The 144179-nt window shown below is 40.6% G+C and overlaps 1 protein-coding gene across 3 annotated transcripts; it reads right to left on the reverse strand.

The window, feature by feature from the left end:
• Positions 1-11693: 11693 nt before the first annotated feature.
• PCDH19 (protocadherin 19) lies at positions 11694-119300 on the reverse strand. 3 transcript variants are annotated; one of them, XM_065900831.1, is made up of 6 exons: positions 117154-119300; positions 114244-114384; positions 113235-113562; positions 61783-61841; positions 54458-54630; positions 11694-12283 (listed from the first exon to the last, which is right to left on the reverse strand). In XM_065900831.1, the coding sequence occupies exons 1-6, from the start codon at positions 119298-119300 to the stop codon at positions 11694-11696; spliced, it is 3438 nt and encodes a 1145-aa protein (XP_065756903.1). The 3 variants fall into 3 exon arrangements, with proteins under 3 accessions (XP_065756903.1, XP_065756905.1, XP_065756904.1); XM_065900833.1 differs by lacking the exon at positions 114244-114384 and having other exon boundaries at positions 54458-54627; XM_065900832.1 differs by lacking the exon at positions 114244-114384.
• Between the last annotated feature and the right edge of the window lie 24879 nt (positions 119301-144179).

Genomic DNA, 144179 nt, shown 5'->3' on the forward strand with positions numbered 1-144179 from the left:
CTTCTTTGTTCTCACAGCTCACAGGAGCTCAGCTTTGGATTTGGCCCTGCCTCTGCGTGTAGGTCACTGGAGGGCGTCTGTTTTTTCACTCAGACAGGACGGGGTTAAAGGAGCCGCTGATTCGGGGGCTCCAGCTCACTCAGGCCGGGGGTTGGGGGATGGGGGAAGGAGGGGCACTGCGTGCGGGGCGTGCCTGCGGCGGCAGAGGCGGCGTGACGTTGCAGCAGAGGCCGGCGTGACGTTGCACCAGCCTGAGGCCCGCCGTGCGTTGTCCCGGGGAAGTTGTCCCTGGATCCCGGGAACCTGGCAGTGGCGGGCTGCACAGGCTCCGCGGAAGAGGGGTGTGGAGAGTGACCTGTGCTCGCACACAGGCCCCTTCGTGGCGGCAGCAGCAGCCTTAGCGTCTCCCGCCCGTCTCTGGTCGCGCCCGTCTCTGGGGTTTGCACTTTCAGCCGCGGCTCGCGCCCGTCTCTGGGGTTCGCGCTTTTAGCCGCAGCTCGCCCCCATCTCTGGGCTTCGCGCTTTTAGCCGCGGCTCGCGCCCGTCTCTAGAGGTCCTTTAAGCAGCGCTCTTAAACCCCTCTCCTCGCGCACCAGGAAACAAAGAGGGAAGAAAAAGTCTCTTGCCTCTTCGGCCGGTGCAGGCTTTTCCCCGAACTCCCTCCCAGCTAGTCGTGGTGCACTAACCCCTTCAGGCTATGTTCAAGCCGCCAACCCCAGTCCTCTCCCTGAGCTCCGTCCAAAACCGAAACCCGAGCCTCAGCTCGCAGCCCCGCCCGCCCCGGCGGGTGAGCAGACAAGTCTCTCGGGTTGGTGAGTGCCGGTTGGCACCGATCGTCTGTGCAGGAATCTCCCCGCTTTGCCCTCCGCACCCGTCGCTGTGCACTACTCCGCGGTCCTGAAACTCCCCCCTCCGCCTCCCGCAGTCTCCGCCCGCGGAGGGGCTTCCTAGTGTGTGGAAACTTTTCCTCCTTCACAGCTCCCTCCCACTGGTGCAGGTGCCGTCCTTATTCTCTTGTCTCTGTTTTTTCTTTTTTTCTTTTGCCCTACCCAGGTACGTGGGGAGTTTCTTGCCTTTTGGGAGGTCTGAGGTCTTCTGCCAGCCTTCAGTAGGTGTTCTGTAGGAGTTGTTCCACGTGTGGATGTATTTCTGGTGTATCCGTGGGGAGGAAGGCCTAGAATTTGTTTTGATTGGGGTTTTTTCTCTCTTTAGTGATCGTGAAAATTATTTTCTAGCTCATTGCTTGCTAATCGAGGTTAGATAAACACTTCACTTGTACTACAAGGGGAAGAAATATAGAAAATAAGAAGTATGACATATAAAGGGGACACTGGTATGGAGCTTCTCAAGATCTGGGCCTATGAGTAAGGCACTGTATGATATGGAAATATCTCTAGTTAGAGCGCTTACTACTCGGGATTGGGGATGAGTTGCTCTGCATGTGAAAACTGGGGGATCTTTGGGGAATGCACAAAGTCCTGGGAATTGTAAACAAAAGTACTTGTACACACCACTACAACAGTAAAGTTTAGTAGTTGCAACAGAGATCATCCAGCCTACGAAAGCTAAAATATATACCATATGTTCCTTTACAGAAGAAGTTTGCTGATCATTGGCATACAGAGTTGAATAGAAAATATCTGAGTGCATTGCAGGTAACAAGGATAATTGTTTGTGGAATGCTTGTTTTAGTTATGTGTGTGTGTGATACTGAGTCATCATGCAAAATGCATTTCTTACTATGGGGAGCAATCCCCCCAAATTGAAAAGCACTCTTGTCCATATTAAGGAGTTTGGACTTCATCTTAAGAAAATCATTGACAGGTTTTAAGCAGAGTTGTGACTTAACCAGCATTTTGTTTTAGCACTATCTTTCTGGCTACAGTGTGAAGAATGTGATAAATAGAGGCAGGGTGGATGAGAGGAGGCAAATTCGGAGACTATTTCAGCCATTCAGATGAGGGATGCTGTGGCCTGGATCACAGTGGTGGCAGAGGAAAGCTTATCAGATATTTGGGGAAAAGCTCCTCTGTATTAATTTGGGGACATAAAATGCCTCTGTCTTGGTCTCTGACACTCCATATTTTTCTGCTAAAAGGAAAAAAAATGAATGCTAGAACAGTGTTGGTAAAACATCTCCATGCATAGCATTCCCTGTAACTCAATTCTGACATCCAAAATCCTAAAGAACTATATCCCAGACTAAGTTCTGGACCACTGAGGGAAACTGGACAAGATCATTTCAATAACAGGAATTTTAAAATAGGTTTGTCTTTAAATTCTTTATATCAAGGCCTCCTTTTGGGGAACCTGGTATATTCATTACTAGAAACTTCATGCGTGTAATTGGGATCATTCCTCTCCTCCCTTCCCATTTTTCTTTGTCTGGCTTCACTTCCTAGTTTAGCTCCGTGTTAAGGCCCTTGCTGACTAAGAAGGACCAGATAAAGGGACTTTGGGGGCCTATCAACACCTCTTCCACCCCACTTGAACAATGAGGCAGGCATGGGAACAAATTCCTAGGCCTCTGGTGGCCAAGTGTTCACAACTAGTGCAGCCACTTTTCTCAGCTAATTTTTTTACACCTTGATATCTTTCTTTGCAATAGCCTGGGTTTCAATTTCTTTTCAAGCATGCCACCCATCCCCACCCTCACTACCACCCTGTTTTAGCCTTCAACCTACCTCACTTTCAATCAACTTTTTGGACCTAAAAAAGTCACCAAGGCCTGTTGTGAACATATATTGGGATCGACTCCAGCTGTGCTGACCTGTAACACACATGAATACATCCTTGACAGATTGCTTGAAACCCAGAGAGACAGATGAACATAGGGTTACCAGACCTTCATTTCATGGGCTGTTTACTAGCTCGTGTGCACAAACTCTAAAAGGAGCCATAGTTGTGTCGTGCATGACTAATGCAACTTGAAAGGCAGGTACTGGCTATAGAAGGAATAGGGAGTTGCCTATGAGGCTGATCAAAAGCCCCCAGCTTAAAAATCCCACTGCTGCAATCACTTCTTTGGACCATGACACTGAGTTCACAAAAATCTCAGTTAAAATGTCAATATGTTTTTCAGATGGATAAATGCCTTAAGATATTAGCATCCATTGTTATTACTCTAGTAAGGAAGAACTTACCAGGTTGATTATTTGTCCCTTAAGAGTAGTTGAGAAGAGTAATAACTTCTAAGTAGATAGACATGGTTTTGAATTGTAGCTCTGCTACTTAGTAATTGTGTGACCTTGGGCAAGTCTCCTAAGCTCTCTAAGCCTCAATTTATTTGTGTATAAAATGGAGATAGCATCATCTACTACATAAAGTTGCTGTGAGGATAAAATGAGATGATGTTTGTAAAACATCTGGTACATAATAGGTGCTCAATAAACATTTGACTCCCTTAAACCCTAGCAGAGAAAAACCATAGAAGAGATGGGATTCAGATAAATTTTAGAGATAAACTAGAGAGGGAAGTAGGGAGACCCTTACAAGAGAGATGAGACCTCTGGTTGGGGAGACGGGGTATACTTGAAAACCTAGAGAGCTAAAAGAAATTCAGGCTTTGGGCACCTGAGGAAAGTCAAGACGCAAAAACACACAGAAAAGGAGAGTAGGGAAGTGTTGGGACCATTAGCCCAGCTCCCGCCTCACTTCTGGGCAGAAACAGCAGGTGTTCCTAATAGGGCCCAATGGACTCCCTGCAGTGCACTGATCCTTGAGAGAGTGGGATGGGGTTATGGCCAGTGAGCCAGGAATTGCATGTAATGGTGAGAATCTTGTATCACTTCCCACCTATCCTCCTTCTCCACCTCAAAAACACATGAAAGAATGCTCAACATCATTAATCATTAGGGAAATGCAAATCAAAACTACAATGAGATATCATCTCACACCAGTCAGAATGGCCATCATCAAAAAATCTAGAAACAATAAATTCTGAAGAGGGTGTGGAAAAAAGGGAACACTCCTGCACTGCTGGTGGGAATGTGAATTGGTGCAGCCATTATGGAGAACAGTATGGAGGTTCCTTAAAAACCTACAAATAGAACTACCATATGACCCAGCAATCCCACTACTGGGCATATACCCTGAGAAAACCATAATTCAAAAAGAGTCATGTACCAAAATGTTCATTGCAGCTCTATATACAATAGCTCGGTGATGGAAACAACCTAAGTGTCCACCATTGGATGAATGGATAAAGAAGATGTGGCACATATATACAATGGAATATTACTCAGCCATAAAAAGAAACGAAATTGAGCTATTTGTAATGAGGTGGATAGACCTAGAGTCTGTCATACAGAGTGAAGTAAGTCAGAAAGAGACACACAAATACCGTATGCTAACACATATATATGGAATTTAAGAAAAAATATGTTATGAAGAACCTAGGGGTAAGACAGGAATAAAGACACAGACCTACTGGAGAATGGACTTGAGGATATGGGAAGGGGGAAGGGTGAGCTGTGACAAAGCGAGAGAGAGGCATGGACATATATACACTACCAAACGTAAGGTAAATAGCTAGTGGGAAGCAGCCGCATAGCACAGGTAGATCAGCTCGGTGCTTTGTGACTGCCTGGAGGGGTGGGATAGGGAGGATGGGAGGGAGGGAGACGCAAGAGGGAAGAGATATGGGAACATATGTATATGTATAACTGATTCACTTTGTTATAAAGCAGAAACTAACACACCATTGTAAAGCAATTATACCCCAATAAAGATGTTAAAAAAAAAAAAAAAGCAGTACAAGAATGCAGTGTCAGACATGTGCAACTAGGTCATTTGCCAACATGAAGGAAGTTTAAGGACCCAAAACTCTAAGAGGACACCTCTCTGCTTCCATCCTGGAGAATTTTGTTTTGGGGGTTAAGGGTCTGATCCCCTTACAAGCCATGGCAGTGCATCCAAGATGCTCCTCTCTCAGGCATATCTCTACCCCCAAACCAAAATAGTAAAAATGGTTAGTGCTATCTTTGTTCCTGGAGCAGCTGTCACCTCCTATCAGAAAACACCCTCTTAGGCATCAATTCCCAACATGGTTTCTTGACTCCCAACACAGCAAACCAGTGACACATTTGAGGTAAGTCAAAAGCACTCTGTTAACCAAAATGAAGAGGGGATTATTTTAATGATTTGTTTTATTGTGCTTTATAAATTTGAATAGTTTTGAGGTTACGCCTCTAATCTGGTCACTCTCCCATGTTAGGTAGAGGTACATAGTAGTGGTCCATGACCTTGGATATACCTATGTTGCATATGTGAATTCCCTTCATTACATGAGAATTTATTTACTTATTTGTTTATTGCTCATTCTTTGAAGGATCTAATTTTAAAGGAGGAGTTTCCATTTCTTTGGGGACCAAAAAACAAAAGGTAGATGGAAGAGAGTCAAAAAACTTTTCTTTGCCCTCTTAGTGTGGACTAACCCAGAAGCACTCATAATGGCCTTCTAAGACATAATGCCCTCCAAGCAAGTGACAGACCAGCCTCCCTCCAATACACGTTTATGAACATCTGTGAGTCTGTGTGAACATCTGCACCTATACCAGTGTATGTGACTTGCGTGTCCCCCCATGTCCATGTTTGCTTTCTGATGTAACACCTGCTAAACTGCAGCACCAAATAGCTGGCTATTGCAGCTTTAGGGCTAATTCTGGGAAATAAGATGCAATCTCAATTTAATACATGTTGGTAGCAATAACAGGAAGATGGAGATCCGGGGAAGCAGTGGATTTCCTTGAGATCATTTTTTCTTTTAATTGTCCAGAGAGAGTAGGTCATGCTGAAGCAGCTTAGCCTTTAACCACTAAAGGCAGTATTTGGAAATGGCCTGCCATGCTCCCTTTTTTTCCTCTACTCTGATTTTTTTTCCTGCCAGTTGCAGCCAGAATGAATACTTACAGCACAAGTGCTAAATCTCAGAGAATAATAGTTTGGATAAAGAAAGCTTGTCAGGGCTTTCACTGCAGACTTGTTATGTGCAAAGTCAGAGCCTCTCCTGTTGCTTCTTTCAAACCTGAAGGCATCAAAGGGGCAGCCAGGTCATCTTTGTTTTAAACTCTTTATTCCCCCCTGCTGTCAGCCTCTACTATTTCTCACCTTTTTAAAAATTAATTCTTCAGAGAAGACCCACTGTGGAGTTGGCCTGAAATGGTTTATTTTAAAGAAGAGTTTTAGTGCTCTTGTGTAAAGTACCACCCAGGAAAGTTGTTTACCACTCTGGATATGAATGGGTCTCCCTCCTCAGAAAAAGGTATTGACTGGGGTGGGAAGGAGAGAAGTACTAAGGAAATGACTGGAGCCTGGCTGAAGGAAGAATCTCCTCTTAGTTGGAGAGTTGGTGATCATGTGAAATGAAAAAGGCAAAAGAAATCCTTTGGGTCTGAACATCAGTGAGCCCACCAAGGGCTGGTTCCCTCCTGAGCCTTATAGTCACCCTCACACCCCAGCCAACCAACACCCTCCGAGACACATTTCACCAAACAATCATTTTTCCATAATAGCCTTTAATACTAAAATGCATTAAATTTTTGAAGCAGAGAAAACACATTAAGGGGAAAACAGAGAACCACCAGATAAAAGGAAACAATGTGGCAGATAACACCGTCTAAAACATAACTGTAATAATTTAATAAAGCTGCTTTATCATCTTCATAAAATAGAGTGGTGATTCTTTTTTGTCTTTTTTCTTTTTACAATGATTCAATCACTGTGAAAATGTACATAACATACAGATCAGCATATACAACAATTTCATCTTCATATAGTCAGCAACAGAGACTGCTTAATGAGACATACTGTACTTGCATCCCTCTAAATTTCCACCCTGGTTTGACACGTAAACAGTAATAGTGTCATCAGGCTCATTCCCCTCACTAGAGGAGCGAAGGCGTAAGCCTTTTGCAACTAATACCTTAGCATTCAAATAGCACAGGAGGTATTTGTTGCTGAATTTCTAGCTCGAGCTAGTCTGGCTCTTGGTCATTAAAGTCTGTATCCTAGCCTTCCTCAGATGAACGCCAGCCAGTGCCAGTAAAAATCTACTTAACCAGTGCTGTAATGGTGTTAGCTGGTTTGTTTGCTAAGGTTGACAGCAACTTTCAGTTAGTAACAAGGTCATCTTTAATTGCCAACACAGCTGGAGCAACAATCAGCATCATCAGTTTTCCCTAATGACCTACAGTGCTTTCCAATCAAGATCAAGTTTTTGTGGGTTGTTCTTTACCAAGAGCGCCTTACGATATATATTTCAGACAAGGTGGTTGATTTTCTTTGTTTTACAAAAGCAATATGAGTTCTATTGGAAATTAATTCACTTTGCACAACATGTGACCCACAGGCCAATTCCAGCCTCACAAGAAAACAAAGAGAGCTGCAATAACTTCATTAGGACAATGTGTTTTGCTCTGGAATATTTCATGTCAATATAAAGCCACCCAGTCCCAGCCCCACCCCCACACATCCCCTTTGAATATTACTTTGTTACATACTTAAACTAAAGAACAACATCTCAATACACTTCAGTGTCAGCAGATACAATTTGACTCATGAAATGACATCCTTAAATGTAATTTTACCAAGAAGGCAAACACTAGGACTGTATACAATGGACTTCTTAAGTTCATTTATGCCAGTTTTTCAAAGGCAGGTTCTTATTACCCTGGGTAAAGAGCCAAGTGGACCATACTTGTCAGGATGCTTTGGGGAACATTCAACATCAAAATGATCCCCATAAAGTGAATTGGAATCCCAGCCAGAACTTCTATTATGTACAATAATAATCCTTTTCCCACCCTGAATGCACAGTCAAGCTATCGCTACACCCTTGCCTCTCCCAGAACTGCGCTTTATCCTTGCTGCTTCAAGTGAACTGCTTTTGTTTTGCTTGTTAATACGATAGAGCTATACAAAAAGCTCAGCTGAATTCCCTTCAGACAATCAGCTGTATGCTGAAGTAACACTAGTGGGATGACACTGGGTGGTTCCAATTTTCAGAGTTCTAAGTTGTATTCCTTTAATATTTTTGATTAGTGGTGAGAGGGTCACCAACTAATCAATTTAAATGGGCACCTTAGGTGCAATTAGCTCTATTAGGCAGGTTCACACTGGAGCAGTGATACTCAAAGTGTGGTCCCTGGACCAGCTGCATCAGCATCACCTGGGAATTTTGAAATCAGCAAAGACTCAGGCCCCATTCCAGACCTACTGAACCAGAAACTCTAAGTGCGGGGCCCATCAACCCGTGCTTTAACTAGTCCTCAACCTTTAGTGGGCATCTGATCCATATGGATTGCTAGGTCCCACCTCCAGAAGTTCTGCTTCAGTTGGTTTGCATGAGAATGGAGAGTTACCATTTCTAACAAGTTCCCAAGTGATGTTGGTGCTGCTGGTCCAGGGACTACACTTTAAAAATCAGGAACTGCGGGGTCCCTTGGCCCATTACCTATTTGGGCAATAAGGTGGGCCATAATTTACTCTGCTGGCTTTAAGAGAATCAAAGGGATGGTAAGTTTCCTTCTGAACAGGTTCATAGATTAGTCAGTATAGGGAAAAGAAAAAAGAGACTCCATACAGCATGGCTCCCTTCTTCCTATTCCTTGTATGTAGTGTATTCCCATATTTGGGGAGAAGCAATCAATCAATGCAAACTAAAACTTTTATATTGTATGAAGATGTTCATCTACTCAGGGACGTGCCCAGAACAGTTATTAGTAAAGCAAGTCACGTCTCAACACCAACTCCTCCCCAAAAGGGACATCAGAATAAATGGAATAGAACTCCCTACGATTTAGGAACTGAAATTGCTGCCTCATATTTAAATGTGTAACATGTTTAGAGAGGAAAAGAAGAGAATATTTGGCCCTCTGGCCTTTGTGGCTTTTCTCAGACGTGCTCAAAAGAAGGGGAGAAAAACATGAGCCAAAAGAGAAATTTAGGATCCTTGCACAAAATTCCTATTTGCAGCCACAGCCTTCCTATAAAACCAGCTTACAAAGCCCTCCTAGGATGCACTTGTGCTTCTGGGAGGTTGTATACATCAAACAACTGTAGAGGAGAAAAAAAAAAGATATTTTCTTAATGAAAGGAATTCTCTGAACATGCTCAATAAAGGGTTTGGAAGCCAAAAAAATGTCTGACTGCCCATTGTGAACAAGTATTTTGAGAAGGAAAAAGGATTGGTCTATCGCTTAAAACTGAATTCTGGAAAAAAAATTGGAGGAAAATAAACACAAGAGAAAAGCAGAATCAATGTCACTCCTACACTAACATTTTAAACTTGGCTGGTTTAAAATGGTTAGTGTAGAGACATGGCAGCCAGTGGCCCCTCTGGCTCAATAGCCACATAACATTGAATGTTCCCACTTGCCACAATCTTTTCAGCTCCCTCTTTCTGACTGAGCATAATAAGAAATACACCTATACAAAAACTGTCAAATCTGACTTGAAAGCGACCTTGAGGTGGTAGCTAACAACATGATATCAGGATGGATCAGGTGAGGAACAGTCTAAATTCTACAGGCAGCCATCATAACTTAAATGGAAAAAAATTAATTTTTAATGTGTTAATCAAAGTCTATTCACATGCAAACAGAAATAAATACTTAATTCAAAATCTACTACTAAAATGAAATGAATCAAAGGGGAAAAAAGCAAGAGAATAAAATGAGCCAAAATGAAGATGCTATGGTAATTGATTTCTAATTGTGTCAGTTTCAGAGGGAAATTTGCAGCCACACCAATATTTTGCATGAGGTAGTATTCATCACTGAATAAGAAATAAGGATGAATTTGTAGCTTCATTATAACTTCTTTTTCAGAAATATTCTCCCCTACGTAACCCCATCCCCACTGCCTTACCCACCCTCCCCAAAACCATCCCTCCTGCAAAAGAAAATATTCCTAGTAATGTATAAAGCCAGGAACTCAGGCAAAAAATAACTAAAACATTTAAAAGATTAGACTTATCTACCTAAATTTAAGAAAATAAATCCTCTTTTGCATTCTTAGTGCTCTAACCTCTAAGCCTTTTTTTGCTGGATACTCTTGAATTTCAAAAAATGAAACAAATGAGAACATAACCACAAAACTTGTTTCTCTAGAAACAACTCTTTTAAGACCAAGGCAGAGCAAAGGTGACATATTTGTTTATTTTTAAATAATGAACTCAGGCTGCAAGAATACTATGTTGGCTAGTGAATATTAATAGACAGTAAATAAACGGGAGTTTGAGGAATGTTAAACAAACAAAAAAAGAATGTGTGTAACAAACTTGTTAATAAAAAAGATGTATTCCTAGCCTACAGCAAAGAGTTAGCTAAATGTAATGCATTTTTGATAGTTTCCTGTTCACATTTTTAATTTAAAAAAAGTGTTAGTCATAAAAAGACGAGTTCAAGTGTCCAAGTGTCTCCATTTAGAAGGCACAGTAATTGAATTAATGATGCTGTTACCTGTTACCTGTCTTTTCCTAAATGTACACTTTGTACTGCTTACTCTATCCCTATTTATAATCCTATGATACAGAGCAACATGGAGTTCTCAATTCCAGCCCATGACATGCTTTGCAGTCTAATTCTAATCATGACGGAGAAACACTGAATCAGGAAGTGTGTGTCTGAAAAGATGCTTATTTAGAACTCAAAATAGATTCAGTCTTTTTGAGTTTTAGATGATTGGAGATAAGGAATTTCTAAGCCTGGAAACTGATAACTTCAGGAGCAGCTTTCCTGTTCAGGGCCTGAAAATTAGAAAAATTGATCTCATAAAATTTTCAGCACAGTATTTCTGACAGCTGCAAATTAGATAGCAGAATATCCAGGAATGTCTTTCTGCAATGATCTATCATGGATCTGGGCAGAAGACTGAAAGTCAGGAAAAATACCCTGCAATGTGGTGAGCAACCACTCCGTGGGTAGACTCTGTGAGTGAGTATCCTCCAAGTACTCAATCTATATGTGTGGTGTTACTCATTCACTTGTTGTCTCAGTTGTTTGCACTTTGTTTTTATCTGTAGTTTTATTTTAGTTTTTTAAGAAAAAAACACCAACTTCTAAAAGCCTTTTGCCATCACCACACACATAGCAATTTGCAATATCAAATATGACAATAGCACAGCTAGCAAAAGGGTTCTTAAAGCAGGGATGTCCACAGCAAAGTAGTGGCATCGGAAAGTACTCGAGCTTCAGAAACAACCATTTAGGGGCTTGATTTCACATCACTGAATCAATGAATAGTACACAATAAATGACCATTAACTTGTCTACACTACAAAACAGTGGCGAGCCTATTAAAGGTGTCCAGAGCTTTTTTTTTTTTTTGCTTTTTTAAAATGTAATCCTCCACAAACAATGGTAATTTTTATTATAATTTTGACATACAAAAATATATAAATCCAAACACTTAATACATAATACTTTTCACAACTGAATTTGTCTCTGCTTCCCCAACATCAAGGCCCCATGAACAACTCAAGCCAAAGCTAATTTGCTCCAACGGAACACCCCTGCTGCCTGTTGAAATGAGAGGGATTGTCACAGAATGATAGTCACTTATAAACAATACATTTAGGGAAAGCTCTGAAATACAGCCACTCAAGAACCAACCATTGGTGAGCAATTAAAACGATCAGCTCCTGCTTCTTTGCTAGCCAGCATGGTTTCTCTCTCTTCTTCCCCAAGACTGATTTAGAGAATGATATCCTTCAGACGCTTCACGCCAGGAGACTCTTTGTCTCGACCTTCCTTCAGAATAGGGCTGACCTCATGCACAACTTTCTCGCCATCAGCTCCACGGGGTTCAGCTTCAGAGGGACGAGAAGGGCCATTGTTGACATACTGCTCCAGATCGCGGGCCGGGGGCGCCAGGGCAACGGTGTAAGACACAGAAGGCTTAGTAGGCAGAGGGCTCTTGAGGTGCAGAGGGGAGGTGACAGGGCTAATAGCCTCACAGCCATTGCCTGCCTCCCGGATAGCGCCGTTGACTTTGGGGCTGCAGACGGTCACATCAACAGTCCTCCTGCCTTTCAGGGTGGGCCTCTCCTCAGCTGGGTGGTCACTGACATCCTTTCCAAAGGTTGCAAAAGTCCGCTTGGTGGGGCCGCAGTCATCATAAGCTTCAACATCGGCAGCAGTAGCTTCAATGGACAGTGCAATGATGTTCCTCACATGCTCAGGGGACTTGGAGCGGGTGGGCATGGGGTTCCGGGGCATCCAGCACCTGTCAGAGTGGCCAAGAATCCGGCATTCTTCCCTGCAATGGAATCCTTCATTCTGATCTGTTTGGAGAAAATAAAATGTCAATTTCATCAGCTCTTCCCAGGAATCATTGTTAGTTCCCAGTGTTCTGGTTTCTTAGGTACCCACAGGCCCTTTTAGGAAATGATACTTTTAGATAGTCCTTTATTGCCTTTTGGGACAGGTGTGAAGAATTGGATTTTTAAAAAGCTGCAGATCTCCCCCTCAATACTCTCCCCTTCTTTTTTATTTTTATTTTTGTTGCTGTTCCCACTGCTGACAAAACTAAAAACCTAAAGGAAAATACAGTGTGATGAAAAAATATATTTTTAAGAAGTTTATCCTGACTGTAGAGGTGCTGAGAGTCAGCAATTTTATTAACAACTCCTGTTAAAAATCAACTGTGTTTGAAACTGGTTCCAGCAGAAGAGGGAGTGGAGGCAGAGCAGGGAATCCAACAGTCAGTATATCTGAGAAGTCTTGGTCATGTTTTTGAGCAGTAGCACTGTCAACCACATTCCCACCCTACCTGTTAATGATATGCAATGCTTAATTTTAGATTAGTAACATGCTTTCTTTGAAAACCCAATCACGTCACTTCATTTTGACCATCAGTCCCACCAGCCAATCTCCTCACTAAACCATTTACATAATTTCATTTCCCATCAGAAGGAATATATTGAGATCTCTTCCTTACATGTGACTCAGAAGGTTCATTGGCCTTATGCACACATCACTCATAGATTGAACATCATTTAATTATACCCAACTAGCCATCCCTCCTTATCTTTCTTATCTGCAGTTTTATTAGGGTCATATTGCTTAAAATAATTCTTTCATGGATTACTTTAACCCTATCATAGAAGATCTCAGCAAATAGAATTCATAATTATTGGCAAGACATGCTTTGCTCTTTTCATATCGGTTCATTTAGAATTAAGGTTTTAATTTGGCTCTCAGAAAGGCTTTCTACAGGGGCTTCACTAAAGCATGGACGCAGGGTTAACGTCTACCTGTCCACTGGAAAACTATTAATGTCTGGTTTACAGCTCTAGTTTTCCAGATCAATTTATATTTGTTACATTCTTGCATGAGGATGACCTAATGAAGATTTTCATAACATTGCACAATGCATCAAAATATTAGCAGCTTAACATTTATAGAAATCTTTGGGGCAGGATCAGAGGAGGTGGGGAGACCACAAGAGATCGCAAGGACAAAAAAGTACATGTCAAAAAAAAGTTATAAATATGCGCTGTGACTGCTTTTTTTTTTGCAGGAAGAAGTCTGAAATTCAGGGTCTTGCCTGATATTAGTCTATATATAACACACCTTCCTTATACAATTGTATTTCTGTGTTTTAGTCTGTTTCTTGATTTTTTTAAAGAGTAAATGATGGAGCAAAGAGGCACTGCTCTGCCTCAATCATCAAAAGTTATTTTGGTAAAGGTGCACTTGGGAGGGGGCTCAAGAAATAATGGTTGAATTGGGTGTATACTTCATCATTTGGAGAAAAAGTGTTAGAAGCAGCTAAACATCAAGGCCTAATCCAGGCTGAGTCTAGATTTCAACACAACTCTGGAAATGGCCTTTAACCTAGTCTAAAGTATGGAAAGGCCAACCAAAGGTAAGACCTCCTTCAATGCACCTGGACATAATTTGCCGACTTATCTTTAAGATGGCCATTTTAAGCCCCCTTTCAGTACTGAAGAATGAAACTTTCAGAATTTTGCAGAGGTGCAACCAAATAGCAAATGAGCATTATCACCAAGAGGATAAGTGCCTTCCCCATACACAGGACAATGCTTCTGCAATCTCCAGCACAGTTCCATGTCAGGGTTGCCTGGCCACCTCTGCAAAATGATGATTTGTCAAAAGCCCTTTCTCTGCCTCTTCCCTGAAAACTCTCAGTGTTGCCATCTGATAACTTACCATTATTCAAAACACATATGTTCTTAGAGAGTGAAGTAAGTCAGAAAGAGAAAAACAAGTATTGTATATTAATGCATATATGTGGAATCTGAAAAAATTGGTATAGACGATCTTATTTACAAAGCAGAAATAGAGCCACAGACGTAGAGAATAAATATATGGATACTAAAGGGGAAAGGAGGGGTGGGACAAATTGGGAGATTGGGACTGACATGTAAACATTATTGATACTATGTATAAAATAGATAACCTAATGAGAACCTACTGTGTAGCACAGAGAACTCTACTCAATGCTCTGTGGTGACCTAAATGGGAAGGAAATCTGAAAAAGAGGGGATATATGTATATGTATAGCTGATTCACTTTGCTGTACAGTAGAAACTAACACAACATTGTAAAGCAACTATACTCCAACAAATATTTTTTAAAAAATACACACAGGGATATTAGCTCGGTGCTTTGTGACAGCCTGGAGGGGTGGGATGGGGAGAGTGGGAGGGAGGGAGACGCAAGAGGGAAGACATATGGGAACATATGTATATGTATAGCTGATTCACTTTGTTATAAAGCAGAAACTAACACACCATTGTAAAGCAATTATACCCCAATAAAGATGTTTAAAAAAAAATACACATATGTTCCTGGGAGGCAGAAAGTATGAAAGTATGGGAAACATGTTGGGATATACTTGGGAAACACTTTGTGTAGACCCAAACATTATGAGTGGAAGAGTCTATAGCTGATCCACCCACATTCAATTTCATCCAAATCTAGTGGATGACCCCAGTATCCCTCCAGTAAGACAAAGTTTCACACCTTCAGAGTTTCTCCAAAAGATGCTTCTTCCTCAACATTTCCTCTGAGGCGTATCTCATAACTCTCTAAGTAATAGCTCTAAAGAATTAGTTTGAGTGTTTGTTTGGAGGTGGGGAGTAAGCAGGTGCAAGTGGGGGAACAGTTCAAAAACTAACTTCCATTTCTATAACTCTGAGTGAGCTCCCTGGAAGTCAGAAAAAAAGGTCTGGAAGGCTGTGGGATCCCTGTCCTTTTTGTCCACAATTTAGGGCACGGAGGCATAGAGGCCTTAACCTTTGAGCCATGGAACCACAGCCATATGACCAGCTATGAAGAGGAAATCCCAGCTGACCTTCAGACTGATATTACAGGCCACTTGCTCATACGCCCAGAGCAGAACAGTGATGAATGACAATCTAGTAGAATCTTCTCAATAGGCTCAACATAAAGCTCTCTTAAGTTTCTTTTAAGTTTTTAGTTTCAAGTAGCTATCTTAAAATTTGAAGAGGTACTTCTTTTCTCAACACAATTCATTAAGAGAACACCATTCATGTGTCACCCCAAATCCACATACAGTGCTCCTTCGCTATGGTAGGCTGCTTCAAATGAACAACATAAGGAGTCCTGGATCCCCAGCATACACAGAGGGCAGAGACCCCAGAGGTAGATACCTCTAAGATCTTATGAATTGACAAGGACCAGAGCAGGGAACTCAATCATCTCAGAAGCTTCTCTGCAAAGATAGTGCTTGCTTTCAGCTTACCCACTGCCTAAGTGAATAGATCACTCTCTGGGAAGAGAAAAAGGTAAACTCACTCAGCACCCCCAGGAACGCAATCGGTCTAAGCCTACACACCAATCTCACTAAGCCCACCTCAGCCCTTTGGAAGCTAGAATAATATGCAATTTTCTTCAGTTAATTATGTGTACATATTAGGTACACTGCTCTTACCCCATGCAAGTGAAGACTTCAATCTGAAAGACTCATTTACTCACAATGTCTCACTCCTGGTTTAGATCTGATCTCTTTATTTCCTTAAACCCTTACCAAGGGCAGTGACTTGCTGCTTATCATTTTAGTATCAAACAACACTCAGTGACATTTGTGTCCATACTATTGAAACAAAATCTAACCTAGCTTTAGTGTTTATAGACATATGAAATATGAAAGAAAATATGGAGAATATAGATGGACAGAAAGAATGTCTTCCCAGCCCAAGGTAACCTACATTCATAAATGCAATGCAGATGAATTACCTTTAAAAATCAAAACTTCAGTTTAGTAAGGAAATTAAGTGTGCTTTAAAAGTGAGAGGGGGGAACTTCAAGACAGCGGAGGACTAAGACATGGAGATCACCTTCCTCCACACAAATACATCAAAAATATATCTACATGTGGAACAACTCTTACAGAACACCTACTAAATGCTGGCAGAAGACCTCAGACTTCCCAAAATGCAAGAAACTCCCCACGTACCTGGTAGGGCAAAAGAAAAAAGGAAAAACAGGGCTTCCCTGGTGGCACAGTGGTTGGGTGTCCGCCTGCCGATGCAGGATACATGGGTTCATGCTCCGGTCTGGGAAGATCCCACATGCCGCGGAGTGGCTGGGCCCGTGAGCCATGGCCGCTGGGCCTGTGCATCCGGAGCCTGTGCTCCGCAACGGGAGAGGCCACAACAGTGAGAGGCCCACGTACCGCAAAAAAGGAAAAAAAAAAAAAAAAAGGAAAAACAGAGACAATAGAATAGGGATGGGACCTGCACCAGTGGGAGGGAGACAGCGGGGTGGGCAGATTCCCACACAGAAGATCCGTGCCCACCAGCACTCATCAGCCTGAGCAGGTTGTCTGTTCACCCGCTGGGGAAGGTGGGGGCTGTGAGCTGAGGCTCAGGTTTCAGAGGTCAAATCCCAGGGAGACGACCAGGGTTGGCTGTGTGAACACAGCCTGAAGGAGGCTAGAGCACCACAGCTAGCCGGGAGGGAGTCTGGGAAAAAGGCTGGACCTGACTAAGAAGCAAGATACCATTGTTTCAGGGTGTGTGAGGAGAGGGGATTCAGAGCACCACCTAAATGAGCTTCAGAGACAGGCGAGAGCCGCAGCTAACAGTGCGGACACCAGAGACAGGCATGAGGTGTTAAGGCTGCTGCTGCAACCACCAAGAAACCTGTGTACAAGCACAGATCACTATCCACACTCCCTTCCCAGGAGCCTGTGCAGCCTGCCACCGCCAGGGTCCCGTGATACAGGGACAACTTCCTCGGGAGAACACACGGCGCGCCTCAGGCTGGTGCAACGTCATGCTGGCCTCTGCCAACACAGGCACGCCCCACATTCCATACCCCTCCCTCCCCCCGGCCTGAGTGAGCCAGAGCCCCCTAATCAGATGCTCCTTTAACCCCGTCCTGTCTGGGCAAAGAACAGACGCCCTCAAGTGACCTACATGCAGAGGTGGGGCCAAATCCAAAGCTGAACCGCAGGAGCTGTGCGAACAAAGAAGAGAAAGGGAAATTTCTCCCAGCAGCCTCAGGAGCAGCGGATTAAATCCCCACAATCAACTTGATGTACCCTGCATCTGTGGAATACCTGAAGAGACAACAAATCATCCCAAAATTGATGTGGTGGACTTTGGGAACAACTGTAAACTAAGGTTTTGCATTCTGCATCTAATTTGTATCTGGTTTTATGTTTATCTTAATTTAGTATTTAGAGCTTATTATCATTGGTAGATTTGTTTATTGATTTGGTTGCTCTCTTCCTTTTTTTGATATATATATGTGTGTGTGTGTGTGTGTGTGTGTGTGTGTGTATGTTTTCCTTTTCCTCTTTTTGTGGGTGTTTATGTGTATGCTTCCTGGTGTGAATTTGTCTGTATAGCTTTGCTTTTACCAGTTGCCCTAGGGTTATCTCTGTCCAGATTTTGTTGGTTGGGTTTGTTTTGTTTTGGATTTTTTTTAGTATAGTTTTTAGCACTTGTTATCATGGGTGGAATTGTTTATTGGCTTGGTTGCTCTCTTCTTTCTTTTTTAATTACTTTTTTAAATTTTTTAATTTAATTTTTTATTATAATAACTTTATTGTATTTTCTTTCTTTCCTTCTTTCTCTCTCTCTCTCTCTTTCTTTCTATCTTTCTTTCTTTCTTCCTTTTTCTCCCTTTTCTTCTGAGTCATGTGGCTGACAATGTCTTGTTGCTCCAGCTGGCTGTCAGGCCTGAGCCTCTAAGATGGAAGAGCTGAGTTCAAGACATTGCTCTACCAGAGACCTCCCAGCCCCATGGAATATCAAATGGCAAAAGCTCTCCCAGAGATCTCCATCTCAACTTTACGACCCAGCTCCAATCAACGACCAGCAAGCTACAGTGCTGCACACCCTATGCCAAAAAACTAGCAAGACAGGAACACAACCCCACCCATAAGCAAAGAGGCTGCCGAAAATCATAAGGTCATAGACACCCCAAAATGCAACACCAGACATGGTCCTGCCCACCAGAAAGACAAGATCCAGCCTCATCCACCAGAACACAGGCACCAGTTCCCTCTGTCAGGAAGCCTACACAGCCCAATGAACCAAGCTTAGCCACTGTGGGCAGACAGCAAAAACAACAGGAACTATGAAGCTGAAGCCTATGAAAAGGAAACCACAAACACAGTAAGTTAAGCAAAAAGAGAAGACAGAGAAATTCACAGCAGATGATGGAGCAAGCTAAAAACCCAACAGACCAAAGAAATGAAGAGGAAACAGGCAGTTTACCTGAAAAAGAATTCAGAGGAATGATAGTACAGATGATACAAAATCTTGGAAATACAATGGATAAAATACAAGAAACATTTAACAAGGGCCTAGAAGAATGAAAGAGCAAGCAAAGAATGATGAACAACAAAATAAATAAAATTTAAAATTCTCTAGAAAGAATAAATAACAGAATAACTGAGCCAGAAGAACAGATAAGTGACCTGGAAGATAAAATAGTGGAAATAACTACCACAGAGCAGAATAAAGAAAAAAGAATGAAAAGAATTGAGGACAGGTTCAGAGACCTCTGGGACAATATTAAACACACCAACATTTGATACAAAAACAAGACCCGTATATATGCTATCTACAAGAGAACCACTTCAGACCTAGGGACACATACAGACTGAAAGTGAGGGGATGGAAAAAGATATTCCATGCAAATGGAAATCAAAAGCAAGCAGGAGTAGCAATTCTCATATCAGAAAAAATAGACTTTAAAATAAAGACTATTACAAGAAACAAAGAAGGACAATACATAATGATCAAGGGATCAATCCAAGAAGAAGATATACGGATTGTAAGTATTTATGCACCCAAAAAGGGAGCACCTCAATACATAAGGCAAATGCTAACAGCCATAAAATGGGAAATCGACAGTAACACACTCACAGTAGGGGACTATAACACTCCACATTCACCAATGGACAGATCATCCAAAATGAAAATAAAAAATGAAATACGAGCTTTAAATGACACATTAAACAAGATGGACTTTATTGATATTTATAGGACATTCCATTCAAAAACAACAGAATACACTTTATTCTCAAGTGTTAATGGAACACTCTCCAGGATAGTTCATATCTTGGGTCACAAATCAAGCCTTGGTAAATTTAAGAAAATTGAAATTGTATCAAGTATCTTTTCCGAACACAACGCTATGAGATTAGATATCAATTACAGGAAAAAATCTGTAAAAAATACAAACACATGGAGGCTAAACAATTCACTACTTAATAACCAAGAGATCACTAAAGAAGTCAAAGAGGAAATCATAAACTACGTTGAAATAAATGACAATGAAAACATAACAATCCAAAACTCATGGGATGCAGCAAAAGCAGTTCTAAGAGGGAAGTTTATAGCAATACAATCCTACCTCAAGAAACAAGAAACATCACAAATAAACAACCTAACATTACACCTAAAGCAATTAGAGAAAGAAGAACAAAAAAAACCCCAAAGTTAGCAGAAGGAAAGAAATCATAAAGATCAGATCAGAAATAAATGAAAAAGAAATGAAGGAAATGATAGCAAAGTTCAGTAAAGATAAAAGCTGATCCTTTGAGAAGATGAACAAAATTGATAAGCCATTAGCCAGACTCATCAAGAAAAAAAGGGAGAAGACTCAAATCAGTAGAATTAGAAATGAAAAAGAAGTAACAACTAACACTGCAGAAATACAAAGGATCATGAGAGATTACTACAAGCAACTATATGCCAATAAAATGGACAACCTGGAAGAAATGGACACATTCTTAGAAAATCACAAACTTATGAGTCTGAACCAGGAAGAAATAGAAAATATAAACAGAACAATCACAAGCACTAAATTTGAAACCGTGATTAAAAACCTTCCAACAAACAAAAGCCCAGGACCAGATGGCTTCACAGGAAAATTATACAAAACATTTAGAGAAAACCTAACACCTATCCTTCTCAAACTCCTCCAAAATATAGCAGAGGGAGGAACGCTCCCAAACTCATTCTACGAGGCCAACATCACCCTGATACTAAAACCAGAAAAAGATGTCACAAAGAAAGAAAAGTACAGGCCAATATCACGTATGAACATAGAAGCAAAAATCCTCAACAAAATACTAGCAAAGGAAATCCAACAGCACATGAAAAGGATCATACACCATGATCAAGTGGGGTGTATCCCAGGAATGCAGTGATTCTTCAATATATGAAAATCAATCAATGAGATACACCATATCAACAAATTGAAGGAGAAACCACATGATCATCTCAAAAATGCACAGAGAGCTTTCGACAAAATTCAACACCCATTTATGATAAAAAAAAAAACCCTCCAGAAAGTAGGCATAGAGGGAACTTTCTTCAACATAATAAAGGCCATATATGACAAACCCACAGCCAAAATCGTCCTCAATGGTGAAAAACTGAAACCATTGCCACGAAGATTAGGAACAAGACAAGTTTGCCCACTCTTACCACTATTTATTATTCAACACTGTTTTGGAAGTTTTAGCCACAGCAATCAGAGAAGAAAAAGAATGAAAAGGAATAAAGCTGTCACTGGTTGCAGATGACATGATACTATACATAGAATCCTAAAGATGCTACCAGAAAACTACTAGAGCTAATCAATGAATTTCGTAAAGTAGCAGGATACAAAATTAATGCACAGAAATCTCTGGCATTCCTATACACTAATGTTGAGAACTCTGAAAGTGAAGTTAAGAAAACACTCCTATTTACCACTGCAAGAAAAAGAATAAAATATCTAGGAAAAAACCTACCTAAGGAGACAAAAGACCTGTATGCAGAAAATTATGAGACACTGATGAAAGAAATTAAAGATGATACAAATAGATGGAGAGATATACCATGTTATTGGATTGGAAGAATCAACAATGTGAAAATTACTACACTACCCAAAGCAATCTACAGATTCAATGCAATCCCTATCAAACTACCACTGGCACTTTTCACAGAACTAGAGCAAAAAATCTCACAATTTGCATGGAAACACAAAAGACCCTGAATATCCAAAGAAATTTTGAGAAAGAAAAACGGAGCTGGAGGTATCAGTCTCCCTGATTTCAGACTATGCTTCAAAGCTACAGTAATCAAGACAGTATGAGACTGGCACAGAAACAGAAATATAGATCAATGGAACAGGATAGAAAGCCCAGAGATAAACCCATACACATATGGTCACCTTATCTTTGATAAAGGAGACAGGAATATACAATGGATAAAAGACAGCCTCTTCAATAAGTGTTTCTGGGAAAACTGGACAGCTAAATGTAAAAGAATGAAATTAGAACACTTCCTAAAACAACAAAGAGAAACTCAAAATGGATTAAAGACCTGAATGTAAGGCCAGAAACTATCAAACTCTTAGAGGAAAACATAGGCAGAACACTCTATGACATAAATCACAGAAAGATCCTTTTTGATCCACCTCCTAGAGAAATGGAAATAAAAACAAAAATAAACAAATGGGACCTAATGAAACCTAAAAGCTTTTGCACAGCAAAGGAAACCATAAACAAGACCAAAAGACAACCCTCAGAATGGGAGAAAATATTTGCAAATGAAGCAACTGACAAAGGATTAATATCCAAAACTGACAAGCAGCTCATGCAGCTAAATATCAAAAAACCCAATCCAAACATGGGCAGAAGACCTAAATAGACATTTCTCCAAAGAAGATACACAGATTGCCAACAAACACATGAAAGAATGCTCAACATCATTAATCATTAGAGAAATGCAAATCAAAACTACAATGAGATACCATCTCACAGCACTTAGAATGGCCATCATCAAAAAGTCTACAAACAATAAATGCTGGAAAGGATGTGGAGAAAAGGGAATCCTCTTGCACTGTTGGTAGAAATGTAAATTGATATAGCCACTATACAGAACAGTATGGAGGTTCCTTATAAAACTAAAAGTAGAACTACCGTATGACCCAGCAATCGCACTACTGGGCATATACCCTGAGAGAACCATAATTCAAAAAGAGTCATGTACCAAAATGTTCATTGCAGCTCTATTTACAATAGCCAGGTCATGGAAGCAACCTAAGTGTCCATCAACAGATGAATGGATAAAGAAGATGTGGCACATATATACAATGGAATATTACTCAGCCATAAAAGGAAATGAAATTGAGTTATTTGTAGTGAGGTGGAGGGACCTAGAGTCTGTCATACAGAGTGAAGTAAGTCAGAAAGAGAAAAGAAAATACCATATGCTAACACATATATATGGAATCTAAAAAAAAGGTCAGGAAGAACCTAGGTGCAGGACAGGAGTAAAGATGCAGAGCTACTAGAGAATGGTCTTGAGGATACGGGGAGGGGGAAGGGTAAGCTGGGACAAAGTGAGAGAGTGGCATGGACGTATATACACTACCAAACATAAATAGATAGCTAGTGGGAAGCAGCCACATAGCACAGGGAGATCAGCTTGGTGCTTTGTGACCACCTAGAGAGGTGAGATAGGGAGGGTGGGAGGGAGGGAGACACAAGAGGGAAGAGATATCGGGATATATGTATATGTATAACTGATTCACTTTGCTATAAAGCAGAAACTAACACACCATTGTAAAGCAATTATACTCTAATAAAGATGTTAAAAAAAAAGACATTGATGAAAGAAATTAAAGATGATGCAAACAGATGGAGAGATATACCATTTCTTGGATTGGAAGAATCAACATTGTGAAAATGACTATACTACCTAAAGCAATCTACAGATTCAATGCAATTGCTACCGAACTACCAACAGCATTTTTCACAGAAGTAGAACAAAACATTTCACAATTGTATGGAACACAAAAGACCCTGAATAGCCAAAGCAATCTTGAGAATAAAAAACGGAGCTGGAGGAATCAGGTTCCCTGACTTCAGACTATACTGCAAAGCTACAGTAATGAAGGCAGTATGGTACTGGCACAAAAAACAGAAATATTGATCAATGGAACAGGATAGAAAGCCCAGAGGTAAACCCACACACATATGGTCACCTTATTTTTGATAAAGGAGGCAAGAATATACAATGGAGAAAAGACAGCCTCTTCAATAAGTGGTGCTGGGAACACTGGAGAGCTACATGTAAAAGAATGAAATTAGAACACTCCCTAACACCATATACAAAAATAAACTCAAAATGGATTAAAGTTCTAAATATAAGGCCAGACACTATAAATCTCTTAGAGGAAAACATAGGCAGAACACTGTATGACATAAATCACAGCAAGATATTTCTTGACCCACCTCCTAGAGATAGGGAAATAAAAACAAATATAAACAAATGGGACCTAATGAAACTTCAAAGCTTTTGTACAACAAAGGAAACCATAAACAAGACCAAAAGACAACCCTCAGAATGGGAGAAAATATTTGCAAATGAAGCAACTGACAAAGGATTAATATCCAAAACTGACAAGCAGCTCATGCAGCTCAATATCAGAAAAACAAACAACCCAATCCAAAAATGGGCAGAAGACCTAAATCGACATTTCTCCAAAGAAGATAGATTGCCAACAAACACATGAAAGGATGCTCAACATCACTAATCATTAGAGAAATGCAAATCAAAACTACAATGAGGTATCACCTTACACAAGTCAGAATGGCCATCATCAAAAAATGTACAAACAATAAATTCTGGAGACGGTGTGGAGAAAAGGGAACCCTCTTGCACTGTTGGTGGGAATATAAATTGATACAGCCACTATGGAGAACAGTGTGGATGTTCCTTAAAAATCTAAAAATAGAACTAGCATACTATCCAGCAATCCCACGACTGGGCATATACCCTGAGAATACCATAATTCAAAAAGAGTCATGTACCCCAATATTCAGTGCTGCTCTATTTACAATAACCAGGAGATGGAAACAACCTAAGTCTCCATCGACAGGTGAATGGATAAAGTAGATGTGGCACATATGTACAATGGAATATCAGTCAGCCATAAAAAGAAAGAAGATTGAGTTATTTGTAGTGAGGTGGATGGACCTAGAGTCTGTCATACAGAGTGAAGTAAGTCAGAAAGAGAAAAACAAATACCGTATGCTAACACATATATATGAATCTAAAAAAGAAAACGGGTTCTGAAGAACCTAGGGGCAGGACGGGAATAAAGATGCAGACGTAGAGAATGGACTTGAGGATACGGGGAGGGGGAAGGGTAAGCTGGGACAAAGTGAGAGAGTGGCATGGACATATATACACTACCAAATGTAAAATAGATAGCTAGTAGGAAGCAGCTGCATAGCACAGGGAGATCAGCTCGGTGCTTTGTGACCACCTAGAGGGGTGGGATAGGGAGGCTGGGAGGGAGGTTCAAGGCGGAGGGTATATGGGGATATATGTGTACATAAAGCTGATTCACTTTGTTATACAGCAGAAACTAACACAACACTGTAAAGCAATTATACTCCAATAAAGATGTTAAAAAAAACAAATGTTAGAAAATCACAACACAAAGTCCCTTAAGAATAGCAATGATGACATACCAGATGTAAAAAAGTAGAGACGAGTTGTGGAATTGCCTAGAACTGTTAGAGATTATGTGCCTGCCATCATGTAGTTCTGTGGCTGGGGATGGAGCTATGCTACTAGACAGGAATCATTTTGTACTGTCACAAATTAACTGTCAAGATTCTGGCTCCAGCTGAAATAGAGGTAAGCTAACAATTCACTAATTCCCGGCTAAGATTCCTCTTATGAGCCTATCTGTGACTCTATACCTTGCTACATCTTTCTCTGAAAGTATTACCCTGAGACTAGGCAAAGCAAAATGTTAAGACTAAAATCCATACAAAGTTGTGGAAATTTAAACACACTAACATGTACAGATGAATAAAAGCAGGTGTCTTTAATTCAAATACACACATGATTAGGGGTGAATGATGAATTTGCAAATTGGTTTTCCCTGCTTCTGAACTTGTTCCTAGGATTTGCAAATAAATAAATAAATAAATGAAGAGAGTGCATAAGTTTGGAAGAGGACACAAATCTTGAGGCCATGGAACTCCTTAGTTCAAAACAGATCAGATTATTTTAGACAAAAAAATAAATAAAATATAGAGAAAAAATAAAGCTTCTTCAATCTAGGTAGTAATAAATATATTTTTGGTCACAATCTCTCATTAGGGACTTTTGTAAGAGACTCCCAAAACCTCTGGGCAAAAGAAAAAATAAATAAATCTTAATGCATCAGTCTTATGAGAACATGGGAGGCATAAGAGGCTGCAACGCCTAAGTCATGATGGATAAGGAAGTAATTAAAATAGAAAAAGAACAGAATATGTTACTTTGTGCAGATAAAGCAAAACTTTTTGCAGCAATTACTACCCTCCTCAGGACGTGAAACTGCTGTCTCTTCAGATGTGGGCAAACAATATGTTTCCACACACTAGAAAGAGCCTACCCAAGGTCCCAACCAAAGTAAAAAAAGAAAATGCTGAAAACACCATCTCAGGCTTTGCTAAAACTTTCAAAGTCTTGGTATAATAGAAGGGTTGAGAGGCTCTGTTGGGTTTGTATAGATGTTCAGCCACAATGGATGTGTTCAATAATGCTGGCAGTTCTTTACCATGATTCAGAGTTTGGTGTTAACTCAAAGATCCCAATGATCAGAGACAAAACTCCAACACTAAAATAGTTCAAGGTAAGAATTACAAGAGCAATGTGTTACCTCCTCAGAAGTGATCTGCAATCAATGAGGCAGAAAGGGAAAGTTAAAATGAGTTCCAGTTCCTGAGAGCTCAAGTAGTTAGCTACATCTAAGTAGCAGCAGTAACATAACTTAGATGCAAGTGATGTGTAAATCAGAAAAGCTTCCTGGATTGTACTCATATATATCCACTTAGCTTACCCTGCATCATCCCATAAACAAAATAATCTAAGACCAAAGTGGGGCCATTTTTTGTAAGATACAATAGAAGGGATTGTGGCAAAGATTATGAAGAGGTTAAATGCTGTTAAAATTGATCACATGCACCTAATCAATAAAACATAACTGTTGAGAAGTGTCCCATCTTGACTTAGCTAACTCCTACTCATCTGAAGCAGAAAAAACAAACTGCCTACCAAACATCCATATCTATTTTTTAACATCTTTATTGGAATATAATTGCTTTACAATGGTGTATTCGTTTCTGCTTTATAACAAAGTGAATCAATTAGAAACAGAACCCCACTTCTGTTAGGACTGGCCACGTGCCAGCTAAAAAACTACATTTTCTAGTCTTTATAGATAGGAGTGGCCATGTAACTAAGAGTGGGTCAATGTTATGGAGGTAGGATGTCAAGAAGTCTCCTTAAAAGAGGTGAGCTGACTTAACTGGGGGACCTTTGTCCTTATTTCTCCCTGCTTTGTCCTGTCTGGAATGGAGACATAATAGATGGAGCCACAGCATCCATCTTACTACCATGAGGCAACTCTGAGGATGGAAGCCATGTGCCTATGAATAGCAGAGTAAAAAATATAAGGACTTTGGGGTACTGAAGATATTGTAAACCTACCTCACTAGACATGAACTTTTTTTAAATAAGAGGAAAACTAAGCTTCTCTCTTATTTCATTCACTGATTTATTTCCCTTAGTGAGGGGAGGGGATGTTTATTACCAGCAGTTTAACACTATTCATACCTGATACATTATCCCTAAAGTCTCAAATGTAACTTCCTCAGGGAATCCTTGCCTGATTCCTTAGATTAAGGTAGGTCCCATACCACCTCCTATATAGCACTCATCATACTTGTAGTTACTTGCTTAATATCTATATTCAATGCCAGCTTGTAAACTCTAAATGAGCAAAGATTATATCTGTTTTGTTCCCTCCCATGCCCACAGAACCTAGCAAAGGGCCCAGCAGAAAGCAGGTACTCAATAACAGTTTAATTTAACTGAATGAAAAAGGTACCCAAAAAAGTGATGGCAACAGAACAAAGAATCTTGGTCAACACACCAGATACTGTGCCACTAATACAACTCCTAAAAGTGGAAATAACTAGTAGGAAACCTGCAAAGAAAACCATGTAGCTTTGCTGAAGGCAATAAAGTAAATGAACACTTGAGAAACATTGAACTCAAACATCATCTTGGCCTCTGAGTGGTTTCCTGCACACTATATACAGATCTTAAAGAGATCTATTATGCTCTGATGTCCAGTTGAAAATACATTTGCCATGTACCTTGGAGTTTTTAATTCTAACAATAGTTAATGGGGCCTGTACTCATAAGTTAACAACACAATAAGCAGAAGCGTCTGTTTTATGAAATTAATCTGTTGTCCAAATACCCACCGCAGATGCTGACTCTTCCTGGCAAAACTAATTTAAATACCCATCAAGAGACTACTTCTCAAGTCAAATATGCCTGGGAATTACCAAAGGAAAGAATTATCCTGGAAATAATTCTTAAAAGCATTTTAAGGCCTGCAAAGAGTCAGGAGAAAGAACATCCATCTGTTATCTGTAACTTAACAATGCAAACGAGTAGCAATGGGCTCAGTGGAAAAGGGAGGGAGGGAAGGAAGAGGGAAGAAAGGAAAGAGAGCAGGAAGCACTATCTAGGCTTCAGATATTCCATCTTAGTTTTGATCTGATTGACATATTAAGGGCTAAGCTTCTTTTGGGTATTTAGATACCATTTGAGCATCTAGCAAAAATTCAATAAGGGCTCAGGACTTTGCAAAATCACAACTTCCCAAAGCCTTCCCCTCTTCCAGCTGTAATTCTGGGAGGAATTTACACTCACTTCCTAAAGGACCCAAAGTTTCAGCAAGTAAAGATGGAGCTCCATTTGTAAAATATTCAAGAGTGCACCAGTGAAGGCTGGGACATTTCTAGAGACTCGTGAACCAATGACACCAAGCTATTCTGCAGCCATTCCAGTGTGACAAGAAGTAAATCACAAATTATGTACACTACAAACAGCTCCTTGTCTCTCATTCTCTTCTTCTCTTTCTTGCAGCGTCTTCTGCCATTTTGGTTTCTCCTTCTTTCTGTTCTCCTGTTCCTTAGCCTCCTGCTAGTTAGCAGCCCTATCTAGAGCACTATGGCCAGGCAGACAACATGCAGAAGGGGTAGGACCAAAAACTGTGATTGGCATTCAAAACGCTTATGTGGTATTATTTGACAGATGCCAAAGAAGAAGTATACAAAAACCAACCCTTGTAATGTGGAGAGAAATTCCCACATTTTTCATTCATCTGGATACAGGTATTAAAAGTCCCTGTTAAAATAAGAGGATCCACTATCAAACTGATATCAACTGATTTCCTTTGGTCATAGAGCAAAGCCCTGGGTAAAGGGTACCAGGAGAGGAGAGTTTGATGGGGGTAAGAAAGACTAGAAATGTCTGGAGGCAGAGATACCTCAGGAAAGGCAAGGTGGGGGATAGGATATAGGAACAGCGTTCCTGAGACTGCCAAAGGTATGCTGCCAAAAGAGAGGAGACAGAGAGAGAGAAAAGTCAGCCTTGATCGGCATAGGTTGGCATTTTCAGGATGGCTAACTAGTTAAACAGCAAGAATTCTGTGAAGTTTAGCTTTAGCTTGCAATAAAGAGGATGGCTGAAAAGACTGATGAATCCCAACCTTGTCCTAGACAATTTGACAGATCAGCATCAGTTAGCAAGTGCCACCCGATATTGGGCCTCTGTGATGCCAAATGGCACAAAGGTCTCTCCCCTCATTCACGGTCTATGCACGTGAAATTCACTTACTCTTGGTGCAACATGAAAATAGATTAAAAAGATGCCCCTTCCTGGGCTTCCCTGGTGGCGCAGTGGTTGAGAGTCCGCCTGCCAATGCAGGGGACACGGGTTCGTGCCCCGGTCCTGGAGGATCCCACATGCCGTGGAGCGGCTGGGCCCGTGAGCCATGGCCGCTGAGCCTGTGCGTCCAGAGCCTGTGCTCTGCAACGGGAGAGGCCACAACAGTGAGAGGCCCGCATACCAAAAAGAAAAGAAAAAAAAAAAAAAGATGCCCCTTCCAGAATGCAAAGCAATTGAATTATTTTCAATGGAATCTTCAGTGCTGAGTTGGTCGAAAAGATAAAGTTAAAACATATTAAAGTATAAGTGGTTGAGAATTTAATATTTATGATAGATGAGAGTATAGCGTGTACAGTCATACAATCTAAGTTGCAATTTGGGCAATCACAATAGTTCCTGGAGTTTTCATTTTTGTACTGGGGCTCAATTCAATTCAATCCATAAAGAAGAGATTTCAAGATGTTTATAAGTGTAAATCATTTGTACTGATGCATGGGGAGTAAAGAAATGAAGCTGGGGCTGCCTGGAAAATTGAGACTGATAAATAAGAGGCACTGACAGTGACTGAGATAAGCAGAGATTGGCTAGACTAGAATCTTTGTATTTTGGCTTCTATGTGGAGCAAATTATCTGACAAAGTTCTGGACTTCATAGAGATGCTTCAAAACCATTTGAAAAAGCTTTACAACTAAACTATGAGGTGTCACAGAAGGCCACTGAACTATTCCCCCAAAGGAGGAACATTGAGATACTGCAACTCTGAGAAAAGAGAGTTTCATTCTACAATGTCCACAGAATTAAGTCCTTTAGCCTACATCCATTGGACACCTACAACACCTCATCACTTCTGTGAAGAGTTCAAACCAGCTGTTTAATTTTGTGTAGATGAAAAACAGACAGACCGTTTCACACATTCTACAGGTAGTTGTACCGCTGTGAACACAAAGCCTTTAGATGATGCTTGCAAGTAGCACTGAACTTAATGTTATCACCAACTTAGTTTCACTCTTTCCTTGAAACTAAGGAAATTGCTGACACATCATTAGCATGAGAAAAAAAGCCACTTTTATGCTGGTCATAAGTTTCTGGGTATTGGACATAATACGTAGTGAGGATGTCACAAATAAGGCTGGTATGGAAAGCAGGAGGGGCAGGGCACGTTAGCCAAGAAAAAAACCTTCCCTTTTTGAGTGAAAATTTAATGTTGGTGGGGAAAAAAAGGCGCCCAGCAGCTGATGTTCTTAACAGGAACTGACACTTCCTTCAGTCAAGTCCCAGGACATTCAGTTTTGTGGAACAGGCAATGCCATACATGAGTCAATGAAAAATGTTGCAGCTGTAACTTCTAAATTCTTTAAAGATTCTCGACTGCCAAAATGTTCTTGTTACTGGGTAGGGAGGCTAAGAAACAACATTAGTAATTCTCCAATCACTTCCTTCCCATTTGAAAAATAAAGTGTTCAGTAAACCAATCACTGTTTCTTGCAATGATTCAAAAAGATAGTGTGTGTCATGTCATCAGATAGGTAAGAATCACTAGAACTAGTCACTGGAAGCAAATGAGTGTCGGAGGGATTAATATCTATTAACTACCTTAGGTTGGACTATTCATTACCAACAAAAGCTTCATAGAAAAGTCTAGCATTATCTTGATATTTCAGCATAACTTCAGCAACCATCTGGAATACTGTAATTGCAATGACACTGCTTCTGGGTACAGCAAACAGCACAATCATTAAAAAATATTCATTTCAAATATCTTCCTGGAAGCTAATAAATTTTACAGCAGTTTCAATCCTTCCACATAGCAACAAAGAAAAGCTTCGTTCCAGACAAATTAAAAGTAAATTGATTGCCTTAGGGGAATCTATTCAAATATCACTTTTCCATGTTAGAAATCTTTTTTCCTAAAACATTAGAGAGAGAGAGAGAGGCAGAGAGAGAGAATGAATCTTGGATGGGGGAGTGAGATGGATGATGGAGATAGTGTGAAAGGGATAGAAGCCAGTATATGAAAAAGACAAAATTGCAGCAGAGGGAGAGTGAGAAATAACCAAAATCATTAAATCCTTGTTTGCAAAACCAGGTAGAAATCAACTTAAAATAAATGCAAATATGTCACTGAGGTGCAGGCCTAACATTTGTGCTGGAATTTATGAATCATAACTATGAATAATGAATACCAAAATTGAAGGGATCAAACGCCACCTTCTATGTTTACATGTCATTATCCATCTTTCACGGACAATGCTTAATTTTCTTCTTTTGCTCTTTTCCTTAGAATTACTTAGAATTATTCTTTGTCCAGTTGTCCACTTAATCATACTAGTAGGAGAAAACAAGCTGTATTTTTCAGGGTGTTGTCTCAAAAGCAATTAGACAAATTCAGAAGCAAGGCCAATTAGTATACTCTTAGAGGAAGCTTGATCATTTGAAAGCATGAGACGCTAGTCCTGCTGCTCATTTTAGGAAGAAAAAAATCCTTTACACCTTTAGCACATGGTGGTTCCAGTATGACCGCCTGACCTTCAGCTTGTCCAACTCTACTTGGAAAGAAAGAATGGCTGCTCCATCTGAAGCATTGAGGAAGTCTTAGAAACTCTTTGGGCCACAGCTGTGAGGGCTTTTTCTGAGTTGGCTTGAACTCTGAATACAGAAGTAGCAGAAGCTTTTCGGTTGAGATGACCTGAGTTCAGACATCCTGACATGGCTCTAGAAAAATCTATGTAAGAGCTGATGCATATTAATCCTAAATTATGGCCATAAAAAAAACTATCACGGACACACACACACTCACCAGCACCCCTATCAGTCCTCATCATCCTGAATACTCATCTCCATTCACAAGTTAAAACAATGGAGCATTATATATCAATCATATCTCAATAAAGCTGGAAAAAATCAAATGGAACAAATCAAAAGATTACTAAAAACCAGTCTGGTAAATTTAAATGCTCTGTCCATTTTGTACAGATCATGTATCTTTACACCCTTGGAATAATCTGTTTTTCCAAAACATTGCCTCTTCTGAACTCCAATTTTATTGCATTTGCCCCTTGTTGGTTAATATGCCAATCTTTCATGACTGGGTCTGTGAAACATGGGGCTAATGAAGGAATGCCATGCTGTGGCTTAAGAAGCCCTGAGGAGCCTAGTTCTATGTTCAGAAAACAAGACAGCACTGGGAGTAGAGAATTTGATGCTTCATTCAAGCCTGCATGATTTCTATTCTCTGAGATTCCAATTTGGCAGTTATAGAGAAGGAGGGTGTAGACTTGTTTAATATAAGATGTTGGACTTATCATAAAAATATTCTAAGAGAAAATTGAAATAATTAAAGAAAAAGACTTCTTTGGCCCTAGAGCTTTCTTATCCCCTTAATTCCACTTTGCAATCTTTTTTTCTTTGCTTCCCTCAGTTAGTGAATAGCAAATAATCTAGCTTGTTATTAAAACTGCATATAAAATAATCAGCTTTGGCAAAATGCAAATGGTGACTAGCTGAAGAGCTAAGGATCATCATCTGCTCACATATGAAGACGTGACACAATTCTTTTAACTACCCTAATGGTCCTGGATTGGGGGCAGGGTTTAGAAAAGGGTTGGAAAGGAGTAAAGAACGGGGCAGATGCAGAATTATATTTTAAAACCTCCTGCTGGCAATCAATGAGCTCTCTGCTGTTACTAATCACACACACGTATACACACAACACAGAATTGTAATGCTGACATAGCTTCCTGGATGAGATACTTATAGGACAGTAACAAAGACATTGACACATGGTTTTATTCTCCTGAGGAATCTTTGTCCCCCTTCTTCCAGAGTTTATGCAAACTGAAAGGTTTATATGTTTAACACCCTGTTATCCATTCCAATATGGGAGGTCAGCGGTATTTCAACAAAGAAACCACTCATGAGTAATGATTTTACGGAGACAAGAGTGGGAAAATGAACGGTTTGAAATGAGTCTAATTCCTTGTGTGACGGCTAATAAAAAGAAACATGTGAACACAGTGCTTGAGAAGCATTTTTGTACTGTTCAACAGACTGAAAATAATAGCCGTTTTTCTGGTCTGCATTACCATTAATAACAACCTTCCCTTCTGGTCATCTGTGTTTACAGAGGGAATAAAGATTGATACAAGAGCTCGCCTTTCTTCTGCACCACCCAACTAGACACAGACTGTCCAGATGATTTTTTTTAAAACACAAACCAAGTTTTATTTTCAAAAGTAACACTAATCAGGGTACCTAAGTGTTTCAGAAATTACTTAGTAACTGTGCGGAAGCCAAAGAATTGCCAAGATGGTTCTCAGAAAGGTTGTTTGGAGAGTAAAAGGGGACGTTGACATCTCGCCTTTGTTTAAGGAAGCTCTTGAACTGTCCTGAGAGGAAATCTTTCATCTGTTCTATTTACTTTCTTCTGACCACACCCCAAAGACTGTCCAAGGCAGGGAAAGAGTAGATTGATTATGCACCAGATAGAATATTCCAAGGTAGGTTGTCAGTTCCCCCATTGCATTTAAGATGGAATTGCCTTCACAAAATTTCTAACATATTCACAGGCATTGCATAAAGGAAGGTTCCCCTGGAGTTCAATGGACCTTTTATTTCCACCTATAAATAATAAGTGCTCTAATGAATTAATTGTCATTCCTCTTTTCTCATCTCATTTCCTTTGTCTCCATTCCATAGTATTCAACATGTTTCTGCCCTGCCCAAAATATCCTCTTTCTTACCATTCTGCTCAGACTTCATTTCTCTTCCTTTAGCTTTGTAGCCTTTCCTCATCACATCAAATCTTTCTGCCTAGAAACTCACACCCACACCTCCAGGGAAGCTACAGGGAGGCAATCAGAAATAACAGCAGTGGCCAAATCTCTGACAGAAAATCCCCCAATATGAAAAGGGCCTGTTCCCTGGGACATTTCCCACTTCCCACCAAGGAACCTTCAGAGTAAGCCTGATGGTTCTGTGGGGGCCCCTCCGAATATTAGAAACAGCTGTGTCTGGAAATTCCTTAGCCAGATATGTTACCAGAACCCCTTACAAGAAAAACTTGAGGAGAGGAATATTATCTGTACAACTACATAGTCTGCACACCCTATAAAAGAGCCCACATTTCCCTATTAGGAGAGTGAATGGTTAACATTGATTGTAAAACAAAATTTTAAGAAAATTCCCTCAAATTCTAAAAAAGTTGCCGTGAATTTTATGTCTGCCAAAAAAAATCAGAAGGGTATTCAGTAAACCACTCAACTATTTGCTCACTGGAAACACAGTCTAATTTAACACTGGCCCTCTCCTGTCCTTCACGTTAGTATCATTGGGCCATCGGCCAAGGCCTAGAGAAGTGGTAAGCTTCATCTTGGTGAATTGGAATCTCTAGTGTCAGATACAGTCAGTCTGACTAAGGGGAACTACAGCTTGCCAAAATCTACAGTCTCCCTGTCTGTTCCACCCATCAAATATGCTTAGAAGTCCCAAGGCCCAAGCCCAGCAGTCTACAGATCCCAATCAACTATCAATAGCTTAAGTGTAAGTGACTGTAGATGAAGTACAAGCCAAATGTGTTTCCTTTTTAGCTTCAGGAATTCCAGTGCTATTATGGTACCCATAATTCTCATACCTAATGATTCAGACAAGTATCCAGGAGCTAAGTTTTATGGGATGCTCTGCCCATGCTACAATTACAGCATTCAGCATAACACTAATAGGCATCCCAGTCTCGAGTTCCAAGGGCACCACATGCACAGTATTGACAGGATTACCCCTCCCATCCCTGGTTAAATATGATGGAAGATGTAGGGGTTCTCATATGCCCTGCTGCTAGTCTGGAGGCCTGTTTCTGCCTCTTCAGACTCCCACAGCTAGTGAACAAAGGAATGCATGTGTATATGTTATAGCCTAGAACTCTCTAGTGGGTCTCTTATTTCCCTAACATCCTAATATTGCATCAAATGTTAATTTATTGAATTTTCCTTCCCTTTCTATTCTTGAACGCTACCCATATGATTCAAACTCAATGCTCTATCAAATTATCTTTTCTTCTCAAACCAGAGGCTTCCCATCCTATAAAAGAATATTCCATCTCAGAGACACTACTTCAAAGTGAGCTGCTCAGGAAAACAGTTTTTCAATAGCTAGTTGTATCAGGAGTGAATCTAACTGAGTTATCCCTAAATGCAGCAGCATCCCAGTGCATTTAAAGGGTGCTGCTTTATTTTCTTCCTTGATCAGGACCATATCCTGACATTCATATCCAGAGGAAAGCCAACTGCCTTGTGTTAACTATCATTGACCCTCCTCCAATAATAACCTGGAAAATCCAAGGCATGGAAACCTGGCATCTCTTCAGAAAGCCCATACCTTGGGGCTCAGGTATATGCATGCCCATGTGCCTCTTTAGAGGGATAGAACAATTACTAGGTCCCAGACTCTATTGAACTGAGCAGAGCCAACTTTGTACATAATTGTGGGTGGAGGGTGGGAATGGAAAAGTTGGATAATCCATAATATTTGTATTTGCTATGGGGAAACCACAGTTCCTTTCACAATAATAGTGATCATATATTAAAAGTCTTTAGTATTATTGCGCTAGTCATTATTTAAACAAATCTCAGGAATAAAACTGAGTCCAGATATCATAACAAATCAGTCCTTTCCAAAGGCAGTATTCTTCTGCCTTTGCTTCCAGTGAACATGGAGAGAATCAAACTGAATATAAATGCAGCTACAATTTCACTAGACATTTTCTTTTCACTGTCATATTTAATCTTTGAGGGTTCCTTATTTTGTCCAACATCTTCTATTTCTTTGTTTCCTAGCACCATAACTGGAACATATTTGAGGATGTGTCTTTAGATTTTCCTAACCTTTGCCTAGCTTTTATCCCCTACTGATAAGAAGCTATAAGACAATATAATTAACACCAGCTGCCCCATCTTCACTTCTGACTCTAGGAGCTGAGCAAGCCAACCTCACAGGGTGTGGACTAGAGTGGGTAGAAAAATGTCTGGCTCCAGCCCAGCCATGGTGGGCCTCTCCCAAATTGCAATCCTCCTCTATTAGATAATACCTAAGTTCTTCAATCATGTTTACACAGCTGGAACTGTGCAGACCCTGAAAATCATGCAAAATGCAGACTGCTTAAGACTGCTCCCTGCTCCATTCTAGATTTAATCCTGTTTATCCAAAGAAGAATAAATGCATGTATTAAATTCCCAGCACTGGGGTAACGGCTACCAGGAAAGAAAACTCCCCTTCCTGCAGCATCCCACAGGTGTGAGGCTTTATGTCTGCTAGTAAGTAAGCAGCAGCCAATACAAGTTCAGTCCAGTAGGAAAAGCAGTAATAACAGGAAACACAACCATTCACATCAGAAAACAATTCACTGTGTGACTACACTGAAAAACTACTTCTAGTGGAGAGACTGGCCCTACCTTAGTGAGGCACAGTTTCTAGCCATTCCGGCCCTTGAGAGTATGGGTGAGTCTGCTCTCCCCTTCACAGAGCCCCCACCCTGAGTTTGTCATGTTCTGCTGGCCAACACCAAGGAAAACCCTCCACACAGCTCCATCAGCTCCAAAAGTAGAGAACAGATAGAGTGTAAGTTTGATCCTAGGCATTTGACAACCATTCCTGCTGAGGACCTAAAGTCATAGGGACTGGTGAAGAAAATTTTTAGCATTGCTAATTTTGGGGTTACAGAAAAGCAAAGGCAAACCATGCTGATGCAGCACTGTGTCCAAAGGCAAGCTTCTCTCCAGGTAGAATGAGGTGTATGTAAGTCAGATCTACTGGAGCAACTCAAGACTTAATCTGCTCCTTGCCAAAGGGAAGCTTATCACCCTGCAGCACACCTGAAGCCAGCTTCTCTCAGTGAAGTGTGCATTTGAAAAAGGCACCATCCCTCTCTCCCAGAGGCAGTGTAGCATAGAGTGTAGACTGTAGGCTCTGGAGCAAGACTGCCTGGTTCAAGTCCTAGCTCTACCACTTAATAGCCCTATCGGGAAATTACTTAAAATTATTCTCTGTGCCTTAGTTTTTTTTCTTCTATCTGTAAAATAGGAATAACCCCACTGACCTCCTGGGGTTGTTGGGATGGTTAAAAGTAAAAATGCATGTAAACCAAGCTAAAGAGTACCTGGCACAAAGGAAGAACTCCATACATGTTTAGGTCAAGAAGCTCTAATTCTTTGGGATAGATGGAGTCCAAGCTGGCCTTATCCTTAGAACATGTAGCCAACTACTGGTGGGATATAAAGGAAGGGATGCTGGGAAAGATCCCATGTTAAAGAGATCACCCTCATCAGGCTGTCTTGGTGGCCCAAATGCCACCATTAATTATTCCCTTGTATTATCATCACATTAAGATATCAAATGCTATTTGGAAAGAGAGACCAATGAGTTTAGCAGATCCCTTGGAATAATTAGGACCTTGGGGAAATGGAACATGAAACAGATAAGTTTATATGTGGGAAGTAGGAAACAAAGCCTGAGAATGCAGGGCCCTGAGTGGTGACAGAAACTAAGAAAACCCAAGGGGAGTATTAGATGCCAGTGTTCCCAAATGGAGGGGAAGGAGAAGACAGATATAGTGGCACGATAGACACAATTTTGCCAAGGGCTCGCCCTCGCATACTCCTTCTGAGAATGTGAGCAATGCTCTTTTCCTCTGTGCTTTTTTTCCTCCTAGGCACAGAGCTAATTCTGACTCTCTGCTGCAGTAGAGCTCATCACTTAAGGGGAAAAAAAAAAACCACACACGCAGAATGCATTCAAATTTAAAAAATAGACCTCAGAAAGGAAATATTGACAAGATGCCTAATATGCTAAGTATGAGGAATTAAATTGAATGAGGCACTTGGGGCGGGAAAGCAAAAACAGGCTGCACCACACACATTTGGAACGACAGTACTAAACCAACAATACAAAACGCTTTCAGTTGATTAACAGGGAACATAATATGAGAGGGAAGATGGAGTGGAGTGGAGAAGCTGACTTGATATCTTAGATGTAAGGGCAAGCTATGATAAGTGCAATTCCCAACAGTTAACAGTGGAAGTGAGTCATCATAAAATTAAAGGCCAGAGGGGCAGATAACATCAAAGCACCTAGGGAAAAACAGCAATTTCTTTCTAAAATACAGGTGTACATAAAAGTAAAACAAAAAGAACAATGGGCAAGAAGGTTTCTTAGGAATTGAAGTGAAGAATCTGAGAAATGGACAAATGAGAGCCATTTAATTCAGGGGAAAAGTATATTTAGGATCTTTCTTACCCTCTGTTTCTCCATCAAAACCATATTAGAGACATTGGCCTAGGTTCTCCTCATAGATGAATCAGTGTCTCAAAAGGCTGAACAACAGAATCACTGGAGATAATGAGGCAAATGGAGCTCTGAAAGATTGCTAAATTCCCCATTTCATGTGAATTAAGACCCCCAAAGATTGAAAGGCACCAAAGGGAACAACTCTGGTCATCAGATTTGGGAGTTCCATCACCAGGAGATGGGCTAGTAGTCCTGAACTAATGAACAGCTAAGAAATTGAAAGAGCTAATCATTACATTTTGGGAAAGGCAGAGGCAGCTGCCAAAGCATCAGAGAGGGAACAGCTGTGTTCTTCAGTTAGGGGAAAGACCTAATTAAGTTGAAAATTGCAAACTATTCAGAAATCGATGATTCAGTAAGGGAGAAGGAAGATGAGAACATGAATCGGGTGTAAAAAGGAAAGGAGGACCATTTTCACAAAAATGCATGCACTTGAAAGCAGAGTTAAGCTAAACACATGCAAGCAAAAGTCAAAGACAAGGAAGAAACTCAGAATGTTTAATACAAGCTATCTTCACCAATGTTTCACCCTAATTTCACTTGCCATGATGGAAGGATTTTTACAACCCAAAGTCCCATGACTGAGTCATATTTCCCATCCTGGCTTGGTCTTTAGAAATAAAAAGGAAAATTCAGCCAACATGCCTTCTACTTCCCCAATAATCGTTTCATACTAAATGAAAATTAAAGAGTCATAAAGTATCAGCAATAATGAGCCCTACAAATCATTCCAGTCCAAACTCTTCATTTACAGATTAGGAAACTGGGGCCCAAAATGAGGAAGTAAGTCGCTTAAGATCATAAATGGAGTTAGTAACAGATCCAGGACTTGAATTCAGATGCCTGAATCAGGGCTTTTCCCCAAACAACAAAAAACACAATAAAAAGAAAAAAAAATAGAAAACACCTTAACAAATACTGGGAAGTCCTCAAGTCCATTCTCTATGTCTGCATCTTTATTCCTGTCCTGCCCCTAGGTTCATTAGAACCTTTTTGTTTTTTTTAGATTCCATATATATGTGTTAGCATATGGTATTTGTTTTTCTCTTTCTGACTTACTTCACTCTGTATGACAGACTCTAGTGAAGAATGATCACAGGGTGTTTTAACAATGTGGAAAATATTTTTTAGGTCATCTTTGAGAAATGACTATCACCAAAATGCCCATACAGTACCACAAAGAACAAGCCAATCTAGAATGATTGGATCTCAGCAAGTTTGCAGTCCAATAAGTGAAAAAGAATGAAACCATATGATAAAACTTAGGACATTTATCTTAATGAAAACATTTGACCCAAAATAGCCCAGATCAGAGGAAATGATGAAGGGAACAGAAACTAAAGATTTGAATTTCATCAGGCATTTTTTCAAGCTCCAACATGAGCAAGAAATCATCAAGGTTAGAGGGAAGGAAACTTCAAGAAGACTCAAGCTGTGATTCAATTGAAGTGTTGTGGTCAATGGAATTGCCAGTGAAACAGATTACACAGCAGACCAACTCAAAGAGTAAAAAGTAAGAAACAAAGTGAAAGGCCAATATCTATATAGATATACTGTAGACACACCCAGGTACTATCAAACATGCCCCCTGGGCTAGTTAGGCACATTTCTTTCCTCCCATCTCATAGTAATGCTTCTGACTCCCTGATCTTTCTGGCTTCACTGCCATATTCTGCTGCAATTTCCCTAAGCAACATATCTTCTAAACTGGAGGAGGTAGCCCTTTAATAACAGGAATGAAAATTTCCTGCCAGCCCAATAGCCTTTGAGATTTCAAATGGAAAAACAGAACAATGCCCTGGAGTCACATAACAAGTCCAGGAAACACAAACTCTCTCCTGATCCTTGCACTGTCTTAGAGGAAATCATTTCACCTCCACCATCTGTAGAAAGGGGTGGATGAGAACTGCCCTGGGAATCAAACATTGGTGGCTGGCATCTGTTGTTTGGTAGTGTTCAGAGCAATGAACTAATCAACATTTGTTCACTAAGGGTCTTCTCTAGTCATAGGAGTATGCTATGAGCTGTGTGGGAGGAGGGGAAAAGTAATAAAGAAGGCAACTCTACTAAATGAAAAGAAGCCATAAAAATCTCCCATAAAGGAACACTGAACCACTACAACCAAAAAAATTCTTACTCGATGTCATTGAAAATATCTGTTTTTCATAAAAATATAGTGGTGAAAGAGAAGCTGTCCCTAGAAGAAAAGAGGATGGAATTAGGCTGAGTTTAAAAGGGGTAGGGTTGGAGAAAGAACTAAATAAGAAACATCAAAGGAAAAAGGTGGGGGAGGGAAGAGGAGGAGGGGGAGGTAAAGGCTACAGTGAAGTGAGCAGTTTACAACTGACCCCATAGAAGAAAGGACACCAGATTTGGCTTAGAGTATTAGCTTTTAAGAACAACAGATTGACTGTGAGAGGTGTGACATGGTAGCCAAGGAGGAGGAGTCTTAAACATTGTTTAAGGAAAATGAAGACAGTTATCAACTAGGTATAGCCAACTTGCTTAGGAAAAGAGGAATGAACAGACATTCTAAGTTCATTGTGTCCTTAGACTTATTTGGCCTCTAATACTAGGGTGAAAAGCCCCTCCCTTGGTAGAACTTCACTGTTCCTTACTTTTTAACTGTAATTTTTCCTAAAATAGACAAGTGACCTGTTACTTCAGTTTGATTTTCACTCCATGCTTCATGACATTGCCATTGAGCAGTTTCCAAGAAAGGAACACCAAAGGGAGAAAATTAAGATGAAAGAGCAATTACCCCTCAAAGCAAACACACGATACCGTCTGTTAACTTGAGTATGGCACTCATTACAGATCCATTGGCAAATGGCTATGTGCTCAGGAATCTAAAAAGATTGTGCCCAGAACCCAAAATGCAGAATAAAAAGAGCTTGGAAGTTGAAAGGTCCTAACAATTTCCAACAACCTCATTTTACATTTTAAAAAAATAAGTAAAATGCAAATTAATGTGATATAAACTGTGTATATAGTTGTTGAAGAGGTACCAAGTAAAGGAGAGATCAGTCAAGAATGGCTTCTTATAGGACTTAAATTTTGCCCAAGAGGATTTTAAAGTAAGAAAGAGATATGGATAAGTGAAGAGGGGAAGTAAGCCAAGAAGGAGAATGATTTCATTAGCTTCATCTTACCACCATGATTCTTTGTGTGTCTACTATAAGAAAGGTACTTATCTAAGATTTTTACATGCATTATCTCATTTAATCCTTACAATCACCCTATAAGGTAGGTACTACCAATAGCCTCTGTTCTACAGATGAGAAACCCAAAGACCGGACAGGACAAGTAACTTGCATACAGTTGCACAGCTATGAATTTGTGGAATATAATGAGAAGCAAAATCCCCTGACTCTCAGGTCAGTGTTTATCTGCTAAACTAGATTGTGCTGATAGTAAAGTGCTCAGGTCAAAAGGTCAAGCAGGAGATGGGCAGAGAAAAAAAAATAGCTGATCACAATTATACTGTACCAAGAAAAAGTATAATACACATATAAATAGCACTTTGGTTATTGATCCTAGCAACATTATTGCAACATTGCTCATCAGCCTCTCTATAAATATATGAATTAAGATTTTGAGAGGTTAGTGACTTACCCAGGGCTCTGTGATGAATAAATAATAGAGTGAAAATTATAATTCTCTTTCCCCTGGGCAACATGGTATTAAATCATTTTAGGGCTATAATGATGTTTTTAGCATTTTGCAATAGCATGTGGATTTGGATTTTTATAAAGGCAAAAATTATGCCCTTCCAGTTACACTGATCATAGAATGTTATGTTCAAGCTAGGGAAGTTTGGTTTTCTTTTTCAGAATCTGCCTTTTTTAAACACAGTGCGTGTTCCTGTGTTATAAGTCTTTTTGCATATCCCTAATTCCACACTAGTCTCTGTATGTGTTCTCACTCTCTCCCTCTCTCATTCTTTCTGTCTTTCTTGCTCTCTCCATCTCCATTTATTGGCAAACACAAGAATAAGGTCCCTTACAAGCCAAAGCATTTTATGTCACAAAACCACAGCCTGCCAGCTAAATTCAACACACTATAACCAGTGAAGATGAGCTACCTGACTTACCTTAATATAAGACAAACAGCTCTAAGCAAAGCATGAGGAAAAAGAAAAAGAAAAAGAAAATTCATTTATCAACTGTGTATTTGAGTGGCTCTCTCCTGGAATTTATATAGAGAAGATTTTATAAGGGGCTTTGGCTGAGTTTTTTTTCTATCATTAACAAATTCATTTTTTTCATTACAAAAAAGAGGCAGAAATCCAAAGGCACATAAATTCCCATCATTGCTCAGATGACATTGTCCCCATGGACCTGCTGTGAGCTCATTCATATGACAAGGAGATATGACCTTTCAAGTAGGAGCTGGGCATTTTTCAGTCCATTGGCAGAAAAAAAGAATAGAAATGATCCTTTGCAGGGTGACTTCTAGAGGAGAACTAGAAATGAAAAATGTATCTCCTCATTTATTTTTTAATGAAAGTCTGGGCATGAGGTAGAAACAAACAAACAAAAAAGAATCAAAATGATGGCCCATTAGCCATTTAAGAGCAGTGAGGCAAGAGAAGGAGAGCAGGGAAGGATAAAGCCCCTGGGGGTTGGAACATGCACATTTTTGCAGAGGGAAAGCAAAGCAGAGTCAATGCCAACAGAAAAGAACTAGAACTTTGCTTGCCTCACCACAGGTGTTCAAGAATATGTGCATTTTGTAACATAGATTAACATGGACCTCTCTTTCAAATTCCACAATGAAACCAAGCAGGACACTGTGGGGCTCCAGGGCACAGAAGCCTTTCCATGTCCCCCATTTCTTGTTTGTAGGGAATAGAATCCAGCCTCCATGACCTTCCCTGAGTTTCAAAGGGCAGATTCGAACAGTTGCTAATCAGGGAAGAGAGGGGATGCAGAGACAAAGGAGGAGCAGCCAAGAAACAATAGTGCAGCCTTACAGCAGGGTCCTGGTTCCGCCTCAAGGATACACATAACAATATCTTTGAGCTCTGTAAAGAACTAAAACCCCCAACAAATGGAAGATTTTAGCATTCTTCATTCCAGAGAAGATCACAGTTTGTATATCTAGAGAAACTCATCAGGAGACCACCTGAAACAAGATTAAAGGAGTGCAGGCCCTGCACGCACCCTGATCCTCATCAGCAGCCCCACTGTTGAACCATTGCTATAAAACTCCTCACCAAATCCTCCCGGGTTGGGACACACAGTTTTGAGGCACGAGTCTGCTGTGTCCCCCTTTGCCTGGCAAAGCAACAAAGATATTCTTTTCTACTTCACCCAAAACTCTGTCTCGAAGATTCTATTTGGCACCTGTGCACCGAGGCCAAGTTTTCAGCATCGATAAGAACCTTTAGTGGACATCCTTTAATTTCTCAAACCAAAGTCTGGGCTAATTCAGAAACATGATGTGATAGCGAAGGCAGCTTTTCAGCATTCAGATATTTCACAGCGAGTAAATCAAATAATTATCCAGCATTCATTTGGACATTGATAGCTGTGGGTGAACTCATGAGGTTGTCATCTTTGGCACTCCTTTTCTGTGCTTCCCTCCACCTGCTGAGACTCAGTCTTCAATATTCTAGAAACCACACACACACACACACACACACACACACCAAATTCCAAACTTAGAAACAATCTAATAGCAGTCATTTACAACTTAGTGTGAATTTGAATAAATGCATTCCCTCTTCCCATGGGCTGCTTGAAATTTGAGCTATAATTGTAAAATGAAATGCCTGACCCTCTGTTAAAGGTATCATAGATAGCAGCAAGCAGATGAGAGGCTCTGGACAGTGGTGTCCCTGAAATCATGGAAAGTAGATATTTCACTGACTGAATCTCTGTAGTAATAATAGCACTTTTTATTTTTGAGCACTTACTATGTGCCAGGAAGTAACACTAAGTGCTTTACCTGGATCATCTCACAACCATCCTGATAAGTAATTTCTATGTTTACTCCTATTTCTTAAATGAGAATATTGAGGGTTCCAAAAAATAAGTAATTTGAGTAAGGTTAATAGCTATTAAGAAGCAAAGATAAGCATGGAACTTAGATCTGTCTTATTCCAAAATCTGTAGTCACTATGATGCTATGCTTGCCTTCAGATTTACAGGCAGACCAGTGGTGTCAATCTTGAAGAGAATGGAACAGGGCAGAAGTTGGACTTGCTTATACTAGTTGGAGACCGAATTGATGGGACACTGTGTGTCTGGAAAACTCTAACGACAATTAGCATTCTCCGGTTTACCTATGAGGATTAGCTAGATAGTCTGTCTGGACTATGCCTCTCCTGTCCCTGCCAACCTTACTTTCAACCACAGATATTTGTATCTTATTTCATTTCTCTCAACTCTTCATTCTAACCTTGTCTACCTTTCTTAATCAGCTAAGATTCTGATTTTGAGTCTCATTTTAAATGGCTGTCACTCCTCTGTTAACTTTTTAAAATTCTACACTTGTCTCCCTCTCAGGGTTGCTGTAATAGATAAATGAACTCCCTTTCACGATGATTTTGGGGACTTTTCAGGACTTCAAACATTCTATGTTAAGTGGAAAATTAAGATACCAAAGGGGCCTCTAAGTAATGCTGCAGGTAGAATATTAGGTTCTGTGTCTGCATTTCTGGTATAGGTATTTTAATCTCTAAAGGATCCTACATAATTAACATTAGGCTTCTGGAAAAAGTACCACTTTTCTAAATTAAATAAAACAATGTCTAACTTTGCAAATCTCACTTATTTAATAGACAGCCAATTCCTCATCTAAAGGTTCTGTCCCCTAGGATCATGTAAGTTGTTCATTTTAGATAATTTTTCTTTACGACAATGAGAGAGAAATGAGGCAGTTAAAGGTGCTGTAGATGGATAAACAAAAGCACAGGATGAAGACATGAGTCCAACAGGTTTTGAACGCTTATCTCACAATGCTCTTTCCTCAGTGACACTTATTTCTGGGTGTGGAAACTATCAACGAGGCAGTGGGATGGGGGACAATAGCAGAAAGGAATGCTGCTCCTTCATCTTCATCATGCAAATGTAATCGTTTGAATGTTGGGTAGGCCCAGTTGATAACCTATCATTTTTACTTAAACAGCTCTTTAAATATAGAAGACTTCCCCACTCCCTACAGTACAATTCTCATTCCTTGGCTCATCATCCTGCAGAAAATAAGCAAAACACACCTCTAACGCCCTTAGGCAATCAAGAGGAATTTAGCTCAACGCAGAAGGCAGACAGGGAGTCTGGCAGACAGGGTTACAGCCTGGGAATGGGTACCTTCAGACCATCAACCTATAATGTTGGTAGAAACATCTGCCACCCACTTCAATACCACCGGAATCTGGAGAGCATTATAAATTATACCAACTACAGAAGCAACTTTTTCTGGCATTTTAATTGCTAGAACATTAGAGATTAATTAAGCAAACCTTACTTAAATGGCAAGTCAGTCATTTTCCTCCATGAGGGGCACCATACTAATGGAAGCCTTAAAGTAGACTGTGTTTCTTTGAAAACTGGATTTTAAACCAAAGATACAAAGCAGATAGCTTTATGAGTCTCTAATTAGCATCACAAAGGAAACACCAAAAGGTTAATAAGAGATGGTTAGTTTGGAATGGTGGTTTCCTGGTGCCAGCTCCAGCAGCTCAGTCTGTTTGCAAACTCATTAGCTGCCTAGATTGATTATCAGCTGAATTCAGGAAGTGCTCACTTGCTGTGTTAGCAGAAAGCTAGTGTGATTCCATACACCTACCCTACAGCTAACTAGGGCCCAACAGTAAGGTAACATTTTCTGCAGTCAAATAAGGCAGATTTTCTTTGCCTTCAACTTCAGTTGACATCAATTATAAATCTGAAAGTGTTTGGTGAAGCTCTGAGAGGCATAATGAAACCTTCTAAGTTGACAGTTGGCACAAACAAAGGTCTGGCTCCAGGTCTTTAATATCCAATTTGTGCATCGACACCATATTTCTGAATTCTCATTTTGCTGCTAAGCAAAATCATCCAGTTTAAGAAAACCCAAACTTAATAGAGTACTCACAGATAATCACTCAACTTCTAAAATGTACAGTTTGATGGGCAGTGAGTCAAGCAAAAGAATTTGCACTTTGGGTTTCACTCTGGACTTTGCCATTGATTTGTGTTCTGATGTGAATAAAGTTTTCAAATTCTTGGTGCATCAGTTTTTCTTCCAGAAAAAAAACTGGAACAGATATTTATACGAAGCATGTCTCTGCAATAAAATGGGCCCTTGAATTAAACGGACTGAATTTTCTAGCTAGTGATGATAATAATAATAGCTCCCCAAATTTAAAATAGTTCACATTTGCATATGAATCATGGTTCAGCTTCTGCATCTGACTTACTTTAGTTTATCAACAGTGGGCAACCTGACTCTTACAAGCTGGAGGCATTTTTTTCCCAATAAGCTGATTTTTAAATTAAATTAAAATCAAAACCATTCTTTTTGTTCACCTCCCAGATTAGAGCAACTGACAGCCTCATTAATGATTAAAAACAGCAGGTGGTGATGTCTTAGAACAGTTTGACCAGTCTGAGTATCTTGGAACCTCTACCATTCCTCTTTTCCCCCTTTTACACGTATTAAAAAGGAAAGATTCTATTGTTCACACAGGTTGGAAACTCCACAGGGTGAAAGAGGAGGGAAGAAAGCAAGTGGTCAAACATCTATTATTATGCAACCTAAGGACAGAAAGGAGAGACTATATGAGCTTAGAAGTGGCGAAAGCGGCCACACATTGGAAAAATGTATCTCTGACACTGGATTTGAATTTGCAAACTCATGGCTGGGAAGCTGCCTTGCTGTAATCAACTAAGATTACCAAGTTTCTCCAGGTGATTATAGTAGTGTTTGTTTACAGATATCTGTTCAAAGGGAAGCAGTATAATAGGTTATGCTTTTATTTTAAAGTAGATTACAGTTGCACTCCTGCATGACTTAGAGTCTAGTTACTAAACCACAAATTAGAAAGAATCTAAGGCTTAGCTAACTGGGGTAGGGGGAGATGAATGTGTTTTTAAGGTTTTAACTTCTTCCAAACTGAAAATCTCCCCGTTCAACTAAGAAAGGAACATAAAGAGTCTCATTTGCCATGAAAATGGATATTAAAGATTTAAAAGAACTAACAATAAGATGGTGTCGTCTATTATTTCAGATTTAACAGTTTACAAGTTTGTTGTCTACACCGTTGTGAAGAATAATGGAGTAGAATTATTATTTCTGATAACAAGGAACCCACAAAAGACAAAGTGTCTCTCATGAGGCCACCTCAATGAGACAAAACTTTGAATGAATTCATCCAGAGTTCATTTTATGACAAACTCCTTTGGCCCCTTCTGAATTCAGTGCCTTTCAAATCACCTCTGCTACCTACCATCTCACCTATTCCTCTAACTACAAGAGTAGATCTTTGGGGTGCACGTTTTGGGGTGAAGTCCAGTGTTCATCATAAAACCTAAAATCCCACAACACCCTTCTGACTTTGTCACTTGCACACAAATGTCTAGTCCCAAAGGATTTGCTCCAAAACAACTCTAGAGACTGGTATCTCACTGATAATCTTTATGAGAAGCCGTGGGGAACTGCTTTGTATTCTCTCTGCATGGCAGAATAACTAGTTGGCAGGGAGGGGGTTCCATTCTGCCCAATTGCAAAAGCATCTGTTTTGTCTACCCACTTTAAGCTGTGTGTAAGTCTCTAAAAAGTAACTTTTCTGATGGCTCTAAAGGCCAGTTCAAACCTTTTCCAATTTGGTGCCTGGTGATTTTTCCATGGTTGAAGTTTTATTGGGGGTAGGCCTTGGGGTAGGAATAGAAATTGAAAAGACTTTCGTGTCAAGCCACATTTCAAAAGTGGATGTGTCAAATTAGCTTTCCTTGGCCCAAAATGAACAAACAGGCAATGAGCCATCTGGTGAAGACAGAGACCAAAATACCTGGGACAAAGGCCTGATCCTGGATGACAAAAAGCATCTACAGTAAGAAAGGAAAGCCATCTCACAAGTATTTTGCCTACAGTGCAATAAAGGAATAATACATGATTTTGGTATTCTTGAAATTGCTTTTTAAATTATGACTCAATTCTTCATATTTATTTCATAATAAAAGGGTTAAAGGGAAGATGACAGAAAAAATACTTCATGAATATTTGAACAGAAAGTTCAGATTTATGTTTTCCCATCCTGATGGAGTTTTTTTATGGTCCTTAACCATTTTATGATAGGACAGAAATAATGTTAAATAGATTGAGAGACCCAAAGAAAATAATTATCTTGACATTTCAATGGACTTTTTGAGTATGTGAATCAACCATATGATCTAGCCCTATACAACAACTTGATTTGTTTCTCATCTGTTGTCCTATTGGCAATGTCCCTACTTATCATGGCCTATAGAACTTGCTTCATCATGAAGCAATTGGGAAAAAATTCACCTAGCAAATCACATAGAGCATAATTTTATCTTGCATACTATGTCGGGGCCTGGCTTCCACTCTTCCTCCAAAGGGATCCCATTACACCAAACAGTCTTTTGAAATGCACTTTGCTTTCCAGCTCAAATAATCTTAATTAATTTCTTCACTGATCCTATGCAGTCTATTCCATACTGGACCATTTGTGCTATTGGATCATAAACTCCTAGAGAATTAAACTGCTAATTGTTCAGTGTGCTCCCTTTATATAGCCTCCATCCTCCAATGCTTTCCGAGTGCTCAGAAATATAGAAATTCTTAGTGCCAACCAGTAAAGAAAGCCCTTGGCATTTACTCTCGTGATGAGTAATGAATCCCATACTACAGGTAATTATTAATAATAATAAATTTTAAAATAGACAATGACTGTGAGACAACTAAAAGTTCCAAGTGGATCAGGAAAACATTATTATATTAAGAAAAGGAATAGTGCTTTTATTTCAAAGCAGATGAACAGAGCTGTCCTAAAAGAATTCTCTGACCAAAAGGCCCAGGCCAAAATAATGCTAGTAAACAACTGCTAAGAGCATGGATGTTTCCATTAGTTAAGGACAACACATTTTATTCTAGCAGCTACCTTGCCAATAAAATGTAAATAATGCTTTGGAAGGAGTTCAATTATCTGGTGCAGCAATGTAGTTGAAATAAACAAAAGCATCCACCTGTCACTTCTCTTCCCACCTACCCAGCCATTGCTGAGACTGAGAATGGATAAACGTCCTGGACGTCAGAATGAAAGGGAGACTGGGTATTGAGTATCACTGAGTACCTCTTAACCAGCAAGGTAACTGGGCATGTCAGAGATTAAACCAACCATCTTACAATGACAGTAACTAAAAGTAAGCAGGAAGTTCAATCTCAGAGTAGATGGATTTAAAAAGAAAATGTTTAACATTGTGACACTGTTCAAATTAGAACATCGAGAACCTTTCGTGATACTCTTACTAAAAATAAGATCTTGAGTGTAACAGTCTTCTTTTATTGTTTCTTTTGCTTTATTGGCACAATATTAATAAGGTTTTTATTAGTCCCAGGCTCTATTCTTATGATGATTTCTAAAATCAGAAAGAATTATTCATTTCATCATTGAGCTGACCTTGGTCACCCCAGCAAAACCCGGATAAGCATAGCTAAAAAGATAACTTTCACAGTCAATAACAGAAGTAGTTGACACATTCCCAGAGCCAGACATATAGTGGGCACTCCAAAATATTGCTGAATGAATGAATAATATATATCTATGCATGGATTGTTCCTGTCTGGTTAGAATGCTGTATACCTAAGGCAAGATGAAAAAAACCTGCAAGTCATATATATAGAAACACTGTATACATATACATTACTGTGTTCAAGTAATTAAAAATTTTACCTGGTATATTTTCAAGAGGCTAAAGACACCTTTAAAAGATTCTATATGAGCAAAACCAGGGGAGAAATAACCACATGAATTGCAAAACAGTATATCTAGCCTGAAAGATGCTAATTCGGGTCCAGGGGGAGCTAATCAACCTCTTTGTTGAAGTAAAGATAAAACTTTTTGACAGCAAATGCTATTCTGATAAAATGGAATTTTCAATTACTCTATGAACATCTGGTTTATGCTACCATTTCTGGAGCCCAGCAGCACACTGCTTTGCAATGTCACAAAATATTCTCCATTGAGAACTCCCTATTTTGCTAAGAGATTAATTGAAATGAGTGTTTGGAAATTCAGTGAGGTGAGAGGTGAGTCGGGGGATAGGTAAGAGGATAAGGAAAGGATGTTTAGTCACTGAATCATAATTTCATTAAAAGCCTAGAGGAAATTAAATTACACATTGTTGGTAGAGTGTTGAAAGTGTAAACGTCTTAATACACCTGTGGTTGAAACTAGAATATGCATAGTATGCAGTCTACAGAACATTTTCTGGCTAATTTGCAACAGTGGTTACATTAGACACAGATCAAGTTCTTCAAATCCATGTTTTACACAACAAACATGTTAAATGATATTCAGGCGATGAAACTAGCAAATAAACAAGTTTAGGAACATGCAGAAGAACCTACACTCCGAGAAATAAAGCAATCATTATATTGCATTTTGGTGATTTTAGATGTCAAAATCAGCTAGATGTTATCACAAATTTCTGTATGTTGCTTCCATTTGGTATCAATTAGCATAGGAGGGGAAACCAATTCAGTGTTGTAGTGAACTCCAAATTAGGTGCATATTACAGCAATTAGAGTCATCTTTTCAGCTGATGAATTTATAATCAATAATTAAAATCATAAGGTAAGAGATTGAGTGTGATTTGAAACAAATTAGTTGGGCTTGGGACTAGTATGTACGGTTCTAAGACATGAACCTATAAACTCTAATTTCATATCAGGACTACACATTTGAGTATGCATAATGGAATATCCAAATCATCACAAATGGGCATGCAAAGAAGCAAGGGGACAAAAGCCTCTTAACCCAGCACTATTCAATCCAAAAATAACCCTGACAGGAAGAGATTCAAGCCCAGTGAAACCCCCAATTGTGCAACAAACCCATGAGCCTCTGGCATCTCTGACCACCCTACTTTTTGGCTATTCTTCTTAGAGATTGTCTGCAGAAATTGCATAGGGAGAAATTTTTGTCCCTGCCAGAAGGTGGTAATTTTACCAAATAACTCAAATTCAGGGAGGGAAAACAATGGTTAAAAGATTTGAGTGCGACTCCCAGCTCAGCACCAAATCACATCAGGGACCAGATCAGGTGGTAAAATCTGCTGAGTGATAACACTTACTTGTTCTCAAGGCACTCTGAGAGCTATAGAGAGATAGCATTGCAAAAAAGTGCCATATGCCAGTAGAAGTACAGGATAAAGAATGTTCCATCACCTTCTTTTCTGGGAAGCCATGACAAGAGCTACAGTATGGGGGACAAGCTGAGACATATTAATTCAAAGGCACTGCAGATGATAAATGTAATTCAGTCACCTGGCAACCAGGAAATTCAGCTCAGCCAGTTCATCAACCCACTGACCTGGTTTTAGGCTTGTCGAGAGTGATACCAGGATTGATAATAATCCAGAAAGAAGAGATTCCTGCCATTCCATCATATCTCCACCCTGACCCAGCTCACAGATGTGTTTGGTTGGGGCAATCAAAATGCAATCAGTCAGTGATTGTCTTTCAACCACTGTGCCTTAGGATAAAATGAAAAACATTTATTATATGAATCCAAGTTTGAGAAAATGCTAGAAAACGTTAATTTTTGAATCATTGCTATTGTTTGAGGTAGCAATATTCAACCCAAGTAAACTGGTGACACCACCTATGTGGCTAGCCTAGAGTTGATTGGGGATACAATTAAGTACCATTATGGAAAGCTCAGTAGTACTGGGATATCATAAGGTAGAGCCAGAGATGTAAACAAGGCCTGAATTCCCTTTGTAACTAAACTTTAATGACTCAACCAAATTGAAAAGAACAAACCCGAGGGTTGGTTCAAGGTTTAGCCACTGCTAGGATAATGGAAAAAATGAAGATACATAGATAAGAATCGAATATTGAGAAACAAAATGTAAAAGTGTTGCCAAAATAGAAGAGAAAAAAACTGTGTGTGTGTGTGTATGTGTGTGTGTGTGTGTGTGTGTGTGTGTGTGTGTGTGTGTGTAATCCCCATCTTAAACATAGGAGAGTCTTGGGATAATGCCACACATTTGCTTTAGAAGTCTCATTATTACAAATCTACAGTATCTATACACAATACATCCCTTTTGTAAGAAACACTCAGAAAAATTAGCTGCAGTCCACTGGTACTATTTTCCTAGAGACATGTGACAAAAAACTAAAACAAATGTTGTTCTAGCCAGGCACAAAGTGAGAATCAATTATGACTATCTCTTTTCCTGGAGTCATTTCATTTTAGAGAGCATCTAACTAAAACCCTTTCTGATACAAATGAAAAAGCATTTCTTTGAGACACAAGACTAGTAAATGATACATATCAGTCTGTATCCTGTGACACGCTGCTAATCCTCTGGGAATCAAATAGCCTCTGTTTCAGTTATATAAATGTTTAATTTTTTCATCTTTAGTCTTAGTAAGATTACCCAGAAAGTATACTATCTCTGCGGATGGCACCACTCACCAACGAGAGAAGGCAGCAGTGCACAATCGGTAGTGATATATATATTATAGACTTTGACACTTGGATCTGCTGGGGAGGGAATGGACTAAACAACTTAATAGAATCTACAGTGACTAACTTTTTCTCCATAGAAAACATTTTATTTTGTGGATCTTACATTTTTTTTCCTTTGGATTCATTTACAAGACCAAAACAAAAGCATTTAATGATGTTTACAGTGAAATGAAACAGCTGAAGACCAGCACATAATCACCATATTTTGTTTTCTCATCTTTAAGTCTTTTAGCAGTGGGTCTTCCAGCTGAGCTTGCGTCTAGCTTCTCTCAAGACATAGCCAAGCATTCTGAACCTTCACTGAGCCTAAACACCAAGCTGAATTCATAGTTCTTAATTGAAAAAGACAGGCTGTTGGCCCAACATGTTTGCATCAGTAAAACACTGAAAATGACATTTGTGCCCAAGTCCATCTGAACATTCTGCCTTAGCTGAACTCTGCTAATGTTTTTATACCCTGGTTTATGCTTGGCTCCTCTTGCTAAAGTATGTGTGGCTGAGTTCCCAAAAATAGACTCTTCTTCATACATGAGGATGCTGTTCCTGACATGTGCTTTGAGGCATTTTTGACATGCACAGAATGTTACATTAAGTCAGCCATGTCTTCTTACCCTGGTCTCTCCTATGAACAATGGCATGCATTTGCATGGTAGCTAGTGGGATTTGGCATCACAGCCCCATAGACAAAATGGGAAGTTTTGTACTCTCTCCTCAGTAAAGAGTATGCAATCTGTGGTCAGAGAACAGAGTCTCTTTCTGGGTAAAGTTAACCAACTTGATATGGAAATAAAACTCACCCCTTTGGTGTCATAAGTGCTGTGTTCTCTGCAACTCAACTGATCAGTCCAATTCATGTACTAAAGCAAAAAGAGGCATTTATTCCTAGTGAGAAGGCATCTACTAATTTCCTATGTGTGCAGTGCAGTTATGATCGATGAGTATGTATACAATATGTATAGGTAGTTGGCTTTTTAAATGCCTGAACGTTATATGATCATAGGGGATCCACTCATGGAGGGTGAAGAAGAGTCTGGACAGGTGTCAGGACATCTCAAAACCCTGTAGGAAAATACACTTATTACAGTAAAGTAATGCAGTGAGCCTCCAAACATCCTGGGTTCTTTGGAATCTATGATTGCAACTTACAGCCTATCAGCCCTTACCATGGTCAGGCATCTGAGATCCCATGGAGGTCACGCTGGTGTTCAGCACATCATTGACAGCAGTGTCACAATACAGGCTTCGCTGGACATCATGCTCACTGTCGGTCTGGTCACTCTCCTCATGGCCGCTATCCTTCAGGCTGTTGCCCTCTAAGTCCTTGAAGGTGGAGCTGCTGGGTTAAAGAAAGAATGATAATTTATAACTGTGATAGATCTGATTTTTAAAACTCTTTCAGAGCTAGGATGATGTCAGCTCTGTGGTGAGGCCAACAGTAACTGGATTGTCCAACAGGGCAGGAGGAAGAGAAATTTCTGTTTAAAGATCACGGAACTTAACATTGTAGAGAGGGTCCCACTACTGGATGCTGATGCAGCTAATACTTTCATTCACTTATCTTCATTGCATCACTACTGGCGAGGCGGAAGAAGCTACAACTCTGAAACAACCACCTGCAAAAAATATCATCATCTCAGAAGGTTTTTTTCTCTTCTTATATAATCAAATTAAAATAATAACAGCTAATGTTTACTGAGGGATTACTGTGCATGAGGCACTGTTCTAAGTGCTTGACATGAGTTAACTATTTTAATAATCACAACTCTATAAGAGACAGGTGCTATTAATATTCACATTTACAGGTGAAGAAAAGAGAGGCACATGGAAGTTAAATAACTTGTCCAAGGTCACATAGCTGGTTAAAATGTAGCAGATCTAAGACCAAACCCAGGCAGTCTAGCTGCAGAGCCTGGACCCTTAAACACTATGTATACTACCTCTCCAAAGATATCTACTAACCAACTGTGAAAATGAAAGTGGAAGAAATTGAGGTAATGCAATTCAAATAGAAAGGGTTATCAGGATCAGAGAACTCAGGTCAGTTTTAACTGAGAAAGGTTGAGGGATAGAGTCAAAGAAAAAGAGGAGAGGTAGGAGCTGAGAAGAAGAGAGCCTTCGTGCATGGAAAGTAAGACAAAAGTGAGAACCAGAGAGTGAACTCTAAGGAAACTGTGAGTGTAGCTATGCTAAGAACATGGCAACTTGCAGCTCAAGACTTTGTGTGTAAATTTTTCTTGCACCTATTAAATCAATCCACCATTCAATGCACTAAGCATACTACCCAAAATCCCCACACCATTTCTCACGAAATAGAGAACAATACATTAAGTACATCCATAGAGGCCCCATCTGCTATGTCTAATACTTTGTGTGTCCTGACAGAATCTGCAGCTGTGCTCCACCATGGACCATAAATTATGCATCTGAAATACCTAGTGAATAGGGAATCCATTCCCTAGTCAGTGAGGAAGCTGCAAAGGCATACTCAAGAAAATGTGTTGTTGTCTCAACAAGGGAGAGTGGCAGGCTTGTGAATTAGGACAAGTCTCAACAGACCTACTCTACCTCTGAAAAGGGAGCCCTGTGGAGATGACACTGCAAACTCGCTTGATCTGCTCAACCTTGAACATCCACAGGCCTGGCTCTCTGAAGCTTTGATAAGAACATTCAGTACATACGATGAAGAGCTATGCCATGGACACAATGGCTACATTGTCAATCTCCACACTTGGTCGAAAGGAAATCACAGCAGATTTTTAACATATGACCAACCTAGATGTAGAATGCTTGCTGCCCTGAATATGAAAAGGAAAAGACCAAAAGGGCAGTAACTGGAAAGCCATAATTGTCAGAAAATGAAGGGCAGAAGGGGGTGAAGCATTGACCTGTTTGCTAATTATTTTCAGAAAGAATAACTGAGCATCAACTGTATTAAAACTAAAATCACTCAATAGGCCAACTCACTCACCTCCTCCAAATTATGTCATGCAGCTACTCAGCCCTATGGACCCACCAGGATGCAGTCCTATTCAAAAATCAATCATCTTATGAGTCTTTTATGGTCATTAAGACCAAATGGAAACACATGCTTTAAAGTATGTCACCACTAGTTTTATGGCACAGATTTGGAGGCTTCCTGTAAATACTAATCACACAGCATGAACAGATTCAAAGTTTGTTTTTTAGAAAAAAATCTGGTCCTGCCCACATGCACCCCTGCACCTCAGGAGAAAGGAAACCTGCCTGGATGGTATTACTGGTTCCTACATTTTTATAACAAATAATTTTTTGACCTGCATTTCTGCTATCTGAAGCATGTGAAAATTTCTTTAATCCACAATGCAAAATTGTTACCTTAAATCACAGAATTCAACCCTGAATTGACTGCATTTCAGCAGTTGCTAAAACTTGCTTGAGACATACGATGGTGAGGGGTGTAGAAGAAGGACAATGCAATTAACCATTCCTTAGAGCAAGGTTCTCAACCTTGGCACCATTGATATTTTGGGATGCATAATTCTTTGTTGTGGGTTGGGGGGGGTGTCCTGTGCATTGTAGGATATTTAGCAGCATCCCTGGCCTCTACCCACTAGATGCCAGTAGTGCCCCTCCCAGAAGTTACAACCAAAAATGTCTCCAGACTTTGCCAAATCACTCCCAGGTGAGAACCACTGCTCTAGGTTCTTTAAACTCTATTCCTGTAGCATATTAGATTTCCTGACTGTAGTGGAAAGAGCACTGAACTTAGAGTCATTAGAACAAGTGATAATCCATAATCTGCCACTTCATCTATGGGAACCTGGGCCTGATAGCTAATGTCTTGGTGCCTAGACTTCCTTGTCTGTAAAATGCATTTGCTGGGAATTCCCTGGCGGTCCAGTGGTTAGGATTCCATGCTTTCACTGCCAAGGGCCCAGGTTCAATCCCTTGTTGGGGAACTAAGTACATCATTGTTAATCAACTATACTCCAATTTTTAAAAAAAAAGAAAGAAAAAGAAAAAACTTAAAAAAATAATAAAATGCATTTGCTAAAACCTCTTTCAAGAGGCCACTTTGAGGACTCAATGAGATAGTTCACATGAAGTACCAGGTATACACAAATGCTCAGTAAATGGTTATTGTTTAATATGATCATTACTCCCATATATGGTAATGCTTTCATTGAGTTACCATTAAATATTATGTCCATAGTCTTTTTATAGGATTGATATAGGAAATGTATATATAAATAATATCTTCTATAAACTATAGTCAGACATTGTCCACTATGTTAATTTCTTCTAAAATTCAGGGACAGGAAAAAAACTCTCCTGTCAAATGTGTGTCCTTCCTTTATTAAAAAATGAGAATGACACGCTCTGGTATACTTACCTTTCTGTCTTGGCTTCTCAAAAGCTTCAAGGAAAATATAATGTTTAATTGCAGTGAGTTACATGCCAGGGATCTCTATTTAGCTTCTTGTAATTGGTTTTGGATCTGTCTTTTAAATTTTTGATCATCGTTTTTATATGCATCTAAATATTATAAACCACCTCGGAGCTTTTGGTTTTTTAGGTAGAAAGAAGAGAAATAATAAAATAGTGAAGAATTGGCTACTAGGACTTAAGGGACTGGTAAGGAGAGAATAAGTCATATATTCTCTAAAGAAAAAGCAAGGAGTATTAACCCCCTCCTCCAAACCTTAGAATAGTTAACTTGTTTAAAGCTCAGTTTGCCCATCTGACAAACTAAGTACCACTTACTCTCTAAGTACCACTTTCTCTCTCTCATCCTGTAAGGACATTTAGTGGCTTAATGAATGGATTTCTGTAAGGCAGTTTAAGACAGTAAGTAAGATGCTGCAAATTGTAAAACAGCCTGGTAAATGGCCACTCACCCAAAACAAATAACAATTTATGCCAGGCATAAAAAATGCTGATTCCACTTGCTTTATTACCTGTGTACTTCTTGGGAGATGAACAACTTGTAAACCAACTTTTGTGGGACAATAAATTAGGGTTCTTTTTGCAATGGTATTGTAAATACAAATGTTTCTATTACTTGCTCTGGTGGCCAACAGAGGGACAAGTTTGTCTGAGAAAACTTAGAACAAGATTCTGCACACAATAGTTACTCATAAAATTCTTGATGAATGATCATTAATAACATTCTGACCCATATTTACCCTTTAAAATATTGGAAATCTTTCCAAAAGACAAAAAAATCTGAAAGGAAACAGGTCTTATCTTCCTAGTAGGTCACACCACATACCCAGGAAATACCTTCTGAGAATGAGAAAAGAGTGAAAGTCAAAAGAGAAGGGAAACTATATTTAAGAAACATAAGGAAGATCCCAGAGTGGTTCCTAGACCACCTGTATCACAATCACCTTGGGAACCTGTGAAAACTGGAGATTCTCCAGGGATGGAGCTAGAGACTCTGCATTTAACAAGCCTCCCAGGAGATTCTAATGCACATAAAAGGACAGAAATTGCAGGTTTAAGGGAACATTTAATGCTAGTTTTCAATGGAAAAATGCTGAGGCGTTTTTTTCAACTTTTTTCCTCCATTCCTTCAATAAACATGTACCAGCATTTGTTATAGACAAGGCACCATACCAGGTGCTGCAAAACCCCAGGACAATTTGGGTGGAAAAGGAAAGCACTATGCATGGTTTAGGAGCCAATGCTCATTTTTTTCCCCACACTGCTTCAGTACCATATTCATTTCCTGTTTTATTTTCTTTGAGCTATAGCCACATGCACTGCTTGATATTGCTCAAAAAGCACTGTAGAAGCAGGTATCAGACAGCAGCACAGAAAACTGGCATGAGGAAAGAGTGTTGCAGCAGGGACAAAGTAGCACTGCTGGCTTTCCTTGCTGAGATGACAGCAAGGAAACAAACATAGCAGGAAGGAAATCCATCCAGAAAAACTCCTAACTGTCTTGGCTTGTTAATCTAGACTCTGACATAAACCTTGGGTATACCTGCAGGTTACAGGTGACGTTCTGAAAAAAAACAACTACAGAAATATATTGCTAGATTACTCAGTGCAGAAGATTATGGGCGAATGTGCCATATATCTTCTGTTACCCTTCCAGATCTACTCTTCACCCTTCTCAACCTTGATTTGTGCTAGGAGAACCCCCTTGCCCTCTGGCTTTCCTTTGGTTTACCCTAGGTAGACAGATGAGAGAAAAAAAGAAGTCTGAGTGTAAGACAGTTAATAACTGCTGGAGAATGCTAAAAAGAAGGGTCCAAGAAGCATCCTTGGATGGGTAGAAAGTGAATAGAGGAAGAAAAAATGGATAGGAAAAGAAGTTCTCAAGGTTGGCCTGAAATTGGATTGGCATTTAAAGAAACAAGGACTTGATAATAAAATTAAAACTGATAATCAGATTCAGAATGTCCTGGCCAGGAGCTTTTTCCATGCATGTAAATGGATCCTCAAGAAACCACATACAGCGAAACGCCTTTCAAACATCACTGTGAGCTATTTGAACATGTTTTGTGTGGTTTTATCACCTAGTCACTACTCTCTTAACATTTTCCACACATTTTACATTTAAAATAGTTAGTCCCCCCAAAAAGCATAGCACACAAGATTCCCTGTGTCTTTCCAGGTATTGTGATTTGTCTAAATTCAATTGATCCTATAAATTCCAAGGCCTTTGTGGTTTTCTAAAGCCCTCAGGGTTCCAAAAACAGAACCTGGCAAAAATGCATGTGTCCCTGAGCTTTCAGATGTTTCCTCTTAATCAAGGTTGTCCCTGGTAAAAAGCCACTATCTTTGATTTCAGGCAACATCAGGAGATTTTTCCACTGAGATCCTATTGAGTCCAGGTTGTGCCTTTTGTGTGTCTGTGTGTGCAAACAAAAACATATAAAGTAATTAATCAAAATCAGAAGTTCAAGTGAGTCCCAAAGCTGCTGTGGAAATACATGTGTCCCGACAGCTAAATGTTCGAACATAAGTTTTCATCTCATCAGTTTGCCTTGTGCATTGGATATTCAGGTCTGACCTAAGATGGTGAGGGTCCCCAGGAGTCTTAGCTTTCTGCCATGCTGTGAAAATCCGGCTTATGCTATTAGTTTAACCTGGTCGTAGAATCCCCGGGTACCCAGAGCTAGCCCAAGGGATCTATGAGGATAAGGTAAGTCGCTGTTTTTACCAGAAGTTTAAAAAAGGAGCTATGAAATAACAGTTCTGAAGCAGGAAGAAAGCAAATTTCTGCTGTGGTTACTCTAATAAGTGCACAAAAAAGAGGGCTTTTTCCCTCCTAATAGATCAGTCGGATAATTTTGAATTCCTCCCCTTCCTGCTTTTATTCTGTAGGCCAAGAAAATATTCAAAATGAATTCCTCCCAACCCCTCAAAAACTTCCAAACAATGCTATGACTGTTAATACTGGGCTATCCATTTTCAGATAATTAACGATCGACACTTAAGGTCACAAGCGATTCCAGACCGATACAGATAAACCTAGCATGTTTTCAGGGGTTACTGCAGCATCGTGAATTAAATTAGATCTGAATTAAAGCTGTTTGTACAACAAACTAGTTTATTCCTTGAATCCTACACTTCTGGTGATGTAAATTTATGGAATTAGAGCCAGCAAATAATAGAATTTTCAGATCTTCTCTACTGCAGCTCTAACATACCCTGCTTGCTTCTCTATTTCATTTCTATTATTTTAACAATCACACACAGAGTTCAATTTTAGCTGCAGAATAACCACTGGACCATTCAAGAGGATATCTGCATCAAACAGTAATAAAGGCATCGTCTGAATGGTCAGTACCAATTTTTCTGCACAAGTTCTCTCCTTAGAGGACTCCCTGAACCCCTTGTCTTGCCTGCCTTGTGCACCTCAGTGCCCACCGCACCAGATAGAAATCTTCCTTGGCAGTATTCAGCTCTGTATTCACATACATTGTGGCTCCATGGATAACTGAGTTATGACCAACCATTCACACAAATCTCAACTTTGAACGCTTCATTTGAAATACTTCTATTTCAAGATTTATTGAATTAGGCAAATACCTTTTCTTTCCCTCTCTCATCTATAAAGTTCTTTAAAGATAAGGAATTAGTTCATCTGTCATTAAAATAGCCTTAAAATGATTTCAAAGTTGTCAAAATAACAGCCATGCTGAAATTCCCTAGAAGTTCCACAGGAGAAAATTTTAATATTAGATTTCTTAATCATCACATAAAGCTGTATTTTAATATGACCCCAATTTTTTTTATTTTGTTAATTATTTCTGTATACAGTTATGTAAATAAACATGATAAAATGTCGACAGTGATTCTAGGTGGCGGAATTACCAGTGATTTTTACTTAGTTTTTTTTAATGCTTTTCTGAATTTTCCTAATTTTCTACAATAAACAGATAGGTATTTTCATTTCAAAATCTGAAAACGGCACCATTAAAAATACTTAATCTTTTTGCTTTTTATATTAAATCAAGCTTAGTTGTAGAAATAGGCAAGCAAACCAACATACCTTTTGATTAAATGGGCTCGGCTGTTCACATAGTTGGAGTCAAAAGAATAGTTTTCAGTCTGCAGTGGGGGGAAAAAAAAGATTAAAAAGGTTACAGAGATGGCTCATGAAAAGAGCTAAACTCTCCTGCTTAGGAGGAATTTTTCTACTGGGCAAGAGGCAATGAATGAATCAGAAACTAAGGCCATAGTGGGGCAACAGCCTGACGAATGCCTGCCACCTCCTTGGGGCCCTGGGGGCTCTGTGGAGGCAGCTCTCCCAGGCAGATGAAGATGAACTTGACACAAACATCCCCTAGAATATGCCTGGCTACTGACCATGCAACCACTTAGGGAAGATACAGCATGACCCAAAATCTTTACAGAAACTAATTGCTTCCCATTCCCCAGTGGACACAATTCTGTGCCCATCAAATTGACTGGAAGTTCAAAGGTATTTTTATTAGTAGTAGATAATTAACATGTTAAAATATGTATTCCATAGATATGGAAATGCAAGCAAGGTAATCACTGTGGATTTAAACTGCACTTCCCTTTGTTTTAAGACATTTTGCTCAGCACTGGTTATACAGGAAGGCCTTCGTTTTATCACAGACATAAAGGCAAACAAGTATTATGCCTAAAACGGGATGAAGGGCAGTCCACAGGGGGTGCCAAAGCCTTTCATGTGAAACATGAAGTTTGCAAGCAAACCTATCATAGCACGTTCCTATCATTAAAACACCACTGTCTAATCTGGTTACAACAGACTGCCTGAACAATGGTTTTACAAAAGCAAATGCAGAATACCTGTCAGATGAAAGAGATGGGCTAACAGCTGATGAGCATCCAGAGGTTGGGGGTGGAATGAAGGGGGGGCAGCCTTAGAAGGGGGAACACAGGGAAAAGTCAACACTGAAGTAACTGAAAGTCCAGTAAAGTGGATCTTACCTCTAACACTAAAGCACTACTCTCCTTGAACCATTGTATAAACTGAAAAATGTCCAAACACATCTCCTCCACTCTCCTGCCAGTCTACCAGAAATTCTCACCATTCTCACCATTCCTTAGGGCCTTCTGAAATCACTTCAACTGAAAGTGCCTGGGAAAGGAAACACAATAGCTGTCGAGCTAACAAAATAGTACATTCCTTTCCGATGACTACTGTCGCTAGGCTCTTAGATGCAGCTTTATGTTTCAAGGAGCTCAGAATTTGGTAGAGGGGAAAACAGGACAGATGATAGCAGATCTAACTACCACATGAGCACCAAATAGCCAATAGTCAGGATAGGGACCCTAAGTATCTAGAGTAAGTGGGCATGGGGGTGGAGAGTAGGTGAGAGAAAGAAGGAAGAACATATGGAGAAGAAAACTAAATCCCATCACTGCCCTGTACTTACTCAGGCATGCCCATGCCCTCCACATGCCCCTTATTTGAAGATGAGCTGTATAATATCCACCCACACTGCTTTTATCTAGAGGATAAAATCCCCTTTAATGAAAACCACAAGTAAGTTTTTGTGCTGTTGGAAGGAATGGATTGGGAGAGTGAAAATCAAAAGGGTCAGTTCATTTCTAATTTGTTCATAAGAAAATGGAGGCTGAAATTGTTGCAAACATAATTACAGAAGGAGGAAGCAAACTTGAAGGTGCATGGGGAATACAATGCTGGAAGAGGTTGTCCATCAGTCAGTCAACCAACAAACACTTCTTGAACTGATTTTTATACCAACATAAAATGCAAAAATGATGTTGGGTAAATGTGCTTTTCTATGATATTCAGTACAATATATAATTTAATAAGTGGAAATCTCCTAACCACCCCCCCCAAAAGCATTCTGTCCAAATAAAACAGGGAATTGATTAAGCACTCAGGAGTTTTAATTATTAGTTTGTACAACCGGGACAAATTACTTAATTTCTATGTGTCTCATTTTACTCCTCTATAAAATAGGCATAATAGAACACAAATCCAAAGGGGAATTTCAAGTGCATTTATCATGACTCATGGTGGGAATGATGGAAACCCTTATCCTCTGCTTTCTACAGAACCTGGATCCCTGAGTAGGAGCAGGGATTTGACCACATTCAGGCAATAAAAGAGTAATGTGCATACATTCCATCTCAGCCTCCAAACTTCCAAAATCATTTTTTCAAGAAAGTTAATAGATAGAGAAACAGATGTAAAAGAAAAGAGGATACTGGCTTTGCAGGGAAAGCATGAGCAACATCCCAAGATATTGTCATGTTAAAGAAGCCAGTTTTCAAGTAGAATATTTTACATAGACTTGCATATGAGGGTGTCCAATCTGTGCACACTGTGCATCAAATATGGAGCCCTGTGGAGATGTGACCTCCAGGCATGGTGCCAGAACTCTGGGCAAATAAGCAAAACCATACAAATTTATCCCTGGTGACTGTACTACTTCTTGGTCCTAATGGAATAATATATCTCACCTTGAGGATTCCCACTCACAGGCACTGAGTTTAAAGAGGACACAGGTCTAAAAGGCTTGCTTATGGAAACCTTAACAATCCTCTTTCCCTTGCTGTGATATACAGATGGGTTAACCTGGGCAGAAAAGCCAGCCATGATCTGCCACTGTAGGTAGGAGAGTATCATTGAAGCTTATCACCTTCCTATCTTTCTCCTTTTTCTTAGTCTAAAAGAGTAAACCCCCCTCCCATTCTCGTGGGTCCTGGCCTTCAAATGTAAATACTCCATTCCCCAAACCAGCACCAACCATAATGGACAGATGGCTCATGCTGCACCCTCATGCAATTAGAAGTACTGTTCATGAGGCAGGTTACTAGAACTGATTTTCCCATAATGGATCGTACTATGCTGAGTCATCCATTGTCTTTTGCCTCTTTAATCAGCATCAGGTTTCTTTGTGAGGCAGCTTGGTTAGCGTTATGGAAACAATGTATGCAACAGAATTATTCTAATTGGGTAGGATACACTATTCTGGCCTCATTAGAACTATAATCCAAACAACAGAGCTAACTGGCCATAGATGGCCTTTTATGGGTCAGGGTATACTAACATCAAGTGTTCTTGCTCATACTGATCCAAGGCGTGTGCTCAAACCCAACTCCTGTGCATTGAAAGAGCAAAATTTTTTCACACTTCAGGTAGAGCAAACAATGAGACTCAGACCACCCTGAAGAAGGAAATAATCTTTTCTTAATGAATAGTTTGCATGCCTTAAGCCGGTGATTCTCAGCCCTAACTGCACATTAGAATCAACTAGGGAATTTTTTTTTTTGTAATACTGTTGTGAAGGTCCCACTCCAAGAGATTCTGAGGTAATTGGCACGGAATGGGGCCCAGGCATTAGTATTTTTTTAAAAAGCTTCCCAGGTAATTCTAACAGACATCCAGAGTGGAGAACTCTCCTGAGCAAAAGATGGACCACAGGCTTTGACCTGATGTGCTGTGTTTTCTAAGGCAAGCTCAGCTGTTTAGAAGATGGATCTCTTTTGTCAGATTATCTGCCAAGGTGATCTCAATAGAAGATAAAGAATGACAACAGAAATACACTTTTTAAGAAATAATAGAAGAGCTTTTCTTTTTTGCATGAATGTATTGGCTCCTGGTTAGCCTTATTTAATCAAAATTTGCTTGACATTATTTCAATCCCCTCTCTAAGTATTCTAAATGGCAAATAACATAAAACATTTGAGAGGGGAAATTTTCTCTAAATGTCACATTAATTTCACTAGGAAATGTCCCCATCTCTAATGAGACAGCCAAGTTAACACAGGAACACAACAAAGAGACAAGAATATTTGTTTCTGAAAAACCTAAATTTTGACATTAGAAAAATAAATGGGTCTAGAGCAAACTTTTATTTTCTGTCTCAGTGGTAAATAAGAGTCACTTTCCTATCATTTAATATATTTCTCCCAAATCCCTTCTCTAATTAGAATTCCTTATCCTAGGATTCACTGAGAGCAGACTTCTTACGTTGTTTAGGTTTAATAAAATCTTGATTTTCTGAAAACCTAAAGAATAAATACTTCTGGATAGCAGAGGGGTTTTTTTTTTGGTTTTTTGTTTTTTTGTTTTCGCAGTACGCGGGCCTCTCACTGTTGTGGCCTCTCCCGTTGCAGAGCACAGGCTCCGGACGCGCAGGCTCTGCGGCCATGGCTCACAGGCCTAGTTGCTCCGCTGCATGTGGGATCCTCCCGGACCTGGGCACGAACCCGTGTCCCCTGCATTGGCAGGCGGATTCTCAACCACTGCGTCACCAGGGAAGCCCCTGGATAGCACAGTTTTTTAGATAGCTTAGTGCTTTCTCCTCTAAGGACTAAAACTTTGATTTAAAATCCTACCCATTCTGCCTACTTTTTGAAAGTTATCACACAGTTCCTTATTGGTTCCTTAGAAGAACCTTTCTAAACATAAATCACTGTACCGTGCAGGTTTTGCCTGTACACTCACTGACCCCAAAGCACTGTGTTTTTTGAGTTCTTACCTTTAATTTTTAACATATGTCTCCCACCAACTTGCTATAAAACACTCAATATTGTTACTTCTCAGTACTATTAGTATATCAAAAGCAGCTCCTCTTCTGTTTCAAGTTTGATATTTCCACTCTGCTGTCTTGGAAACTATATAATTATTAGAACAGTCTAGAAAATGAGAGTTAAGTTCTGGATAGAGAGCTGAGATGTTTTTCTGAGAGGGAAATGATGTGATCTTTACTATAGGGACTTCTGTGTAATGTTTTGGGTTTTGTTGTTGTTTGTTTTTTTACCTGCTCAGGAGCCTTCTTTGCTAACTACTTTCTACTTGTAGCTCCTTTCTGGATATGGGAGGTTTCTAGAGAGACTTTGGGGTGGGTAGTATGTTATTATGTTAATGAGTCTGGCACATCTGAAGTCAAATACTTCCACTTTGTCAGGCCCCCAAGGTACCAGAATGCCCTACTTTAACTGTCATTTTGCATTACTTTCACAGTTCACTAAGTTGTGCCCTAGTCTCTGGAAGAGTGACTGCGACTCTCTCAGCACCACATTTATCACCAGGAGAGACTTCAGCCCTAAGGAGAAACAAGCCCAACAAATGCAGATATCCAGGACTAGAATATTTGCCCAGCGGCACAAATCCCCAGGTCATGCTACAAAGTTAAAAAAGGTTACAGATGCTGAGATGAAAACAAGAGATTCATCAAACCTTAAGGTTTTCATTTGAAAATGAACAGCCATTTTAAATTACACTTTAAAAGTCCCATCAAACTGAAAATCATTAAAACTGCGATCTGCTAACTAATTCTTTTTAATTTTTCACTCAGTCATCTTATCAATACAAATAGGAAAACTGGAATCCTAAATCAGATGCACAGCAAAATGATTTTTAAATGCTGGTTCTTGATCAATAATGATAAGACGCATAACCTTTTTCTAAAAGCGCTTGCTGCTTTAGATGTTCAAATGGCATCTCCTCACAAAGGCATTTTTAGAAAATGAATTGAAAAATGGCTTTTTCCTCCTTACTATCCTCAACACATAAAAATTAAAATGTAAATTCTATATAAAAACAAAGTCAACATGCCTCCAGTTAGAATGTATATTCAAAGACATCCATCCAGACAACAAAAGCTGGAGGAGGAATTAGTAAAGATGGAACAAAAGGCACCATCCCCAGAGCTGCCATCACTAGAAAGCTCATATTTACCCTGAACTGGAAAACAAGCTAAATAAACTTCCACTAGCCATGCCTATGTACACACCAGCACTAATTCTCATGCACACACATGCGCGCACACATGCACACACACACACGCGGTTTGACTTTAGTAAGCAAGGTGGTGTAGTGGGGTGACCTGAATTCCCTCCTCATGTTTGTCACTGACTCGTTGATGGCCTTGAATAAATCACTTGATTCCTCTTAAAGCCTTAATTTATCTATCTAGGAAATGAAGAGAATAACCCAAATGATGCCAATGTTCCCTTTGAGCCCCCTCAAATTGTAGGATTCTAAAACAAAATGGGTCTTGTTCACGCACTGATTCATCTATTCATTCATCCATTCAAAACACATGCACCAAACCCTGAGGATGAAAAAAAGATACAGGCTGTACCGGTAAGGAGGTCACAAATTGATAGACCTCTTGCTGGGGATGGTTAAAATGTCGGCCATTCAGAAAAACATGAAACACACACACACAAAGGCACATACACCTGCAGACACATGCATATGCTTGTACAGAGGCTATGGAGTGCAACTTTGAGAATTACACTGCAACTTTATGGAACTAAGTAGCATCCTAGTGGCTTGATGGTAGTAGGTGATGCACATAGGCGGATTTGGCCTTTATATTTGTTACATGTACAAACCCATATCACAAATACAAACTACATCCCTCTCCTATCAAATGAGTTATAAAACTTATGAAGTTCTTAGAAATAGCATGTGTATACGTCCTTTTGGCTCTACTTCAACAGCTTTCATCACCTTGTGACACTATTTCTTCAGTTCCATTTGCCTTTTCCTCTAGTCCATTTTGCAAAACGTTATGTGGATAATATTCCTCACCCACTATTTTCATCACAGCATCTCTCTTTGCAAGGCCTCAAAGAACCCTTTCAGTGGTTCCCTGTTACATTTAGCAATAAATCTAAATTAAATCTTTAGCTAAGCAGTCATCCAACACAAGTCCTCTATTTCCCTCATATCTCATTTCCTTCATTTCTAATATGTCTACATCCCTGATCATCCCACATAGTTTAGCATGTTCTCAGCACTTAGTGTACAGACTGTGTGATGTAGTTATGAATTTCCTCAGGTTCTATGATTACTTCAGTGTGTAGCATGTCAGTTCATCCTCCAACTGGATTGGAAGCTTTCATTTGAAGTGTCACTGCCACAATGCTGGACACTTAGCAAGCACTCATGTAATGAATCCATCCATGAAAGACCAGAGAATAAATGGAAGAGGTTTAGAATGAAGCTTCTTATTGCAGTTAAAGCAGGTGACCAATTCTATTAGTCCAAGGTGGTCTTGTTTCTTCAGAAAGTATCTATCCTGCCCACTGTCTTCTGTAGTTACAGTTTGTTCTCTGTCCTCACTTTCAACTATGACCTTATACACAGTAGTCTGGATATAACTGCCAAAGATAAGATGCCACAGTTAGGTGCTTCCTGCCCATCATCCATCAGTCCTGCCATATCTCTGGGAATGGCAGTAGTGACACATGATACTGTTTCCAAACCAGGGGTAGATAAAATTTCTGTGATAAGATAAGGCTTTGCCTTATCTGTAGACTTCTGAGCCACAGACTGACAGCGTGGCAGCTACTTTTCTGCATGTGGAAGGGAACTCTAGGATTCCAATGGCTTTCAGGACAGGGCTATCAGTGGGAAACACAGCCCATTTAGTTAACATCCAACTCAAGTTGAAAGAGTTCCCCTCTTGGTGGCCTTTTGTCATCACTGCTAAAATTCCACTGGCACCATTGATGTGGTCAGACTACCTAGAGGTGACAAAGGCAGCTTAGGGAAATCACTTTTCTCCACCCTCATCTTTTATTGAGTCAAAGTTGTGACTTTAGAAGAGCAACCCAGTGCAAATTTTACTACAAAGGCCTCCTTGAGAAACCTAGCAGCTTTCTTCAGGAATCCATGCAATTCAGAGGCAAAGAGCCTACTGAATGACCAGGCTAAGCACCATCCCATTATATAGATAAGAACAGGCTTCTGTATAAGGCTCTGAGACCCTTTTCTAAGTCCTCTGTGGGGCACAGTGCACTTTAAAATAATATCTGCTTATAAAAAGCTCTGAGGAACCAGTTAATGCCTATTCTACACAGGAATGCAAAATCAACAGGACCTCGGTGTGGATACAAGTAGTTTAAATAAAATGACTAACTCAATCACATGAGTCATACTATCTCATCCCACATAAACAAAATTCAACCTGAGAAGTAAATAGCTATCAACCACATTCACCAATGGAACAAACCCTGAAGTCCAATCACCATCCCCAAATATGTACCTATAACACATTAAAGCTATTTTGCAGTCTCAGAGTGCCTTTCATCCCCAAATATTAAAGTACTTCACAAGCAGGTGCCAATTGTTACTCTCCCCCTTAAACAGCCAAGAAAACAAACACACAGGTTAAGTGCTACAGCCACGTTAAATACTGACTCAGCTAGAACAAGTCACAAACACAAGAAAAATCCCCAGGAACACTGTTCTTGGCATTACCTACTACTGAGATGGAAAGCAAACACAAGATGGAAACATCAGGGAAGTGATTAACCGGCTTTATACCTATTTTTCTCTGAATGACTTTCTTGGCTACTTTCAGTGAGTGGGTCAGGAGAGTATAGTGTAGCAGATAGACAAAAGAAAAATTTGGCACACACTAACTGGAGAAAGTTCTTCAGACCTAGATGGAGGACCCAGTCACATAGCCCAAAGGATCCAGGAATGAGCCACTTTCTTCCCTGCAACCTTGGTGACCATTTCAATTGCCCTTTAGAGGCATTTACAACCATCTTTACAAGGTGACCTAAGATGACTAGTGATGACTTCTGGGGTAGCTTCAACTTCAGAAGCTATGATTTGGTAAAGCTGGTCTAACTGACAGTTAGAAACCAATATAAGATGTCCCACAAGCAATGGCCCATGGATCCACAGTATGAGCTCTCCTGAATCCAGCCTATCTTTGAGCTCTCCTGGCTTAGAGAAGGTCCAGCACTCTGAGCTAGTCCATTTCTGCTAAATTCTATTTCATTGGTCTCAATTCTCTACTACTTAGCAGCTACAGAGCCTTGACTGCCTGCAGAGTACAATTTCTATTGAGCAAGCCTTGCCAGCTGAAAAACTTTCATATTTGGAGGGAAAGCAGTGGGTGGCCCTGTGCCTGTGGGCCAAAACAACACCCCCAAATCCAGTTCCAGCCCCAATCTCATTATTTATATTATACATCACTTAAAACCCAGTTGTCTCCACAAGCTTATTTAAGAGTGAAGGAGTAACAGCCTTTGGCATACCATTCTTAATTCATTTCCCTTGTATTGGCTTGTTGCTGAAGCCAGTAATGTGTGATCATGCTGACAAAAAACAACCGAGTTATATACCATCTTAGAAATAGTGAATGTGTTAGCTTCTAATATTAATGTTTTCTAATTAGATGCAACTCAATAGATCATTTTCTTGTTTGTCGTCAATGAAATCCTCCATAGTTCTCTTTTGGTGTAGCTATTTTGATTACCACCATGGCAAACATAGGGGTGTCTCAGTTCACTGGGATGCATAGAGGAAAGGGTGTGCACACACAGCATCCACTACCAAAATATAAACAGATTATTTATTTCTGATCTTAAGTACTAATTTCAAATTTAATGAGGCACAATAAACATTTCTCAAAATCAGACTCCATCGGTTGCTTAACATTGGCAACCCTCTAATTATGACTGCAGTTTAAATAAAGGGCATTTGGTTTTGTTGAAATTATTAGGCACTGAAGGAAATCCACAGTAACCTCCAATTTCTAGTGACTTAAAACAAGCATTGCAGCAAATCAGTGTTGGAGACAAGACAGAGCTTACACTTCGGCATCACCTCATGAAGCATCAGTGAGAAGCAATAGGAAGAGTACTGATTCAAGGAAGTAATGGAAATGTTTACTCATTCTTTCAAAACCCCTACCTGTCCTCCCAAATCCTAACAGACCTTCTTGTTTTATGCCAGGGTGGGGGTGGTGAGGGTAGGCTGGAATTTGACCTGATTTTTTAAACAGAGATTACTCAAAAGGCTACTATCTGACGTTAAGAATGCTGGCAACCATGCACAGTAAATCCATGATTACACCTTGAAAAGTGGCTAATATTATGAGCAGTTTGAAATTGTCAGAGTATCAGAAATCTGTAATGTAGTTATGCAATGCACCAACAGAACAATTACTAAAGCACCTTGCATGTATATGAAACCTTTTTCACAAAGAATTACAGAAAGTTTAAAAAGAGTTTCAGGAGAGAGAAAAAAATGTACTTAACCTTGGAGAAACCATAAGATAGAGGAATATCCTTAGATGGGCAGAAAACAGACACCCAGGTTAGAAACTGGGCCTGAAGGTAGCTACATTTTCTACAGAGGTCATGGCACAGAATTTTGCTTCTCATCCATCCAGCAAGACTTCCAGGAGGTGCTTGATAAGTGCAACAGAGCAGGTGCCTCCTGTCAATATCATCCTGAAAGAATTAGCATTTGGAAATGAACACGATACAAAAAAACTTGCCCTTTTTTCTTTTTTTCCCTTTTAACCAACATTAACTAGTTAATTCTCCTGCTACTATAAGTTAAATAAATATTAGTAACCCCATTAACAGCAGGACAAAACACGTTAAGAGACTTGCCCTCTGCTAAAGAGAAGCAGTGTCACATCTGCAACTAGAATTCAAGATTTCTCACTGCAGGTCCTGCACTCACACCACTAGGCCACATCTCATTAGGATTCTGGGAAATGCAATGAAATAGAAGTAATTAAGACTGGCTGACTGGATGTACTATTTGGGAGAAAAAAAAATACCCTAGCCTGCTTGAACATGACAGGTTCAAGGGCAGTGAACACAACTAGAGCAATTTCCTCCTGCAGGAAGATTAAGAAATAATGAGGGGGAACACCTCACCTTCCCTCTCCCATCAGACTCCCAGCAGCAAAAACCAGGAACAATTCCAAAATTAACTGTCTAAAAAAAACTTAATGCTGTCAGAAACATAACACTGTACTGTGCCTGGGAGTCCTACCACTTAACCTGTACAAGTAACTTCTATGTTGCTTTCTCCACACAGTTCTTAGTGTCCTTGCTCCCCAGCTTTCTCCTGGCCAGTCTTCCAAATGTTCTTTTTTTTTTAATAAATAAATTTATTTATTTATTTATTTATTTTGGCTGCGTTGGTTTCTTTTTTTTTTTTTTAACATTTTTACTGGAGTATAATTGCTTTACAATGGTGTGTAGTTTCTGCTTTATAACAAAGTGAATCAGTTATACATATACATATATCCCCATATCTCTTCCCTCTTGCATCTCCCTCCCTCCCACCCTCCCTATCCCACCCCTCTAGGTGGTCACAAAACACCGAGCTGATCTCCCTGTGCTATGAGGCTGCTTCCCACTAGCTATCTATTTTACACTTGGTAGTGTATATATGTCCATATATAAACTACCACTCTCTCACTTCGTCCCCACTTACCCTTCCCCCATCCCGTGTCCTCAAGTCCATTCTCCACATCTGTCTTTATTCCTGTCCTGCCCCTAGGTTCTTCAGAACCTTTTTTTTTTAAAGATTCCATATATATGTGTTAGCATACAGTATTTGTTTTTCTCTTTCTGACTTACTTCACTCTGTATGACAGACTCTAGGCCCATCCACCTCACTACAAATAACTCAATTTTGTTGCTTTTTATGGCTGAGTGATATTCCATTGTATATATGTGCCACATTGTCTTTATCCATTCATCTGTCAGTGGACACTTAGGTTGCTTCCAAGTCCTGGCTATTGTAAATAGAGTGGCAATGAACATTGTGGTACATGACTCTTTTTGAATTATGGTTTTCTCAGCTCTTTCTCCATTTCTAGCACACTCACTCCTCATCCTGGTCTGCCCAATACTTCTGTCTACTTGATAACAAAGAAAGATTTTGTTTGGAGTTCAACCAGTACAAACAGGTGCGTGCAGTCATATCTTCATTCATAACACACACACAGGTACACGCAGATTACATATAATTTTTGTGAGGGAAAGACGGTTGTGTTTTTGTGTCTCCATATTAAAAAATGCTTGTTCCTGGTCAACACAGCTCAGTTAGGGCCATAAGTCACCCTGGTGATTGTTTCTTCAGGTTGTTTTAAGCTTAGAAAATAACACAGACTATTCAAAGAAAAGTCCTAGAAACCCTCCAAATACAGAACCTTCAAGGTAAAAATAGCTGTGTGACCTTGCAGAAATCACTGAACCTCTCTGATCTGCAATTTCTTAATCTATAAAATGGAAATAGCACCTGTCCTAACTATCTTACAGAGTTGTTATTAGGATCAAATAAAATAATAAATGTGCAGGTGCTTTCTAAAAGTGAACTTCCAGACAAATGACAGGCCATCTGATTATCAGGTTATAAACTTGATTTCTCTTGAATACTCATTTCTATTTGCAACTAAATTTCCATCCAACATCATGAATAGTTTTTTTCTGAGGTTTCCTACTAGGATATTTTATCTCATTCTCCCCCTAACTGTACTATCAGAAAAAGAAAGAATGCAGTGAACAGTCTTGTTTTCTGGCATGAGAGATAAAAATATATATACATGAACCCAACTTCTCTAATTGCTGATTCAACACCGTAGCTGGAGTGTGTTTGTGTGTGTGTGTGTGTGTGTGTGTGTGTGTGTGTGTGTGTGTAGAGAGAGAGAAAGACAACTCATCTAAAGAGAGTTGAAACGACCTCATAACATCTGAAATTATGTGAAAGGCAAGATTTGAGACACTTTAAAATCCTTTATAAACTAGTTTTCCTTCGCCCCATTTGCTTCCTCTGTTATGATTGAACTGTCATGGAATCTCTTTTTAAAAAGAAGGAAGGAAGGAAGAAAGAAAGAAAGAAAAAGAAAGAAAGAAAGGGAGGGAGGGAGGGAGGGAGGGAGGGAGGGAAAGGGAAGATGAAAGAAAGAGAGAGAGAGGAAGAAAGAAAGAGAGAGAGGGAGGGAGGAAGAGGGGGAGGGAGGGAGGAGGGAAGGAAGGAAGGAAGAAAGAAAGAAAGAAAGGAAGGAAGGAAGGAAGGAAGGAAGGAAGGAAGGAAGGAAGGAAGGAAGGAAGAAAAAAAGAAAACCTCATCCCAGGGTTAAGTAAAGCACATTAGCATGCATAATTCAGAGCAGTCAGCTGGAAAGGAGCCATTCAAAACCTAGTGTAGTGTGTGGATAGAAAAACATGGTTAAAGGGCTGGAGCAGCTTGACCAGGGCCTTCTAAGTTCCAAAGAAATGAGAGAGTTCAACTCAGGACCACTCTGGAGCCTACTGTGGGCTCATTCTACCATTCCTTAGAGCTGTGCTGTCCAATGGCATAGATACCATGTCCAATAGCACAGATATATGTAGTACTTTAATTTAAATTATCAAAAATCAAGTTAAATTTTTAGTTCCTCAATCACAGTAGCCATCTTTCAAGTGCTCAGTAGGCAAATGTGGCTAGTGGCTCGCGTATTAAACAGCACAGATATAGATATTTCCATCATCCCTTAAAGTTCTATTGAATAGTGCTGCCTTAGAGAGACTGTTGGCCTGTGACTCAGGACTCTCCAGTTATGAAATGTGATGCCCTTGGTGACCTAACGAAATATAAGGAGTAGACTTACCTCTATCACATCATGTAACACATTTTATTACCTATATGTCAGCCCCATGAGACTGGAAACTCCTTGAAGGCAAGGACCACGTCTTTAGTGTCTGTATCTTCAGTGCCTGTCACCATTCCTGGAACAGAGCAGGTACTCACCCACTACTTGCTAGTCAGCTAACAGCTGATGTTAGACCTGTCCATCAGATAGGAAGAGCTCATTTGTCTCTTCCATAGATGAAATGTAAGGATTTGCAAAATTCTTTTAAGAAAGGCTACTCTGCTTCCTAGACTTGTATTTGTTTCAACATTTCTCAAGAATTTAGATTGTAGGGAGGACTGGCTTAAGTTAAAACTACCCTTCTGTCTCCCACCCCTGTAAACCCATCTCTTTCATTCATCCAAAGAATCACTTGTGAACCTAAAAAATTAGAATGGTATGTTTATTAACATTAAGATGCCAGTGTATAATACACGTCATGATGAACATGATACAATCTACACATTTAAAACAAGTTTTTACAATCTAATACAGTGAGAAACACCTGTAGGGCTGTGTCTCTCAATGGCCCAATTAAAAAAATATTATTTTCTTAAATAGCACCTTGTTTCAGTATGGTGACTGTTTTTCACACAGCCTTTCTCTATGCTCTTTTCCAATAACCACAACAGTCTTAAGAAGTACATAGGCAAGGTATTATTTTCCCTTTTTAACAGATGGAAAATATGAGGCCCAGAGAGTTTTTGAATCCAAAATCAATAGCCAATTTTTGGCAGAGTCAGAGCAAGAACCTGAGACTCTTGCTTCCCAGACCAGGGGACCTTCCACCCAGTCTAACTTTATAGACAGTAGGAAATGGAAACCCAGTTGGCCAGCACTGCTTTTGCTTTCAATCTATAGTCTCTTCTGAGTTCTATCTTTCATAAATTACAAAGAAATACTTCCTTTTATGCAATATTAATTATTTCTTCAGCTCATGATAGAGCCCTCAGTTGCTTTTCTGCCAAATGTGGTCATTTGCAAAGGTTCTTGAAATCATTATTGCAGTCTGACCATGCTATGCCCTAGGCTTTGAAAAATTCCCTTTTGGCCTCATGACCGTCACAGAATCAGATACTCAGAGAGCATTAAAGCTCAAAAAGATCTTAGAGAGTATCTAATCTCTCTCTGTCTCTCTTCCCTCGCTATCTCTCTGTTTCTCTGTCTCTTTGTCTCTGTCTGTCTCTCACACACACACATGCACACACACACACGCACACACAGTCAATATTTTTAAGACAAGGAAATGGGCCCAGGGAACCTCACCACCACCCTCAAAGCATCACAGCTGGTTATTAGAAACCCAGACATAAGTTTAGAACTCATCTCTTTGGGCACCCAGGCCAGGGCTCATCCCTTTCCACCTTCCCAGCTCCTTCCTCTTATTTCTTCTAAGAAGTCTCCAAAGAGTAAAACCTAATGCTGTAAATTCCGTCAACAAAATTTCTAAAGGGAGGGAAAAGTAAAATTTAGTGCAAATGATGTTTGTAAATCATTTTTTGTCAATGTCCTATCATTAAGAAAAGTAATCGTTCCTCAGGATACTGCAGAAAGAGGATGTATGATCCACCCAAGGAAACAGACTGTCTTTAGCTGAGTGATCCGAAAAAAGTCTAATGATAAAGCTCGATGAAATACAGCCTCATTCTAGCAAATGACTTGCTTTGTTGCCACTTAAATTGCTCATCTATAATTGCTAGAGATAAACTGCAATCAAAATACAGTATCTTCTATTAGTTTTGCCCACTGGGGATTGTTTGATCATACTGAAATTATTGAAAAGGTAAATTTGCTCATTTTTACTGCCTCAGTGGAAACTGGCATTAGACCACTGAGGGGGGGCTAGACTGATAGCAAGTGTTGCTTCCTGATGAGGGAGCTTTTCTCTTCTCTGAATAGGACTGAGGTCCTGCCTCTGTGACTAACAACTAAGCAGGAAAGGAGGAATCTGCTCTGCCCACTTCCTCAAAGCATCATTCTCAGGCTTACTTGCTTCACCGTGTTGGAGTCATACCTTTGTAGTTCAGATGTCACTAATTCACATTTGGTGATCATTCTGATAGAGCTAGGCTGCTGTATCTATTTTTTAAAACGTTTGCTGGGCAAATTATGGTGTAAACAAGATTACAAGGGAAGTGTTTAAACTACTCAAGAGAATAAATTGTTTTTAAGCACTTTAGAAGCAATTTACAAACAATAAATATGTTAATTGCACATCATTCTTATTTATTCATTAAAGAAGATCCAAGGACTTCTACTTGGCAAAACTTCCTGGCAAGGGCTTTGTTAGTCTACTTCTTATTGCTCTGTGAACTTGAAAGTAATAAAATTGCATTTCATTTCTATCTATAATTCTGACTGGCCTTCCCTCAAGTTAGTCTCAATTAATCAGATTTGACTGTACTAAATAAAGGCTGAGTAAAATGACAAAGCCATCAGCCCCAGGTCAAAAGACAAAAAAGTCACAGAAAATCCAGCGCTACGTTTAAGACTTTTCTTTGCACAAACTATAAGCACCCAGCAGTGAAAAATGGTAGATGGGAGTAATGGGGGAGGGGGGATAGAGGGAAAAGCAAAAAGATCATTCAGAGCCTTCCCCACAATTGAAAAGAGTTGCCTCATGCTCCCTGGCTGTCCTTGATTGCTGTTTAGAACAAATGGAAGCAATACACAGCTCAGGCCTGAAATAATTTAATTCAATTCAACAAATACTATTAAAACTATGTGCCAGGACCCATAGTAGATGCTAAGGGTATGGAAATGTATCATATTCCACTCCTGCCCTCAAGGAGTCCACATTTCTAGTGTTGGGGACATGTAAGCAAAGACAGAATTATAATGCCATGCTGTAAGTGCTATGACAAGGGTATATATGTGTGGGAGCACAGAGGAGAGAGCAACAGAGAAGAAGTTTCCTTTAGGTGACACTTGACATCAGAACTGCTTTCAGACACATTCAATCTAAGGTGGGGGATGGAACTAGGGAAATCATTTGTTTGGGGGGAAGAGTTTTCTTCTCTCTAGCTCTAATTCTTGATTTTGCAAGCTACGTGTGAGTGTCAGGTGTGAGAGAAAGAGAGCATAAGCAATGCTTAATAAAAGCAAGCAACTTCCCTACAGCCACAAATCCAACTGGATTTGGGTTGGCTCTTCTGTAAAGTTTGAAAGACAAGTTAAATTCAGTACAAGTGCTCAAAAAATCAATGTCCGAAGGGGTAGCTAATTAAACCACAGAGACTTATTTTTGAGCCAGGAAAGGTTTTCACCAGTGGTCAGATGATCATGACCTTCAAATTCTTTTTTGCAGCCTTTGCATAAAGATGAGTCCCGAGACAAGTCGACCCTAGCTTGGATAATCTCTTAAAAGGTGCCCTAGTCCACTTGTCAGAGGTAGGAAAGAAGATGGAGCTCTTTCCTACAGCAGCCTGCAGGTGGAGACCTTCACTTTCCTTGCATGGCTGACCCACTTCCTCTCAGCCTTACAAGAGATTACCATAAAACTTGCACATTTGGTGGGGAGCAGAGTGAGCACTTTCTTTTCTCCTTTTATGGAATCTAAGAATGTGGATTTTATGCTTTTTCCATTCCTCTTCTGATTGCCTGACATTGTGCGTTTCTTCCAGAAGAAGCTGAAAGTTCTTGGATCACCCTCTTGCCTTCCAGGTACTGCTGGATCCCTAGTTCCTCCCTATCACCAGGTAACTGAGTGCCGTCCCTGGAGCCCTGATCCCATCCAGTACCTCAAAGTGAGGGAAGGTCACAAGAGGAAACAAGGGAAATCTTGGCTTGTTCACAAACACTGTCTCTGCTCTGGATGACTCTCAATCCAGACTCTTTCTGTCTACTACAGGCCTTAAGTCAACATGTACACGTTGTGTTTCTGTGCAAACAAAAGATTACTTTTATCTCTTCCCTCACAAGTTGTCTCCCCTGTGCTTTAAAAATAAATGAATAAGGCATGAGAAGATAGACAATTAATAAATAAAGGTATGAGTGACCTCTCCCTACGTGTTCTAAAAATAATGAGGATCCTATGGAGGTCAAGCATTTCATAAAATTTGCCTTTTGAACATTTATTTTCATAAGTTAATATTTCTTCTGCCATTTGCGATGATGATGATGATGATTAGAAGTGTTTTTTAGAAAAAGAACCTATAAACCAGAAAATCTCAAAATTTCCCCCTACATGCTCACCTTCTCAATATTCCTAAGAGGAAAACAAACAACATTCAAGGTTATTCCAAGATACTAACTCCTTCCTAACTCCACTAAAAGCACACCACTACAAAGCTGCAAAGGATGTCAAGAAGATGGAAAACAGCATACTAGCAATCAGTCCATCTTTTCTAGGACCTTGCCTCTGGCAGTGGTGTTTTTTAAATGATGAGAATATTAAATATAGCACTCTACAAGAGGAAGGGAAATCCCCATGATCACCCAAGGATCCATGAGGTTTTAGCCTTATACCTGAGAACTGATCTTCCAGGCTGAGTACATAAAGGCTGTTGTGCTGGTCGAACAATTAGTTAGTACTGGGTTCAAACAGTATATATTTTTACTCAAAGTAACTAATTCAAAGTTCAAACATTAGGAAGAAGAATGTTTTATACTTTTGTGACATTTTGGTTTCAGTATCTGCATTTCAACACATTTTCCCAGTGCAGACCAATGATAATGTTGGCTTCATGCAACTGACTTTTTGCCTCCATCATAATGAAGCAATAGAAATGTTGTTCCACAAATGACATGGTCTCCTTGATCAGTTTCTTAACCTCCTTTGAAGCTTACTCTAGTCTGTCAGTGTCCTACTTAAAATAAGGCGATGCAGGATTGAACATAATACTCCAGATGTAATCTGAGCAGCAAAGAGTTCAGAGGAGCTAATCCTTTCTATAATCGGCAAACTATACTTCATTAATGAGGCCTAAGATCCTATCTGTTTTAGCAATCCACTTAACCTCAACTTGCTCTCCTCATAACATTTCTATCCTTCCTGAAGACTCCTTCCATTTTGGCATTACCAGTCCCACTCCAGATTGACATTGGGTTGGAACTTTCAAAAAAACCACCAGATAGGCAAGCAGAGCCACTGAAGTGTAGACCAAAAGGGAAAGTAACAGAACTCCCAAACAAAAGAAATTCTCCTGAAAAGGAAAGCGAACAGGCCAGCTAATAGGGTTACCAGCTAATAGGTTACCTAGATAAAGAGGACAATTGGAGACTGCCAGATTTGACGATATGGAGAAGAATGTCATAGCCTTGCCTGTTGCACTCTTCACTTGTAAACAGCTAATTACTCCTGCTCACCAAAGTAACACCACATGGACATAGAGATTATCATACTAAGTGAAGTAAGCCAGAGAGAGAAAGACAAATATCGTGTGATATCGCTTATATGTGGAATCTAAAATGTGATACAAATGAACTTATTTACAAAACAGAAACAGACTCACAGACATAGAAAACAAACTTATGGTTACCAAAGGGGAAGGGGGAAGGGATAAATTAGGAGTTTGGGATTAACATATACACACTACCATATATAAAATATTAGATAGCCAACAAGGACCTACTGTATAGTACAGGGAACTATACTCAATATTTTGTAATAACTTATAAGGGAAAAGAATCTGAAAAAGAATACATATATATTATATATGTATATATGTATAACTGAATCACTTTGCCATACACCTGAAACTAACACAACATTGTAAATCAACTATGCTTCAATTTTTAAAAAATGAATTAGGAACTTCCCTGGTGGTCCAGTGGGTAAGACTCTGCGCTCCCAATGCAGGGGACCTGGGTTCAATCCCTGGTCAGGAAACTAGATCCCACATGCCACAACTAAAGATCCCACATGTCGCAAACGAAGATCCCGCATGCAGCAATGAAGATCCTACATGCCGTAAGTAAGACCCAGTGCAGCCAAATAAATAAATAAATATTAAAAGAATAAGTTGTACCAACAATGCAGGGAACATTAAAAAAAAAAGTAACACCACATAGCACATAAAGGCAGAGATCAGCATAAATAACCAAACTGTTGTCTACCTGAAGAATAAATGGAAAGAAAAAAAGTTAGCTAAACTATATTCCACAGATGTCAATTTAAAAGTCATAACTTTATTATAAGTCATGCTCTCCTGGACACACATTCCCCTCATGTCTCCTTTTGCTCTTCTATTCTCCACCCACTAGCCTTTCTACACTATTAAGAATTTGGTAAATATAGTTAATTATTCTAAAGGTGCCCAAACTCTCATTTCAACTTGTTTCCCAGTTAATGTACCATAGCAGAGAATGAATCGCTATTACAAGAACTGAAAATAAAAATGTTTCAGAGTCCATAATTGGCTTGTCTTGTTGGTCTTTTTAGGGAGCCAAAGTACCAGTTCCAGGATATTAGCCCTTGGTTCATAGGAGAATAAAATATTTCATGAAAATACTTTGCTCTCCATGGTTTAAAAATAAAAAGGATGCATTTTATCCTACAATCTTTCATTTTAGGGGGTTTTGAATCTTTGCAGGCACAATGAAAGGAGAAGAAAAAAATAAATAGGCACTCTGCTCTGAAAGTCAGCCATTACTTCATTAAAGCTTTCCCTCCTTTTAAGTTAGTTTATCTAGTAGCCCCACAAATCCACCACATCAAACAGTCATTAATCTGTTTTCCAGAAAAATACAGTCATATATGTGTGTGTGTGTTTAAAATCAAATGCTAGTAATTATCTAGGATGGAGGCTGAAGGTATCTATATGAAATTACGGCAATCAGACATTTGAAATCACAAATTTGTGGATCCCTAGATACAACCAAAATCAAATGAGACTTGCTGTTTTGTAATCATGTCATCATAGTCCTTCCTACTATAATCCAGTGAGATCAAATGTTCAGTGGTTTGTCTATGGCCTTTAGCCTCACAGAGTTGGTAGCTGTGTCCTGGCCTCCATGTGTGGTACATGTTAGTACCCTGTACTGCTTTCCATCACACTTATCATGATTGCAAGTAATTATCTGCATAACCATTTTTTACTGTCTCCTGTACTATACTCTGGGCTCCATAAGGGTAGGAGAAATATCTGTTTTGTTCTTAAATGCATATCCCATGTAGGATACAAAGGTAGTAGGTAGGGTAGGTACTAATGAATGAATGAACTATGGGCCTGGCTGGAGAAGAGTCTGTGTGTGACGTGAAAAGGAATAAAAATAAGTTTCACTGAAGCCTTACCTAACCACCCTATTTAAATTTGCAAAATTTCTCTAATACTCACAGTCCCTCTTTTCTGTCTTTCTCCATAACACCCATCTTCTAAAATATCATATATTTAACTTATTTATTTTGTTTATTATCTCTTTCCCCCTACTAGAATGTAAACTCCATGATGTTAGGAATTTTTGTCTGTTTTGTTCACCGCTCTTCCTGGAACCCTGAAAACACTGCCTTGCGTGAAGTAGGTATTCAATAGCTACTTGTTGAATGAATTAATGTTCTTTATGGACTAGGCAAATGGCTACACACAAAAAAAATTTTTTCATAGTAAATGTGTGATACTCATTCTAAATTTTGTAAGGGCACACCAGAGAAATGGGCCTACACTAGCCCCCTTTGTCAGTTTTCGGCTTCCTAAGATGTCAGAACATGGTCCTGTTTTACTAGAGCACCCTACCCACCTCCATTTCCCATGTGTCCTGTGTCTTCCAAGCAACACCAAGCCACTTCAGGCAACACAACGCCTTTCTTTCCTAACAGGGCAGCTGTAAGTAAAATAGAGAAGGAAACTGCCTTTTCCTGGTAATGAGATTCCGTTGCGACATGGGAAGAAAGTGCTGTGGTCATTTCTAAAGTATTAGCCTAATGCCCTCTACTAAACGTTTTTCCTAGAATTGTCCCCCAACTCAAATTTTATGGGTCAGCCAGAATGCTGCCCCCTGACCTAGAAATCTCAATTGCCAAAGAGGCAGAGAAGCAAATTCCAGATGCCAAAGAGGGATCTGGAATTTGTACTAGAACTACTAGAAGCCTCTCACTTTTCTGGAAAACTGCTAGCTTTCTGCAGAAGAAAGGACTCTGGATCAGAGAGACTTGGGTTCAAGTCCTGATATATATGTGACCTCAGGAAAATTACTTAACCTTTAAATACTTCAGTTTCTTCATCTGTAGAAATAGGATAATACTGTTTCCAGTCTCAAAGGGCTGTTGTGACTATCGTTAGTTAATTTAAGAAAGGATCAAGCCCAAGAACTGACGTAGATTCAGTGTCCAATTAATGTCCTCAGTTCCCTTCCCTCCTTGGATCCCTTCTCCTTGTTTTATGGGAAAAACAGGGGGAAATCGATTTGCTATTCAAAAGCACTATAAAAAATCTTGAATTCTTGTTGCGCATACTGTTATCCTCTGAAAGGATGATCTCATTGGGGAAAACTGGTTTCATTTTTAACGTCTCCCTTTGTCTTTTCTTTGCACTATAATAAGGAAAACAACTTAATATGCTGAGATGCACAGAGAAGAAACTTGGACTTTTTCCCCTTACTCTTCCAGGAGAAAGCTCTTCAGAGCTAGCCCCTTTTCCTTTCTTTGAAAAAAGAACAAACCACCACCAGGCAATGTTAGATAGTCCCCAAGGCATTAAATTTTAAAAAAGCCTCCAACAAAACTAAAACTTGGAAAACCTCAGAGGGGCAACTTCCGTGTGAGGGAAAAATAAGAAAACCAATACAATGGACAGGCTAGAGAGCAAGGCAAGAAAGTTCTAGATGAGAAACAAAACAAAGCAGGGCTCTGCCAAAAGTGGAAGCCAGAGGGACAGTCCTTTGGGGGTTCTCACAGGTGACTAAAAGGAAAGCAGCAGCCTCAGGGAAGCTCCTCTTTTTAACTACATTTTTTTCCAGTGTGGCTTGTGCTTGCTGGCTCTGAAACCTCCAAAAGCAGGAGAAGATTCCCTAAAATAAGGGTTTCTCTAGGGGAGCCACCTTTGGAGGCTGGGTGGTTTTCATTGATTTAAAAAGTAGCTTTCTTAGAAGAAAGCTTTATGGAAGAAACGGGGAAATCGATTTTGCCTTCCAGAAAACAAACTTTTTTTAAAATTTTACCTCTCCCCTTTTGATAATGCATAGGCAATACCTTGGGAAAAGGGGGCCAAATAACAGTTATTAATTACCCTAATTAACCCAATTCATGAGACATATTTGTATGGCTGTCATGACAACTGCTTTGACTAACTTGCCAAGAATAGCTTAGCTGTCCATTCAAATAAATCCCTGATAATTACCCGTCTAGTTTACTGGGCTTCTGTGATAATAATAATTAGTGCTACTGTGCAAAAGGTCACACTAAACAATTTAGGAATGATGCATTTTGCATGGTGATTATGTGAGTCACAGGCAATGTACAGAATGTTCACCATTGTGCTATTAATGTGGAAGGAGGTGGCCAAATTTGAGGCAGTGACTGACTCTATGGTCTTTATCGCTAAAAAGGAGCAACAGGGGGAAAGTGGTAACTGTACTATGAACTAAGACCTGTCCAAAGAATAGCAGGGTACACTGTAACCGACTCTTCCTCTGAAGCCATAACCCATAAGTGATGGTCACAGTCTTGGATTCAAAAGGGGATGAAATATGAAATAGTTGAGTTATGGAAGTACATACCCTGGTAAGAGGGTTTGAGAGGGTAGCTATGCTGTGTTACACATAGTAGGAGCTCAGTAAAGCCTCAGGAACAGTGTTCAGGGATAATAAAGTCTGCGTCCAGATGTGCATGTTAAGCCCTATGCAGTAAGGACAAACCTCAGAAAAGTCCCCTTGACAACTGGTGATGACCTTGGTCAAGTAAGGAGGTAAGGCATTTCAGTTGAAAGATCAAAGTTTTATTATTCTAATGAAACACTGTTATGGTCCACATGTTTGAAAAGTAACACATCTTTGAAAAATGAGTTCTGAATGTCGCTGTCACTTTTCCATACTAGTAAAATGTCTTTACACTCCACAATTAGAATAGGAAATACAGATATCATACTCTGGGTTTTAGATGCACTATAAATTTGACTAGTTAGAAAAGATTGAGTCAATTGCAAAAACATTGGTCCTGCCTCCTCTTTCTACTTTACCTTACTTTTTGTTCCCTCTCTTCCAGGGATTTTTTTAAATGGCACAATATTTTGGTGTCAAAGAAAAAAAAATTAGACCAAAGTTTTGTTTTTTGTTTCATTCCTATATCAAATAATTGTATTTATTAGCTAGGTCTTTTTCTAAACTGCATTCCTTCTGAGATCACTGTCATTTCAGGCTTCAGACTGTGCTCTAAGTACTGTTCACATCAAATTAGAAATTTGGCGCTAATGAAGCGCTCTGGTTGAGTTGGCAGAGATACAAAACACATCCCTTTGTTGCCAGTAAACTTGAATTTTTTTTATCGACAGCAAATGCAGAGAAGGTTCATTTATGGTGAGCAATTACTAAGATGCTGCAATGAAGCACTTGGAACCGTGCCTGGCATGTGGTGAGTGTTCAAGGAGTGAGGAGCTACACGAAGAAGGAATTAGGTAATATTTACACTAATATGGGACACAGATTGTGATTTTGCCACCAGGTTGAGACTCTTGAGCATTAAGATCACAATTGGTAACACCTGTCCCCTTGCTGATGCTTGTGGGAAACCATGACTGACTCCATTTTCCATTCCTTTTTGTTCCCTCCCTTCCAGGGATGAATTAAATTGTACATATCTGGGTGTCAAAAGAAAAAGATATAGACCCTAGTCTGTATGTAATGTCAAGGCCTGTTAGAGAGTAATCTACATATGAGTTTTTATTACTCTATGCCTGATGGGAATCTCTTAGAATCACATGAGCTCTAATATCATACTAGGTACATATGCAAGCAGGATTGAGTGTGTTAAGAGACCCCAGAGTTTTATCGCAATTCTGTCAATACCTGCAGTGGAACCCGGTAAAATGTCCATATTCCACTCAATTGTGCTTCATAATTTTTTTTCATTATGGAACAGAGTGGTGGCAATAATGGCATTATAAGTAACAAGTTGCCTTCTAAGGTGCTTTAATTAGGCCAAATATAAACTATTACTAGGGAAGTGGTAAAACCAACACTTACTCTTCATGCACATAGTTTATCATCTTATGTACTGCCCTGTCCTAGCCCCGCCCAGTAGACTGTAAACTCCTTGAAGGCAAGGATTATTCCCCACTCACTTTTGTAGACTCTGCAGTCTCGAGCACAGACTCTGATGCACAGGTGTTCAATACCACACAGCTGAATTGAACCAAGCCCGTGAGCAGATAGGGCTGCCTGAGGCACTGAAGTGTGCGGTCAGAGCTCATGGAGAGCTGTACATTAGAGAAGGTTCAAGAGAAATGAATCTGCAAGTGTGTAATTGACAACTCAGTGACTGCTGATGGGAAAGAAAATTCAATACTACGCAGCACCAAACACAACTTAACAAGCAGCAACCCATGTAAGGGAACCTAATACTCTCCACATTGTGGGGAGGAAAATCCTGCTAGGCAGTGAGGTGTAAGGGAATCTAATCTACTATGAATGGATGGCAGCCTAATAGGGTTTGATGTGATTGGAAATCCAATGTACTGGAGTAGAAGGAAACCCGATACAGAATAGTAGGGAAGAGGGAATAAGCACAGTGATTAACCAAACTGGTCACTGGAAGTTTCCCTTGTTCCAAAGACACAAAACCAAGCCGGATAAGTATTCAACACAGGATTGCAAGTCTATTGAGAAAGGGCAGGAATGACCCTGACTATACAAACACTTTTTTTAAGTTGTTCATTTATAGCACACAAACCAAGGAGTAGTAGCCTAGGCCTGACTCCTAATCTTGCTCCCATGATATGGAAGCCATCCAAGAGAGAGCAAGCTGGCAGCACCACTCACTCCATCAGTAACAGTTACTGTGTTAAATGCCCTTTGTGTTTAAAGTATTAGTGTTTTGCTGGTATAGAAAAGAAGAATACTTCTACTGGGCTCATAAGCTAACATGCAATCTACCCACGTGGATCTTAGAAACAAGGGGGGCAGCCCAGAGCCCCAAGGGGAAAAGCTGAAAAGCATTTTATTGGGAAATCATTCTGCTTTTTAAATAACCTGTTCTTCAACACAGCTCTTTTCCAAACTCGCTAACAGTCAGAAAATTTACATGGAAAATGGCCTTTCAGAGCTATCACTATTATTTATGAGAAAGCTATAACTGTGCCTGATGCTTCACAATAGGCAGAATATGCTAAACTAAACCTTGTTCATTCCTCGTGTGGAGTTATTACAAAACTAGTTAGTTATAAAGCTCCCTGCACTTGTATCAATGTGCTAGCCAGTATAACCACCCCCGGCCAAGCAATTCTTTGTGACACCAGAATCATTTGAGCAAAGCAGAACAAAAGTCAGGTTAAGACATCAGAAGGAGATTGGCACTAGGGGCAGACGAATGTGAAGTGCGTGGGCTTTTGTCAGAAGTCGGTACTAAGCTGCACACCTCCTCGCTCCCTGCAGCTGGGCTGTGGATGTCTTCTCCAATTATGTCATTGACACAAACAAGTCTCCACCTTCGTCAGCACTGCCATGCCAAGACATCTTCAGAGGAGCTTAAACTAGCTCTCCTCTGCCTCTCATACATCACACACAGAACTGTCACAGGCATATGTGGTTTGCTTTCTACGGCCAGTGATGTTGGAGGCAGACAGGCTCCAGCTGGATTCTCTGACCTTGGGCAGAGTGAACAGAGCACACGGTTAAAAGGAGACAATCCTCTTTGGACTTCAGCAAGGAGCAAATTCAATGAAGAGGTCATATTTGGGGAAGAAGGTGAATCTCCCCCTGGCCACATCATCCTCATTATTAAGACATGTCAGGAAGCAGGGCAGCTGCTATGAGGACAACAACCCAGGGAAAGCAAAGAAGAGGAGCCCAGACATTCTGCCTTGTTATTGGCAAAATGAGTCCTTCCCAAATGAGTCACAGAGGGTACCAGCAATTCTGAGATCTGTCACAGTTGCACACACACACACACACACACACACACACACACACACACACACACACACACAATTTGCTCCTAGATCTCAGGAATACAATCCAGTTCTTTTTTTAAAAAAATGTAGACAGTAGCTTTTTCCCACCTTTACAAAATAGGTGGGGAAATGGTTACCCTTGATGAAAATATTAAAAGAGAAAAGGCCAAGATGCATCCCTATCTCTGAGGAATGTAAAGATGAAGAGATAAAGACAATGAAATTACTGTGGCCAGAGGAATAAAGGCTGCATTTTAGTGAATTTGTGCGCCCTCTACTGGCTATTGGGCAGAACTTCACAGAAAAAGAAGAAGGAACAGAAAGGGAAGAGAGAAAAAGAAGCCGAGACATAGGGGAAGAAAGAGTTCTTTCTTCTCTGGGGCCTGCTGTTTATTTATCCAGAGGTAAGATGAAAAGGAGGAATTCTTTGCCTTCTTCTCTATCAAGAGCAGCCGAGAAAGAAGATAAAATCATAAATAATGCCTCGATACTACTGATTCATGTCGTAAATGTAACTTGATAAGCCTGCAGTGTGCCACAAACACTATGTCACAGAGCTCATCAGTACACCACTCACTAATGTGTGTGGATGCAGCAAGAACCCAAAAGGCCATGGAGCAGAATGGGCTTGAACTACAAACCATCCATCTGAATCTGGCTGCAGGCTGCTTCTTTCTCTACGTTAAAATCAATCCTTTCCATGGCTACTTCTCTGAAATGAATTTGTTTTCTGCAGAATTCACAGTAGACTCTGTGCACCACCCTCCTGCCTCAACCCCTTTTCCCTTTTTCAGCCAACCGCTATGTGTGGGATTCCAGACGTCAGCATTCAGATTCAAACCACCTGGGGGGAAAGAACAACTCCCTGAAATTCAGCCAAGGGTTTCATTCCAGATCCACACCTCACCAGCCACAGCATGTGATGTTTTCCCACTTACCCACCTGCTTTGATTTCCCTGGCCCTCTCACTCCAGCTCCAGCAAGCTCTTTCCCACCTAAGGGTCTTCATACAAGCTACTCCTTTTCTCAGCTTTCAACTATCACCCCATCTCCACACCTTTTTGCATCACCAACTCTTGTTCATCTTTCAAGTGTCAACTCAAATATGACTTCCCTAATCCCCCAGACTAGGTCAGGTTCTCCCATTTTCTTTCATAATAACATGATCCTTCTTTCATGATCTTATATTGGGGTTTTTGTCTCCCAACTCCACAAAGGCAGGGATTATGTCCGTTTTGGTCACCGCTCTTTAACCAGTATCTAGAACACTAAGAAAACACTGGGGAAAAAGTATAGAATAAAATAAATGAATATATCCATAGCAAAGCAAGCTAAACTATTCAAGAAAAGGATTTTCTAATATTGACATAAGCCTTAAAAAGCATTTTGGAACACTTCCCCCAAAATCTCTGTTCTTTGGTTCTTATTCCTCCCAAACACCCAGATATACTTAGTTACATCAAGAAATGCTGGCAGAACTCTTATGCCACAGCCTGCTTTCTGCTTCAATTACCTTTAATTCTGTTTTCAAATTCCAAATCAAAATCCTGTTCCCTGCTACAACTTACCACTCCAAGTGCTTATGCTATGTTTATTTAATTTTGCAAACCAAGGAATCAATAAAACATATTGATAACATAATTTCATTGTATCCTGCAAACAGGCCATCAGCTGATGCTTAACCAATTAATATTGAACTCTATGTATTCTCATTTGATCTAATAGTCACATACAGTATTTACATAGTCCATTATTCAGCAATAAAAAGGCCTAGAATCATTTGATCTATTTCTGACTTTTATGTTCTAAGAAATCTTTTTTTCCACTTTGAAATATTATCTATACAGCCTTTCACCAAATTATACTCTGTATGCAGTATATAAAGTCCATGGCCAAAGATAAATGTTATTTTTAAAAAAACCCTTCCTACTAATAGATGAGTATACATGACCTATTACCTAGTCTTCAAATGTTTAACATTGGTAAGAAAATGCCAGAAGGTCTTAGCTTAGTGGAATTTCACCTACCTGACTTAAAGATGGGTTAATGCAATCCACCAACAGAGACATTTTAAAGTCTTCTGTATGGCATACATTTACCATCACAAAAGACAGCATAATCTGACAAACTGAAACCCCGGTAAAACCAGTGAGTGATTTGTATCCAAGCTTCTTGTGGTCATTGAAAGCAGATTTTTTCTTCCTCTTCCACTCAGCCATAGAGAAATCAAATTTCATTTGGGGTTAATGCTTACTTGATTTGATGTAGAGGGAATTTTTCTCCCCCTTGGTTCTTGCACCAAGAGAAACTACATCCCATAGAATGTTTTAGGTAGACTGTCAAGGTTATGGAGCACAATGTATATGATACACTTCTCTCTGCTACATTGTTATCAATCATTAAATTACATTGTGCCTGAACAAGAAAGCAAGAGCAAAGGGGGGAATCTGCTTTGTGCAGGGAACCACTTCTAAAATTACATTAAAAGGAACTATCCACCTGAAATGAATCATCAGATAAGCTTTGTGTTTTGCACATTTCACAATGGTTAGGATGATGTAATATGGGCAATTACACACAAGCAACAAGAAACTTGCAGTCCAAAATAGCTACAGCACAGCTGAGGTTTACGCTGGGTCTGTGGTTTACAGCAAAGCAACAACCTTCCTTACACACAAAAGCCACTACAAATTCGCAGGAAACCCTGAGCTGTATGTGGATATCATTTTAATTGTATGCACATGGATTACAACTCTATAAGCTAGAAAGGAAAAAAAAAGAAAAAAAGATCAGCCTGTATTTAAATAAACAGAAAGTGATTGATACTCAACTTCTGACTCTATAGGGAACAATATCTAGTCATTTAAAAAAGCAAACTAGTGTATCAGGACTACGTACAACCTGATTAGGAAATAGTGGCACCCAGCTACCTATTGTTTTGTTGGCATCAATGATTGAGTGAGACCATGCTTGCCACGGTTCACACTTTCCATTCAGGTGAAATATATTCACTCAGAGTAAAGCCATGTTTGCCAGGTTCACACTTTTCATTCACATTAAATATTATACTAGAGAAGCAAGCTTTGTTCTCCCTTCCTACCCCCACTCCCACTAACTTCCTGCCATTTCTCTGAAACTCCCAAAAGTATAAAATGGTCCCCAAGTGGCCAAAGTGGAATTGGAGCCCCTGTCCTAGGCCCTTATCTTCCTTCCCAAAAGTTGAGAAAAGAGTATAAAGTATCCCTCAAAAAGAGACACCAGGAACTGGTTTCCCGGGTGGAAGGAAGGCATGTCTGGCACAGAGCACAGTCCTGGGAACGTGAGCTCAAAATTTCCTGACCATGAACTGGTTATTTAAAATTCATTTGTAAGTCACTTGCATGAAAGAGAGAAGAAAAAGCAGTGGGCCTCAAACAGAGTCCAGGTCTGCGGAAGCAGCAGGTCACAGGAGAAGAAAGGCTTGGGGCAGTATTTATTGAAGTGCAAGTCACAACCCCAAGCCAGTGGTCCATGAAATTGCCATCTCTAGAGTTTCCTAGCTAATGGAGATGCCCAGCACAGAGTCACGCAGGAGAAAGGTTGAAAAATGCCAGATTAAGGCCTAAATTGATATCCACTGACTTTGAAAAGAAAATACAAGGAGATAACATCAGAGAAGAGCTTTTTGCTCTCCTGCCAGCACATCTAGCTAACTCTGATACGTGTAGGACCTCCTGCAACTTCACAGTTGAACTAGAGATGAGTATCATAGTAAAGAGCAATGAGAAACCTTGAAGGAGCCGCTAATGAAAAAACTAAATATTGTCATGCAAAAGGGACTTCATGTAACTAATAGCAAAAAACGTATGCTGGGGTGGAATTTATTTGTAATAATTAAATAGAGGCAAATGGAAGTCTTCCTTAATTTCAAAATTGGATTGTGTTGCCCTCTACAGTACATGGTTAGGGACATGAGATTCTGATTCCTTCCTTTCAAACAGAGAGGTACAAATTAGATACCTTCTTAGGCATAAAGAGATGATGATAATAATAATAGCTACTTAATATTTATGAAAGGCTTACTATGTGCCAGGTACTTGAATACTCACATTGAATGCTCACAAAAATCTATGAAGTAGGTTGTATTATTCTCATTTTCAATGGAGGAAGCTGAGGCTCAGAGAGTAACTTCCCTTAAAGTCACTGGCTAAAGACTAGCGTGGTTAGAATTCTAATAGTCTGCATCCAGAATCCAAGCTCTTTCCACTATCCTGCCTATTCTATGCCTAGATGTATAAGTCCAAGCCCTGCCTTTTTGTCTCTCCAAAAGGAACTTTTCACCCAAGTGAAAACCATGTCTAAAAAAAAAAAAAAGCTAGATACAAAATATAGCTGCAAAATAGCTACAAATGTCAAGAGCTCTCCTACATACTCTACCAGCTTTCCAATTAGAAAATGTAATGGGGAGGATAGAAAGCCCAGAGATAAACCCACGCACATATGGTCACTTTATCTTTGATAAAAGAGGCAGGAATGTACAGTGGAGAAAGGACAGCCTCTTCAGTAAGTGGTGCTGGGAAAACTGGACAGGTATATGTTAAAGTATGAGATTAGAACACTCCCTAACACCATACACAAAAATAAGCTCAAAATGGATTAAAGACCTAAATGTAAGGCCAGAAACTATCAAACACTTAGAGAAAAACATAGGCAGAACACTATATGACATAAATCACAGCAAGATCCTTTTTGACCCACCTCCTAGAGAAATGGAAATAAAAACAAAAATAAACAAATGGGACCTAATGAAACTTAAAAGCTTTTGCACAGCAAAGGAAACCATAAACAAGACCAAAAGACAACCCTCAGAATGGGAGAAAATATTTGCAAATGAAGCAACTGACAAAGCATTAATCTCCAAAATTTACAAGCAGCTCAATAACGAAAAAACAAACAACCCAATCCAAAAATGGGCAGAAGACCTAAATAGACATTTCTCCAAAGAAGATATACAGACTGCCAACAAACACATGAAAGAATGCTCAACTTCATTAATCATTAGAGAAATGCAAATCAAAATTACAATGAGATATTATCTCACACCGGTCAGAATGGCCATCATCAAAAAATCTACAAACAATAAATGCTGGAGAGGGTGTGGAATACTCTTGCACTGCTGGTGGGAATGTGAGTTGGTACAGCCACTATGGAGAACAGTATGGAGGTTCCTTACAAAACTACAAATAGAACTACCATATGACCCAGCAATCCCACTACTGGGCATATACCCTGAGAAAACCATAATTCAAAAAGAGTCATGTACCAAAATGTTCATTGCAGCTCTATTTACAATAGCCAGGAGATGGAAACAACCTAAGTGTCCATCATCGGATGAATGGATAAAGAAGATGTGGCACATATATACAATGGAATATTACTCCGCCATAAAAAGAAAGGCAATTGAGTTATTTGTAGTGAGGTGGATGGACCTAGAGTCTGTCATACAGAGTGAAGTAAGTCAGAAAGAGAAAGACAAATACTGTATGGTAACACATATATATGGAATCTAAGAAAAAAAATGTCATGAAGAACCTGGGGTAAGACAGGAATAAAGACACAGACCTACTAGACAATGGACTTGAGGATATGGGGAGGGGGAAGGGTAAGCTCGGACAAAGTGAGAGAGTGGCATGGACATATATCCACTACCAAATGTAAAATAGATAGCTAGTGAGAAGCAGCCGCATAGCACAGGGAGATCAGCTCAGTGCTTTGTGACCACCTAGAGGGGTGGGATAGGGAGGGTGGGAGGGAGGGAGACGCAAGAGGGAAGAGATATGGAAATATATGTATATGTATAACTGATTCACTTTGTTATAAAGCAGAAACTAACACACCATTGTAAAGCAATTATACTCCAATAAAGATGTAAAAAAAAAAAAAAAAGAAGATGTGGCACATATATATACAATGGAATATTAGCCATAAAAAGGAATGAAATTTAGTTATTTGTAGTGAGGTGGATGGACCTAGAGTCTGTCATACAGAGTAAAGTAAGTCAGAAAGAGAAAAACAAATACCATGTGCTAACACATATATATGGAATCTAAAAAAAATATTGCTTCTGAAGAACCTAGGGGCAGGACAGGAATAAAGACGCAGATGTAGAGAATGGACTTGAGGACACGAAGAGGGGGAAGGGTAAGCTGAGACGAAGTGAGAGAGTGGCATGGACATATATACACTACCAAATGTAAAATAGATAGCTAGTGGAAAGCAGCCGCATAGCACAGGGAGATCAGCTTGGTGCCTTGTGACCACCTAGATGGGTGGGATAGGGAGGGTAGGAGGGAGAGACAAGAGGGAAGAGATATGGGGATATATGTATATGTATAGCTGATTCACTTTGTTATAAAGCAGAAACTAACACACCATTGTAAAGCAATTATATTCCAATAAAGATGTTAAGGAAAAAAAAAGAAAATGTAATGGGGAAAAGAGCCCCCTCAAAATAACAGCAAAACTATAAAGTAGCTGGAAATAAGGTTAACAAGAAATGTAAGGAGAACTGTATAAATTTAATGATGACAATGGAATGAAACATAACTAAATGAAAAGATATCATGTTCCTATAAAAAGGTATTAAACACTATATGTACATCAGTTCTTCCTAAATTTATTTCCAATCAAAATCCCAACATAATCATTTTTATATTTAACATGATTCCAATGTTTATCTGAAAAAAATACAGAAAAACTAAAAGTTTTTTTTTGAAAAGATAAATAAGGAGAAACAAATCCTACTATTTATTAAAATTTATTATAAAGTGTCAGTGATTAAATCAGTGTGGTATTAGTACAAAAGTAGAGAAACTGGTCAATGGGAAAAAATGAACAACTCAGGTAAGTTCCTAGTATATATAAAAACTTAATATATGATGTTTTTAAGAAGCAACAGAAAGCAGTGGGGATGGAGGAGAAATAAACAATAAATGATACAAAGTCAACCAACTAACCATCTAGAAAAATATTTTTTTACAGTCACCTCCAACCACATGCCACAATAAATTCCTAATGAATTTAAAATGTAATGAAAAAATGAATTCATAAGAATATTGGAAAATGTGATATATATATATGCAGATTTGACCAACCACAGATGAAAAATATTTGAAAAAAATCCAGAAATTTCCAAAAAGCAAAGCTTGAATTTGCCACATGTTGGCAACTATTTACATAGCATTTACTTTATTAGGTATTATAAATAACCTAGAGATGATTTAAAGTATACGGGAGGATGTGTAGGTTAGATGCAAATACTGTGACATATAAAGAGACTTGAGCATCCACGGAAACAATCTCCTACAGATACTGAGGGACAACTGTATATATATAATCTCGGGGTTGGAAGAAAGTTTCATAGCTTAAAAGGAACAAAAGATATCACAGACTAAAAGGCTGATATATTTTTCTATATAATGATTCCAAAACACTGTAAATAAAAAATAAGCATAAACAGAGTTAAAAGTCATACAACGCACTGAAAAAAAAGTCTTTGCAACAAATTATAAGGGAGATTTTTTTTTTGAAAAATCAAAGAAATACAAATTTAAACTAAAATTAGATACCCATTTTCATCTATGGAACTAATAATTTTTCCTCCCATTCCTGTGCCCTATACTCTCATTTGCCATTTTCCCAACAGGTACCCATTCTAATTAATTTCCTGTTTATTGTTTCATACAATTTCATGCATATATAAAACAATAAAATGTACATTTTTTCTCTCCTTTTTCACACAAATGATAGTGTGCTTACATATTTTCCTGAATCTTCCTTTAGTTAACAATATATTTAGAGATCTTTCACTATCAATACATAAAACATTCATTTTTGAAAGGGTTATATTGCTTGACATACACATTGTTTTAATTTTTGCTATATAGAATAATACATTAACGAATAATCTTGTATTTACATAATTTTGCACATGGTCAAGCATATCTATAGGATGAATACCCTAAAAACATAATTGCTGGGTCAAAATATATCATTTGCAAGTTTGAAGAACGCTGTCAAATTGTCCTCCATGGGATTGGTACCAATTTATACACCCAACAACAATGTATGAGACTGCCTGGTTCCCTATGGTTTCATCAGATTGGTGATGATATTTTATAATAATGTTTTGTGAGTACAGTGAAATGGGTTCTTATACACTGTTGGTGGGACTGTACATTGGTACTTTTCTGGGAGAAATATATATATCAAAAGTCTTAAAAATATATAAGCCTTCAGATAAAACAATTTCACCTCTAGGGAATTTATTCTAAGGAAACAATCAGAGATAACAAGGAGATTTATACATAAAGATATCTATTACAGTGCTATTTATAATATGACAAAAATTTAAATAACTTAAAAGATCCACATTAAAACTTATTTGAGTAAAATAAATCCTATCTATAGAAAAGAATACAATTCAACCACTAAAAAAATCTTGCTTATAAATATTTTCTACTGATATAGAAAAATACTCTTATGATATGATGTAAAGATGGGAAAAGAAACAGAATGATCTCAACTAAAGTGATTCCAGTTTTAAAACAGTAAAACCGTGGAAGTTTTTTTCATTAATTCACTAACTTTTATTGAGCATTTATTTTGTGTCAGGCACTGAACAGAAAGTTAATGGTGGTTGCCCCTGAGTGGTAGAATTATGGATGATTTTCCAACTTCCTCAAATATTTCTGTTATTTTCCATTGTTTTCACAATGAAAATGAATTGATTTTGTAATGAGTAACCAATAAGAACAATAATAAAAAAGACACTGGGGGAATTCCCTGGCTGTCCAGTGGTTGGGACTCTGCGCCTCCACTGCAGGGGGCATGGGTTTGATCCTTCGTCAGGGAACAAAGGTACCACAAGCCTTGTGGCCCCAGACTACTTTTCCCCCAGAGAGCAACAGGTTTCTTAATAATTGTCAAGTTAAAGTCAGCTAGTATACTACATTCACTCAGGACATTAACAGATGTGTCTTTAAAGATACTAACCCGTGAGATTACCATTTGTGGCAGGGGGCTTTTGTGTGTCTATATCTCCCTACATGGCTCAATCTCCCTCATAATGGCACTAGTAAACAAGAACTTCTCAGCCACAAAGTCTAATCAATTCTGTTCTTGGGCCCCAGGCAACAACAGCGTGGAAAGTGGAGGGTAGGGAGAACTTCAAGGTCTTTAGACCTATCCATGGCCCATAGGCAAGTTCAGAATCAGAACTTCACACACATACTTGGCAGCAGCATGTGTTTAGTAGGGCCTTCTTCAGAGCCAGTACCAAACCCCCACAGATAGGCAACCGCCAATAGGATCAGAATTCAGTAAACAAAATTCCTTGCTTTCAATCTTCTTATCACCTTCTGGAGATTTACACTCTAGTGGTGATACGAATTTACATAGTATTACATTTTATTTTTTCAGGTAGAACACTCTGCTTTATCACATTAACTTCTTTCAAATCCTGGCTTAAAATCAATTAAATATTTTAATTTCCTGGGAATTCTTTTCTAATCCAAACAACCTCATCTTCAAGTCATATGAAGGAAAAATGTGAATCTTTTTTAAGTTGCCTCATAATCATTTCAAGCATTCTCAATATTTCTTTAAATGAGGACTTCTTCATTAAAGATCTAAGATAGAAAAGAGGAGGGCTGGGAGGAAGGTAATGGTGTTTCCTTTAATTGCCCTTAATTTTTAGTCCCTTCTTCCTGCGACCACACTCACAAAAAAGAAACAGCTATTTAAAAAAAAGAAAGAAACAGCTATTTATTTCTATCAAATACTCCATGTTATAACATGAAAAACACAATTTGAATAGAAACTCATCTAGTTAAATGACTGCACATATAAGAAATACAGTTCTACTGAAGTCCATAGTCTCCATTTATCCAAGGGACAGACTACAGAATTAGGCCACAGATGTTTTCCCATAGCTGGCAAACACTTCATCTACAATCAGGGTGACATTGTACAGATGACATTCTCATCTATTAGCTATGGTGGCGGGTGGTGGGGTGAGCATCTGTTTGTTTGTTTGTTTGTAATGAGAATTTTCTTTACAATATCTAAATAGTTCTGATATCTACACAGGGCCACTGAATAGTCATTTTACATACTAAGTGCAGTACTTAGTATGTGAGAAGTTTACACAGCCATCATTTAAAAGGTGTCCCAATGGATACTGGGTTTTGTAGTATTTATGCTGTTTAAAGTTAGGCTACTAGATGGGGAGGCAATCAAATAAATGAGCATTTCTTTAAAAGGATTGAACTCATTCAATTTTTTGGGAAAAAAACAGTGCATTTAGTCAAGGCTGAAATTTGAAATTTTGAGTATCTCAGTGACCACCAACTCATCAACTCCCTCATTTTTATTGTTTCAAATTGTCAGGGCTATCCCATGTCTTAGAGCCAACAAACCCAAACATGAAATCAAATACTGAGGAGTATAAAAAAATTCTCCTTTGAATTGGCTATTTGGTCCTGAAAAGGGCACTGAAAAATATATTTTGTGAAAACTGGCCCTTAGAAAAAGTCTACACCATTTTTATAGTATTAAAAATCTGTATGGATTAAAGTTAAATGTTACTATTTCAAAATCCCTCATTCTAAAAATAAATTTTGTGAACCAGATGTCTAACACTGGTGAAATAAATCTACTTTTGCAAGAGTATACATATGGGTAAGAAGAATGAAGGAGGAAAATATATTTTTCATAACATTATTTCTCACACTTAAAATGTAAACTGTAAAGAAAAGGGTTATTTTTAAATATAAACCTTCATACCTGTTATCATCTGAGAGAGACCTCCAAAAAAGGAAAAATAAGAAGAAAAATTCAGAAGGTATAATCTGACTGAAAAATGAAATTGAAAAGAATAATTGATCTGTCCCTCCTCATAATAACTTACAATCCCATTTATGCCACCTCTTTGTTCCTTAATAGTTACTGTGTAATATAGTAGTTAACTTTTTTAAGTAACTGCTTTCCGATGTCAAAGATAATACATGTTCAATGTAGAAAAATAGGGAAATTAGAAAAGTATATTTAAAAAGTAAAAAAAGTAAAAATCACCTGATTTCCTGAACTAGAGATAACTATAACACTTTGGTAATTTACCTTCCAGTGTATTTTCTCTGTATATGTATTTATAAACAACTGGAATCAATCTATACATGCTGTTTTGTTTACTTATTTTTTTCAATTAATGTAAAACGAGCATTTTCCTGTGTCACTAAATATTCCTCAAAATATTATATTAATGGCTTCATAGAATTCTAGCAATATATGTACCATGATATATTTAGTCATTCACATATTGATGATATTTAGGATATTTCCTATATTTTATTTCTATAATCTATGCTGAGATTGACACCCTTGAACATAAATTTCTAAGCAAATCTAAAGTTATTTCCTTAGGATAACTTCCAGAAGAAGAAACACTACATATTCAAGGACATTTTTTTTTTTTTTGGTACGCGGGCCTCTCACTGTTGTAGCCTCTCCCGTTGCGGAGCACAGGCTCCGGACGCGCAGGCTCAGCAGCCATGGCTCACGGGCCTAGCTGCTCCACAGCATGTGGGATCTTCTCGGACCAGGGCACGAACCCGTGTCCCCGCACCGGCAGGCGGACTCTCAACCACTGCGCCACCAGGGAAGCCCTCAAGGACATTTAAATATCGACAAATTGCACCCCAAGAAAGATTATATTAATTTCAGTTCTATCAATTATACTCCACGTATGATAACCACACTCTTGCCAATGCTCAGTATATTTTTTTTAATCTTTCCTTATTTGATAAGTAAAAAATGACATCTTGCACATCAAATTATTGTCTGTGGTTCCCCTGAGGTAATGGATGGGTGAGAAGAGAGTTGTGAAGACTTCAATTCTATTTTGTACACTCCTGTACTGCTTGACTTTTTAATAAGTATATATAGTGTCCATAATTAAAAGTTAATAATGGCATTCCATTGCTATTATTTGGTTATTAAGATTGAAATATTTTCATATACTGGTCATTTGTACAGCTTCTTTATGAATTACCTATTTGTGTCCTTTGCATAATTTTTTAATTAATTTATTTATTTATTTTTGGCTGTGTTGGGTCTTTGTTGCTGCGCACAGGCTTTCTCTAGTTGCAGCAAGTGGGGGCTACTCTTCATTGCAGTGCACTGGCTTCTCATTGAGGTGGCTTCTCCTGTTGCAGAGCACAGGCTCTAGGCACGTGGGCTTCAGTAGTTGTGGCACGTGGGTTCAGTAGTTGTGCCTCACAGGCTCTAGAGCGCAGGCTCAGTAGTTGTGGTGCACGGGCTTCACTGCTCTGTGGCATGTGGGATCTTCCCAGACCAGGGCTCAAACCCGTGTCCCCTGCATTGGCAGGCAGATTCTTAACCACTGCACCACCAGGGAAGTCCCATAAATTTTATATTGTAGTATTTGTCTTATTGATTTGTAAGAGCTCTTTATATTTGAAGGGCAATGCTTAAATGTCCCCTTATCCAAGATGTCTTCCCTGACCTCCCTAGAGAACCTTCATTCCTGGCAGAGCATGTGCCCTTTACCTTTCCTTATTTTTCTACATATCACCACCTAACATATTATATATTTATTTGTTTATTATTTGTACCCATAAAAATATAAACTCAATGGGGACAGAGACTTTGTTTTGTTCACTGTTGTATCCCCAGCACTTTGAATAGTGATAAGCACACAGTAAGCACTCTATAAATATTTGTAGAAATAATAAATATAGGTTCTTTGCTATATAAATTGAAAATATTTCCTGGCTTATAGTTTATTTTTTATTTAGCTTTTGATATTTTGGGACATACAGACATTTCTAAGTTTTACTTAGCCAGAGCTGCTGGTATTTTTCTTTGCATTCATTTACACTGCTTTTACGCTTCTGAAGTCCTATTCAGTTTCAAGGTTAGATGGATATTTATTTGTTTTCTTTTAATAATTGTATTGTTTGAATTTTCATCTTAAAGCTTTAACTCTTTAAGCCATGTGGAATTTATTTTGACATATAGTGGGAAATTAAAACTTTTTTAATTGTTAATCAATTCCATGTCACCACTTAGTGAATAATCCTTAGTTTCCCCATTGACTTTTTAAAATGTGTTTAACTTCTCAGTTTGTCTCCTCAATGACAATATAAGCTATGAGGGTAGGCACTGCTTATACTTGCTCTATGTCCCTCAGAGCTGAGTACTGGCTGGTCAATAAAGGATGATCTACAAATATTTGGTGGATGGACGAATGGGTGAATATTTTCAAGCCAAAATATCTTTTTGAAAAAACGTCTAACTAATTAAACAGGAAGTCCATTCACTAAAGTCTGGAAGTAATCCACATAGAGGGCCAGGCTTTACCTAGAATAAATGAATACCCTTTATGATCAGGGCACAATAACCACCACAGAAACTATATAACTCACGAGTAACAAAACACAATAACACCTGACACTGTACAGAAGGAATTGCACAGAATTGGCCCTGCCTTCAAGGAGCCCCTGAAAAATATTCTTTAGGGGGCTTAAAAGTAAAACAGAGCTTCCCAAAAGCTCCCCTACTGACCTCTCCTTCCCCTGAAATAGCAGTTTACTCTCTGAAAGAAGTAGATTGCTTTGTTACAGATAGTGCCCCAAATCCTGCTAAATGCAATCCGCCAGCCTCCAACATGCATTGAGTTTAATAATTCTGGAATCAAATCTACTTTAAAAGAAAATCTACCTCATTTTTGATTCTCAAGAAAAACCCCAAGTGCCCCCTATATATTGACTCTGTAGGGCTCAGTTAGCCTCCTATGGCCTGAAATTTAAAAATAACAACAAAAACAAAAACACATTTTTTTTTAATTCTGGCTCTTTGCTGATTATCTATAGCAAACAGCAAAATAAGCAAAGCCATGGTGAACTGCCTCTCATGCCAACAAATGCCACCAAAAAAAAATGGACAATCACGGAAATATATTGTTAAGCATGAATAGTAGCTAAAAAATATTTATCTCTGTTGCAAGGTATTAAAATGAGAAAACTTTCAAAGTTGAAGCTTCAAGCAATTGCATTAGAAGTTGCATAATTTAGTTAGACTGACCTTAGAATGGAATAAAAAGCTGCTTATTTCCATAATGTTGGCCTTCAAAAGTATGAAAGGTTAGATAATTTATCATGATATACAAAACAGTTCTCAAGAATACCTAACTTAAAAAGGAGGTCTTGGTGACTTACAGCCCTGTGATTTTTTCGGTAGCGTGATAATCAACATAATTTATACTTAAGTGAATTTGTGTTCTTCTGAAAGGTCTAGCTGGCCAGGCAAGAGAAGTGTATCTCCTACTCATCCCTAGAGCAAGTACAGACCAATTGAAGCCAGGTTAATGTACTCATTGCTGCCTTTATGACAGAACTCACATTGGACAAGGAGACCCATTTGAATAGAGAGGCTACTGACTTTTGATGTACATACAACTCACATTAGACACAGAATATCTTGCCCTCATGTAAAAGCTAAAGAGCCGTATCTATTGTGTCACCTGTCATAGCTAAGTTCCTTAGTCTCAATACCACCATTGTGGTAGCCATTGTAGCAGTCATTGTCATCATAGACTCAAACCTTAATGCAGTTATATGAAACCTTTCAAACCAATACTGCAAAATTCAAATTATACTCAGAACCGCAAAAGAACTTGGAGATCCCCTGACCCAGTCTCCTTATATGTTTGTTCCAGGATTGGTGCCGTTTGGCATCTATTTGGATTTTTCAGAATTCTCAATGTCTTGGAGTCTGCTTTCCTAAGTAATAATAGATTTCAATAAACTAAAGCTCCTCTTTTATGAGGTTTTTAATTCTGTTTCACCTGTTTTGCTAGTGACCTCCTCCTCCCCTATCCCAGAATTACAGATTTCTAGATTATCTTTGGGAATACAGTGACTAGGGGTGACACACACATTAGGGATAACTGTCCCAATGGAGCTTTCTAGGCTCAAAGGGTGAGGAAAGCAAGGTATTGCAAGTGTCACACACATATTTGACTCCAAATATGACACCATGCACAGCCACAAACCTTTGCAGTTCCAGATGAACCCTTGCACTTCAGTTTTTCTCCACCTTCCATGATCACTTCTTGAGGGCGCTAGATGATCAGATGTGCAAACACCAAGCTTTACCAGTTTTATAAGATTTTGCTCTATCAGGACCCTACATAGAGTTCGTGCAAAAGCAGTTTAACTTTCTTTCCATTTCAGGCATTTCCTTATTGTATTTCTTGCTGCAACAAAGCACACACCTTTTTCTGTTTCTAAAGAATTACCAGTAGAGGCAAAATTAGAAAGAGTGACCTAGAGATGCAAGGACACACATCCCATTAGCAGGCTCACAAGCCACACAGAAAATTGGTGTTTCATATATAGCATTTGAGATTTGTTTCTAAAGAGCCATAACTATCATAAATTGTTTTGCAATTAAAAATCAGGCAAAATCTCACTATGAAAAAGACATTATTTAATACTAATGCCACCATGTTCTCTCCCCTAAGGTCTTAGGAACAAATGTTGCCATTAGCATACTCTATCACTTGAAAGTCCATACTTGAGAAAATAGAAATGCACTAATTAAAGAAATGACCAGGATGGCAAGATCAGAGTCAGTGACAGTCTTCTGAGGGCAGCATGCCTGTGTCCTCACCATGGCCTCTGTGCCTGGCAGCACAGAGAAGGGAATCAGTCTTCCAACAAGTCATTCAACATTACCTACAGCCAGATGCCTCTGCTTGTCCCTGCATTTCCAGAGTCCTGTATCCCTCAAGCATGTCAAGCTTCAAATATGGATGCTAGATTACAGGCATCTTTAGTTATAAAAAAAAAGTTGCTTAAAGGTTAAGTCAATCCCTATGAATGCAGTCTGATCTAGTCTCCCTACTCATACATCTCACTCAGAAAAGATATGGTTTTATAGCGAAGTACCTATACACATAGGCAGCCCAAACCAGATTTCCTTGAGCCAAGTGAATCAAAGAGGAAGACTTTAAACAGAATTATGCCCAAAAAAGACAAAAAGAGAAACTGAGACTCAGAAAATCATTTCCAAGGAACTGAGATTCCCTGTAAGGTTTTCTTAAGCTAGGTTGTACGCACAGCAATGTTTATTTGACTGCTTCCTACTCAGAGCTCTCAATTAAAAATAGTCCCCAGGATATCTGTCCCTGGGCTATATCAAATTGGGGTGCCCTGGCCTCACATTTGGGGGATCACACCCTGCTGTGATGAGGTTTATAAGCATTTCCTCAGGGAGATAACCATCAGAGTGTCACTGTGGGGAGGGGAGCTCTGAGAAGCTAAGCTCATAGATATGTATACAATCAGGCCAGCTCATAAAGGCTCCATCACCTCAGAGGCAGAATAAGTGGGTGAGACAAGTAGATATGTCCTCTCTCTCTCCCCCTCTCTCTCTCTCTCTCTCTCTCTCTCTCTCACACACACACACACACACACGCACACGCACGCACACACACTCCCCTAAAAGGAGAGTCTGGCCTTTGAATTGAACTTATCTTCCCACCAGCTTACACAGGGAATCCATTTTGTTCAGAAGAGCAAACTACACAATCTGAGATGAAGTGCCCTTCATGCTCTGGAAATCAAATTTACAAGCAAAAATAATCCAGAAAGCAGAGACTGCCAAGACCAGTGCTGGTGGCAGTGAGGGAGAGCAGCTTGCCACAGAACAGTGGCCAGATGGGGCCCGGTGGGAGAAGCTGAAAACTGGCCACCCTGGCATTCGGAGACTTAATGGAGCATCCGAAGACTATGCACATCAAGGCAGTGCTTAAGCATCTGACATGGAGAAGCCCCAGTGCTAGTCCATGAACACTGAGCTCAAGGAGAATGCAGGCTTCATACCAAGCTTCTTGCCTGCTTCAATCCCAAATGGTCTGCTCAAAACTCAAGATAGCTGCCCCTGACACCTGTCTGTCTGTCAATCTGTCTAACTCTCACTCTCACTTATTTTCTTTCCAAAAAGTAATTTTCTCCCTCCCCAAAGGCTGAAATTTTTTTAACATCTTTATATACTACCAAAGGCTGAATTTAAAGCAAGTTTAAGAGAGCGTTTTCATTTTCCAAAGTAATTCCCAGGCTCTACTCAATCCAGGAGACCCATATTGACTTGGGGAGCTTTTAGGACCTGGGGCTGCAAAATGAGAGCCATCTCTTTCAGAAGCGAGCTCATAAGGCTAAGACAAAATGCACCAAAAACATTCCTGATGGGTTGCTGTTCTTCCAGCTACAGACTTACAAAGAATGGATAGAGGGAGAGGAATAGAATGGGAAGAGGATAGCTGTAACCTTTAATTTTTTAAAATCTGGAGCAAATATGAAATGTTAACATTTGTTAAATCTGGGAGATATTATCTGTCTTCTCTGGACACCATGTATTTTACATATTACATAATTACATTTTGTAATTAAGTGAGATTCAACCAGGAAGGCTAAACAGTGAGAAGTCAAGGGAATAATGAATTGGCCCACCTTTCAAAGGCTTTGTAAATCTTGCCAATGTGAGGAATTGCACTTTAAGCAAACAAGATATGTGAAAAATCCAGATTTACAAAGGAAATCGGTAAGGAGTTGATTATTCACATTACACAAGGGTTCTTTCCTTTATGAAAGAATCCACCACAGTGTTTCTATACGGAATGCCACTACTGTGGTTAACAGGGGGTCTAATTTACAAAACAAACACTTCCTGCTGCACAACTTTTCAGGAACACAACTACGGGCCAAAGGTATAGCCACAGGTCTTCTTGTGGAATCCAGTCAAGTTTTCTGTTACGTGACAGAAAGCACTTGGAAACTGCAACAGAGGAACTGCTATCGATCCAAAGGGACCCAGTTTGGCCCCAAATGATGTGTGCCTGGGCAACTCATCTGCCTTCTCTGCAACTCCATTTTCATGATTATAGAGTAGAAATACTGGTCCCTTCTGACACCTCTTCCAGGAGTGCTGTGGCGCTGTGTGGTCCTAACCAGTATCCTGAAGCAAAATCCTGAATGCTGCTGAATGATGGCAAATGAGATTTCCTCATGGGACTCCAAGTTCCTAGAGCTGGCAGAGCTGTTCTCCAGTTTCAGGCTGCAGTACTTTCCTCCTGGTTTTCTGGGGGGACATAGGAAGGCACTAGCAGCCTGGGTACACCCACTGGAAGCAGAGTGACCCTCACCATGCAGCCCACACAAAAACCACTCCTAACTACACAACAGCCAAAGAGGAAATGTAACTTGAAGAGCATTTCCCTCTACAAACAACTGATCCTCTGGGACTTTTCACTTCAAGCCTATCAATTGTTCGAAGTAAATGAGGCTCACATTAAAGGCCAGCCAGTCACACATCAAGAAATCAAGCCTCCTCTCAGTGGGGGAAAATGGCTGCTCCAGAGCCAGCCTCCCGCCTCTTATACACAGGCCTTTTGTACAAATGGCTTCATCTACCCACATCTGAGACACTTGATCCAGTCAAGCTTGGCCTCCCCTAAGCCCTAGAAGCTGAGATACACATTCAGAGGGGTCAACATCTCAAACTCCAAGCAGACGCCTCAGATCCACTGCAGCACCATAATTGAAAGACTCCAGCTTTGCCAGGAGGTGACTTCATCTTCTTTCAGTCTTCCAATTCCGAGCAAGAAATCCCCCAACCCTACTGCTTCAGCCTCAGGGCATGGTATACCAAAGCCACAGCAAAGACTAGGGCAAGGTTAGGGGAGGAGAGGTCTGCAGCTCCTCCCACCTTATAAATCTGACTGACAGAGAAAAACCAGGTAGGGTTACTGGGACCCAAAGCAAGTGGTCCTCGGATAAGAGGAATTCCAAAGGCTCAGAATCCTCTATGGAAAATGTCCTGCCTCCAGTCCCCTAGGGAGAGAAATCTCAGGATCATTAGCAAGCTCTCTGGCTGAGCTCAACTTTAGTGAAGGTGTATGGGGAGAGAGATGATCTCTAAAGTAACCAGTTAATTGCCAATAAGGAATGATAATAATAAATTAGCAAATACTAATGTAAACTAACTCAGTTCTGCAGCAGTTGCATGGAGATGACAGAGGAGCAGTTTATTCTGGAACACATCTTGCAAGCGGATCCCCATGGGAAACGCACTGCTTAGACTAGATGTGAAACGGGCCAATAAGATGCAATGTAGCCAATGGGTGGCCCTAGACTGTCTCTCAGTAAAAGTGGAGCCTTTGATTTTTAAGAAAACTGGAGTGAGCCTTGAAAATATGTGGGCTGCACTGTTTTCCATTGCTTCCTTCTGAAGCCTGAGGGGTACTTTTGACCCTTAGGGATAAGACTCAGATGGTTCCAAGACCCTGTCAAAACAAGGAAATTACAATAAAATTGCTTCCTGAAGCGTTTGTTGGTTTGTTTTAATTCGAGGGGGTGATTTGTGTCGTTACCTTGCTATCCTAACCAGCCTCATTGTACCTATTAATTTTCTAGTGACTTCTGAACTTGACACCTGATAGGTTTGTGGCTGCTTTTCTAGCTCCTTAGCTCAGAGTTTCACTCAGATCACTGCAAATCCCTAACTTTTAAAACTCTTTTTAGGGACCAAAGCATGCTATTTCTTTCTTATTTTTCTTCAAAGCCTAACTGATGTTTTAGTTTCATTATTTGCACTAAGCTAACACGCACTGAGACTTTCGGTAGGATAATTGGAAGCATTCAATCCGGTCTGCCACATACATCCTTGTCCTGCAAACTCATCCACTGCTACCGTGCTGCTACTTATGAAACTGCTCCGTAAGTGACCATAGCAGACCACGCACACACCCTGAGGATGTCTTATATCAAAGATGTTACATTTGCTAGTGAAAGAAGGAAAAATAAAAAGAGAGAGCTCAAGATGGAGTCTGAAACCAAAATTAAATCCCTGTGCACCCTATGACTAGAATTCTGGAAGCTCTTGCCCACTATCACTCTCTTAGAATTGTCAGCTCTGAAACATTCAATATTTAAAAACTCAAATTAAAAATATCTCACCAAAGAGACTGGAAGTTTGGCCATTTCACCCCTCCTGAAGGCAGGAAGAGGTCCCACCCAAGTCTCCATTACCAGCAGAAGAAATGAGTTTCATTTTCCTCCTTCAACAATGACCTGGGTGACAAAAAGGGTAATGCAGGAATGCTGATGTACAAAGGAGTAATACTTTGTAGCATACAGAGACACCCAGAAGGCATGCCACCATTCCATAAGATTGGAAGAAACATTATTTGCCGTACTGAGGAGGCTCTAAAAAAACTGGACTAGGGCTTCCCTGGTGGCGTAGTGGTTGAGAGTCCGCCTGCTGATGCAGGGGACACGGGTTCGTGCCCCGGTCCGGGAAGATCTCACATGCCGCGGAGCGGCTGGGCTAGTGAGCCATGGCCGCTGAGCCTGCGCGTCCGGAGCCTGTACTCCGCAATGGGAGAGACCACAACAGTGAGAGGCCCGTGTATCAAAAAAATAATAATAATAAAACAAACTGGACTAAGTTTAGAAAAATCTTAGCAAACTGGCAAAACTACTTACTTTCTTCTCCATTATCTATTTTTTCAACCTCCTTTCCCCTCTCTTCACTATCCCCCCACCCCATACACCCATATGCATGTGCACACACACACACATTCACTTACATATACACTAAATCTACGGACTAAATAAACCAGGATGCCAAAGAATGCAAATCTCAACTTCAATTTAAAATATTTAAGAGATACTTGACATCACTAATCCTACAAAAGTCTTCTGTAAACAGCAAAAGCATCCTCCACATTCCCTCATCAAATTTGTGTACAAAACCACAAAATCCACACAGCTGACCTCCTGACCAACATCAGAGGACAGGTAAATGAAGACAAAGAATTCCAGGCAAGGGCTTCCCTGGTGGCGCAGTGGTTGAGAGTCCACCTGCCGATGCAGGGGACACGGGTTCGTGCCCCGGTCTGGGAAGATCCCACATGCCGCGGAGCGGCTAGGCCCGTGAGCCATGGCCGCTGAGCCTGCACGTCCGGAGCCTGTGCTCCACAACGGGAGAGGCCACAACAGTGAGAGGCCCGCGTACCGCAAAAAAAAAAAACAAAAAAAAAAGAATTCCAGGCAAGATGGTCTCCATAATTCTAAAGGCTGAGTTCCAATGCAACTCATTTCTTCTGCTGGTAATTAATAGAGACTTGGGTGGGACCTCTTCCTGCCTTCAGGAGGGCTGAAATGGTCAAACATCCAGTCTCTTTGGTGAGGCATTTTTTAATTTGAGTTTTTTAATATTGAATGTTTCAGTGCTCCATTCCCTTTGCCTTTTCCTATCTAACTGCCTTTAAAGTCACGTTCCCTTCAGTTTCTAGAGCCAACAATATTCAAATGTGGCTAGGTCTGCACACTGATGCAAAAGTTACCCTCACATCAGCACCAAACTTGAGAGCTCAACAGTAAATCTACATATAAATGATGGCTGCGCTGCCAGGGAAGGAGTAGCAGGAGAGTACTAAGCAGGCTGCAAAGTGACTGGAGGTTAGAAACCCTTTTGTGTTGCTTACAGGGAAATCATGTGGGTGATCTTAGCTCCCCAACCAAACTATGAACTCTGAAGGCAGATGCTACATCTTATATTTATTTGGGATCCCCATGGTACCTGCCACACAGCTGAGCACACAGTGGACACTCAAACAATGTTTAGTGATTTGATTTAATGCCATGGTGATAAACTTTAAAGTGTGATGCAGCGCTGTGAGGGAAGCAATTCTCACTCCTCTGTAATGCCATTGCCAGTAAGCCCTGTAACCGACGCTGCAGCTAATGAAGGGAGTGAGTTTGTCCACAAGGTAGCCCAGCAAAGGAACCTAATGCGTAGTGACCTTTGGTCCCAGTCTGGTGAGTAAGAATGTAATATGTGCTCAGTAAAGAGATGTTCTCCTGAACTGAAATGACCTGTTTACTTGTCTGTCTCCCCGTAAGTTCCCTGGGGTCAAGGATCAAGTGTTTTATTTTTGTATCCTCGGCAAGTTATACAGTGTCTGGCATGTTCTAAGTGTGCAATAAATGCTCCTGGGTTGAGTTAATGAATTAAAAAATGGTTTAATGAAATAATATAGAGAAAAATGTACATGACATAATAAGATTTAATACAGAAATTTCCACAGAATCTTATATGCATCACATGGTAGCACTTAACACTCTGTGCTATAATTGCTTAATAATTGTTGGTTTCTTAGATGGATCAATTAATTAATTCGGAAAAATATAAAGAAAAGGTAGGAAATATATTATGATATTATTATCCTAGTAATGGAGACTATCCCATTGTACCTGATAGTAGCATTTATCACTCCATACCGCAAATCACCTATTTGCTTATCTCCCTCACTAGAATGTGCATTCTTTGAGATCAGAGGACATCTTTTTCATTTCTCTAACACCAGAGCCTACAACAGAACCTTACAAAGAATAGACACACAACAAATGTTAGTTGAATGTATGAATCAATCATCCCTACACCTCTACAGATTTCACTGTACCTAAGTATTCTACCTAGTCCATGTTCAAGGGCCTCTGGTATGGGAAGAAAAGAAGTGTCATTTTCTCCATGCAGGACTTTGTGACAGATGCAGGTTTAAATGGCCTGATTCATGCTCTGCTGTGAGTGGGCCTCTCTCCTTTCTGAATGGGTTTGTCAGTTGAACTCTCCAGGACTGCATATTAGAAATACACAACCTCACCATGCCTAATATATGCTGTCTTGGCCCTGACTAGCCCTAGACGCTAGGTCTGCATGACTTTGTTAAATAAGAAAGTATCTTGCTTTGTGAGTCAGAGATAGGATCAGAATTCAGACTTTCAATGGCTTTTCTAAATAACTGAAGCAATACTTTGTTTAATTTTGTCCACAGGAGAATCTCAGAAAGAACACCAAGATCTCAAGTAAACCATGCAGATATAGTCATATATCTCTTGCCCCCTCAAAGCATCCCATAGACACCAGGGCTTATGTTTCTCTACTACTTTGAATTGATTGCATAGTCACCAAGCCCTCAGGATTCAATTCTTTTGTACATCTCCACTGGCAGCAGCAGTCAGCACCTAACCCAAAACCTTGGCATTTTTTACCTCCATTATTTAAAAGTCCAGTATGAATACGGTAACTGCACCACTTTGTAGATCTTCTCTATACAGAACCAGCCTCTTTGGTTATAAGTGCCTAGGGAGCTACACTCAGGTATGCAGGCCATTACAATAGTCACTCTCCAGTTATTGTCTGGTGAAGAGACCTATGATTCAGGGGGTACCTATGTGTCAGTCCCCTTACATTACATAATGCCATATTATTCCTTGGACCAACCTTGCATGACACATGTACCCATTTTGTAGATGAGGAAACAGAGATTCAGAGGGATACCATAGCAAGACATGTCCCCCAGGTTCAAAATCATGTTCTATCTGATTCCACTACATAGCACTACCTCTCCCTCTCCATTGTTGAACTCTTGGTGGTCCATGAGCAGTCCTCCAGAAAGTCTATGGTCTAGTTCCTAGTAGTATCCACTGACATTCATAATTATAACTGAGCCTACCTAGCATAATACTGGATTTTCAATAAATCCTTACTTATAGATTTATAGATTGACAATATTGGTGTCTCTGCTGCTAGAAGAAAATCATCAGTTTCTAATGAAAAGCACTGCTTTTTGGCCCCATTAATTCTGATGAGAAATATTTTTCAGGAACTAGGAGGAGCAGTTGATAAAAGTGATCCTAAAACCCTTTGCCCTATGAAATTGATATAAATACTATCAGGCCATTTTATATGCATCCCAGCCCAGGTATGTTAGGCTGAATTATTTCTGAGGCAGGGAAGTGTCACTGAAACAGCACTCGCCAGAGTTATAGAGCCCTGCAATCTAGTCCTTCCTCTCTCTCTCTCTTGATATCCCTGCCCAGTGAGTCTGAACAAGTCCCTTAGCATCTCTGGACCTCCATTCATCATCTACTGAAGGGCAACCTATTAAGATACCTGACTGTAAGGATCAAAGAAGACAAAGGTTGTGAAGTGCTCTCCAAGTATGTAGTATTCCTTTCATTAGTGGCCTGGAAGAGGGCATATGCCTCCCAGTGCATTAAATTTCCAACCAAAGAGGGACTTAAACAATTCAAGGAAAAATGAAATTAACTTAAGAGCTGTTATTTATAGCCTTCCACCCAGCCACCAACCTACCATCATCCACGTTACTACCCTACTACCCTGAAAAATTTCAATAGACAGCAAACACTGGACCACATAGTGTCCAAAAAAAAAAAAAATGCTTCCATTTGAAAACAGTCATTCCTGGTAAAGAGAAACAGAGCTAACTCAAATACATAGTTAATTCCTGAAATTTTCATTATTAGTGACAGTTTCAACCTCCTCATTTGTCAAATGTCACCATAAGAACTATTAAGAAACAGCAATGTGGCTTTTTTATATTTTTGTTTGCCTCTCTTTAACCGGCCCATCCATATTCTCAGCAAAGCACGTATATGACCAAAGAAAAAGCAAAAGGGGGCTTCAGAAGGCTGAATCACTCTCACACTAGGAAACTGGCCCCCGAGCATTCTAGGGCTCATCTATCTTTAAGACTACTTGTTGATTCTTAGCCACTTTAACTGTCATACTGGTACAACAGGCTGGCAAGCATACTGTATTTGCAACAGGTGGTACAATTCATATTACGCCAAAATACCATATAGGTATTTCAAAGGCTCAGACCTTGAGCTCCTACTCCCAACATCCACCCCTACAAAGGCTCAATATGTTGGGTTACCCTCTGCCCCAAGAAGCACTGGTAGCAAACCCTGACTTTGGAAATGGGCTTAGGCAGAGAAGTTCTCCCACCACTGCCAGGGAATGTGCTACCATAGAGGCTGATGGGGTCCAGCGAGCAGCATGGGAAAGAGGCCTGGGAGGACCTCACAGAGCCGCTTAGCTGCACTCACCTCGGGCAGAGGTACACCGTTGATGATCAGGTCTGGTTGCTGGGGGCCCTGGCTGTTGAAAGAGTGATGGTAGATGTGGTTGGCGCTGGTATTGCGGGTATTCTGGTTCTCCACATTCAAGAAAGTGCTCTCAGAGCGGCGGCAGCCCAGAGGAAGGGTCTGCTGGTGGTAGTCGAAATAGTTGAGGGACGAGGTCAGGGAGGAGCAACTGACAACGTTCATCTTGTCTGTCTCCTCCACATCCCGGGGTACCAGGCGGATGTCATTCTTATTGATTTTTTTCTTCTTGCTTGATTTCTTTTGATGCCCATAGGAGTATTCAGCGATTCTATGTGACAGAAAAGGCAGCATGTATCGCTAACGCCCTCCCAAACCATGCATCGATTAATAAACATTAAGCACCCCAGAGGGTTGCACCCCATCTCCGCTCCAGCTTCTTATTCTGGTGCATTACATCATCAGGTTTCTCCCTGTGCTTTCTACATGTGAAAACAAGCTGAGGGCTGTAAAGTTTTTATATTAAACATAGTAACCTCCCACTACCTCTCCCAAAGTTTCTATACTTTAGATTTGGAATTCCTCATTGTGAGTGACCATTTAACAAGGGTGTGGGGACGGGGAAAGTTGAGCCTATGGGAGAGAAAGCATGAAAATGCTCAAATCGGGAGCTTTTTTGGAAGCCAAAGGAACTCCTGGGTGAAATAAGAAGCTAGTTCTAATTTAACAGAAGAGGAGATAGAAAGAAATAAAAAATAATCCCCTTTCCAGTTCCTCCAAGCAATTGCCATGTGACGAACACCCTCAATCAGGTTCCTTGGTGATTGAACTGATCGATTTTGAACGGGAGCAAATCAGACCCTGTCCTTTGACAAATCCTCAGCTCCTCTCCTCCACACCCTCGTTCCCACTGCCCTAGCCCTGCTCCCTTCTACTCACCACCCCACCCCCCACCTCTCCTCAAGAAATCTGATAGCCAAACCCATTTGAACGAGGGGAAAAGACTTTTTACCTCTTTCCCCTTAGGCTCACTTTCTCCTCAGCCTTTTTGTCTTGCTCCTTGCTAATGGGAGAAACCAAGATGCAATGCAGACACTTGCTGTTTTGTCCTTTTTTAAAACAGCCAAGGAGACAAATGATGGTTAAACAATTACTGCAAAGGAATTTAAAGGTTAGTGCATTCAGCATCCCTCTCCATTCAGGTGTACCTACAAGCAGCTGTGCTGGAACATAAAGAGCTCAATTTAATTAACACTGACACAGACCCAGCAACGCGCACCAAAGACACCAAGCATTAAGAGACTTGTCAAAAGAAATACATTTAAATGTAGCCAGATTCTCAAAGTCATTTATTACTTTGCACACAATGATTCAGCTTATTGTCTGGAAATTCCATTTCTGAGCAATAATCAGCAAAACAATAGGGTTAATAAATAATACAGGTTGATCTTTACAAGAGAAAGACTGTGCCTGTATTCTCCCTCGACAAAGCTAATTGTCTGAATACAAAAAGGGAGCCCAATTCAAACAGCAAGTGCAGATCATCTCGCAAGTATCATAAATGAATGCATTTCAGTAAGAGGCTCTGCAGAGGCTGAGAACAAGAAACCTCTGCTTAATACACGGAAAGACAAGCTCTTAAACTTTAGGTTTCTAAAAAGTGATCAGACCAGGAGATTGCCTATCTCCAGAGGCACATTCTTGCTATGTCCCAGGGATCTTCCTAGAGCTGAGCAGTTGCCTTCCCCTCACCCTTTCTCTCTGTGCTCAGGCAGACTTGCAGTGAGGGCAAGCTGATGCTATTGGGGCTTGGGAGCAGATAAAATCCCAAAGACCCCAGGACTGGGGTTGATTTTCTTTTCTAATCGTTTAGAATCAATGAGAAGTTCTAATCATTTTGTTTACCCACGATGGGTAAGTTTGGCAATGCCCCATCCAATTATTCAGCTGAGGCATTCATTGCACAGCCCTTTCTGTATCGAGCAATTATTTAATTAAACTGTACTTCATTAATCCCAAACCAGCGCAGGAAACAGAGCTCTTTACAAAATACACATATGAGTGAAGTTGGAGAGCACTGAGATTCACTTTTTTTGTTTTTTTTTCTTTTCATTTCAAATGCTCTCCTCCCTGTTTAATGATCTCCCTGGCAAGCTCTCAGAAAGAGCTCTCACTTTGAGTCATACATCACCAAGAGGTGGCAAAGCCTTCAATATCTTTATTTCAACCTGATTTCTTTTCATCAAGGAAAGGGTCTTATGCATTTACTTTATGCTGAGGAAATGGCTTAAAAGAGTCCCCTCTATCATTATCTCCATATAAATAAAATTTTATAGACTCCTCATTTTTCTCCTATAAAAAATGCCACTGGCAGTCACAGGTTTCAAAGGTAAGAGTAATATTAATTTCCATTTCTCCCATCTGAAATGACTCGGAGCTGAAGGAAAGAAAAGTCATGGCCATTTCACTAGCAACAGGATTAAAGCATTTATGAGGCATTGCAGCTGCTCTTTTATGGCACCTGATTGATATTCATGTGTGGTTAGCATTTGTCTACTAACTTGTGTAACGCAGAGAATAGTAAAAGGGAAACAATAATTGCATGGCTGTTACATATTCAGGGGGCTCTGATTCACAGAAGTGTGCATTTCAGTTGATGTCAAATACAAATTGGACCTACAGGAACATATTTTGACTGATTAACATGCAAGCACAGATGGCACAAAAGACACACTGGATGTGTAGGTGTGTTGAAAGCACACACACACCTTGGTTGGAAATAGTAGCATCATTCATTTTCAGCAAACTAAAGAAACAACTTTTTTTTTCAACCGTTTCAATGATACACTGCTGGAAAAAAATTACATGTATTATCCTAAATTGGATATTGTAAGGAAGGGCTTCAGTAAGACCCTCCAAAGTGCTTATCAGGAAATCTTTTTTTAAAAAAATTACTACGTGTCATTCCAGTTTCCACATTTCTATTCCCCCCTCTCCCTCTCTCTCTCTCTCTCTCTCTCTCTCTCCCTCCCTCCCTCCTTCCCCCACCTCCCTCTCTCTCAGACATACCACACACATATTCTGCACACATTTCAAGGGAAACTGTAACACCACAGCCCATAGTGACATCCACTGGTAAGGACCAGCTCTTAGGGCCACAGCAGGGTTCCACATTAGAGGAAAGAACCATCAACTCCAGAAGATTGCTACTTCTAGTGAAACATCTGGATGCAAAAGTCCTGTTCCTCATTGGGATGTTTGGTCTCTACCCAATAACCAGATATTTGAAAACATATAGATGACTAGTAGAATTTCACTTCACATAGCCAGATGTTTGGGGACTGGATACAAAATAAGCCAAGAACACACTAAAACACTCTAATTGCCTGCTTCCCCATACACTCCTGTTCTCTCTTCCCCCAACTTTGTTTCCTACCTTAGACTCCCACTCACAGGCTTTCTTCAGAGGTTCTCTCTACAACAGGACAGGGCAGCTGCCAGTACTCCCTTTCCTTTCAGTACCTGTCCCCAAAACACTACAGCCCCCAAATCAAGTTGTGGTACTTCAAGGTTCTGCTAAAAATCAATCAATCTTTCTCTCTCTCTCATATTAATTTTTTTCTGCCATAACTTCATGGAGACAGCTGTGCAAATTTTAAAATGATAATTGCTATTCTGCTCATCATCATTATGTGACAGAATCCATTCGAACAGTAAATGATTGTCTTCCGGAAAACTGTCAGTTCAAAAGAATTGATCAACTTGGGCTGACATAAACTCCCCCCTCCCTCCAAAAAGAAGCGCTGTAAGTAGGGTGCATGTATTTAAATAGGAAACAAAAGCACTAGGGTTTTCACACAGAGACACAGATACACATTATTCACCCAAGACAAAGAAGGAAAGAAAGAAAAGTTGGCTCTACCTGCAGTTGTAGGTCCGGATTTCTTTGTTGTCTCTCTTGCACTTGATTGCCACAAAGATCATAGTGACAAAGAGGATGCCAGCAATGGAGCCCAGGGCGATAATGAAAATCAAGGACAAGTTCACCGAGCCCATCGACTCTTGGGCGTCGAGAGCAGGGGATAGGTAGATTAGGACGAGCGCAGAGGCGGAGAGAGACGTCTTGCCATGGTCGTGGGCCACCACAATAAGCTCGTAGGAAGCTTTGGAGCTCTCGCTGAAGGTGCGAGTGGTTCTGACCTCGCCATTGACCTGGTCTATTTCAAAGAAGCCGCGGTCGCCCTCTGTCATGTCATAGGTGACCCGGCCATTCTCGCCCTCATCGTAGTCGTCTGCTTTGACAACGGTCACCAGGTAGCCTATGCCCGAGTTGCGGGGTATGTAGACTTCAGCGGTGCCGTTGATCAGGGGTGGGGCGGTGATGACTGGGGTATTGTCATTGACGTCGAGGATGATGACCCGAACAGTGGAGTTGCTCTGCAGCGAGGGCAGGCCGCCGTCCTTGGCCAGCACCTTGAATTCAAATGCCTTGGTCTGCTCGTGGTTGAAGGATCGCAGCGCATAGATGTCACCCGAGTTGGGGTTGATGGAGACATAGGTGAAGACAGGCATGTCCCGCACCTGCGACGGCACGATCTGGTAGGAAACACTGCCATTGAGACCCAGGTCGGGGTCTCGGGCCGACACAGAGAGCAGATAGGCACCGGGAGTGTTGTTCTCCTGCACAATGACCTGGTAGTAGGGCTTGGAGAAGTGCGGGTGGTTGTCGTTCTCATCGGTGATGCGCACGGTAAAGGACTTGGAGCTCTGCAGCATGGGCACGCCGCCGTCGCGCGCCTGGATCGTGAGATTGTACTGGTCGTGCTGCTCGCGGTCCAGCCGTCCGTCCACCAGGATAGTGGAGAAGCTTTCATACTCCTGCAGCCGAAAGGGCACGTTGCCCAGCAAACGGCACTGCACGCGCCCATTGAGGCCGGAGTCTCGATCAGACACCCGCACCAGTGCAATCACGTAGCCCGGTGGGGCGCTCTCGCTCACCTCCACCAGCTCGCTGTTGACCGACAGCAGGTTGATGACCGGCGGGTTGTCATTGGTGTCCAGAACGCTGACGGTGACCTTGCAGTGTGCCGGGATGGAGTTGGGCCCCAGGTCCTTGGCCTGCACATCCAGTTCGTACACATGGCCCTCTTCATAGTCTAGGGCACCAGTGACCGTGACCAGGCCGCTGTGCGGGTCGATCTGGAAGAGTTCTCGAGTGCGGTCGTTGACGTAGCCATAGAAGGAGTAGACCACCTGGCCATTGGTGCCTTCGTCTGGGTCACTGGCGTTGAGACGGATGACAGGCGTGTTGGGAGGTGAGTTCTCTGGCACGGTCACTGAATAGGTGGACTCGCCAAACACAGGGTTGTTGTCATTGGAGTCGGTCACCTTGATGCTGAGGCCAACAGTGCCCAGGTGCGGCGGGTCGCCGCCGTCGAGCGCAGTGATGCGAAAGCTGTAGTGCGACTGCGTCTCCCGGTCCAGACTCTTCTCCACCACGAGTTCTGCAAAGCGCGAGCCGTCGCCGCGCGTCTTGATCTCCAGGCCAAATAGCTCGTTAGGCGTGAGCTCGTACGTCTGCACGCCGAAGCTGCCCGAGTCCGGGTCATAGGCGCTGTCCAACGGGATGCGCGTCCCGGGGCTGGCCGCCTCTGAGATCTCCAGCTCAATCTGTGCCGCCGGGAAGCTGGGCGCGTTGTCATTCAGGTCCTTGATCTCCACCTTAATCACGCAGATCTCCATTGAGCTGGACATGACCTCAAGCGAGATGATGCACTTGGGGCTCTGGCGGCACAACAGGTCACGGTCGATCTTCTGCTTGGTGACCAACAGGCCCGAGCTGGGGTTGATGTCCACCAGGTGCGGAGCGGAGTTGGACACCACACGAAAGGCAGAGGCCTGCCGTGGGTCCAGTGCAAAGCCCGCCTCGCGCGCGTCCTTGGCCACGTTGGCGATCACCGTCCCGGCGCGCTGCTCCTCTTCTACCGAGTACTTGAGGTTAATGAGGGCGGCCGCCTGTGTCCACAGTACAGCCAACAGCAGCAGCACCGGCAGCAGGAGCGACTCCATGGCTGCGCGGGGCTCTGCCTGGCCTCGCCTCTCCACACCCCTCCGAGGCCGACGCCGCCGGCGCTCCAGCTTCCCGCCGACTCGGGCCGCCTGTTGCGCGCGCCCCGGGGCCCCGGAGGCCGCCGGAGGAGTCTCGCCCAGGGCGGCCCGGCGGCGCGGGGGGGACACCCGCGCCGGCTCCAATGCTGAGGTTGCGGCGGACCGGGCGGGGGCTCGCGGGGGACCCGGGGGCTCCGGGGGGCCGAGGGAGCGCCGCGCAGCCCCGAGCCCCCTCCCTCCAGCCCGGCTACTCAGTTTTCCCCCTTCAAAGTTAGCCGGGCTCGACTGGCCGCAGCGGCGCAGGGCTGCGGGTCGGACGGCGTCTGAGCGGCCGGGTCGACGCGCTGCTGAGTCCTGACCGCGCTTGAGGCGAAGGCGGGGAGTGCAGTGAGGGTACAGCCTCTCAGGCAGTGCCCGGCCCGCCGCGGCGCACCGGCACTGGGGCTGGCTATCGCGTAGTCTGTGCACCTGGCATGCGCAAGGACCTCCCCGCCAGTGCTCCTGGATCACTGCGGAGACAGGACCTGCCTGGACGCGCCCCGCGTCCGGGGGGGTCACGCTGGCCTTTTCGAGGCCTGTTGGGGAGAAAGGGGGGTCGCAGGAGGGAGTCTGAGTTGCTGTCAAGCGCCGCAGCCGCCAGAGTATCCGGCTGAGCGGGATGGCTCTCCCCCGGCCGGCAGAAGAAGGGGGAGGGGAGAGAGGCTGCCGAGACGAGAACGCGCTCCCTTGCACTGTGGTTGGCTTCAGAAGGCTTGAGTGGCGCGTGTGTCCAGGATCGGAGATGGGCACGGAGCCACCCCCACAGAGCAGTTGGACTGCGGGCGTTTTCGTCTCGAAAATCACAGTTACCAACGCAGCCCGAGCCTCCACGTCAAGTTTGCGAAAGCGGGCCGATGGCAATTTGTCCAAGAAAATAGAAGTCCGGGTCTTTCCAATGGCCCGGGGGGCGGGGAATGGGGAGGAGGGGAGGCAAAGCGACAACAGTACCGGCCAGGAGAGGCGGGGCCGACGCCGCAGGTACCAGGGGCTTCTCCTCCTCCCTCAGTCTGGGCTGGGGTGTCGCTCCGAGTGCCGCCGCCGCCGCCGCCGCCGCCGCGGTTGGAAGCCCTCCTAGCTCAGTTGCATGTCGCTGGGGTCCGCCTCAGCAGCTGCCACGGTCGACGGTTATGTCGCCGCCAAAGTTTACTTGCGGGAGTGACTTGATTCCATCCTCCTGGAGAGGCGCTGGCCGCGCTGCGTTGGGCTCACTCCCTCCCGGGCGCTCCAGCACTCGGAGGTCTATCTCGCAGTCTCTTTCTGTCTCGGGCTGTGGGTGAATGTGTGAGAGAAAGGAAGAGTGAGTGTGTGGTGTGGGGAGTGTGAGTGGGGAGTGTGAGCGAGCAGGGGTGGGAGGTTTCGGATCGCCGATAAATCCGCTCAGCCAGAATGCCGCGGAGCGTAACGCGCCAAGGGCCCGTGCCAGGCTAGGGACGCGGGTGCCAGTGTCCCCCGGGCAACCGGGGCATGGCGCGCGGGAGCCGTGCTACCGTCTGTGCCCGCTCGTCAGTCTACCCACTGCGCCCACCGCCGCCGCTACTGCTGCTGCTGCTCCTGCCGATGCCGCAAACTACTGGCCGTGGAGTCTGGAGAGAGCCGGAGAAAGCCCGAGCTGCCTAGCCCGGCTACGCCAGGCGTTAGCCAATCAGCGCGCAGCCCAGCGGGCTCCGGGCTTGGGGAGGGGCCAATGCGCGGGAGGGGGCGGGGCGGGGCCAGCCGGAAACTTACACACTGGCGGGACTAAGTGGTACCCCAGCCAGCGGAGCCGCAGCAGGAGTCAGGGGAGGCCAGGCGGGCAGGCCCAGCCAGGGCAAGAAGGCAGGGTGGAGCAAGGAGAGGGGCGTGCTGGCGCTGCAACTTAGCCTCCCCAGGAACTGCGCGCCTCTCATGTTTGTAGAGATTGCAGGATTTGATTCTCTCGGCGTGTTTATCTCCCTCACATATCTTCATGTCTTGAATATAATATTCATATTCTTTTTCTCCTCCTCCCCCCTCCCTCTTTGTCTCTTCGCCCTGGGTTTGTCAGTCAGTTTCTCTTTCTCTCTTCTCCTTCTCGGGTAGTGGAAGGAAGAACGGAAAGGAGAAAGCGCCCCAGAGGTGGTCATTCATCCGGCTCTTGGCCGGTGACTCTTCACTTCAGCTAAGAACCACGGCAGCCATCCTCCTGGACCGTCACCCCTCTCCCTCCTTCCCCGGCAGACGCAGCACCACGCTCCCCCTCCACCCCCGGCCCAAGCAGGGCCCCTGACCCGGTTCGGTTCGCTCTTGTCTGTTGTTTGTTAATCAAATGAGATCTGTGGCGCAGGGAGTGAGCCGCCAAGAGGGCTGGACACATTTCGTTGCCCCTCACCCAACCCCGTTGGAGAATTTAGCTCCCTATAAATAAACCGTACGTTTGAGAAGAGCTGGTGGAGCGGACGCCGCCGCGCCGCGCCGCGCCAAGCCGGGAGAGCCCCGAGTCCAGCGGGAGCTGCGGAGCTGGCGCGCAGTCCACATAGGTCGCTGGCAGCTGGAGCCGGCGCCGGTGTGCTGGGCGCCCCAGCCTTCCTGCGGGGCCTCGGTCCTAGGGCGCTGCCAGCTTCGCTCGGGCGGTTGTGGCGACAGCGGCTGGTGTGTGCCAGTGATGAGAAGCGGGAGGCCAGCGTGGCTGGGGCTATCAAACTCGGCTTGCCTTCTGGACTGAAGGCGCCCTGGGGACAGAGGGGACTCCTCCCCGCCCCGTTCTGAGTCTCTTAATTAAGGTCACTGGCGGGAAGAATAAAAAGCACTTCGCCGAACAAGTTGGAGTGTTTTTTTCATCACAGATTGGGGGTGGAGGGGACCGGCTTCTGAATTCAGAATTCTTGGAAGAGTAAACCTCCCTTCTGAGTGAGTCGTCTCGGATATTTGGGAATCTTGGGTGAGCAAAGTCATAATTAGCCCAGCGACGTTGGCCCGAGTCTGTTTGCTTAAAATGAGATTCACTTTTGCCCTTTAAAAAACATTAAACAAGAAAAGGGAAAAAGGCATTTGAACACATAATAGGTTTTCTCAAAACTGCCATCTTCTTGCAGAGAGCAACCCAGCTGCTTTAAAGAATATATTTCTCTTTCCAAAAGGAGCTAGTTTAGCAGCCTTTACCTTGGAAGGGGAAGAAGACAGCTTCCTCCTACAGAAAGGAATTATTTCGGGAGTGAGGTTGAGGCCCCCTAAACGTGCATCTGAGACCAAGCGGAGGGCGCGGAGAGCTTGATCCGCTTTCCCCGTGGAGGTCGTTTCACTCTCTCACATTAGGATGCAATTCAGCCCAGAAGATGTAGGAGAAAATCGAAGCATCTGCAATAAGTATCATTTAATTTGGTCGTTTAGAGATGCGGGTGAACAGCAGAGCGTGGCTCGAGGGAGCCCCGCGGCCCGCCCGGTTTTCTGCAGACCCTTCTGGAGGAGAGTGACAACATGGCAGGCAACGCGGGCGCACCTCACGCGCTCCGTAAAGAGAAGGGCTCCATTTGATTTATCACAGTTATTTACCCTTGATGTCAGCGAGTGGGAATGAAGTGCATCTTGGTCTAATTAAAAAGGCCTAAAAAGGCATTTGAAATGGGTTTGCTATCTGATCACGGGATATGAGTTCGGCGTTTGGCAGCTTTCTAAAATATTGCTTGGACTATTTAAACAGAACAATTAGCAGCATACTAAAATGTTTGCATGCTCTGCTTAGAAGCTTTTAGCTGTAAACTTTAAGGCGATCTGTTCCCCTTTAAGTTAAAAAAGGATGATGCTGCTTCCTTGTGGCAAAGGCTGTCAGGAACCCGCTGATCAATAAAAGTAAACTGGCGCCTCCACGGCTTGATTGAGTGGGAGCAAAGAGTCTGAGAAGTAGTCTCGGCCATTAACAATCCCCCAGGTAACGAGAAATGGAAGAATTACTCAGGTAAAATGATTAATATTGCCGTGGCATTTGAAAAGATGCACACAACAAGATAAGAGGGCTGAGCACCTCTTACCTTGGGGAGTGCTAATAGAATGTCTATATTCTGCTGTCTTTTAAAGATAAATAGGAGAATTCAATTCATGTACAATGTCATTACCTTTGTAAGTGCAATCACATTGTAAAAACCTGTTCTGCATTTGCAAAGACAAATGCTCTCTTAGCTAAGGAGATCACACGTGGTCCCCTGGGTCCTGTTCCCCGTTCACACTCAATGCGCCCCTCCTTTCCAAGTAGAGCACCCCAAGTACTCCCAGCTATACTAAACCGCTTTATGGAAGCCAGGTATGGAGAGAGGCAGGGGCGGGTGCCTCTGCTTTCCTACCTTCCCATCACCCCCAAGATCAAAGTGATAGTGACACCTCCCTTCCAAAAAAATAGTTCTTCCATCCCCCGCAATCAACTTCTACAGATAACCCTAAGGCCGCCGTCCTTTGCTCTCAGAATGTATTTTTTGCGAATAGACACACTTTATCATTATACTCCACCAATGTTTGCTCATAGACACACCTGATCATTGTACTGCAACAATGTTATTGACTGAGTAGCCGAAAACACCTTCATGATCAGGAATTTATTAATTAATTGAATAAAACCGTTCTGGGTGTAAATAATAAAAACAAAAAGAAAGTTCCCTCAGTCTTAGCTTTCCTTTACTTCAATCCTGAAGGGATCCCCCCCTCCTCAGCCTCTTTAGAGACACAAGAGGGACATCTAGTGACCATCCTCAGTATTTTTGATCCAACTTTGCTGAGAAACACTAGGCCCCCCTAGGTATCAACTACAATGCTGTGCAGCCTGGGCCAGCTCTCTGGACCAAGACAGCTCTTGGTTCTGAGGCCAGAATCAAACTGGTAAGATACTTTTATCTTTAAAATTTCAGCCATGCCACTGAAATAATGCTGAATGGCAATGGAAGAACTAGAATGAGGTATATCATGTTGACATCTTCCTGAAATTCTGTCCCTTCTGCCCAAAGTGATTGCCCAATTTCTAGTTAACAACCCCCAGCACACACACACACACACACACACACACACACACACACACACACACTCCCAGGCATCACAAGGAAAGGCCTTAAGAGAAGCAGCCAGGGATGTAGGCCTGCTGGGCAGGGGTGGGGTGATTTTTCACCATCCTGGATGCTGTTTATGACACTTTTGAAATACCAGGAAGATAAGGGAAGGGGGACAAGGCAAGTCTTTGAGTCCTTTTTACTTTTTCCTCTCTTCCTCCCAAGCCCCACCCCCAATCCCACCCTGTGACAAAGGATAATAATGACAGTCAGAGAGCTGTAGCAGGAAAAACAAAGAGTAGAGAAAGTGTTCCTTACATGCTAAAATCGCTCATCATGACCCTGATGCTTGCCTTTTCCAAGAAACACAGAGAGGTAGGGAACAGTGGTGAAAAAGAGACGGAAAGCTATTAATCAGTCCAAGTCTTCCCATTTTGACAAGACCAGCATTCCTGAACAGATTATGCCCAAGTCCTTTCCATGCTTAACCCCTCTCATTAGGAATGGCACTTCCCAAAGGGCCAAATCCCTGCTGCTACAAAACTCATAACTGGTCCCTACATAAACACACATCATGGGGACTATTTAATTAGCAAAAGCTAAATCAGCAGATACATTTCAATAAATGACACTGCTCTCTAACACCTTCTGTACTATCCTGCAGTGACTACCTGTGATGTTTTGACAGCACCATTTGAGCTCATGACATTATTGCCTGAACCTTTTCATGTGAATTCTCTCCAAGTGGATCCCAAACGCTATTTTCCTAGGTGCAAACTCATACCAACTGTTATTGTTCCCCACCACCAGCACTTCTGAAAACAGAAAGCTCTCCCTTCAAAGGCACTCTGATCAGATCATGCCCATCCTTCCCACTGCTGCTTCTCTCATCCCAAGGAGGAGGGTAAGAGTGACATTCCATACCCCCACTACCACCAGAAGAAATGCATTCTTGACAACTTGGGAAAAAATCGTCACCAAATAAGACCTCAAAAACCAACTGAAATATAAACTGAATGCTAAAAAGAAGAGACAATTCAAAGTGTACAGACTAGGGATGCTCTCTTTTAGGCCAATCCATTTTTTTCCACTGCTATCCCCACATTTTAGTACTGCAACCTAGTAAGTGGATTCTAGGGGCCCCTATACCATGTGTAACTGCCTAGATTAGAGCTCCAGACACAGCTGGCTTTTGACTCCCAGCCTCGACTTCTCTCAAAGTCTCTTCTGCTATTTCTGGAGTTGTTCAAGTGAAGCAGGAAAAGATGCAGAAATATAATTGAAAGGAATGGTTGATGGTGCTGAAAGATCCCTTACCAAAATATCAGCCTTACAGGATGGACCTTGAAGATTAGTTTTCTAAACTAAAAAAAAATATCTATCTGGTTGCCTGGTTTTATAGGAGGCTGGGCTCTTTTTGGAGATGTCCACAGGACTGGAAAAAACAAATCAGATCTTTTAAGGCTTTGAGATATACAGTGATGGAGCTGGGGTAAGTGTGTGAACTCCACCTAGAACAGCCCTTTGCCTTAAGTTCAAATAGATAATAATAGCCAAAGAGCTGGTGAAAAGAGGAACACAAAAATCAATCTGATGAGCCAGCTTCCTGGGCTTCTCTAGATATCTTGGGCAAAAGATGATTTCAGTGAGGACCCCCGACCTGTTGTATACTCTTTCGTCCTAGATGACCAGGCTGGGCCTAGGTTTGCTCTTGGTTCCTCCAAAGCTTCTCCCAAAACTCAGGAGAGGCCTTGTGTAGCTCCCTGGGAGTTCCAGCTGCTCCACTGAGTGATTTGTCACTGAACTAGGAAACTTACTAGTTGGTTTAATGTCAACTTAAAAAGGAAAGAAAGAAAACTAATAAACATGAAGAACTACCAGTTTGACAGCTACAGTTACAGTACCTGGGCTAGCAATGTAAGTACCAAAGGCATGTCACATATGCCACTAACAGCACAATGCACCATATCTGTTCAGGTTGACAAGCCCTGGGGCAGTGGAGAATAAACTGAAAGATGGAGATCCCAGAAGTAGACAAGAGTACCATAAAGGGGACAGACAGAGCAGAAGTGACAGAAAAATCATCTTAGCAGCAGAGAAATTATGCACCTTTTTTGAATGAGAAGAAAACAATGGCTTGCCAGCTGGGAAAACATCCCGATTTGGGGTCCAAGAGTCTGCATATTGGTGTACTGGACGTGGGGAGGGAAAGCATATTAATTTGTGTCTGTTGCCTGCAGCTGAGGTCAGAATGGCCAGAGAGAACCAAAGACCTTTCTTCCAAAAGCTGGGACTTGGGAGGAGTAAAGAAAGAGGGTATCCTGAATCACAGAAGAAACCAGCTGGGCTGAGCGTGTCTGGTCCCTTTCAGCAAAGATCACAAAATGCAATGACATCAGTACCAGGCAATATCTACTCAGGGATACCAGGCTAGGCAGCAGTGATCAGATTAAGCCTTGTGCCTAATGATAGGCTGGTAAGAGAACCAACAGTCTTAGAGGAGAGCTGGCCCAGCTTGAGGCCCAGGCAGCTCTGCATGTTCTCTGCCCTGGGAAACAGTAGAACTTGAAAAAGCCTTGCCATCTGGCTGTGCAGTTTCATTTGGGGGAAGAGGTAATCAGTTCTGGAAGGCTGACCGAAAAGAGTGGACAGGAGATAGCTCAAAATGAGATCCATCAATGACTTCGTTGCAGCCCCAGCCAAACAATCAAAAGCAAATAGTCAGCTTCTAAAATCAATGTTTTATGAAATGATGAGCCAGCCAGTGGAGTTCATGTGGGGGTGGGGTAGCAAGGAGGTTGGGGAAGAAGGGTAGAAAAATTCCCTCTCTCAAGTCACCCACCAAAGCAAGCAGCTGCATTTCCTTGAAACAGCAGATTTTGGTCCCTAGCAAAATCGGAACTGCAGTCTCCTAACAGAGCAAAACAAAGGAGCAGGGAGCAAGACACTTTTGAAAACAGGAAGGCGTTTTGGCAACAATCACGGAAGGGCTAGTAAGCCATTGTGCTCTTGGGATCCATCTGCTGAGCTCCAGAACATCCTCCCCACACTCCACCCCCCATGCAGCTCTCAGATTGCATGCCCAGGGTCAACAACAGGGTCATTCAGAAAGAAACCGTAAAGTGAAAAAGACAGGCTCAGCCTGAAGATGAGAAGTGAGAAAATCCGCGTCTGATTTCTTCCATCCATGGAGATGTGGTGGGAAAGACAGGAAAGCCCTTCTGATTCTTGGTGCCATTGCAGAAGAGCAAGAGTGAGCTCAATTAAATTAATGGAAAATACATTTAAAATTAAAATCAGTGTGCAACTTCTTATCAGCTTAGAATTTGCTGCTGTGAGAGACCACTGAGAGAAGCATAGTGACTGCATCTTTAAGGAACTGAATAATTTTATAGCTATTAATAATTTTGTTAGTCATGCAATATAAGTGAGCACTAGCAAGCTAATCAAATTGCATGCTCCGTAGCAGAGATCAGGGCTATCTGGGGGGAAAAAATTTAGATAGAGTTTCCCTCTTCAGTGTCAATGTATATGAAGACGTCTTCCACAGACTCTTCTTCCTAATGTAAAGAGAATAGAAAGTTATGTCGTTATATACATATATATATATGTATTTTTTTAATGGAGTACCATACTTGACCTCATAGTCTGTGAAATCACCAAATTAAAACCCCAGCAGATGTAATCACCTACAAGAGTCAGAAGAAAATTTACAACTCTGAATTTCACATATTTTCTTATATGTTAAAGAAGATTCATGTATGGGCTTCTCTTCCTTTATAACTCAGGGCTCTGAATATTACTTGGTGGACCATTAACTTGTTCCAATATAGCATTACATTTTTCTAGCCAAGGAGAGTAAAATAAAGATGCTTAATTTAGTTCCCTTTTCCCTGAGAAATAAATAGCTGTCACACATCCAGAGCAGCAGGGCTCATGAACAGCTTTGGAACATGGAGATCAATGAAATCTGATCCTCTCTTGAGAAAAAGAGATCTACATAGAGTTTAACCAAAGATTTCCTACCATAGGCAGTCCCTGGTCATCAGGAAGCCTTTGAAGTTCCTCCCAGGTTTCCTGTTCAGTCTTGTTTGATCTCCTGTGAACACTGTAATTATTATAAAGCAGTTTTATAAATGTAAATTACAAATGTAATGTACATTTGTAAAAGTTTTATAAATGTAAATTACAAAATGTAAATGCAAAATAATTATGTCCAGCCTAAGCAACTAATTTCTGATTTCTGGAAGTTCCCATAGATTGGTCTAAGATAGGTGTTAGGATAATTCAACCTCCGAAGCAGATTTACTTGTAAGGATGATGGTTATGATGATGACTAACTATTTCTTTCCTGTTTCTTCACTTTCTCATCCCAGTAACTAATATTTGCACATGAAAGGACTTTCATGTTTTGATACATCCTTATGTAATGTAGGTCTCTTGCCAACTGTAATTAATCATGAGCCTTACTTCAATTTATTTTTTTCATCCCCATTTAAGCCATCACCAACAGAAAATATTACTTAATTGATCTAAGTTCCTGTACTTGATACTTAAGACTGACAATACGTAACAGTGTAAGACGTGAGTCCTCCCCTCCAAGGGCTTAGGGTCTAGCTATGGATATCATAAAAGTAGAACTACAAATACAAGGAAGTATTTATCATGTATCCAAACAGCAGTACTCAGCATTGAAATAACCTAAGTCCAAAGGAGTGGCTAAAGACCTAGAAGCTGTGGGAAAGTCTTTCAGGTGTGGGAAAGGGTGTTTGTAGAGGCACATAAGCTGCAGTAAGTTCATTGTGTTAGGCAAACAATTAAGAGTATAGTTTGGCTCAAGTATTTTTTCTACAGACACCATCAAAGTAATATGATGTAGTTATTAATGGCACAAGCTCTGGGGCTAAACAGATCTGGGTTCAACTCTTGGTTCTAACATTTCCCTAGCTGGGTGACCTTGGGCAAATTAGTATACTACCTATTTCATAAAGTTGGGGGGATTACATGAGATGATGCCTGTAAAGTGAGGTGATATCTGTAAAGTACTTCATGTTTTACATGCCTAGCACAGAGTAAAGAACTCAATAATGTTTAGCTGTTATATGTACTAACAGATACAATTTAAAGTGCCAGGTTACTAGTAAAAAAGAGAAAGCTTCTGCCCTCCAGGATCTCACAGAAGCTTTGTATAGAGTAATGGGAGTTGAGGTTAGAAAAGTAAGTAGAGGCTATTGTGCAAGGCCTTGATTGCTAGAATGAAGAATTAGAACTTTATACTAGAGGCCAGTGGAGTCATCAAAGGTTTTGAATGAGGTAGTAACTAAATATCATTTATATGATATGTGGTTCACTTGGAAATAAATCAGTTTGGCTTCCTCTTCCTTCCTCTAGTTTACCCGCATTTTAGGTTAACTCACTAATTCTTACACAAGTCAAATTCCAGTACAACATATACCAAGGCAGTATAACTAGAGCGAGCTCAGGCTCCAGGCTGAGAATGGGTGGCAACACTGAGACCAGAGGTATTGCAATTCAGAGGAGGCTGGTATCAACAATGGCAGATGGATGTCTAAGGCATTGTGTCCAAGGAATTCATGAAGTTCCAAAATATTTCAGGGAAGAAGAGGACAGGATACATCCATCCATCAGCAGATGATTCCAGGTAAAATGCACAGGTGGAGTCTTTAGTTGGTTCCAGGAGATCTAGCTGTGACAGAGGGTGCAGTGAGTAGGATCTATAACTTGGAGGTTACACAGACATCTAGAGTACATCTCTAATACACTTCATGTTAGGATAAGGTGTCTTTACAGTTTGCACGGCACATTTAAATTATTTAATTGTGTGTACCTTCAAAATGTCCATACCCTAGACTAAATCCTCAATCACTTTGCCTTAGTTATGGTTCGAATGATTTAAGTGGGCTCTGGGTCTGGACCTAGAGGTGGGTCTCATTAGTAGATATAGCTATAAATAGCTGGAGAAGGCAAAGGCAATAATAAAAAGGAAGGGGCTGACATAGAAGACTGGAACGTGTTGCCCTGGCATTTTGTTTGTAGCAAAATAAAATAAAAATCCTTGAAATAAAATGTTCTATTGATTGAGATCTGGAAGTCTTCTTGTTATAAAGAGATTTTATGATAATAAGAGCTTGGAGGAAAGAGATATTTGAGCAGTTTAAAAATACTCCTTAAATTATCGTTAATTTACTTGACAAATATTTATTGAGCTCCTACTATGTGCTGGGCACTGAGGAAAGGAGAATGAACAAGCAAACACAAACATGGTTTCTACCCTCATACAACTTTCAGAACAGTGGGAGAGAGAGACTGAAAAATAAAAAAGACAAACTGACACCTACAACAATTTAAAGTTATAATAAATGATATGAAAGATACAAACATGAACTGAAATAATAATGAGAATGATGATGATGACAGCCAGGCACTGTTCTAAATGCTTTATGTACCATAACTAATCCTCACAACAACCCTATGAAGTATGTACTATTATTATGCCTATTTTACTAGGGAACTGGGACGCAGAGAGGCCAAGTAACTTGCCTTGGGTAACACAGTTAGTGGTGGGCAGAGCCAAGGAATGGATCTATCTGGATCTAGAGCATGTTTTCTTACTATATCAAAGAAGAGGTTGGAGAAACTAACTTTAAAACAGAGAGTCAGGAAAGGCCTCTCTGCAAAAGTAACATTTAATATCAGACCTAAAAACCAACTAAGGCAGTCTACATTGATAAGAATTCACAAAATGCCAAGAGATGGACTGTTGAGCAGACCTGATTTTCTTCAAGATGTTTGCTAGCGATTAGACCAGGAAAGTTTCAGTAAAAGCAGTAAGAACTTTGTCAAAAGATCACACAGCACAAGGAAAAGACCAGGAGGCAGAGGTTAGTATAAGACCTAGTGGTAGAAGTGAAAATTATTAATTCTGGGAATCCTGACAGTATATCTGTAAAACCATGTATTGCTATGTTTTGCATACTCTTGGGGACAGAAGGTCCTGGAACTCTCCTGTGTACTCCCACAATTTCGACCTCTATCAGAGCTCATGAGTACACCAGAAGTATGGTGTGTTCCAAGCCTATGACATCTTTCTTTAAGCCTTGCCTTGGCATAATGAAAATTAAATGTGTCTAAGAGCACCCAGATGACCAATACTAAGAACCAACCTCTTCCATGTGAACATAAAGCAAGTCTGACTTTGAGAGTGGATCCAGCAAATGATAGCTCTCTTGGTGCTACCCACGTAATTGCTTTAGGCCTGACACGTGGACCAACTCCAAAGTTCAGAAGACAACTCCTTTCTATAAGACGTCCCCATTTTGCACTAGGTTTCACTTATCAATTAAAAGGTAACCCCTCCTCTCTCCTTGATAACAAAGAACGTAGCAGATCAAGCACTTAAGTTCATCTTTATTTTCTGCCAAGGCTCACATGAGGATGGACTATGGTGACATCCAAATAGCAGTGTAGATGGAACCAAGGAGATAAGTGGCAAGGCTCTCAGTATAGGTTGATGATAAGAAGATAGAGCAGCCAACCAGCTCTTCCATACTTCCCAGGGCTTATAAAGCACTGACTGTGGGCTCCTAGTGTAATTGACAAGGAGGCGCTTAGTCTTTCTTGATACCTATACGTCCTCAGGCAAGAGGTTAACAAAAAGAGTTGAAGAGCAGTTGGGCCACAAGATTAATCATGCCTTAGCACTGGTCAGACCTAGGTTACTAATGCACTGTTTCATTAATCATAATGGCTAGCTGTGGCTGGTGAAGAGTATAAGAAGCCTGTTTAAAGATTCATTACTTCCAAACTTGTAAATTTCATTCAATAGTTTAGAAACCAAACCCCATTCCATAATCAAGCACCTCCTAAAGAATCAAGAAGCTTCCAGGGAAAAGAATTTTTTCTTAGACAAGAGAGCAGATTGAACATTCTGCCTGTAGATGACTGGCTGCTGGGAGTGAGGTAAGAACTGCTGTTGAAATCCCCCCCAAATCCAGGTGGTGGCAGCACAGCTCTAGCTCCAGAAACTGAGGCAAACATTTTCATGCTAAGCCTAGGAGCATCTCAGCAGTTACAAATGACTAGGCTCAAAGGGGAAATGGAAAGTCACAGCAGTGACCAAGTCATACTAAAATAGATTCATGGCTGTAACTGAGGTTCCTTCAAGCTTGTCCCTACTCTCATCTAGACACAACTTCACCAGGGCCCTTGGATTCACCAGTGGCCTTTGGCTGGCCACTTCACAGTGGTATGTGTACTCAGTAGACCTGAAAATATTTTCATGTCGCTCAGAAAGGCCAGATATGGATCTGGCCTGTTCTTTTGGAATTATGCTTCAATAAATAGTGCACCTAAAAGAGATTAGAAAGCTAAGAAAGGAGAGACATAGGAGAAAGAGAAAGAGTCGTTCCTCCTCTCTTTGGCTGAGCTCCACTCTTCCAGCCCTAGCTCTCAGCCTAGAAAAAAGGATGTAGGGTATCCCATAATAATTTTGACCTACTCAAAGAAGAAGGGTGAAGTCAAACCCACAGAAGAGCTGGAATGCCATCTTCTTTTCCTCTCTGTCACATAAAATTTTCCTCTCACAAAAGTTGCTATTTCAGGAATGACTAGAAAGTGGAGTTAGCTCATGCCAGGGATGGATATTATTTTCTTGGAATTTGACCTGTTCCCCAGCTTAGCATTACAATAGTGACAAAAGTTTTAAAAATTAAAAGGTATACAGAAAGACTACAGGAAAAGTGAACATAAGGAAGTGTCAGGGCCAAACTTGATCCCTTGAGCATAACAGAGGAATAATAATTATCTCATTATATACCTAGAGAACTCTATTTTTTATAAAAGACTTTCACGTACACTATTAAAGCTGAGACTCCCAACAATATTGTGAGATAATTTATAGAATACCACTTTACAGGTGAGGAAAATGAAGCTAAGATAGTTAAGGGACTTGCCCAAGGTCACTCGGCCAGGAAGAAAACAGAAGCAAGACTCACACCTAGGTCCACCTGACTCGAAGTTGAGCTCTCTTTCTACTAAACCATGGTTCATAATCTTGTTCATGAATATAAGGACTCCTTCCCAGATCAAAATATTTCAGACTCCCCCAAAAGAGCATTGTTATTTTAGTAGTCACTGACTTAATAAAATGAATCATGACAAGACGCCATGCTCTTTTTTTTCAACATTTTTATTGGAGTATAATTGCTCCACAATGGTGTGTTAGCTTCTGCTGTATAATAAAGTAAATCAGCCATACTTATACACCTATCCCCCTATCCCCTCCCTCTTGTGCCTCCCTCCCACCTCCCTGTTCCACCCTTCTAGGTGGTCACAAAGCACCAAGATGATCTCCCTGCGCTATGCGGCTGCTTCCCACCAGCCACCCATTCTACATTTGGTAGTGTATATATGGCCATGCCACTCTCTCACTTCGTCCTAGCTTACCCTTCCCCCTCCCCATGTCCTCAAGTCCATTCTCTAGTAGGTCTTCATCTTTATTCCCGTCTTGCCCCTAGGTTCTTCATGACCTTTTCCTTTTTTTTAGATTCCATATATATGTGTTAGCATATGGTATTTGTTTTTCTCTTTCTAACTTACTTCACTCTGTATGACAAACTCTAGGCCCATCCACCTCACTACAAATAACTCAATTTCGTTTCTTTTCATGGCTGAGTAATATTCCATTGGATATATGTGCCACATCTTCTTTATCCATTCATCTGCTGATGGACACTTAGATTGCTTTCATGTCCTGGCTATTGTAAGCAGTGCTGCAATGAACATTGTGGTACATGACTCTTTTTGAATTATGGTTTTCTAAGGGTATATGCCCAGTAGTGGGATTGCTGGGTCATATGGTAGTTCTATTTTTAGTTTTTTAAGGAACCACCACAGTGTTCTCCATAGTGGTTGTATCAATTTACATTCCCACCAACAGTGCAAGAGGGTTCCCTTTTTGCTGCACCGTCTCCAGCATTTGTTGTTTGTAGAGTTTTTGATGATGGTCATTCTGACCAGTGTGAGGTGACACTTAACTGTAGTTTTGATTTGCATTTCTCTAATGATTAGTGATGTTGAGCATCCTTTCATGTGTTTGTTAGCAATCTGTATATCTTCTTCGGAGAAATGTTTCTTCAGGTCCTCTGCCCATTTTTGGATTGGGTTGTTTGTTTTTTTGATATTGAGCTGCATGATCTGCTTATATATTTTGGAGGTTAATCCTTTGTCAGTTGCTTTGTTTGCAAGTATTTTCTCCCAATCTGAAGGTTGCCTTTTCATCTTGTTCATGGTTTACTTTGCTGTGCAAAAGGTTTTAAGTTTCATTAGGACCCATTTGTTTATTTTTGTTTTCATTTCCCTTTCTCTAGGAGGTGGGTCAAAAAGGACCTTGCTGTGATTTCTGTCATAGAGTGTTCTGCCTATGTTTTCCTCTAAGAGTTTTATAGTGTCTGGCCTTACATTTAGGTCTTTAATCCATTTTGAGTTTATTTTTGTGTATGGTGCTAAGGAGTGTTCTAATTTCATTCTTTTACATGTAGCTGTCCAGTTTTCTCAGCACCACTTATTGCAGAGGCTGTCTTTTCTCCATTGTATATTCTTGCCTCCTTTATCGAAGATAAGGTGACCATATGTGTATGGGTTTGTCTCTGAGCTTTCTATCCTGTTCCATTGATCTATATTTCTGTTTTTGTGCCAGTACCATACTATCTTGATTACTGTAACTTTGTAGTACAGTCTGAAGTCAGGGAGCCTGATTCCCCCATCTTGGTTTTTTATTCTCAAGATTGCTTTGGCTATTCAGGGTCTTTTGTGTTTCCATACAAAATGTGAAATTTTTTGTTCTAGTTCTGTGAAAATGACACTGGTAGTTTAGTAGGGATTGTATTGAATCTGTAAATTGCTTTGGGCAGCATAGTCATTTTCACAATGTTAATTCTTCCAATCCAAGAACATGTATATCTCTCCATCTGTTTGTATCATCTTTAATTTCTTTCATCAGTTTCTTATAGCTTTCTGCATATAGATTTTTTGTCTCCTTAGGTAGGTTTATTCCCAGGTATTTTGTTGTGGGGGGTACAGTGGTAAATGGGGGTGTTTCCTTAATTTCTTTTTCAGATTTTTCATCTTTAGTGTATAAGAATGCAAGAGATTTCTGTGCATTAATTTTGTATCCTGCTACTTTACCAGATTCATTGATTAGCTCTAGTAGTTTTCTGGTAGCATCTTTAGTATTCTCTATGTACAGCATTTTGTCATCTTCAAACAGTGACAGTTTTACTTCTTCTTTTCCGATTTGGATTTCATTTCTTTCTTTTCTTCTCTCTGATTGCTGTGGCTACGACTTCTAAAACTATGTTCAATAATAGTGGTGAGAGTGGTCAACCTTGCCTTGTTCCTAATCTAGTGGAAGTGGTTTCAGTTTTTCACCGTTGAGAACGATGTTGGCTGTGGGTTTGTCACATATAGCCTTTATTATGTTGAGGTAAGTTCCCTCTATGCCTACTTTCTGCAGGGTTTTTATCATAAGTGGGTGTTGAATTTTGTCGAAAGCTTTCTCTGCATCTATTGAGATGATCATATGGCTTTTCTCCTTCAGTTTGTTAATATGGTTTATCACATTGATAAATTTGTGTATATTGAAGAATCCTTGCATTCCTGGAATAAACCCCACTTGATCATGGTGTATGATCCTTTTAATGTGCTGTTGGATTCTGTTTGCTAGCATTTTGTTGAGGATTTTTGCATCTATGTTCATCAGTGATATTGGTCTGTAGTTTTCTTTCTTTGTGACATCCTTGTCCGGTTTTGGTATCAAGGTGATGGTGGCCTTGTAGAATGAGTTTGGGAGTGTTCCTCCCTCTGCTGTAATTTGGATGAGTTTGAGAAGGATAGGTGTTAGGTCTTCTCTAAATGTTTGATAGAAGTTGCCTGTGAAGCCATCTGGTCCTGGGCTTTTGTTTTTTGGAAGATTTTAAATTACAGTTGCAATTTCAGCGCTTGTGATTGGCCTGTTTATATTTTCTATTTCTTCCTGGTTCAGTCTCAGAAGGCTGTGCTTTTCTAAGAATTTGTCCATTTCTTCCAGGTTGTCCATTTTATTGGCATAGAGTTGCTTGTAGTAATCTCTCATGATCCTTTGTATTTCTGCAGTGTCAGTTGTTACTTCTCGTTTTTCATTTCTAATTCTATTGATTTGAGTCTTCTCCCTTTTTTTCTTGATAAGTCTGGTTAATGGCTTATCAATTTTGTTTATCTTCTCAAAGAACCAGCCTTTAGTTTTATTGATCTTTGTTACTGTTTCCTTCATTTCTTTTTCATTTATTTCTGACCTGATCTTTATGATTTCTTTCCTTCTGCTAACTTTGGGGGTTTTTTGTTCTTTCTCTACTTGCTTTAGGTGTAAGGTTAGGTTGTTTATTTGAGATGTTTCTTGTTTCTTGAGGTAGGATCTTATTGCTATAAGCTTCCCTCTTAGAACTGCTTTTGCTGCATCCCATAGGTTTTGCGTCATTGTGTTTTCTTTGTCATTTGTTTCTAGTTATTTTTTGACTTCTTCTTTGATTTCTTCAGTGATCTCTTGGTTATTTGGTAGTTTATTGTTTAGCCTCCATGTGTTTATATTTTTTACAGATTTTTTCCTGTAATTGATATCTAGTCTTATAGCATTGTGGTCAAAAAGATACTTGATATGATTTCAGTTTTCTTAAATTTACCAAGGCTTGATTTGTGACCCAAGATATGATCTCTCCTGGAGAGTGTTCCATGAGCACTTGAGAATAAAGTATATTCTGTTTTCTTTGGATGGAATGGCCTATAAATATCAAGTAGCTCCACCTTGTTTAATGTATCATTTAAAGCTTGTGTTTCCTTATTTATTTTCATTTTGGATGATCTGTCCATTGGTGAATGTGGGGTGTTAAAGTCCCCTACTATGAATGTGTTACTGTCGATTTCCCCTCTTATGGCTGTTAGCATTTGCCTTATTTATGAGGTGCTCCTCTGTTGGGTGCATAAATATTAACAATTGTTATATATTCTTCTTGGATTGATCCCTTGATCATTATGTAGTGTCCTTCTTTGTCTCTTGTAATAATCTTTATGTTAAAGTCTATTTTGTCTGATATGAAAATTGCTACCCCAGCTTTCTGTTGATTTCTATTAGCATGGAATATCTTTTTGCATCCCCACACTTTTAATCTGTATGTGTCTCTAGGTCTGAAGTGGATCTTTTGTAGAGAGCATATATATGGGTCTTGTTTTTGTATCCATTCAGCTTGTCTATGTCTTTTGGTCGGAGCATTTAATCCATTTACATTTAAGGTAGTTATCGATATGTACATTCCTCTTACCATTTTCTTAATTGTTTTGGGTTTGTTATTGTAGGTCTTTCTTCCTCTTGTGTTTCCTGCCTAGAGAAGTTCCTTTAGCATCTGTTGTAAAGCTGGTTTGGTTGTACTGAATTCTCTTAGCTTTTGCTTCTCTGTCAAGTTTTTAATTTCTCCATTGAATCTGAATGAGATTCTTGCTGGGTAGAGTAATCTTGGTTGTATGTTTTTCCCTTTCATCACTTTAAATATGTCCTGCCAGTCCCTTCTGCTTGCAGAGTTTCTGCTGAAAGATCAGCTGTTAACCTTATGGGGATTCCCTTGTATATTATTTGTTGTTTTCCCTTACTGCTTTTAATATTTTTCTTTGTATTTAATTTTTGACAGTTTGATTAATATGTGTCTTGGCCTGTTTCTCCTTGGATTTATCCTGTATGGGACTCTCTGTGCTTCCTGGACTTGATTAACTATTTCCTTTCCCACATTAGGGAAGTTTTCAACTATAATCTCTTCAAATATTTTCTCAGTCCCTTTCTTTTTTCTGTTCTTCTTCTGGGACCCCTATGATTCGAATGTTGGTGCGTTTAATGTTGTCCCAGAGGTCTCTGAGACTGTCCTCAATTCTTTCTTTATTCTGCTCTGCAGTAATTATTTCCACTATTTTATCTTCCAGGTCACTTATCTGTTCTTCTGCCTCAGTTATTCTGCTGTTGAGTCCTTGTAGAGAATTTTTAATTTCATTTATTGTGTTCATCATTGTTTGTTTGCTCCTTAGTTCTTCTAAGTCCTTGTTAAACGTCTTGTATTTTCTCCATTCTATTTCCAAGATTTTGGATCATCTTTACTATCATTACTCTGAATTCTTTTTCAGGTAGACTACCTATTTCCTCTTCATTTGTTTGGTCTGGTGAGTTTTTACCTTGCTCCTTCAACTGCTGTGTATTTCTCTGTCTTCCCATTTTGCTTAACTTACTGTGTTTGGTGTCTCTTTTTCCCAGGCTGCAGGTTCGTAGTTCCCATTGTTTTTGGTGTCTGCCCCCAGTAGTAAGGTTGGTTCAGTGGGTTGTGTAGGCTTCCTGGTGGAGGGGACTGGTGCCTGTGTCCTGGTGGATGAGATTGGATCTTGTCTTTTTGGTGGGCAGGACCACGTCTGGTGGTGTGTTTTGGGGTGTCTGTGAGCTTATTATGATTTTAGGCAGCCTCTCTGCTAATGGGTGGGGATGTGTTGCTGTCTTGCTAGTTGTTTGGTATGGGGTGTCTAGCTTTGGAGATTGGTGGTTGAAGAGTGAAGCTGGGTGTTAGCATTGAGACAGAGATCTCTGGGAGAGTTCTCGCCTATTGATATTACATGTGGCCAGGAGGTCTCTCATGGACCAGTGTTCTAAATTCAGCTCTCCCACCTCAGAGGCTCAGGCCTGACAACTGGCCGGAGCACCAAGACCCTGTCAGCCACATGACTGGAGAAGATATGCTATGAGTTAGATGTCAGCCACTTCCCTGTTGTAGCTCTGTCTCAGCTGTCTCCAAAGGTCACCCAGATACATTGGGTTATTCCACCATTCCTCAGAACTTGCACATGCTAGTCTCAGATTTGTAGATGTCCTTCTGATACTCTTCATTGAAATACCTTGTATTCATGGTGGTGAGAAATATGCTAATAGTGTTGGTTCTCTTCAGTTCAGAGACTGGGACAGTCTGAGCCTTCATTTGGTCAAGTCAGGAGCAGCTGGCCAAAGGTCCCAAAGTGATAACATGTCAGATTCCAAGAAGTCTTTCTGCAGCACCTGAGCACTAGTCCCAGCAGTCGCTCCGCTCAGCTGTAGCACTCTGACTGGGGAACTCAGTGGGACCCTCAAACGAGGATTTCTGCCGGCCCTAGAGCCCGACTTGCCCACTCAGGCAAGGAGCTGAGAAGAGCATCTCCTTGCCCTGTCTCACCAGAGGAGCAGACACCTGGCAGCTGCCAAGGCCATTCTTAATTCAATAATGCTTTTAAATGAATGTACAGTATATCCAAACAAGATCAATATTAATTTAAAAACATTCAATGATCACATTTTTTTAGTCTACAGATAATGCTTGAAGTATATACAGATTCATAGACCCTGCACAATGGTTGGGAACCACTTCACTAAACCACCAAGGCAAGAGGACCTGGTTCTCTCTGATCATTAAACAATATAACATGGTGATTAAATGCATAGGCTTTGGAATCAGACTTTCTGGAGTCACAGTGGTACCCACACCATGTATATTCAGATACCTGATTCTGATACTTATTAGCAGTACTGCCCTGGTCAAGTTACTTAATCTTTCTGTGTCTCGGTTTTCTCTTCTTTAAAATGAGATACCTCATAAGATTATTGTGGAAATTAAACGAGATTGTGCACATAAGATCCTTAGCACAATGCCTGACACATATAAAGTACTCAAAAATGTTGGATATTATCTGCTACTAACCAAATGTGTTATCTTTATCAGGTCACTGAAATTCTCTTCAATTATTTCTTCTGTAAAGTGGAAACAATGATAGATTAGTCACCCTAAAGCAGGTGGTTCACGGTGGTATCTTGAGGTCCCTTCCAACTCTAAGATATGTGGTTTTGAGACCATCACCAGCTGCTCCTCATAACAGGACTGCTGCTAGCTTAAATGAACCATAACAAGGAAATCTAGAATCAATGAAACCTATAAAACTCCAATAATTCAGAACAACCAAAGCAACATACCTAATCTGATATGACCTCATCTTAGCTTGATTACATCTGTAAACACCCTATTTCCAAATAAGGTGACATCCACATGTTCCAGGTAGACGTGAATTTGAGGGAAAGAGCACCATTCAGCCCACTACTCCTGGGAATGTCACTTAATCTGCCCACTCCTCAGTTTCCTCATCAGTAAATTGTGATTAGTAAATTGGTGAGAAAAGTGGACTCAAATAATTTGATGATTACAGCAATGCCAAATTTTCCAGAATCTATAATTTTTATGGTCTCCAAGCACAGTGGCCTTATGAGGGCCTGAGACAGCAGAACTCACAACAGAAATTTGGAAGTGTGAAGGATTGTGATCTGTTGTCCAAGCAGATCAGCATAAAGCATTAACTGACGACAAAATGCCAGCTCCCACACTGTGCCAATACTATGATAAACACTATGACAGTGGGACCAGGACTTTTATGAGTTTTGAGCAAGTAACACCTTGCACTGTGGGCACTTAAGCGTTTATCATTATCATTATCATAATTGTATCATAGGTTACCAGCAGAGATAGATAGTGCTCATTACAGCTCTGTTTTGAGATAGTCTCAGTGGGGAAAACCAGAAAGGAGGAACATGTTCCCTACACGATGTGGATTGCCCAATATAGCAAGTTTTGCCTCTGGACAGCATCTATGGGATTTTTATACTGCAGTCCTCTTAAAATTCAAATCTGTTACCTACCTCCCCATAATTACAACATCCTGAAACACAAAATGCCATATATCCCAAAGATAATGATTTCCCTAACTTATTTTTACTGAGGATAATGAGTGGATGGAGAAGAGGCACTCACAGGGAGGCATTGAGGCGTCTTGGAAAAACTGCACTAGAGTTCAGAAAAGCCTAACCACATCCATGGACCTACTATTCACTACCTATGCAACCCTGGCTTATTAAGTTTTGTAGGGATGTTGTAACAAATTACCACTGGCTGGGGCTTAAAACAACAGAAATTTATTCTCTCACAGTTCAGGAAGCTAGAAGTCTAAAATCAAGGTGTCGGCAGAGCCATGCTCCCTCTGAAGGCTCTAGAGAAGAATCTATTCCATGTTTCTCTTCTAACTTCTGGTTGTTGTTGGAAATCCTTTGAGTTCTTTGTCTTGTAGCTGTATCACTCCAATCTCTGCCTCTGCCATCACTTGTTCTTCTTCCCTTTGGTCTCTATGTCTCCAAATGGCCCTCTCCTTATAAGGACATCAGCTATTGGACTTAGGGACCATGTTAATCCAGTATGACTTCATCTTAACTTGGTTATGTCTGAAAAGACCCTATTTCCAAATAAGGTCACAGTCATTAGTTCCAGGTGAAAATTAATTGGAGAGGGGGGCACTACCCTGGGAATGTCACTTAATCTTCCCATGCCTCAGTTTCCTTATCAGTAAATTAGTGATCATTTTTCCCACCATGTCTATCACACAGTTATAAGATATTCCTTTTAGGGAAACAGTGTGTACTTGTGGAAGTATGCATCCACATTTGTGATTCCAGAACCAGTTTGGAAGATGGCAAGGTAGTTTGTTGCCCCTTCCAAAATACGAGTCAAACTCACTAATATTCATTGTTGGCTGCTTGCTGCAGGAGGGATAGTTATAAGAAAGCAAAAGATTGCATGCTATAAAACTACAGTCTGGGTTTCTATAAACCAATCCAACATATACATTACATTATTTAATATAAATAATAGATGTTTCAGAGGTAATCACTTTTGAAAAATGAAATGTTCTGTCCTTTAAATAGAAATAACCTTACTGAGCCATAATCAGTGAAACAGAGAGTTTGTAGTGTTTTTCCAGAATAAGAATTCATCCAGAAACTCCCCCTAGGTCCCCACTGAGTAAACATAAACCCAAGGCCAAGGTAATGAGATCAGTCTCTGGCTACTTCAAGTAGCTCCCTGTGTATTCAAAACCATCTAGCAAGTGAATACATGGTACAGTGAGCCCTGTTCAATTTCTCTGAACCCTACATATATGGAAGTATACCAATAAGTTTATCATTATTTACAGCTAATCAGCAATAAGCTTTAAGGTTAAGTTAAATAAACAGAGTGTTCTTGGTTATAGCTTCCTTCTGCTGGAGGCTTTTTTTAATCTCTCTACGTGGTTCAGTGAAGTTGGTTGTTGGTGTTCCATGTGCTCCTGTGTGAAAAGGTGTACCTCCCATTAACAATACTTTTACCTCCACTAAAATGAAAAAAAAAAAAAAGCAACACAGAGAACAAATCAAGGAATACCCCTTTGGGCTAATCCTTTAGTAGTTTCCTTTGGGCCATCTTTGTACTTAATGATGGATTGTTCTGCCACACTACAAGACTGAGAAAATCCATCCTTTCTTTCAGCCCAAACCACTTACACTTCAGTAATAATTTTACTCAAAGGAAAGAAAGAATTGTTTTATATGAAAATTAGGCACCCAGGTAAAAATTCTGGTAGAAGTTCTCCCAAACAACAGCTGGGTGCCAAGACACACCTTCAAGGAAAGATGTGAATTTGAAGATTTAAGGGTGCCAAAGTGATCCTCTTCTTTGATTAACCAGATTGATTTTTCTAATCAAGCATTAAGAGAGAACCAGTTAGCTCAGGCGACTCAAACCAGTCTGTGCAGTTGGGATTTCTTTGGTACTTTCCAGGAGAGAAACACAGCCAATTTGAGTAAGGATGTAGGATCAGTCTGGAGCACCTTGCAAGGAGATATTTGTTTGGAACAGTCTCTAAAATGAGATGGAAAAGGAGGTTGTGAGCTTTGAAAAATGGAATCTCTGCATATAGAGTTCAAGTAGTCTCTGCAGAAGTAGCCTGTCTCCCCTAAGTCTGTTAGGGTCATCCTGGGGCCAACGCCAGATTATCTAAATTTACCACAAAAATTTAAAATAATATTTTATTTGCTATTAAGAAAACAGGATGATCATTATGTCAAAATCAAAATAATTTTGGACTTTTTACATTTATTTTACAGTTTAGCATATTTTCACTTTTGAATTACATATGGGGAAAATCATAAGCTTTTTAGCACTTAGAGCCACTAAGTGTTAATCTGGCCAGGACTGAAGCACATAGGTAAGAAATTGTTTACCATGTTGACAATGGGAACATTGTTAAAAGATATTTGAGGAAGAGGATATGACCTCCAAAATCTGGGTGTCTGGAGTTGAATGATTTTTTTCTACAAAGGCCTTTACCCATAGGTCCTACCAGAAGCCTCCTCTCTGTCTGCCTCAGGTTAGTTGGGGTCCTGAGGGGAGACTTTCGGACCAGTTTCCAGAGAGCAGATGCTAGCTGGTAAGCCCTGTTTACCAGGCCATAGCAGGTCTGCCAAGCAGAAAGACCCTGTGGAGAGGCTGTGGGTTGGAGACTCATGGCTATAGTTGTTCTGAGATGGTCCAGGGATCCAGAGCTGCCAAGCAGGCACCGCTCCCAGCATTGAGATTAGGAGAGAAACCAAGCAAGCAGTCGCATCAACCAGTATTTAACCTCTTGTTGCTGCGAGCTAAGATTTCTTGATTCACTGGGAATGATGGAAAAAAGTACTGGAGCAGTAAGGCATGAGTTCTATGTAGGTTAGTGCCAAAAAGGTTAAAGTTTCCCCTCTGAAACCAGCCAGTACAAAATGCACTCAGCCTCACAGTGTGATTAGGGGTCACATTTCAGCCACTCAGTCATGGAAATTAAGTTCCTTGAAATTCTGCATGCCTCCTTAAACAAACAG

The sequence above is a fragment of the Phocoena phocoena genome, chromosome X (assembly GCF_963924675.1).
Source record: "Phocoena phocoena chromosome X, mPhoPho1.1, whole genome shotgun sequence".
NCBI classification, from domain to species: Eukaryota; Metazoa; Chordata; class Mammalia; order Artiodactyla; family Phocoenidae; genus Phocoena; species Phocoena phocoena.

Coding starts and splice junctions, on each gene's coding strand:
- PCDH19 (XM_065900831.1), bottom strand. CDS start 119,300: ATGGAGTCGCTCCTGCTGCCGGTGCTGCTGCTGTTGGCTGTACTGTGG. Junction 54,631..61,782: donor CGAGCCCATTTAATCAAAAG/GTATGTTGGTTT, acceptor TCTTTAACCCAG/CAGCTCCACCTTCAAGGACT. Junction 12,284..54,457: donor ATCTCAGATGCCTGACCATG/GTAAGGGCTGAT, acceptor TTCTCCAAACAG/ATCAGAATGAAGGATTCCAT.